Consider the following 144,179-nt stretch of genomic DNA (forward strand, 5'->3'; position numbering starts at 1 on the left):
CGTGGCTAGTGAAACTGTCTGACACTAGTTTCGTTGGTGAAGCTAGGGGTATGGCATAAATATCCTCATTTGTGTCCTATGGCCATTGACGTCTACATACCCAAGTTGTGTGGATGTGTTGTATGATAACCCACTAGATAAGCACCAAAAACATACCTCAAACTCATATCAAATCCAAAGCTCAAAAGCTCAAAGCCTCATCTCATAAATCCATGATAAGCCATATTTGTAAATCCATAGAATTTCATATATGAAAATCCAATAAGTCATAACCTTTAGTAGAACATAAATTCAATAAATCATAAATATTTCGTAAAAGCAATATAAATAACTCATAAATTCTCTGTAAACCATAAATATAGGAATCCATAAAAACATAATATAAAACATACTTAAATCATGAAATATGAAATGCATGCAAGCCTAATATTTTATAAAACATGCAATTTAAGAAGGAGTCCACTCACAGTATTCCATTGCCGAGGAGCTGCTTGAACTAGATAGGATGGTGTCGTTTCCCACCAACGCACCTAAATACAATTTGAGACCATTTGGTAAAACTCTACAAAAATGATAGAATTTGGGAAAACATACAGTGGATTTCGATTCGACACGTCAAAAAATCTAAGGAGGGACCTGAGGTTTCCCCACGCACCACCGCACGTGCTGAGTTGGGTCGCCGAAAAATTCTTCGAAAAAGTCATTGGCGGGGCTACCTCTGGCGAAGGAGCATATACGCCACGCGCCGACCATGACAGGGCTTGGGTCCAGATCCGGTCGGATCCGTGTCGGATCTGGCTTAGGTTTAATGGGTTAGGTCGAGTTAGGGTTAATAGGCCATAGGCTTAGGTTACATGGCCCAAGGGTTTGGGCCGGGTTATTGGATTGGATCCAGCTATTAGGTTGGGCTTGGTTTGGGTTGGGCTAGATCCGATTGGGCTACAGGCCAGGTCGACCCAGTTTCAAACCGTAGGTCGACCGGTCTTCAAGAAGAAGAAAGTTGGAGCTTCCAAGCTCCACTCATCACCAAAACCTAACTAAAGCTAGTCATGTAATATACCAAAATGAAGCCCAAGGAACAAGGAATCAAAATTTACCTTTGGTTTCTTCGGTCGTAGTCGGAGTTGATCGAAAAAAGGCTCGAAAGCCGTCGGACTCGCCGAAAAACTTGGGAAGTTCCCCGAGCTATTTTTTGTCCTAAAACCAATCCAAAACACACAAGCATGCTCAAAATCGAACCACGAAGATGAATGTATAAAATTTAAAGTATTCTCGAGGCTCACCTTGGTCGAGGGTTTAAAGTTCACTGAAGACGGTAAGGTGGTTTCTGCTTCCTTGTGCAGCTTGCACAGACATGGAAGAAAAGGGGAGGGAGATTAGGGAGAGATAGAGAGCTAGAGGTGGCTGAGTTGGTAACAGTGGCTGAGGGTGTAATGGTCGCTGTAGTTGCGAGGGGTGGGTGGTGGTGTGCTCGGAGAGAGGGAAATAGTGTTTCCCGGGGAGAGACAAGGAAAAAATAGAGAGAGAGATCACATGAGGGATTAAAAAGTCGCCACATGTCGCCACCCTAATGGTCCGTGATGGAGAAATATCTCTAATTGTAAAATTACCAAAATGGCCATATTGTTCCGAATACTGTAAAATCTTTGTTTTAGCTCCAAATTCAATTTCGCTTACACCCACGCATCCGTAACGACGAGTAATACACTCAACAGAATCAAGGATGGTAGCTGACTAGCACTCACAAGAAGGCATTGAAAAAAAAGTTCAAAACTGACCCTTGAAAACTGATGTAGTTAGAAGTGCCACACTAGTTCATAATCTAGGAGCGCATGACATCGATTGGATGACAACCGCATGCAAATCTCAGCAGTAGGAACTGGGCTAGCTGTGCACCTGCCCCCAGTGAATTCATTGACCCCTGTTGCTGACGCGTGGGCTCGCCACTCCCCCTTTCACGTGTTGCTAGGCCCCCAAACTCAAATTCCTATTTTTTCCACCCCAAAACATCTCTGGAGGCCAGTTTGGGATTGATGCACTTTTTTTTGAAAAAAAATTTGTGATGTGTTTTTCAAATAATCAGTTGTGAAATAAAGCAGATAAGCGTTTGGTAAACTGTATTTTTAAAACTGTTGTGAGTATGAAACATATTATAAAAAGTGTTTGGTAAATAGTAATATAAAAATTGTATTTTGTATAATGACAAAAATAGGCATGATGTCAAATTTGAAAAAAAAAATATAAACCAATAAATTTTTAAGAGTAATATCAAAGATGACAAGAAATAACATGATTGTTGCTCTGTTATGTTTTTACCGAACTACTATGTTACATATTGCTAGAGTGCCCAAACATACAAGCAACAATATAGCTAAAGAGTATTGCACAATCAAAGTATAAAAAAACATATGTTGCTAGAACTTTCCTCCCAACTTGACACTAATAAATTAAAATGATTAGCATCATTAGAATTAATAAATAAATATGTATCAAACCTATGAGTTATTTTATAGAACAAACATCACCACTAAAGGGAAATAGCACACCAACAAGAAAAATGAATTCTTTAGAAAGAAAACCATAAAATCCAAAACTAGAGTTCGCCTTCAAAGAGTTCAAAGAGATGAATTTGAGGCTGTGCAAAAAGCTCACAGATTAGGCTAGGGTTTGTTATTTATATATATATATATATTGTATATATAATAGCGTGTAAAAAATAGGGCAGATGAAGCCATTTAGAAAAATAAAAGGAGCATTGTAGGTATAGAGAAACTAATTTTAATCCTTCCGCGTTTTATATTTTGCTTTTTTTTTTTAAGTGGCTTTTAAAAGCAACCTAATAGTAGCTTTTAAAAGTTACCGTGAAAAGGCTTAAATTTTAAAAATAAGCAGGTCTATAAATATTTACCAAACAGATTTTTGGTTCTTCACTTGAAGCAAATTTGGGAAAGAAAAAAAAAAAGCAATCTCAAACAGAGCTTTAAACAAACTCCAGTGGTTGGGGGTTAAAAGCTAAATTTTCGAGAAATAATAAAAAATCACTAAACTTACTTCATTCTGTTATACTTAATGAAAGTATAAATAAACTCTAAGTGTTAGTAAATCTATCGTTTTAATGGGATACGCATTCTACGAAACTAATTTCAACGATCCAACCATCAAACTTGGTTTGTATATGCTTCAAGATCGCATATGCCAAAAATCACAAAGAACAAACATTCAAATATCAAGTAACAGAACAAAACTTTTCGACAGTTATCAATGAAAAATCACGATTTAACGGTTATTTTAACTTTTATTTTGATGATTTTTTTTACAGCTACACTCTTTGACCCTATATAAATATAATGAATGAATTCAATCTTCAATTTAAAATATTTACACTAGTGGATACCACAAAATCTTATGTCATGATGATCGATGAAAATTGAGGATTTTGTAAAAAGAATAATATGCAAGCTTTGAGTTCCATTGACAAGGTTTAAACTTTTAAGAAAGGCTTCACAACCTGAAAACAAAAACTCTTTCATTTTGCATATCCTTGCACGTTTATTTTGCACATTTAATATTTTGTAATAGACCAGTAGTGTATGGATGTTTGTTTATTAGGTCTTTTTTTCGAGTCTAGATGTAGTACTTAAACGACAAATGTATTTTAATGTTTTGAAATAATATTTATGTGGCAATATGTGATATGTGTAAATTTAAGAAAAAAATATATTTTTCTTAACGGGTGTGATACGACATGATCTGTTAAGATAACATGTGTTACACGAAAACAACACGAACACGACAGACATGACCCGTTTGTCAGGCCTAGTCTGGAAGATGATTTGGACTCAAAATTTGATTTTTTTTTTTTTTCACCCCAGTTGAAGACAGCCTTAGCGATGATTTGGACCCAAAATGTGAGTTTTTTTTCCACCCTTGTTGGAGACAGCCTAAGGCAACCTATCATGCTCTTTTATCTTTACTTGTGGGATTGGTATTTGCTAACTTAAATATTAAAAGATAAATTAGTACAATATAATAGGACATAAGGAGTGAGAAAAATGAATTATCTAGTGCCAATATCACATTACATTATCCGGTCGATTCGACCACACAAGAAAGAGATGATCCTTTTGAGGCTTTGACAAACACAAGCCCTACTAATGCTCGTTGCTCCCCCAGTTGTCATGCTTGCCTTTTTACATAAACTATTTCTACAAGATAATACTAAGACGATTAAATTTATAGACAAAATTTGTAAATTAAATAATTTGTCATTAATATAAATGAGCATGTTTATCAACACTTAAGTAATAACACAATTATTAACTTCTATATCATTTAGTTTATAAAATTTAATCTTCCTAACATTACCCATTTTTATAAGGGTAATGCTAGGTTGATTAAATTTTTAGATAAAATTTACAAACTAAATGATGTGTCACCAATAAAAATGAGCACGTTAATCAACGCGTAAGTAATAATCAAATCATCTACTTACATATTTTCCCTACATATTTAATTATTTAGCATTATCCCTTTTATAATTTAATCACAAACTTTTAATTATTTAATTATATAAAGAAACATCTACTCTATAATATATTTTTTTTGGCATTAAAAAAGTAAAGTAAACAAAACTGGGGAAAAGGGAAAAATGTGATGTGCCAGATAAGGTCGGGGCAGTGGGGACTACACCCCTAAGTTTGACAAGCAAATTAATGATATAGGCTTGTTGCGTTTTCGACTTCTTATTGGCTGGAGGCCTGCCTAGTCGTACGGACGATGTTGATGTATTACTAACATTGTACTATCTTTGCCGGTTTTAACTCTGCCCCTCCCATATTTTATTGTGTTTTTTTTTTTTTGGCTCTTTTTCTTTGCTTTGTGTTATGGGTGCCATTCTGTAGTTTATTGTCCATCACAAGAAACAAAATAAAAATCAATGCATTAATAACAACAATGAGAAAATTAATATAAAAATATAATGTGCAGGTGGTGGATGATGTTCAGAATAAATCTAGGTTGACGAGATGAAAGATTTTACACGTGTTTGTAAGTAGTTAAATTATTTCTCATATTATTAATTGATTTTATGATGAAATTTCAACTTTCTATCTTTTTTTAATCTACTGCGTTTTAACATCAAATTATTCCTCTCCTCGCACTGCAGGAACAATACATAATAAACAACGATAACATTAATATAAAAAGCGTACCAACCCAGAAACTCAGTACACTCTCATATTTGTACATCTCACTCTTTGGTTTTTCTTTTGAGAACTTTCATCAAACAGGTAGTTTTAAGTTCCTTGCTTTCTCATAGTACTTGCCCTTTGTGTCCAGAATTTATTTTTCTTGTGTGTTTTGTGGGTTTACCAAAACAAGCAAAGATGAGGCATTTTTGCATACAACCTTTGATTTTTATATTATTATAGTATATTTTACGTTTCTTTTTCAAGGTGGGGTCTTAAGGAGAGAAGGATAGAAAAAAAACAAGGCAAGAAAAAAAAGAGAAAAAAAGGTGGGTGTGTTAGTTGCCTCAGCTTACACCAGGTTAAGGGTCAATCATCAATCTCCACCCTCCCTGTTTCTCTATAATTTCCTTTCTTTCTGGGTTTTTTAGTCTCCCCCATCACTCTCCCTCTCTCTCTCTCTCTCTCTCTCTCTCTCTCACTCCTCTTTTTTTCTTTCTTTCTTTGGCATCTTGTTCTTCTCATATTTGTCCATAGCTTCTTCTGGGTTAGTTTGCATATTTGGTAAATTCGCTCAGTACCCTCTTCCACTACTCTGAAGAAGATCTTCTCTTTTTCTTTGAATCAATCATTCACAAAACACCCACCTCCTCGACCTCCTCCTCCTCCCTCTCTCTCTCTCTCTCTCTCTCTCTCTCTCTCTCTCTCTATATATATATATATATGCGCAAATACATGTGCTATTTTTGGGGTGTAGTCCAAGTCCTTGCTCAAAAACTTAAGAGAAAAGAGCTCTCGCTTTCCACTTTTGGCTATTTGGTGATAATTTCGTAAGACTTACTTATTCCCTTAGACTCTCTCTCTCTCTCTCATCCACTTTTTCTTTGTTTGTTTTTGTTTACTCTTCATTTTAATTTATGCACTCTTCGTTTGCTTACACAAATTATATCTATATGTATATATATTGATTGCTTGCCAACCCTTTTGAACTGAACAGGATCTATTCCCTTCCACCTGATCTATACCATCATTCCAACTCACAAAAAGAAATAAGCTTTTTGGGTTAATTTTGCTTATTTGGTAAGATTTAATTATCTTCTTCTTCTTTTCGTTATTTTCATATACGTATATATCTCTTTTGTATACATTGGGATTTTTTCAAGTTTTTGTCTGATGATTTCTGCAGAGACAAAAAAAAATAATAATAATAACGAACTGATCTCAGAGCCTTCATTTTCTTTGTCAAAGGGGTGGAAGGAAATTAATTAAAAATTAAATCATCAAAAATGGTGAGAGGGAAAACTCAGATGAGGCGCATAGAGAACACGACGAGTCGTCAGGTGACATTCTCAAAGAGGAGAAGTGGTCTGCTAAAGAAGGCCTTTGAGCTCTCAGTTCTTTGCGATGCTGAGGTTTCCCTCATCATCTTCTCTCCCAGAGGAAAACTCTACGAATTTGCAAGTTCCAGGTATTTTTTATTTAATTTAATTTAATTTTTATAAAACCCCACATAATTTTTATTTTCTATTTACATGAAAAAAATGCATAAAAAAATGTTCGTTTAATTTGCCAGAGAATTTGAATGTACTAGTAGATCCGCTGTTAAAATGAATATGGCATGCATATTATGATTGCCTGTACGAGCTTTCTTTGCACACAGTACCGTACGGTTGTATATATGGTTACATTTAGCAAGTCCTTTTTTACTTTTCATTCGGATTCTTTTTAAAACAAGTTGTATATTTATTTGTCTGAATAATTTATTTCAGTTAAAATTGACTATTTGAACTATTTTTTTTTAGTAAAAGTAACCTAGTGAACTATTTGAAATTTTCCAATCAATTGCTCACAGTCATATTTGATTAAATTTCATCCACTTTGCCGTAAAATACTAGTATGTGAATCACTCTTGAGGTAAAGTTGTGCCACTAGTTGACCTCAAAGTGAATTAAATTTCATCAATTTTGACACTGAGAGATTAATTTGTTGATTTCAAATAGTTAAGAGGCTTAAATGACAAAAGAATAATAATAATAATTTAGGAGGTAAATTTCAACTAGATTAATAATTCAGAGATCAAACGACAATTTACCCATTTATATTTGGGTAGCAGTCCTTGCATTACTATTTATAGTAAACTTTAATATATAGTCTGTAGCAGTTGCTCATTTGATCTGGTTACTTCCACTGAGTTTGGATAGATACTGTTCATAATACCTTTTGAATTGTTTTGTTCTTTTGCATCTTCAGTAATCGAAGGCAGGAAAATATTAAAAAGAAGGGAAAGAATTAAGTCATTTAGGGTTAGTTCAAGAGTGAGGGTGAGTCGAGTGAAGAGCAAAGAGTAAACTAGAAATTCAGAGTTTGAAACTCTCTTTGTGCCAAAAAAAAAAAGAGGTTCAAAAGAATTAATATGCATGGGTTAATCACAAGATCTGGGTTACAAAAGATTAACACTCAATAATTCATGGGTTAATCACAAAGTTAGGGTTAATTTCCATGACTTTTGAAATTATTTAGAGCATCTCTATTCACCTCAATCATCCTCTCTATTCACCTCCTAAGATACGGATCCATCTAGTAGCTCCTAAATATAAGGAATGAGAAATGAGCTATTAAATATAGGGAATGAGAAATGAGCTCTTAATGGAGAAATTTTTCAGTTTGCCATGAGCATGGCTCGGTATATCAAGTGTCATAATACAAATGGTTGAATTTTTTTTTCAAGTATCCAACCACTTATATTGTAACACTTTACATGTTTTTATTAATTTTTTTTTAAAATTTTAATGAAAGAAAGACAATTTTTAGGTATTATAAAAGTTTGACCATTTTTGCCTTCTCCCTTTACATATATAGATTATTGACTCATATGTATTGTGACACTTAACATGTTTTTATTTTAATTTTTTTTATGCCTTGTAAGTGTGTTTAAGTGTGAATTTTGTAAGTTTGTCCTTTGAAAATATGACTCATTGTTTAACTCTAATAGTTTAATTTCAAATACAAAGCAAAGCATAACTTTACAACAAACATAATTAATTAAAAATATAAGGCAAAAGAAGATGGTTAGATATTTACAAATTTTAATTTTTTTTTATGCCTTGTAAGTGTGTTTAAGTGTGAACTTTGTAAGTTTGTCCTTTGAAAATAAAACTCATTGTTTAACTCCAATAGTTTAATTTCAAACACAAAGCAAAGCATAACTTTACAACAAACATAATTAATTAAAAATATAAGGCAAATGAAGAAGATGGTTAGATATTTACAAATTTTAATTTTTTTTTTTATGCCTTCTAAGTGTGTGAAGTGTGAACTTTGTAAGTTTGTCCTTTGAAAATAAAACTCATTGTTTAACTCAAATAGTTTAATTTCAAATACAAAGCAAAGCATAACTTTACAACAAACTTAATTAATTAAAACTATAGGGCAAATGAAGAAGATGGTTAGATATTTATAGAATAAAAATAAATAGAATAAAAATAAGGAAACATATTGGATGTGGTCTCTATTTATCAATGTTCTTTGGCTGAAATTTTGTTGGTTTTTAGTTTTTCATTGAAGTCCCTGAAAATAATGTAATAATGTAATTCTATGTACGTTATTATAATTTTTAAATTAAAAATTATAATTTGTAGTTGTTTATATTAATGAGATTTTAAATAAAACCCATGATTTGTGGGAGCGAAAATATTAAAAGATAAATTATACTCTACAATATATTATACATATATATAAATATGGGTACATTTATAAAAAATAACCAAAACATGGGTACATTCTTCAAAACCAAAATAATATATACTAGGTTCAATAACATTAGTAAAATTCTTTGATTAAATTTGACATAGATTCATTCTCAAATCAAAGAAAAAGAAGGTACCCATATAAGTTTAAAAGTTGGATTAGAAAAAAATAGAATGGATTTTGTATTAAAAAAAATGGGTACATTTTGTGTACATTTTACATATAACAAATTGGTATATTTAAGAATAGGTACATTTAAGACAAAAAATTTGAAATATTATATGAATGCGTACGTTTAAAATAAAAAAGTTGAAAAATATGTTTATAAAAAAGTAATGAGTACATAACTTATTTTAATTTGGAAATGCTTTGAATTAAAAAATAATTAGGAGCTTAGTAAAGGTATGAATATTAAAACCCTAAATCAATAACTAATTTTTATTTTTAAAAATTATGTAACTGAATTATTAATATATTAATGATATGGACTCCGATGAAAATGAACTGATGGAAGTGGTTTTTTGGGGTATAGGTTAATTCCAAAGTTCTTGCCCAGCCTATTGGCTCGTGAGTGGACTTGCTCTAAAAGACATGTAGAATTGAATTGTGGTGTAAGAGGAAAAGGTTTATGAAGAATTAAAAGTGGAACATGCATGCTGGAGCATTCAATTTGCATATATTAATACATTATATATGCTAATATAAAGGGAAGATTGATCATATTTGGCATTGGTTATAAACTCAGCATGCAGGGAACCATAGAGCGTTATCAGAAGCATGCGAAAGACAATCAAACCAACGACAAATCCAGTTCCAGTGAACAAAATATGCAGGTACGTACCGTGCCTCGTTTTTGTACGTAAGTTCATCCCAGAAAGTGTTCACAATTGCGTGGACGAACTTATTGGAGTACTGTTTAGATCCATATCTTGGTCTTGTGATGAATTTTTGTTTAAATCGGAACATGCAGCATCTGAAGCAAGAAGCAACTAGCATGATGAAGCAGATAGAGCTTCTTGAAGTATCAAAACGGTTCATGGCCTTGTCTGAAACTTTTCTTTAATCTGAACTTGTCGTCGAAATATTCAGTTTTTTAATCCTTTTCAAAGGGCTTCTTTTTTTAAACGTGGAATTGCAAATTATGCCTCAGGAAACTCTTGGGAGAGGGTCTAGGATCATGCACTCTTGCAGAATTACAAGAAATAGAAGACCAGTTGGAGAAGAGCGTCTACAACGTCCGAGCCCGAAAGGTTTATCTGAGAAACTAAAATTATTTAAGCACCTGTAGATTCTGGCACTAGCAGTTTCTCTCATCTTTGATTAAATTGATATTTAACAAACTTTTTTTCTCTTTTCTAATTAATTCTACAGAGTCAGGTTTTCAAGGAACAGATTGAGCAACTGAGAGAAAAGGTAAAACTGCCACAACATAAAGTTCAAAAATAAAGAATTGCATGTCTGCTGTGCTACTGCTAGCTGACTAAATATTACAAAATGTGTAGCTGCAAAATAAGAAATCTACAAACAGTGCAGAAAAGTTAATTCCGACAAGAGGTAATGATTATGGTAGATAACTATGTAAGGCTTTTTTTTTTGGATAAATTTCAGGAAAAACTCCTCACAGCTGAAAATACAAGACTGGTTGAGAAGGTAAACCAACCTCATCAAGTTATCATAATCTTCTTTCATATTAAATGTATATTGTAAATTTAGTAGTCACTGGTATTTTCTTATGTTGTACGGATAGGAATATGGGGACACGACATCTGGGAAAGTGGAAAGAAACTCATGTTTCTTGAAAGAAATTGAGTGATTGTTCCTTCTTGATTTTATTTACAAATTTAGAAAACCTAGCATTTATATATCATATATCATGTTAACATTATTCCAATGCTATGCGTTATTTTATAAATTTGGTAGTCACTTGTGAGACTTAACTGTTAGTTTTCATCGATAAAACTTGATGTCAATGGTTGAACGAAAAATGACAGTTCCACTTTTTCTTTGTAGTATGGTAGTTTCAAGAAAACATTGCACGAGCGAAGAGAAAAGACACCTTACAATGAAAGTAGTACAAGCTCGGATGTTGAGACTGAATTGTTCATTGGACTGCCGGAAAGTAGGGCGAGGCGCTAGCTTCCATCCTAGAGAGCCGACATTAATATAACCTAAAATCCATGAATGAGCAGATATATTCTTTCTGTAGTTTCAGATTGTTTTTTTGTCCTGCATTAGATTGTTGCTCCACTAAATTAACATTTCAGTGGAGCTCTGGAAGTAATCACAACTGTATTGTAAGAGGGATCATATTGTCTTCTTGGAAATGATTATGATGCATATATATGGACTGTTTGATTTTTGTTATATATATATCCTTATGTTTTATTGAAATTCTCTAATGTTCTTTTTAGGTGGTCCTTTTGTTGGGGCTTAAATAGACTTCACTACTTTGGAGATATTTATCTCACAAAGAAGAATGTAATGCAGCGGAATTGATAGGCAAGAGAAAGAAAAAATACTCAAAGTATTATACAAGATTTTTATTCACTCACAAACTTAGTACAAGAGGAAACACTCAAACACTCTTAGAAGCTTTGTTGCTTCTTCTCACTTCTCACTACTTGCTCTCTTGATTGTTGCAAATGGTGTGGATGCCTTCTCCTTTTATAGGCATGGATGGAACCTTGGAGAAGCATGAAAGCATCATGCTAGAGATATCTAGATAATTCCACTACCTTCCTAAGCTAGAATTATGTATATTAATCTTGTATGTTGGTGGAATCCTCACCATTCTTCTAGACTCTTCCACCAACTTGAACTTTGCTAAAATTCTCTAGCATATGCATGGATCTTTCTTTGTGTATGGGCTGGATCAATTGTCTTGGGCCAAGACAAGATTACATTTCAACATCCCCCCTTAATCTTGCCTTGTGACGCCGATTGATTTTCTCAATCTAACAAAGTCTTCTTGTTTGAGTGGCTTGGTGAATATCTCGACGACTTGGTCTTGAGACTTCACGTATTCCACTTGCACATCCTTTCTTGCAATACACTCTCTTATGTAATGATAGCGAGTATCTATGTGTTTGCTCCTGTCATGGAATACTGGATTCTTTGCTAGAGCTATTGCAGACTTGTTGTCGACATAAATCCCTGTTGGCTCTTCTTGTGCCATGTTTACTTCTTTCAACAAGTTTCTCAGCTAGATTGCATGACAGACACATGAGGTAGCAGCTACGTATTCAGCTTCGCAAGTAGAAAGAGTGACAATCGGTTGCTTCTTCGACATCCATGTGAATGCAGTGTCTTCCATGAAGAACACAAATCCAGTAGTGCTTTTTTCTATCGTCGGAATCTCCTGCCTAATCATTGTCGCTATATCCAACAAGTTTGTAGTTATCAGAACTTGAATAGAACAAGCCAAAGTTAACAGTACCTTTAAGGTATCGAAGAATTCTTTTGGCGGTCTTCAAGTGTGCAGTTGTGGGATTCTCCATGCAGCGACTGACTAATCCGACAGCATAGAGAATATTTGGTCTTGTGCATGTCAAGTAGCGCAAGCTTCCAACTAAACTCTTGAAAAATGTTGGATCTACACTTTCTCTTTTGTCATGCTTGGTTAGTTTAACTCCGCACTCCACTGGTATGCTTATGGGCTTGCAGTCTTCCATTTTGAACTTTTTCAGTATCTCCTTTGTGTAGCTTTCTTAAGAGATGAAAATGCCTTCTTCGTTCTGCTTGACTTCAATGCCTAGGTAGTATGCCATCAGCCCGATGTCGGTCATCTCGAATTCTTTGATCATCACTCTCTTGAACTCTTGATACATGCTTGGATTACTTCCGGTAAAGATTAGATCATCCACATATAAGCTCACAATCAGAATATCTTCATCCTTGACTTTGACATAGAGAGCATGTTCATGAGGGCACTTGATGAAGTTGTTTTCTTGGAAGTACTTGTCGATGCGACTATTCCATGCTCGTGGCACTTGTTTTAACCCATAGAGGGCTTTCTTCAAATTCAGAACTTTGTCTTCATGCCCTTTGATTTCATAGCTTGACGATTGCTGAATGTAGACTTCTTCTTCAAGGACTCCATTTAGGAAAGTGGACTTCACATCCATTTGTTGAATCTTCCATTTGTTTTGAGCTGCCAAAGAAATTAGTAATCGTATAGTTTCCAATCGAGCAACGGGTGCAAATACCTTATCATAGTCGATTTCGGCTCTTTGACTATAGCCCTTCGCCACTAGTTTTGCCTTGTATCTTTCGACCTTTCTGTTGGCAGTTTTCTTTGTCTTGTACACCTACTTGACTCCGATGGCTTTGTGTCCTTTCGGAAGAATAGCAAGTTCCCATGTATCGTTCTTCTGGATTGCTTCAATTTCTTCATCCATTGCTTTCCTCCACTTAGTATCTTGCACTGCTTCTTGGAAGTCAACTGGTTCACAATCAGCAAAGAGACAGAAAAGTGTAGGATTATCGAGTCTTTCAGCTACCTCATAGAGATCTCGTAGACTTCTTGTGCGTGGTACTTCTCTTTCATTTAGGTTCCCACTTGATGATGCTGATGCTGGTGAATTGCCATGATTGGTTGATGTTGGTGAAGCAGGCAGAATAGTGGATTCTTGTTGAACCTCTTTTGCTTGCTCCATCATCCCTTGTTCATTCTCTTCTTCAAAATGAGGAAAGAAGTGAAGATCACCTGCATGAGAGCCAAAATCTCATTCTCTTTCTTAATCGAACGTCACGTCTCGACTAATCACCGTTTTCCCATTGTTTGGATTATACAGCTTAGAGCCTTTTGAATTTGAGTCGTAACCGATGAAGATGAACTTCTCACTTTTGTCGTCAAGTTTCGTCCTCCTCTCGTCTGGTACATGTATATGGGCTATGCTTCCAAAAACTCTTAGATGAGAGATACCTGGCTTTCTTCCACTCCATGCTTCTTGTGGAGTCTTTCCCCACACACTTCTTGTTGGAGACCGATTGGATAGGTAGACAGCACATGCTACAGCTTCTGCCCATAACTCCTTAGGCAATCTCTTGCTTTTGAGCATGCTTCGAGCCATGTCAAGGATGGTTCGATTTTTTCTTTCCGCCACATCATTTTGCTGAGGGGATCTTGGAACTGTCAAAGGTCGACGAATTCCATTAGCTTCACAGAATTCTTGAAATTCCTTTGAAGTGAATTCTCCTCCTTGATCAGATCTCATGGCTTTGATCTTGCAACCACTTTCTTTTTCTATAACGGCTTTGAACTTCTTGAATGCTCCAAAGACTTCTGATTTCTGCTTTAAGAAATAAACCCAAGTTTTCCTTGAAAAATCATCAATGAAGAGAAGGAAATAATGATTTTTACCCAAAGAGCTTGGTTTTATTGGACCGCACACATCGGTGTGAATAAGCTCGAGTGGCTTCTGGGCTCTTGTGGTTAACTCCTTTGGAAAGCTTTTCCTGAATTGTTTCCCAATAAACATCCTTCGCAAGCTTGATCAGGGCGATTGATGCACGATAAGCCTTTCACCATCTCCTTCTTGGATAATAACTTTAGTCCCCCAAAGTTAAGATGCCCAAAACAAAGATGCCAAAGCCATGATGTGTCTTTGTAACATGTTTTGAGGCACTTTGCAACATCATTTTGAATATTCATAGGAAACATCCTATTCTTTGACATTTTCACCTTGGCAATTAATCTTCCCTTGTCATCTCTAAGAAAAAGGCTATAATTTTTCATGTGAATATCATGACCTTTTTCTAAGAGTTGTCCCAAGCTCAAAATGTTGCTTTTCATATTGGGCACGTAGTAGACATTTGAAATTAATTAGCGATCGCCATTTTTCAGGGGAATTAAGATGTTACCTTTTCCTTTTACATGTATTTTGGATTCGTCTCCAAAAGAAACGTTGCCACTCACCGATTCATTGAGCTTTACGAATATGCTTCTTTTTCTGCACATGTGGTTGCTGGCGCCGGTGTCAAGATACCATGTATAGTCTTGGTCTCCATCATTGTTCTGGCATGCTAGTAGCACAACGCCATTATCTTTTTTCTCTTCTTTCACATAATTGACCTTCTCATCAGGCATGTTGCTTGGAGCTCTACATTCCCAAGCATAATGCCCAAACTTTTGACAATTGTAGCATTGAACTTGAGATTTTTCATACCTCAAGTTTGAGCGCCCTCTTTCACGACCTTTTGTTGAGCTTCCTCCTCTTTCGTAGTTGCTATGGTTGTTGAAGTTCCAACCACGTCCACGTCCATGTCCACATCCGCGACCTCGACCGCGACTTCTTTCGTACTGGCTTCTCTAATTGTCCAAGCTTTCTTCTTTCTTCTTTGGCTGGACATGCTTTTTGAGAAGCTGCTCATCATTCCCTTGCCTCTTCTTATGTTTCTTTTCATATGCTTGTAGCGAACCTATTAATTGCTCTATACTAATTTCTTCCAAGTTTTTAGTTTCTTCAATCGTCACAACAATGTGCTTGAACTTAGGGTCCAATGAGCGTAGTATCTTTTCCATAATTCTAACATCTTCCAACTTTTCACCGTTTCTTTTTAATTGATTAGAAACAACTAAGACTTTTGTGAAATAATCAGAGATTGATTCAGACCCTTTCATTTGTAGAGATTCGAACTCACCTCTTAATACTTGAAGACGAACCTTTTTCACTTGTTTGGCTCCTTTGTAAGAGGTTTGAAGCTTCTCCCATGCTTGCTTGGCAAAGGTTGCACTCGAGACCTGCTTAAAGCCATTGTCATCTAATGCTTGGTAGATGAGGTAGAGAGCCTTCTTATCTCTTTTTCTTGAATCTTTCAAACTCTCCTTCTGGGGTTGGGACATAGTAGCTTCATCTTCTGGCTTAGTGTAGCCTTTCTCCACGACTTCCCATACATCGTGTGCTCCCAAAAGGGCCTTCATTTTGATACTCCAATTATCGAAGTTGTTATTGTCGAGCACTAGAACTTGGAAGGCTGCCATAGCGTTGCTAGCCATAGCTCTGGTACCACTTTGTTGGGGCTTAAATAGACTTCACTACTTTGGAGATATTTATCTCACAAAGAAAAATGTAATGCAGCGGAATTGATAGGCAAGAGAAAGAAAGAATACTCAAAGTAGTACACAAGATTTTTATTCACTCACAAACTTAGTACAAGAGGAAACACTCAAACACTCTTAGAAACTTTGTTGCTTCTTCTCACTTCTCACTACTTGCTCTCTTGATTGTTGCAAATGGTGTGGATGCATTCTCCTTTTATAGGCATGGATGGAACCTTGAAGAAGCATGAAAGCATCATGCTAGAGATATCTAGATAATTCCACTACCTTCCTAAGCTAGAATTATCTACATTAATCTTGTATGTTGGTGGAATCCTCACCATTCTTCTAGACTCTTCCACTAACTTGACTTTGCTAGAATTCTCTAGCATATGCATGGATCTTTCTTTATGTATGGGCCGGATCAATTGTCTTGGGCCAAGACAAGATTACATTTCAACACCTTTTACTTCGTGTTCTTTCATCAAATGCAAAGCATCTATCATCAGTTAGCTACTCAGTCTCGTCTCTACTTTGTTAGAGGAGGTTCTGAGTTCAAATCTCATGAATGACACTTGTTGAATAATAGATAGAAAGAGTAATAAATATGTAGGAAAACTAATGAAAATGGCTTGAAAACTTTGAGTTTTAATGATAAGGACAAAATAAAGGGTAAAATGAATAATATCAGGTTTGACTTTTTAGTGTAAAAATGTGGTTTTTTGTTAAAGTGAACAATACCGCGGACTTTTCATTAAAACTCCCTAAATATATTGGCTGTCATCACGGATTCGTCTCTGTTTTTTTTTTTTTTTCAGCAAACAAATAGAAAACATTTTTAGTGGTGGATAACAATGGAAAGTATTGTATATAGAACACATTGCAGCGTTGATACATGGATGTGAATAAAAGAAGTACAGTGTTAGGGAGATACAGCCAATTACTACTAGCAGAGGCAAATATGGAAAGCCAAAAACTCATGAGTCACCCAAGGCATGAGATAGGGTGGGGTGAAGGGTAAAAAACTCATGAGCCACCCTATTTTACCTGCTTCTCCTAATCTGAACCACAAATCAAACCCCAACTTCGCTAAAATGATTTCAAATCATCTCCAAAATGTGCAGCACCACCAGAAGTTTTAGCACCTGCAGATTCCACCTCCAAGGACATCCATCCTCAAACCCGGTTTCTCTATCACGCAAACAATTTATCAAAAATAACAATTATAGTTTTTTTTTTCTGTGTTTTTAAAGAATATTAAGTTTTTATGATGTATTGGTTAATCCTTTATAGTTTTATCAATCAGTGGTTTGTTGAAGAAGTTGGTTCACAGCTTCTTTTGTAGGCAGTGCAGGAATAGCTCCTTTCTTTTGCACTGTCAGGGCACCACAACCATTGGCAAACAAGAGAGCTTCTCTAAGTTTTTGTTCATCCTGGATCAGAAAAAGAATTCAGATTTTCATTACCATAGAAGGTGACATGTGTTTAGAAATCGAGTGAAAAGAGTTGGGCTCGTTTAAAAGCGGCATAGCCCAACAAGTTTATAGAAAGTCCGCCACAACTCTTGATCACAAAATAGGCTGTTGTGTTGCGGTAAGCATGACACTGAAACCTATTTTGTTGTGCCGGCTCGGCCCATCTATTTTGCTTAGAGGTTAAAAAGAATCTTGCAAATGTATACCTTGTACAGATTAATGTCTGAACCCAAACTGTTGAGTATGGCAGCAACAAAAGAATCACCGGCACCGGTAGTATCAACAGCATCAGTTTTGATACCTGCAACCTTACCCTTATATTCCTGCACCACGATAAAAAAAAAAAAAAGGGATCAACAAAACCCAACTAAACTGCAGGTAAAAACCAATTAACTATTTACATCATGATGGATGTTAACCTTTGTGTAGTATCTGCAGCCTGCTGGCCCTTCAGTTACAAGCAGAAGCTTCAGATTGGGGTGGTAAAGCTTTTTCAAGACCACCTCATCATCATAAGGATCATCACCTCCGGTTAAGAATTCAATTTCTTCCTCGCTTATCTGCAATTTCAAGAATACATTATAACACGTGGATTAGTAACACTAGGAAACAATGTGTGGCCGTTACACTAAACAGCGTAATGCACCTTAATAATTTCAGCTTGGTTCCATATGCTCATAATGCCTTTCTGAGCAGCCTCTGCAGATGGCCACAGTGGCAATCTCAGATTCGGGTCATAAGAGAGTATACAACCGGCCCTTTTGGCAATGTCCATTGCCGCAAGATGAGCTGATCTGCACGGTTCCTCAATCAAACTAATTGATCCGTAGTGAAATATGCCGGCCTACATCAGTCAATTATAATATTGTCAGTAACTTAAGGAATTAAAAGTGACTACTGATTACATTTGGATTTGGGGTTTAATGTTTTACCTTTTTAATCAGATTTACATCAAGTTCTTTTTCCTGAAGAAGCATATCAGCACTTGGGTTGCGGTAGAACATGAATTCTCGCTCCCCGTCACTTCTTAGTGTAACGAATGCCAATGCAGTCCGCGCATGCGGATCAAAACGCATCCCGGAATTGTCCACATTGTTTTCTTTCAGAATGTCAGCCAACATGTATCCAAATTCATCTTTACCAACCTGAGATACAAACGGTAGAGACTTTAGTTTATCTAAAACAGAATGGCAACAAAGATCTTAAAGCTATATAGTATATGTCAATGTAGATGCTTAGCACAGTAAATTTGTTGACCCCAAATTGGCAACCACATTGATTGCATATCAAATTCAGTAAGGTTGAAGTATTAACAATATCAATAGTATCCGTGAGATATCCATATTTTGAAAAAGTTCAGTTAACCGCACTACAGAAAAATTCTATATAACACATTTGACCAAAGAAAATAACAGAATGTTGCTAAAGCTAGCTGTAATACAAGGAAGCAGAAAACTAAAAGTGATTTTGGATGATTAGAAAAGCACCTTGCCCATAAAAGCTGCTGAGCCTCCCAATCTTGAAATTCCAACTGCAACATTGGCTGGAGCTCCACCGGCAGCTTTCTTGAAACCATCTGCATCTGCAAGGGAAACTCCGGCACTAGTCGGGACAAAGTCGATCAACATCTCCCCAAAGCAAACAATCAGCTCTGAGTTCTTCTCTTGGATACTACTCTTTTTCTTTAAAGATAACGATTTAGATGAACCTACAAAGAACCAATTGGTTAAGAACTTAAGATCCGTTCAGAAAGCCAAATTTTTCTATCTCAATAATCCAGTGTAAAAGGAGATTATGACTCGTACATTTTTGTGTTAAACAAAATTTCAACTCATTGAATTTGACATGATTCATGTAGAAGTCCTAGATATTACATAACCAATAATTTAATTACGATCATATTTTGTAGCTTAGGGAAAATGTTCTGGATCAAATTTTGCCAAAACCAATTCTCGATATTGTTAAAGGATCAATTGGCTCTAAAAGCTTAAGCTGTCAAGAAATAGGTCAACAACGTATATCAAGCTAACTTATCTTTCTCGCATGCAGCTTCATCCTCCACGTGAAACATGATCACTACATACCAAAAGCTTAGCTTTCAAGAAAATCGGCCAACAATGTACATCGAGTTGACAAATATCCTATCGTTTACCTCGAGAATTCATTTGGGTACAAATGAAATCCAAGATTTAACACGGTAACACAATTTTTCACAAGAATCAAAGGGGGCATCAAAGAAATTAAAGAAAGTGGAATTATTAATACCAGAAAGAGAGGAAGAATTCCTAACAAACTTGAAGCTGCCCTTTTTGGATCGCTCCAGTGTGACAGGGAAGCAGCTGCATCCTGTTGGAGCCATTTAATTAAATTAATCAAGAGTTGTGTTAATTTTGCTTTCAGACCAAACGTTGATTAAAAAGTTGAAAACTTGAAACGCAGATCAACGTTGGTCCTTTTTACAAAATCTCACAACTCAACTCTGCATATTCATACAATTAGAATTTTGATTAATTAAATAATCCAGAGTTTATATATATAACACTTTCGCGGGATCATTAGTTTTGCTTTTATTAGAATGTTTCAATATCTCCAACTGAATTCTCTAATTTTGAGCTAATATTTTGCTTAAATATCTCCAAAATCATCTTTTTACAGTGACCACTTCAACCATAGAGTCCCTATTTTAGTTGGTGATGAGTTTTTTTGGTTATCTTTTGATATCAAAATGTGGGTTGGCTCAACTTTTTAATGTTTTAATATTGTGTTCTTGGCTGTTAATTATGTTTTTTGTTTTGTTGTTTGGTTAACTGTTGGGTGTTGGATTCTAAATAGATAGCGACCAAGTCTTTTGTTATATGTTACAAAAATGGCCATGAGCCAACCTGTTGTAGGCTGATATATTCTCTGTACAAAGATAATATCAAGCAAATAAATAATTAACTTTTTTGACGCTTAGTATTGTGGTCCAATGATTCTTGTTCACTTGCAAGTCGGAGTTGTTAATGTTGACTCCGTAAATGGCAACTTCGATACCAAATTATTATGACATGTCCATTGCTTTACTTAATCCACATCTTTTACCTTAGTGTAAAAGAATAGATAGACCAATTTTCATACAAAATTTGCGAATCATGTGATGTGTCACCAGTACTAAATAAGCAAGTTAATCAATATTTAAGTAACAATTTAATTATCAACAACCAAATTATATGGTTTACAAAATATGGTTTAAATAGGTGATTCCTAGCATTACACTGGGTAAAATATATCCTCGTTTATAAAAATGTATAACAAACTACCTTAGTTGAACTTGGTTAAGCGTAAATATAGTCTGGACTATTGAGTAGTCTGACTTTATGTCCATTAGATTGGCAAGTAAACAAAAATAATTTTTCCTCAACTCAGTCTTTAATAGTTCATTACACTATTGATTAGTCCGGATTATTGAAGAAAAATTGACTGAACTTGCAGAAAAGTTGAACTAATACTTTAATTAGATGTACTTGCAAAAAAGTTGGGTGCCAATATAGGAATGAGGAACAAATCACATTCGTTCATCGTACATCGTGCGGTCAGAAATCATTGTAAATTTTTTTATTTAAAATTAAATATAAACAGTATTTGACGAAAACTGTCCACACGATGTACAATGAACGGATGTGATTGGAGGACTCTCTCCCAATATAGCACTTAAAGTAATTTGACCTATAGTTTCAAGACATGAGTTGGATTCCCGTCGCCTCCTAAATTAGATCGTCGAGCAAATTTTAGTTCGTTATAGAGGCAAGGTCTCTAGTCAAGTTTACACGAAATACATACCAAATTAATTGGTAAATATTCTTGATCAAGTGTTAAAAAACCTTCCTATGATACAATGATACCTCAAATCTCACATGTGATGGGGAGTTCTTCGGTACCTAAGTAACGATTAGAAGTCCAATAGTCAACTTGAAATAGCAATCATGGATGAACTCTTAGATCGTAAGTTCATAACTAAAGGCACTACAGAAAAACTTAGCCAAATGACAACAACGCACTCCTTATGACAATGCAATATCCTCTTTGTTACAGAATAACGTTGATTTTTAGATAACCAAACACGATCGAGTACTCTTTTGTGAAACAAGTACTAAAAGAACTAAACCCTCTGTCGTCAATTTTGTTAATTAGGTACATGAATAGCATTCAATTGAATGGTCCTTGACAATCCAACCGTCAAGGCCCAAAAATACAAGCAATTATCAATAAATAAAAGAAAAAAGAAAACCAAATAAGAATAAGGAAACACAGGAATCTAGAAGTATAATTACAAATTTACAAACATCTCTTGTCAGTCATACTTAAAGTAAATATATGTTGGCAGTATTACAATTCTTAAAGCCATATATTCTTGCAAAGTATAGATATTAGAAAATATAATTTATGATGCTGCAATAATAGATAAAATATGAAATATATATCCTTCATTTTTGGTATTGAAGGTTTTCAGAGAACCCATCCTTGGATGAAGTTGGTCTCACCAGTCAAGCTCCTTGGAATAGATGATCCCTCAGCAGGATGATACGGATGGTACCTGTTCAAAGTTCAAACAAACAACTATTTTCAGTTTCACATCAGATATTTCTACCATTACTTTTTCATACTAGTAAATTAACCAACGATTTTTTTAGAACTAAGGCGAAGGGATGATTGAAATGAAAACTATATGGATGCAAAAAACAACTCATTCAGCGGCTTAAGCTCGGAAACAAGCATTTTCGCATAAGGATACTGTTGCACCCTTTTTGCATGGGTCGAAACAGGTAAAAATGTGGTTTGAGCTGAGTCAAGATGAGGAGGAAATGGTCTTTAATTCTTCAAAAGATAAATATAGGATGAAGGGATAAGATATATATTTTTTTAAACTCTAATTACCAGTATTTTTGTAGTTGAAGTTGTTCCAGAAAAACAATGATCAGATCAGTGAGTTTAGCTGAAACCACAAAAGAGAATTGATGAAATACCCCATTTGTATGACAGGTTCAGGTGTACAGTCCATGGGGTTGGTTTGTGAAGAATGCAAAGAAAAGTTGCTACTTCCAGCCGCTGCATCTGAGCTCCACATGTTTTGAATGACATTCAGATTCTGCCCTTCTGCCTCAAGCTGATCAAATTAAAGCACATAAACAAAATACTAATTATGATTAATTAGATTAATGCCACAAATATGGAGGAATATTGCTGTATAATTAAATAGAGAGGAATATCAGGATCGTATATACCTTGACCCTCAGCTGCTTGTTGAGGTCTCCAAGGTGACGCTCCTGCCATATTTGAATATTACAAAACAATTGGATGCTAATGACAAACTTAGAACACAAAACTTTGCAAGAAAAACATAACAAATTATAGGTCAATAACTATTTGGGTTTGTGAAGGTTATACAGCTAATTTAATCATGAAAATGTTCTGTTATTTTAGTCGAAATGTTTGTCAGTTTACATTGCAGGAAATCTAAACATGGACCAATCATAATCCTAACTCATCCATCACCACATACATATGCAATGACATGACAATAGAGGGACGCTGAAGAGCTCTTTATACGTAGAAGATGGTTAATTAACTGTATATAATTAAATTCAGAATTCTCTTACGTACCTTTTTGCGCAGGTCCTCCATTTGTTCAATCATAAGCTGTGTCTACAATCAAGAACAATCCAAATGTATTAGTCCAAATTAATTTATTTTGCGATTTAACTAGCTAGTTAATTAATTTAACATTGTGAACTTAATATATATATATATATATATAGATATATATGTTCATGTGAAAAGGAATGAAATCTGTATCATGGGTTGGTTGCCAATCTACATTTGATTTCAAAATTTAATTAGGCAAAAAATATTAGGCATTAATTTATTTTACAATATTTAGAACATATATAATTTGTGTAGAATATATATATATATATATATATATACACACACACACACATAAAAAAAAAAAATATATATATATATATATTGTGATATCTGAGTGTCACTAGATGATGATAGCTATAGAAATAGGTATTAAGCGTCACCTTCCTTTGTCTGGTTTGTGCAAGAGCTCCTTCAAGTTGTTTTTCAAGATTTTGCAACTCCTTCACACTCAGTGGTCCAAGATCTTCACCAAGCAAATGCCTTAATCCAAATGCATGATCACAAAAATAAACCAAGGTTAGCAAATAATTTATGGATATAAAGTTATTGATATGTTAATTTCTAATTAGTTACAGCATAACCTTTGAGTTCGCTGAAGGGATTCATATTTAGCTTTCAGTTTTGTGACTTCTTGGTACCAGCTCTGCATGATTGTTAGCCATAAACAAAAACAAAACATAGTTAAGATCATTCACGAAATTAGCTTGAACTAACTAAACTATTAAACCCATGAAATTAATTGCTGATTTGAGTGCATTACAAGTTTAACCTAAAGGAAATTACTTCTGATAAACAGTAGAAATTAGCTAGAATAACCTGTGTTTCACGTTCAATGCTATTCTCAGGTGGAGTGAAGGAGCAACGTTGGTATCGTTCAAGGGTTTTGCTCATACTGCCAATAGAAAGTATAAATTATTATTATTATTATTATAATTATTTTGTGATAAATGGTAGGTGATCAAATTAAGAAATTATTCCCACAGCAAATTCATCAGATCAGCATATAATTTTTTATCCCAAGAAATTCACTCAAGTACCATCTAAAGTACACTAAGATATATAAATTTTTTGGAGCAAAAGTTACATAGTATTATCTAAATAAATGTTCTGGGCTGATTATGTAAAATGAACATATATTTTAGTGAAACTATAAACTAAAAACTTGGCAGGAAATGAACTTTAAAATCAATGAAACAATAAACTCTCTAACTTCTTTACACACACATACATTAATGAGTTAATGACTCAGATTCTTGTTGAGGTTAAAGATCTTTAGTTAAGATCACCATAAAATAAAAAGTAAAATATATAGATGTTGATTACATATGCAATGTGATATAGATATGTACCTATTTATGCAAGTGTTGCAGCTTTATAGATATGCTTGAATCTGTTTTCCCTTTATTTTAATGAAAATTTTTAGAACCCAGCTTCAAAATCTATTTCCAGAATGTAAAAACTGAAAAATAAACCTTTAAAACCAATAATGGATTTTTTTTTCTTTCTATTTAATATATGGTCTGTGACATTACTTGTACAGAAGAGAAGGGAAATACTAAACAGGTAAGGCAAATCTATAAACTACTGGACTGATGATATCATCAGATGATTCACAATTGTAGGCAAAACTTGACACATGAAAGGCTTTTAGAGAGAGAGAGAGAGAGAGAGAGAGAGAGAGAGAGAGAGAGAGAGAGATTTTCACCAAAGTAGCAAAACAAAACAAAAATCTACTGGGGAACCTGGGGGATAATTGATTAACATGGAAATATGTATCATCAGCTATATATATATATATATATATATGCAGTTGAACATGCACCATTTAATGTACCATTCTCGAATACGGATCATACAATTTTAAAGTTGGGACTGAGATCCAGTTTGTCAAACCAAATCCTTGACTACCAGTTCTTGTTAAACAAAACCTGGGATTCTCTTTCCAGGAAAAGGCAAACTTAGGTAACATCTTTTCTGAAAAATCTTCTGATTCAAATACAAATATTTTTTTTCTTGGCCAAAAACCATGAGTTTACCTAAGAATGAGCAATAACCCTAGCTGGGTTCTTTAAATAAAAAAACTAAAATAATATAAATTACCATAGATCTGAAGGACTAAAGATCTGTAGAACAAGGTTTCATCTCTCTTGAGCTAACAATGGTTGATTTGCCACACAGCTTCAATGCCAGCTTTTATATATATATATATATATAGAGAGAGAGAGAGAGAGAGAGAGAGAGAGAGAGAGAGAGAGAGAGAATCCCAATGAACCTAGGGATCAAAATATGAAACAAAGAGACCAACATAATGTATCCGGGCACAAGGATAGGCTTGATTTTGCTCCCACCATAGAGGCCACAGAGAGAGAGAGAGAGAGAGAGAGGACCATAGGCTTTTAATAGATGAGGACAAGTTTCTATGAACCTTGGATACTGTGTGAGAGAGCGAGAGAGCCTAGTTCTTGCACAAAGGTAAAAGAGGAGTTTCCTAGTCAGGTGATTGCTGCAGGTGCCGGTTGTTAACTGAACCTCCCCACATGGTATGAGCTGAGAAGTTGTTCTCACATATATGAAAGAACAAAAAAAGGAGCGACATCCATATACCCAGAAGAGCTTAGCTAACTAGAGAGCTTGAGAGAGAGGGGGGATGAAACGTGTCGATCTGTGATTGGGGAAGCTGGGTAATGATCCCTCTTACATAGAGAGACGCAGAAAACCTGCCTTTGTTTGATCCAAAAAACGTTTAGAGCACAAGGAGTACCAGAAAATAAAAGATTGCTCAGCAAGAGAAGGAGAGATGTCAGAGACAGGTGTTGGAGAAAGAAAGTATTTTTCATACATACAATGGACAGCACAGACAGAAATATATCAGCTACAGAAACAAAAACAAAGGGTGGGGGGGGGGGGAACAACTAAAGGCATAATCCTTGAAGAAGTAAAACCAACAAATCTGAAACTAAAATTCCAAGTAAAAGCAACAAATCTGTATCCAAAATTCCAAAAGAAAAATTATTTTTATGCAACAACAAAGAAATGAACTCTCTGAGAGAAACAAATGCAGCAAAAAGTATAGGAAAAAAAGAAAAAGAAAATCTAAGAACTACTCATTACCACACAACCCAAAAAATTAGCAAAAAATCTCCTTTTTAATTTAGTTAGAGGGAGAGAGAGAGAGAGAGAGAGAGTACCCAGCGCTGGCAAACTCATAGAGCTTGCCACGGCTAGAGAAGATGATAAGGCCAACCTCAGCATCACAAAGCACAGAGAGTTCATAGGCTTTCTTCAATAAACCATTTCTCCTCTTTGAGAAAGTCACCTGCCTGTTAATCTTGTTCTCTATTCTCTTCAGCTCCACTCTCCCCCTCCCCATATTCTCACCTCTTCAATTTCCCCTTCTTTTTGCAAATTAAATATGAAATCTATATTGTGCTTTTTGTCTCTGTATTTGTTATCCCATATGCATAGAGAGAGAGAGAGAGAGAGAGAGAGAGAGAGAGAGAGATATTCCTCTTCTCTAGGATTTGGGGTTACACAAAAATGGGTGGTTTGGTGAACTGTCTGTGAGGAGTGGGAGTTCAGAAGGGGGCTAGCTAGCTTTGTTTATATAGAGATGGGATGTTTTAGCAGAGAGAATTCAAGTGGCGCATGAAACATCTTCTAATTCTATTACAACAAAATACGGAAATCCAAGTAAACATCTTCCTTTTTGCTCCTCCTTTTTTTCGTATTTTAATAATTTTAAGCAATTTTACATAATTATTGATAAGTTTGTTGACAGAGCATATTTGTGCCCTAGGGAGATGAATATTATTAACCAAACCCACGCGCCCAATTTGATGTGGAGGAGGAGGAGCTATACAGTTATGTGTACATGGATGATATGTATCACATTCACTAGGGCCAACTCCATTACATGAAAGATACCGGAACAAGAAAATTGCACTTAGGTGTTAGATTCTCTAACCCCTAACCCTAAATAATGTAAATTGGAAAAGTTTATGAGTGGCGGGAAGAAAGTACTTTGGTGCCTATCTACAAGAATAAAGGCGACATACAAAATTCCATGAATTGTAGGAAAATTAAGTTAATGAGTCATACAATGAAGCTCTAGGAGAGGGTAATTAGCATAGATTGTGATAAGAGGCACGAGTCTCAGAGAATCAATTCGGATTCATGTCAGTGCACTCGACTATGGAGACAATCTATCTCTTACGAAAATTGATGGAACGCTATAAAGATATGAAAAGGGATCTGCACATGGTTTTTATGGATTTGGAAAAAGCATATGATAGGGTCCTAAGATAATTTTTTGGAGGATTCTAGAGAAGAAAGGAGTACGAGTAGCATATATCCAAGCAATAAGGGATATGTATGATGGAGCAAGGATTGCAGCAAGAACTCATGGGGAACAAACTAAAAGCTTTCCAATAACCTTAGGTTACAGCAAGGCTCAACTTTAAGTTCTTACCATTTTGCATTGGTAATGGATGAGTTAACGAGACATATTTAAGATGATAACCTATAGTGTATACTTTTCCCAGATTATATAATGTTGATAGATGAAACGCATGCGAGAGTACATGCGAAGCTTAACCTTTGTCAGGAAGTGTTGGAAGCTAAAGTTCTTTGCCTAAGTAGGTCCAAGATAGAGTATATGGAGTCAAGTTCCGTGGGAATAAGGGGCCCAAATAAGATAGGGTTAAGGATTAGAGATCAGGAAGTACCAAAAAGTGAATGTTTCTGTTATCTTGGATCTATCTTGCAGAATAACGGAGAATTAGATGGAGATCTTCACCAAGATATCGTAATTTGATATAAATTAGGGTTTCCTTACTTGGCAGACAAGTAATATATTTAATGGACTTAGAGCTAATGGAGTCTTGCTAGACTACCTAGGCATGCGGTAGTTCGATCTGAAATACCCATGTAACTCCGATCTCTCTATGAGGGATTACCGATCACTCTAACCACCTTGAGTGTCATGTCGTGGGCCTAAAAAATCAGGATCCCACATACACCATCTTAAAAGTAGTCATTAACGGTTTCGTATCATTGAAATCTACTATGGATCTCAAAAACCCTCTGAATCCCATTTCCAATGAATCCTCCAATTCAATCACAACCTTGATATCTGCCGAGGCATATCACATTCTTCTTGATACAGAGGTTTTTGGAATCCCATGAGCCTAGACCCAATAGATGGCTCTATCCAGCAATATATCATCCAATGAGTGGTATAAAGGCTATAGCTTTACAATAACGGTATAGCTTTACGATGGATTCATGTGGTTCTTGATTTGCAATTAACTGGCCAACGAGTTTAATGGAGTTTTTGAAATGCTCGTCAAAGTCCAAACTATCCTCAACAAATAGAGATAAATTCAAATTCCTCCTTATCTAGGTTAGAATAGCTATCCGCCATTTATGTATAAGGACATGATTTAGTTATTAATCATATCTTAATACCTTTGACTTTTCGCGTTATTGTGGGCATGAGAGCTTTATGAGATTATATTCAATAGCTCACGTCTTCAAGAGGGTTGAACTATGCATGGAATAAATGTGGGCCTCACTAATTTAATGAGGGCATCTTCATCACTTGCAGATAGAAGTACACGAGCAGCTACAAGATTTATCGAATTACTTTTGGCTCCATAGTAACGCCCCAAAAAAATATTTGGACATGTGAGTTGAAATGATAACTTATTTAAATTTATTCGGAAGGTAAACACAGTGGTAGGCCAAAACAAAGCCATGGTTAATCACAACTCTATCAACCACAATGAATTTCCTTATTTGACACTTACTCATAGAATTTATTTCGGCTGGATCGAACTTTAGAGTTAGATTGCCTATGTACCCTATGAAGATCAAGCCAATCGTAGTTCAGAATCATATTTAAACCGTTCATCACTATACATGAAACACTTAAATCTTAAAATAATTTCTTTGACATAATCTATGCTGATAATAGAGTATACCTATTTGACAAGAAATTTCAATAATTAGAAGAAATTAGGGATTTACCTCAAAGGATTTCAATTATATACTTAATCACCAAATTCAATCAACAATCCCTTCAATTCACTCAACAAACTCAAGTATAGGTAGAAAGCTCGTGAGGAGAGGATCAACTTTCTTTCTTGGACCGAGACCAAATTTCGGTGAAATTGTTGGAATCGGCAAAAATCCGCCGGAAAACCATTACTCTTCTAGGCTCCAACAATTGATTTGTCTTTCAACTTTCTCTATATAATCATAAAAATGAATAACTAAATCATATATCTAAAAATACAAGGGATATTACAATAATGACGACAATGGTGATTGCGATGATGATGTGGGTGCTAGTGATGGCGATAACGAATGTGGTAGCGATGGTGCTTATGGTTACTATGGTGGGTGGTAGGTGTTGGGTGGTGACGCAGTGATGATAGTGAGTGGTGGTGGCATCAGTGACAGTGATAATGGTACGTGGTGGTGATGGCTATTCATGGTTTAGTTTTTTTTTTTTTAAATCTCACTCTTAAAAATTTGGAAATGAAAACTATTTGTATGAAATTTAAACTTGGGAATAGGACATTCAAATTCCAAGTTTTTTCCACATGAAATTCTAAATTTTTATATTTATGAATCGAAACAAGTGAATTTGTGCATGTCAATTTATAAATTTTGACTTTTTTCCAAATTTCAAATTTATTTCCCTCATACCATCTCCAACTCTTGACTTAAAATATAAAATTTTTAGCCAAAAAAAAAGGTTTTAACCCAAAAACAGTTTTTCTCCTCTAACCCTTATGGGTTAAATTTTTAGCCCTAGAGTATTAAAGAATGAATTATGATATTTTTTCTTAAAGTAATTTAAAAAAATAATAATATTGTAGACTATCCTAATTTAATTTTATGAACATTTTAACAAAAACAATATTTAGATTCCGATAAATATTGAAAAATCTCTAAACCGACACCATGAAACTCGTGGAACACTATGAAAGAATATGAAACACATAAAAAAAAATTTTAATTACTTTAGCCGTTAGATCTTTTTTTTTAATGTTAAATTTGATCATATTAGATCTTAGCCGTTGGATTCAATGAATTTATAAATATAAAGCTGAAAAAAAAAATACACATATATGGTGCCCAGCTCCACTAACCCAGGAGGAATTCTGGGCTAAATTTGCCCCATAAATGAGTTTTAGGTTAAAACTCATATTTGCCCCAAAAATTAGAACAAGTTGGAGTAAACTTAGAACATAAAATTTAAATTTTACTCCAAGGATTGAAGTCTCATCCAAGTAAACATAGTACAAAAGAAAATCCGGACATGTAGGACACACAACACGTTCATTTATCCGATAATTTGTCCTCTTGAATAAAACGAGGTTGCATCAAACATGAAACGTCTGCTCAAATGATATTTTTAATTTCTTCGGGATAAATTTCACAAATTGCCTTTTATTGGGTAAATTCCAGGAATAAATATGTATGATTGGTCATATATATATATATATATATATATATATTCAGGAAATTAAGGAGTTAGCTAATCCTAAATTTACAAAATTTTGGTTGTCTTTCTCTCTTTCTTGGGTTGATGAATTGTCAGTATCAGTCAATTTCTTGCTTGGAAGATATTATAAAATTAGACCTAAACCCTAATGGTCTTACAGGAACAAGAATAGAAACGGTTATGCATAGTCGGCTAAAATATTTTGACAAACCTGCAAATTTTGATTCTTGTTGCTGTCCTAGTAGATTATGAATGTGATTGTGTAAATCCTAGTGTATCTAGGGATATCTTAGAATATTCCCTTTAGTAGATATTATTCTATTAGAGTTGTAATTCTATTAAGGTAAGGATTTAACCTATCATACTATACTATTATAAATAAAGGTACAATGGGATGATACAACACATATCTCAGAATGACATCTCTCTCATCTCTCTCTCTCTTGCCGCCGGCCCTCTCCCTCTCTAGTCCTAAATACAATTCAGTAAATTAAGTATACAACACGTTATCAGCACGCTCTTGTCATAAGCTAAGGAGCTAAAGAATCGTAGGAGGATGCTCTTTTCTACATAATCAAAGGCTTAATTGGTTTTCTGGCAATCAGGTTTTTTTTTTTTTTTAATTTTTTAATTATAAATAAATTAAGATATTTGAAACGACCTTGAAGCATAAAAACATTCCCCATGAGGCATGAACCCCATATATTTATATTTTCCCTTCAATTATATATATTGCATATGTGTTCATATTTTTGTCAATATATATTTGTTCATGCAATACGTAATTATGCTATGTGGAATTTGTGAGTCAAAATATCAAAATTAATTTAGAAGCAATTAGGGTTTTTAACCCTAGAATTCAAAAGAAAAAAAACTAAAAAAATTAAGCAGTGGCTCCACGCCGCAGCGCTGAGCCGACATGGATGGCTTGCAACCACGCCATCACTAGGACGGTGTTGTTTCGACACCATGGACCATCATGCTGTAGCCCCATAGGCTTGTTGCCCCTATACAAACAACCAGGCTTTGGCCTGTGTTAGGTTCCAAGTGGGCCTGAAGCCCCGAGCTCATCAGCAGGCCTGCAGCCTTGCTGGGTCATCTCCTGCAACCTAGCCTAACCTGCCAGCAAGCCTGTGATGCTTGCTAGGCTTTGTCCTAGCTTCGGCCCACCTACAAAAAGCCTTGGCTTGTTAGGCTTCGCCCTATGTCAAGGCCCGCGATCACCAAAGCCAGCCCAAACTGCTGGGCTTGTTTTCCTCGACCCAAAATCGAAGCCAGCCTACGGCTAGGCTTCATATGTACACCCTAGGACAGCATATATGATGGGCTCGTGTGCCCCCACGCCATTTTGGCACAAAACCAGCAGCCTAGCTGCTGGGCCTATCCCAAACCCCTGGCCCATGGCCTGCAACCATGATGGGGCTACCTTGCAGCCAACTTGTGGCCCATTTAACCCATTTAGGGCATTGCCCTGTACACGACAACCAACCTACTAATATTGGGCTATGATTTTTTGAATCGAATGTTATTATTTTTCTTCTATGATCAAACCTAGATGGTTATGATCTATTGAATTAATTAAAGTGGCAAGCAGTCCATTAGTCTGACAATTAATTCAAAATTATTAGCCTGAAGCTCACTTTTTGGAAATTAATGATTCAATATATTATTTCTTTTCTTTGAACAGTTGACTATCTTTCGTAGTCCCGATGCACTCACACTAAGCAATCCACAAATTCAATACACTTTGTTGTATATTGTATTCTGTGTTCTTGTAGGTACCCCTATATATGTACTAGACATTCATAGCTAAAACGAACTTGTAGTTTCCAATTTAGCACCTTTGAAACCCGAAGTTTTCATTCAAAACTTACCACATGAAACCCGTAGCTTTCATGCTTAAATTAAACCAATATATGTCTATAGAACCCGAATGTTCTACAATATATGTCTATGGTTTTCCATATGACTAACCACATTTTTTTGGTACCCTTTGTTTTAGGGACATGTCGAACTTGAACAAGCTCGATTTCACTGCTTTAGAAGTATTTGGTAGAAGCTACCTAAAGTGGGTTCAGGACGTGAAGCTGCATCTTACTGCAAAGAGTCTTCGAGCCACCATTGAGGAACCTATTGATGACCCAATTGATGAAGCTCAGAAAGCTACTACTATGATCTTCATCCGAAGACACATCCATGATGCACTGCAGACCGAGTACCCTGCTGATGAGGACCCTTACACCCTCTGGGTTGCTCTGGCCGATCGCTTTGATCACTAGAAAAACATGTACTTGCTTGAAGCAAGACATAACTGGTAGCATTTACGCTTCCAAGACTTTAAGTCTGTGAATGAATACAACTCTGAAGTTTGTAGAATCCGATCATTTCTTAAGTTTTGTGAAGAGGACTTAACCGAAGAGGATCTCCTGGAGAAGACCTATTCGGCCTTTAATGCCACCAATATTGTCCTACAACAACAATATAGGGCACAGAAGTTCACCAAATTTTTGGATTTGATCTCTATTTTACTTCTTGCTGAAAAGCAGAACCATTTTTTGATAAAGATCATCAAGCTCGACCTACTGGCTCGAACGCTCTGCCTGAAGCGCATGCGACGAATTCTAGCAGCCACAACCGATGAAAACCCCGCCTTGGTAATGGAAATGGGCGGCAAGCCCCACCATAGGCTCAATGTCAACAAAGCAGAGGCCCATCCAAGGGAGGAAATTTGACTAGAAGTGCCAACCGCTTGCCCTTAAAGCCCCAAACTTCAAGAACAAGGGAAAAACTACCATTCAATCGGCTTCCACTGAACTGGACATTTGCTATCGCTATGGATTAAAGGATCATTGGCCACGCGTATGCTGAGCTAACTCGGAGGCGATTGCCAAGTATCATTCCCGTTGTGAGACTAACTTTGTGCATGTGGAACATCCCGAAGATACTACTATAACTATGGAGGTTTCAGATTTTCAGGAGGCATCCGTTCCCATAGAAGAATAAATTTTTATTTTTCTAAGACATGTTAGGGTGTTTTACACCCCTAATGGCCGAACCCACTAGGTGTGGCTAAACCCCTTATTGTCCTAGGTTTATGGTTTAATTTTTGGACAACTTTTATAAGTCTTTGGAATATTTGTTTGGTTTTGGTTTGTTTTGAAGTATGGATAATTATTTTTATGCATATTATTTCTCGATTGATTAATTGAATGAATAGAATTATATTTATGCATGTGACTGATTCAATTAATTTTATTTCTAGGTATGACTAGTGAGGAAGGTAGTTGTCAGGCTGATAATGCTACCATGCACGCCATCTTGCGTGACCAACACTATTTTACTAACTTCATACCTAAAAATGCACCTCTGATGACCCTCTCTAGCCTATCCAACCAGATAGAATGATACGAAAAGGCCCGTATAATATTTTCTAATGGTACTGAATTAACCATTAAAGAGGCCCTCTATTCTCTATGTTCTGGAAGAATGTTGCTAAGTTTCAGAGATATTCGAGATAATCAATATCATGTTGAAACAACTGAAGAGAATGGTTCTGAATTTCTTTGTATCACTTCTTACAAATATGGCCATGAACGTATTCACTAGAAGCTAGAACGTCTCCCGAGTGGGTTGTACATAACAACCATTCGATTCGTTGAGACCCATCACGTGGCCTGCCCTATGGCCGGATTCCAGAGCACTCTTCTGCTTTGGTACGATTGAATGGGACATCCTGGACGAGATATGATGCATTGTATCCTCAAAGTATCACATGGGCATCACCTAAAATCTTATCTCGGCCATCTGCTTTACAAAGCATGCTCTCTGGGGAAGTTGAATATTCAACCCTTAGGTACAAAGATTATTCACGACCCCCTAAGTTTCTTCAGAGGATTCAAGGGGATATTTGTGGACCTATCCAACCAACATGTGGACCATTTAGATATTTCATGGTGTTGGTTGATGCTTCAATGCGTTGGTCACATGTCTGCTTATTGTCCACACCCAACACTGCATTTGCAAAACTCCTATCTCAAATCATTAAACTTAGGGCTTACTACCCTGATTATTCGATTAAGTCGATTCGATTGGATAATGCTGGGGAATTCACGTCACAAACTTTTGACAATTATTGCATGTCAGTTGGGATTAAATTTGAACATCTTGTACCCCATGTTCACACCTAAAACAGCCTGGCAGAAGCTTTCATAAAGCGTCTTCAAATGATAGCTTGGACTTTGGTTATGCGAACTGAATTGTCGGTATATGCCTAGGGTCATGTAATATTACACGCAACTATGTTGGTCCACCTAAAGCCCACCGCTACCCAACCTTATTCACCATTATAGTTGGTTATTGGATACAAGCTTGACATCTCGCATTTATGTATGTTTGGGTGCGTAGTCTATGTGCCAATAATGCCACCACTACGTACCAAAATGGATCTTTAGAGAAGAATGGGAATATATGTCGGTAATGATTCGCCATCAATCATTTGCTACTTAGAGCCCTTGACATGGGATCTCTTTACAGCACATTTTGCGGATTGTCACTTTGATGAAATAATCTTCTCGTCGTTAGGGGAGATAAGATGACTCACGTTCCAGTAGAACGCTACGAATTGTCGTGGATTATTTCCACTTTGTCTCATTTAGATCCCCGTACTGCTCAGTCTGAAACTGAAGTGAAACGTATTCTGGATCTTCAAAGCATTGCTCAAAGCATGCTGAATGCTTTTACTGATCTAGAAAATGTGGCTAGATCACATATACCCGCTGCAAATGCACCTGTAAGGATAGACCGCACTTAATGTACGCCATAACACCACCTTGGAAAGCAGGACCGCCCTTAAGGGTGGGACGGCCGCACTTTCCACGCGGTCCAGTACACTGATGGCTAGCCAATCATCTGCTCCTACCCTGAAGCGCGGCAGACCTTTTGGTTCAAAGGATTCATAACCTTGAAAGAGGAAAACGACACAAACTAATGACCCTAGTCTGAATTCGACCATTGCTTACTCATTTGTTCCAACGCATGAGGTTATTCTAGATTACCGTGATATCTTAGCCAAGACGAACCGGCCTCCTGAGAATCACAAGATTTTGGTTTATTACGTAGTATTTGTTGAGGTTTGGAATCAAAATGAGATGATTATCGATGATGCATTCACGTATACAGTTGCTACCGACATCATGCTTAGTGATGACATTGAACCATGTTTCGTTGATTAATGTCGACGTAGAACAGATTACTAGAGTATGATATGATCTTAAGTATGCTCTGAACAAACCACACTCTGATACCAAATTGACACGCCCAACCCTGATATTCACCAAACACCAGAGTAGGCACATGCTGGGCGACACCCGAAGGTGATAAAGCCATATTAAGATGCATGCGAACTAAAAAAAATTAACTGACATAAATAAAACTTGTAAATTTATTTATAACGAATATGCAATTATGGATTGTGTTCAGAGCATACAACTAATCCAAAACACTAAAAACATGAGTGGACCAAGTTGATATATAAGTAATAATAAAATAGTTAATCTTTAATGTACTAACCCCCAGGTTTAGAAAACTCGTATAACAGAATAAGTAATAGGTTTTTCCGAAAACCCTAGCATGCCATAAAACCTTTCATAAAACATATATCGTATATAGGTTGCTTAGTAGTAGTAGCACAAGACATCTATATATATATAACTTCATTCGTCCGAAGGCACTACATCTCCTTGCCAAAGCCAAAATCAATATCTTCCGACCGAAGCCATCTACAAACGCCCGGTCGAAGCCAATATATAAGTGTCATTCGCCTGTAGGCACTAACCAAACACCTGGCAAACCAATATATAAGTGTCATTCGCCCGTAGGCACTAACCAAACACTTGGCCAAAGCCATATATAAGTATCATTCGCCTGTAGGCAGATCGTATGAATAACCACTAAGTACATAAAAACATTAACATAATATTTCTAATATATATCATAATCGGAGTTTAGTAGCTAAAACGTCATATCGTAAAACCACGTTCACAAGTATGTTTATAGTCATCAATCAAATATACCACAAGGAACATAAAGTCAATAAAGCATGATATGTCATAAAGCATAAAACTAATTTACTCATAAATGTTTCATAAAACATAACCAATAAATCATGCTTTTCATGTATACATTTCTAATAGTAAAACCATGCATTTTAGAAGGGGTCAACTCACAAATACTTCGCCGTCGAAGAGCCGTGCAAACTAGAAAGGACATAAATACCATAAACAATTGCACTTAAGCACATAAAGGTACCAATTAATAAAACTTTATCATAACGATTGAATTTCAAGAAACGGAAGTAAAAAATGGATTTAGGCTGTCAAATTACCCTAAGAGAGGTTTTGGGAAAAAATCCAAAAAAGTCAACCAAAAGTCAACGTTGACCGAGAAGTCAATGGTTCGGTTAACGATCAACGGGTTGGGTCAACAGTCCTAGGTCATTAGCCGGGTCGGTTGAGGGCTAGGTTTTTAACTGGGTTTTGGGCCAAGTATAATTAGGTTTGGGCCTGGTTACACATGAGTTTGTAGGCTGGCTGTATTGTATAAGGGTTGGGCTGAGGGAAATTGGGTTGGGCTAGGTAATTAGGTTGGGCTGGGTGTTGGGTTGGATTAGGTTTAGGGTAATCGGGTTTGGACCAGGAAGCTAGGTTTGGGGTGTACAAGTCAAGTCAACCCAGTTTTCAGGCCATAGGTCGGCCGGTCTCCATGAAGTAGAACGCAGGAGCTTTCAAGCTCCGGTCAACCCAAAACTCCATAATTACACATTATGCCATAGACCAAAATTAAGCTATGGAGGAGATGAAGGATGTTGTACCTATCATGTGGCCAGCTGTGGTTGGAAAATAGCCTACAAGTCTCTGACTCTTTCACCGGAAACTAGGAAGTTCTTCCCCAAGCCGTTTCTACAATGATAGTGTGTCGGGGAAACCAAAAATAGTGACTCCACAACTGCTGGAGGTCTACAGTTTTGGCACGGGGTTGAAACATCAAGGTTCAGACAGTGGTGCAGGTCGGATGAGGTGGTGTCATCGTTGACGTTCGTTGTGTGAGGTGTGGTGAGCTCAGAGAGAGAGAGAGCTATATGGAGGGATGAGAGAGAGACAGAGAGAAGAGATAAAGTAAGGCGGAAAGAGAAAGTGTGTCACGGAAAGGGGGAAAAAGGAATAACAAATGGGCTGGGGGACAAACTCAAAGGGTGGCCCCCCCTTGGGTACACCAATTAAGGCCATAAAGCAACATCTCATACAAATATCCCACAACCAAAGTGAAATTTACTAATTTACCCTTTCAATTTTCCAAATCCGGGATGGGTTGTTACATGAAAGACCTTAGGAAAACTCGATATTGTCTTACTTGAAGATCGAGCATTGTTCGGATGGAATGCTAGTACATCAAATGAACTACACCTAGAAGGTGTTGCGACGTTTTAACGAAGATAAAGTGAAGCCGAAGCTAAGTTTATACCATTTGGTACTTGTTAACGCAGGGCCCTTCTCAACCTCAAAATAGTATAGGCCAGGAATAAGATCGAGAAAGGCCCATAAAAGATCATAGTCCAAAGAGAAAAAGGAAGTCCAAAGGCCCAATAGAGTAAAAATGGGTTTTTCCAAGTGCTATAGCCAACTGCTTACCAGTTTGGTTTGACTTAGCAACATAAAGCACTTTCCGACCGATAAGGGCATATGGGTGGACTGATAACTTTATGGCACAAGGCTTTAGGAACATGCCCACTCATACACCAACCCAGGCAATACGTCGGTCACCAATCAAAGGAAGAAGCTTAGGACAAAACTTAAAGGTAGTCAAACCACTACTCGAAAGGAACACCATTGACTAGTCAAGGTCGAGTAAGTTGCTCGGTGTGTGTTGGTTTACAAAAACATGCAATCTCGACTGAATGACTGTCACTTCACCATCGAATGGTAAGATGAACGAAAATGTTGTTAACACGCTCTTCCACGCCTTTGTTGGCTTTAATGGATTCTCAACTTCTTGATAGTCAAGTGGAGCTTCACCTCTTGTACCCACATAAAGTAGTTTCTGATAGAAACTTCCATGTTAGTGAAATCAAACTTGTGACGGTTCGACAATACAGTGAATGGAAGGAACAAGATTGTGGTTGGTGCTATGGGAAATAAAAACATCCATAAGCATCAAAGTTAGGATATTCCGGTTCTAAGACATAGTTTGGTTGAATTGCATGAAAAACTTTGGTTTTTCTATGGGTGTATTGTTTAATGAAAACTCCGGTTTCAAAAGCATTAATTTAAAATTTTAGGTTCGATTTAGATGAACTTCTAGCAAAAAAAAAAAAAGGTACGTGCAAGAACACAAGATACAATATACAATTAGTGAAGTGATTTGGAGTTGCTTTAAGGACACAGTGTGAGTAGCTTTGGGATTACGAAAGGGTGTCAACGATCTAAAAGAAAATAATAAAATATCGTATCGTAATTTATAAAAAGTGGGATGCGGGCCAAAAATATGTTTTTTGTCGGATTTATAGACTGCATGTCACTAAATTAATCTAATAGGAAGGGCCCAATCAAGGGCTGGCAGTGGAAGCAAAGGAAAAATTGTCTAGGCTCATACATGAAATTAATGTTAGTTATAGGCTAGTCAGTAGGAAGATGCAAAATTGGGCTTAGGCCGAAAGACAAGGCACCCCAGCAGCAGCCGGGTGGAGGTCTAAGCAAAAAGAAGAAGCCCATATAGGCTTAGGTCGAAGTGAATAGCAAGCCTAAAAGGATGCTAGTGGCTTGAGAACAAGCCCAGAAAACTAGGTATGGGGTTGGCTAGAGGAAGCTCAACGGCGCCGCCACTAGTGGTGGGGTTCTCATGTGGGGAAGGTCAGGTTAAGCCTAGGTTTGAACTGGAACCTCGAAATCACAAGGTAGGGGTCCAAACCAATGAGAGATTCCACAGGAATAACTCACCAAGATTTCTATGGGAATCTCAAGTATTATTGTTGGAGACGACAATGATGTTATAGGGGACGACTGGAGGTCATTAGGGTGGTTAGAATCTGTCCTAGAATGACCAAATATAGTTGGAGATCTAAAGGTCTTGTCGGAAAATCGCACAGATTAGATAAGGTGAACATAGAGATCTAAGGGAGGAAGAAAAGACAGCCAAATCAATGTCCTTTTCTATTTGGATCTGGACAGTGGCTCGATGGCTCCCTACGTGGCTCAGCTCAACGGCTCTAGGCCATGAATCAGCTCGAGCTAGGGTTTTTTTTTAATTTTCTATAAAAACCAAAATTTACTTCCATTTTATTGTTTTTCTTTGTACTCACACAATTCACTATGTTAATATTGAATAATTAAACATAATATTGCACTGAAAAATCAACAAAACAATAATTATTGCGTCCATGAACAATATGTATAATTGAGCATTTTATACAGTATAGGCAATATATAAAGCAAAAATAAATTTGGAGTTCATGCATCATGGATTGGGAAATGATGAAAGCTTGAATGTTAGTTGTAGAGATTCGTCTTCAAAATTCTTTAGTTCTCTAGCGCAACAATGTGAGTGTGGTGATACCGCATAGTAGGCCTATTTTAATGAGGGAAAAGAGAGGGAGTAAACTGGCGGCAAGGGGATGGTGAGGAGAAATTTTTAGTTATGACGGGAACACAAGTGGTATATCACGTGTTTTAATAAGAGTGATGGGAAATTTTATTTTTTAAGTTATTAATTTTTTGGCACACATATCCTACAATTTGTATAATGACACGTGGTGTCCCACTCTGTGTACTGGTCACACTGAAAATCTCTCAAGGGTGAGAGAGAGAGAAAGGCACTATGTGTCAAGTTTCTGATGCCTTGTGCCTTTATTTATATTATTTATACTAATAAGAAGAGACAAGTTGTACAATGAAATATCTTCTAGATCTCATAAGATCCTCATACATAATCTATTAAGATTTACATAATCATACTCCTAATGAAAGGACTGCAACAAGGATATATTTATATTAAAAAATGAAAAATAAATTAGTATCGAACTTTGGTTTACTAATATTTCTCTTCACTTATAAAGAGAAATCTCAAGTTCAAATATCGTGCGATTTTGATAACAAATCTTTATTTAAGGATTTTAATTGTCAACAAACTTGTGCTATACTATTTTTCAACCAATTGTTTTACTGTTACTGTGACACTTCATTGAATCTGAGTTCTATGTGCATAGGAGTTCTGTAGCTCTGTAGATGGGAGGACCCAATTCGTGATGCTTAAGTCTTGTCGAAAGATTCTTATGAGAACATCAGTTGTTTTTTACATTGTGAATTGCACTTGCAGTGCTAATCTTATCTTTCCTAGACTCTCACTCGTGACATTTTCCTTCTTATTTGGGTTCTATTTATCACATAACTGAAGTGCTACATGTATCACAAAAGGTGGGGCCCCATATTTATCAAGGGTTTGAGATTCAGAGCATTGTGTCACAAAATGGTGGTTGGAATTGACATAACTTTTTATTTTGATTTCTAAGATTTAAAATAATAGAGATTTTCCTTGAGATTGTCCATTATCAATCATCTTAGTCACTATATCGCCTACTCCTTGTATTGTATGTTAATGTCGTTTTTTTTTTTTTGTCGAATAATGTATATAATATCTTCTAAGTTGATAACATCCACCCGTTTAATTTAATTAAAATTTGCGTACACACTCAACCGTTGAATTTCTCGAGCAATTTTATGGATATTTTGTTGAGCAGTAACGGTAATGCTGGCAAGCAATTTTCTTTCCAAAATCGTAGTGAACACAATGCAATTTGAGTATCTAGACATTGGGTACACAAGAACAAAAGAAGTGATGCCAGCCTGGTTTGGAGAGGAGAACTCACTCATATGCGTAGTCTGTTCAACTGCCCTGATAAGTCGCACACTGGATCAAGTATATCCATTGGTTTAGCCTGGTCAAGAAAATTAGTCTCGACACCCTTTTCCTTGAGGGAGGCTTGATATAGATCCACCAGATGTTTTGGTGTACGACAAGTACGCGTCTAATGCCCATTGCCACCACATCTATGGCAGGCTCCTTCAGAGTTCCTGAGAGCATTGTTCATGTGAGCTTTGCCTTTATGGCGATTCACATTTTTAAAGCTCGGGCCTGAATTTTGCCTTGTAACCTGGTTGTGAGACTAACCACCAGGGTTCTTGCTTTTCCTGTTCCATTGACCTCGCTTGTGGCCATATCCTTGTTTATGATTATCGCCACTAGAGGATGTTGCGTTCACTTCGAGGGAAGCAACACTCACTTCTGGGAATGGTGCAGATCCAGTAGGTTGGGACTGATGATTTTTCATTAGAAGCTCATTGTTTTGTTTAGCTACCAAAAACACAGATATTAGCTGGTTGTATTTAGTGAAGCCTCGTGCTCTATACTGTTATTGCAGGAGCAAATTAGAGGCAAGAAATGTGTTGAAAGTCTTTTCCAGCAAATCTTCCTCAGTAATAGTATCCCCACAGAGTTTCATCTGAGATGTAATTCTGAACAACGCAGAATTGTACTTTGCCACTGACTTGAAATCCTGGATCCTTAGGTAAGTCCACTCATAGCGAGCCCTTGGAAGAATCACTGTTGTCTGGTGATTGTATTTGTTTCTCAATGCCTTCCAAATGGCTAACAGATCTTCAACCATTAAGTACTCGCTCTTTAGTCCCTCATCAAGATGGCAACGAATAAAGATCATAGCCTTCGCCCGATCTTGAGAAGATGAGTTGTTCTCTTCTCGGATGGTATCTCCAAGATTCCCTGCTTCCAGATGGATCTTGAGTACCCAAGTAAGGTAATTCTTCCCAGTAATGTCCAGGGCAGCAAAATCAAGCTTCGCCAAGTTCGCCGTTTTCTTTTCTGAAAGAAAATGAGATATGTAAGAACTTGCAATAATATGTATTCTTGGAGGAATATGGTGTTAGAACTTTTGGTTCTTACAAATTTTTTTCATTTTGATCTTCAGGCCAAAATGATAAGTACTCGAAACTTCAGGCTAGAGATTTTCAAGATGAATGAGGAGGGCGATTGTACCGCACCATTCTCATTGAAATAATATAATATAAGATGGGCGATTATTCTGCACCACTCTAGTAGCAGGAAAATTTTAAATACGCATAGCAAGGTGGGCAATTATATCGCACCACCTAAAATTGCAATGAAATTAAACAGCAAGCAAATTTAAATATGCAGGGTAGAGTGGGCGACTATACCCCACCACCTAAAATTGCAGTAAAATTAGATTTGCAATTCAAGATAGGCGATGATACCGCACCATCTTAGATCGTAGTAAGATTAAATTTGCAGTTCAAGATGGGCGATTGTACCGCACCATCTTGGATTGCAGTAAAATCAACATAAATAAATAATGGGTTAGTAATCAAGATCTACACCAAACAAGAAATCAAAGATGTATGTAACTGTTAGGTTGAGAACTAAAAGCAGGCATGGAGTAAACAGTTCATCGCGAGAGTATATCGTGCAGTTGAGGCAGAGGAAGAAGATGAACAATAAAATCCTTAGAGGAAACATTTTTTCCTTTCTTTCATTCGGCGAAGAGAAATGAGAAAATGGTTAGGTTTTAGGGACTCGTGCTGATAACGTGTTATAAATATGTAAAAGTTAGAGAGATAACCTTTATTGGTGACAGGAACGAAGCAGGAGTAATATATCACACTGAAGCTATAACACAAGAGGATGAAAAATAAAAGAGAGAGGAATAGCTACTGAAGTTATTAATCTTTCCTTTCTTCTCAGTATATCACACTGTCCTTTAACAGCAGTCGAAGCGCTCTATTTATAGAGCAACTCTGTATTATTACAGTTTGAAATTTACAATACATCTTTTGAAAAATGATCTCCTTCATTTCCAAAGTCCACATCTCAACACTGCCAATATTGAAAATCCAATCTGTGTGTTTTCAATATCATTGTGGGCATTCACTAACCCACCAGCATTTTCAACAATATATGCATAGATACATATATGTATACATGTGTGAAAAGTTGTCATTCACAAGATTTTTAATCGTTTATCGATATCTATCAATCAATTGTTCACAACCATTTATGCACGTCTAGCTAATAATACATGTCTGAATGTAATTTTGAATAACCCTAATGAGAGAGGTATTAAAGGCTTTCTTACTAAGGCAATTTCGTGACGACAAATATTTTACGCTGATACCAAATGATATTTTTTGATATACAACTTGTTCTTGCCGGTGCAACTTTATTTTCAATGTGGGATATTGGAATCCTATAACACATACGTCTCATAGTAACAAAATGTACAAAATCTTTAGAAATGGATCTCATATGCATTAGTGAACAATTAACATTTTCTTGGCAAAAACGAAATTAAAGTAAGCAGTACCATTTATGTGCCAATTAAGATTAACAATTTTAACAATTTGGATTAGTCCAATGGCTTGTCACACAACTAAAAGTTCTTCCCTTTTGAGAATTTAATTAATTTCTTTATGGGGTGTCACAGGATTGGACAAAGTAGCTAATAATTCAACAGAATTGGCAACAAAATTTTACCACAAAGGGTGTGCTAATAGGAAAAGGGTTAAAAAAAAGGGTAAATTAAAACAAAATTGTCATTCAATACTACGGTCTGTTGATATTCTTCTTCACATGTAAATGAGAGGTCTTAGGTTCGAATCTCATGGACGGCAAATTTGATACCAAATTAGATTGTTCATTATGTGATTTAATTGAACTCTTCCTCATCTTAGTGTAAAATATATCTCATACTAAAAAAAAATATTAAAACAAAATTATACAAAGTGGGCACATGATGCTTTAAAAAGGTGGCCCACGCCCATCCAATGGTCTAATATTCCAAGAAGTGGTGGTGGAAGTGGTGGTTAGGGTTTGCCATTCTGGGAAAGTTTTGATAGCTGTTTGTGTTGTGCTCTTCAATTCACATTTCCAAGTTTGTGCTATGGCCATTGCCACTCCATCAACTGAACTTTCAAGCCCTATCACCAATTGTCCCGTCTCTGTTTGCTTCTAATGAAGAGGTAATAAAAAGTACATAGTGAATGGGACTCCCTTGGAATTCAATTTTGTCTCTTTTTTCCAAAAACAAATTTCACTTAGGTTTTTTTTGTCGAAACGTTCACTTGATCAGCTCGTGACCTGAATAAATAGACGAGTTCTTAACTTTTTAATCTCAGCGTTGGACATCAATTTAAAATGTGGGTGACCATGAATGTTGAATCACCTAGTGGTCATAATTTCTTAAGTACTTTTGGGTCGATAGACCACCATCTTTGTTAGTAAGAATTCTGAACAAGGATGGGTTACCATGTTCTCCATCTTAAGCTAAGGGTGTTGTGAGAGAAGGGTTATCGTCTACGTCAACAGTGGCAGCGTCTACTTGTTTTCCCTTCTTTCATGTTTTCAGTGTTGATGAATGTAAACTTTCACCGGCTTTCTTTGCACCCAGTTTTCTAGTAATGAAATTTCCAATTCCTTCTCCCAAAAAAAAAAAAAAAAAAAAAACTAAGAGAACGTGACTCTTTTTTCTAATATATGTGATGGACAATGGACATATATATAAAGGGTGGTTTTAGAGAGTGATAGTAATAAGCAATGTTGTGTGGCACTATCTTTATCTTTGGTAGGTTGAAATGTAAAGAAAGCTTTAATTATGATGCGGTGATGGCAGCTGAAATTGGTACCTATTTGATATTTATGATTTTAGAATATGATGGTTTGTCCTGAAAATTTGTGGAAGATGAATAAGTAAAAATAGTGTGTCATTGTCATGGTATTTACCCTCACACACGTAACACAACCTTTTTCCTTCACTCCGTCAAGAAAGTCAATTCAAGCCTGAAATATGTTTTCAATGGCCTACATGCATTATTGGTATTTCCTTCTCTCATGCACCTCTTTTCATTTACTTTTTTACTTTTATTTTCTTTTTCATTTTTTTTTTGTCAAACGGTGTAAGAGCTCAACTCATTTCCACTACAATGATAAAGGGTCACTTGCATTTTCTTTTCCATATATCAATACAACCATATATGTGACGTTATATGTGGGAATTGGATAAAGATATAAACATATTACAAGCGCTATATCTAGTTACCAGAGGAGATTTTTAAGCCAAGGTGACACACAAAAATATGCCCTGATTCTATATAAGAAAAATTATTTGTTTTCACACGTAAAATTTCGATAAAATTACACTTATAAAAACACTTTAAGCTTAATAAATTAGAAACACAGAAAACCAATTTATTTAGTATTAAGAGAAAGGAACAAAAAAAACCTTAGATTACAAATAGATAGATGATGGGTCTTGTTTCCCTTCTATCTAAAATTATGACATGCTTTTATAAAAATCTTGAGGTGCTTTTTCTTATTTACTAACCTTGTCAATATACGATTTGAAAAATAATCATATTTTCAAGTCTATAATTGATATGTATAATATCTTTGTTCTTCCTCAAACCCTAACGCTGTCTCTTACACTTAGCAGCAGCCATGCTTCCCAATGGAACCTCTCATTGTTCACATTTTTTTTGTTTGAACAAATAATATTATCTACACTAAGAAGAGAGGGTAGGCTTAGCCTCACAATAGGCTACAAATAATGTGGTTCAAATTTTCTTTTGACGAGAATCGAACCTAAAACCAATCACTTACAAGTAAAGAGGAATACCACTAAATCATAGTACTAATAAAATTTCTTTCGTAATTTTTTTGAAATTCATAAGCCGGGTAAATTTTGCATCAAAATCGTTCTCCAGTCCTACCACAAATTAATTTTGTGACGCATGGCTTAATAGCTGCTGCCCAGGCGGAAGTTAAAGAGACAACAAAAGGGTTGAGTGTAGATAGGGTGTCGAAGACCAAATTTCTAATTTATTGTTTTATTAATTATTTGTACTTTCATGAGGGTATATGTGGTAAACAAAAGTATATATTTTCTTAGCACTAACTATTTAGTACATTAAGTGTCAAACCCGAAACCTTATTGTTAATAGTAAGCAGTGAGAACCGTCGTTTCTGATTAAAGTTGATGATGATTTTAATCAAATTTTTAAAATTTACACCCTTATGAAAACATATATTAATGTACCACCCTAATAATTTTTGTACCCCTATTTTAATGTCCTTCAAACTTGTAATTGAATACACCACCTAAACACGATTGAGGAGTCATATATTAGCCTAACAAGTAACTTGATAAATCACATAAATCTGCAATCCCTTGTCTTCAAATCTCATCACTTCAAGAACTTCGAAGTACATAGTCCAAACACTTTTCCCATATTAGAAGAAATCTAATATTCCAATCTCTATCTTTCATTTGACTCAAACAAATTTTTTAAAGTCATTCAGTACTACAGTCTAGTGATATTTCTTTTCATTTATAAGTAGGAGACTTTAAGTTCAACATCAAAGATGAGTTTGAACCACATTATTGCCAGCCTATTGTGAGGCTAAGTCAACCCCCTCCTCCTTAGTGTAGATAATATCGTTTATTAAAAAAAAAAAATTTATAAAGAAAGAGAAAAATTTATCAATCTTAGGCCCATAATGGATCACTGTCGTTGGACCTTCTTTAAAGCCCAGATTCGGAGTCCACTTCGACAGCCCACAAACAGAGACAAATTTAACAAAGAAGACAGACTCCAAACAAAAAAAACAGCAGCAGAGAAGAAAAAGCTCTGAGAAAAAGAAGAATCGAGAGAGTGGAGGAGATGGCTGAAGCAGCACAAGGTCCAAGGAGAGCATTGCCTCCACCGGGAAGAGGCCCTCGATTCGGCCCCGTTGATCGCGAAAAGGTCCCCTCCTACTCTCTTTTCATCTCCGGGGGTTTCAACTTTGTTTTTGCTGATTTATTTTTTTTGTTATTTTGATGGGTTTTTCTTGTTGGTGCTCATTGAATTCGCAGACTTGTCCCTTATTGCTTCGAGTATTCACGAAGGTATGTAATCCATTATCATATATGAACTGGGTTTGTGTTGATTTTCCCATTAAAGTTTAAACTTTTTGTGTTTAAAGGGATGAAAACCGGGAATTTTGATTTGATAAGTGTGAAAGGTGATATATATTTCTGTAGTTCTACCCTCGAGCGAGACCGAAAAAGCAGTTAAGTTCAATAACTTTGTAGCTCTAGCACTCCTATTTAGAGTTTAGATCTCTGTTTCTAGAAAATTTAAGTTTTATTTGTGATGGGTGCTTAGGATCCCGTTTAGTAATCAGAAGGGGAGTGTCCTCTATGTCTTTCCATATGCAGAATGTCGGGTATCATGTTATTATGTGGTATGCTTCTCTTGGTTTTATGTGCAACTACAAAAAGAAAGATTTCTTCACGAAATTGTGTCTCATCTTATGTGTTAGTGTACTAGCATTTTTGTTGCATGATTTTGTGGAGTTCGCATGAGTTCTTACATTATAGTTGGATCTTTGTCGTTTAAATAGGGTTGTGAATATTCTATGTTGTTCGTGTTTATTCCACTTCGAGCACCATTCTCTTGTTTGTACATGCATACCATACATATCATGTATGTCATAACTTTTCCAATTCTCAACAGCCTTTATCAAGGCATTGTCTTTTTGACGCTACACAAGATAGAGATGGGAACAAATTTTTATAACCTGAAACTGAAAGAAACAATTATGTGAAAGCAGCTTATCATTGTTTTCAATAGAAAAAAAACGTGTAGCTTGGATTACTACAGTACATAGGGTGGATTCTTTGTTAGGTGTTATCCTGGCTTGAGGACCGTCTCTGGTTATTGAAAATCATGTTTTCGGTTGTTTTCTGGACAGAAAATGTCATACAACGGAGTTCTCATTTTGATCACTTTTCTTATTGAATGTTTCTGTAGACTGGAAGTCATCATACCAATGCAGATTTTGCAGTGAGAGGAAAGGAGCCCAAGGATGAAGTTCAAATTTATACATGGAAGGATGCTACTCTCCGTGAGTTAACCGATCTGGTTGGAACTCTCCCTCTCTCTCTCTCTGTCTCTCTGTGTCTCTCTCACTCTCTCTCTCTCTCTCTCTCTCTCTCTCTCTCTCTCTCTCTCTCTCTCTCTCGTGTGTATGTCATTGCAGATGTACATGCTTTGCATGTCTTTTTTACACATGCATCATGTTTTTGCACATTATAGTTGCATGTACGAGGATGTTTTTGACAATATCATTCATGGAAGCTCTTCTTTATTCTCACAATTTTGGTGGTAGTAAATTAGTAATTGGCTGTGCTGCTTTTCAGGTCAAAGAGGTTGCTCCTGCAGCTAGAAGGAGGAATGCAAGACTTTCTTTTGCTTTCGTATATCCTGATAAACATGGCCATTTCGTAGTCAGAGAGGTTTGTTTCTCTCTTTCTCTCTCTACATACATACATATATTCATATATATAGAGAGAATTAATGCTTATCAGTTATATGTCCTTCACTTACTATCAAAAAAAGGCTATCCGTCCTCAAATGAGGGCCTATACGAATGGTTGAGATGTCTAACCCACTATGTACCTGAGTCATCTCTGTCAATTTGATGGAGTAACAAGTATTGTTTGGTCACCATGAGAGAGGGATTTTTTGTTTGTTTTAGAACTATGGGGCGGGATACTAGGGCCACTTAAAACTTCCTCAAATTCCTTGTTGCTTCAGAATCTTCAGCACCTAGGATAGCATTATATGATTCGTTTTTGGGAGCCATCTACTAGATTATGACATTTTTCTACAAAGAGTGATAAATTTTGTTTCTGTTCCTTTTTTATTTGCTAATCAATTAAGGACCGTGATGAAAGAGGCCTAAACATAGGAGAAACCCTTGAAATACCCCGGAGACTGACGTGTCTAGATATAGATTAGTGAAGTTAACTTGGAAACAGTTTTAATGTTATAACTTAGTCAGGCATGCCCACCACTTGAGAGTTTGGTTGGCCTTTTGAGGCTCTAATAACATGTGGTTAACTTGGTATTTTCAATTTTGATTAGTTTAATATGTCTCGTGCAACTCTAAGGGCACAAACGTATTATATATTTTTAATCATATAAGTAATGCTAGATTGGATTCATTCCCAAACTTCCTGTGTGTATGCACGGAAGAGTTATGTCTTCTATCCTGACTCTCTTCGGAATCTTGTCCAAGTCATTTTTTTTACTTGACGTATCTTCTCCGTAAATTCTGCATGGATTTTAAATTCTCTTTGATCTTGGTCTGGCTTGTTTTCCAGTATTCTTTTGGTTCTCTTTGATGAATCAATTCTTTTGTCAGAAAAAGATCATCAAGAAAAATAATACTAACTTGGTGGGGTTTGAAATTGTGAGTTTTCATTTTGATTAGTTCAGTAAGATGCTTTCAGAGATTTAAAATATGGGTTTAGGCGCAAGGACCAAGTTCCTTATGATATGCCAATCTGAATTCAAACCTTACAGCAGGTTTTGTTGGTTGATACCTTGCATCTAAGATCTAGTCAACATAACTAGTCTTTACAGTAAATGTAGTTGCACGTATCTCTGTGCGCTGATGAGCAAATTAGCTGCATTCTTACTTCTTATTGTGGATTCTCCATTGCTCTGTGAAGGTGGGGAAGACATTGTCTAATGGAAATGGAAAATTAGACGATGGCAAAGTTTTGGCTGAACTTGGCTTTCAGGTAAAGAAATGCCCCTTTTTGTGCCTTATATTTCTGATGACGTCTCCCATTTGTGACATATGTTATTTGATATGCAGATTGGAGATTACTTGGATGTGGCGATTATGTAGAGAAGCCTAGGCAAGCACGCTCTCGTAGGACAGGAGTCTAACCATGGATATCATCGAAGCCAAGGCAACCGAGCTCTTAACGCCATGGTCTCGCTACCGAGAGGCCATGAAGATTCCATGGTAGCAAGTATTTGATTCGATATGTATTTCTTTGGAAATTCATCCGCTTAGATTTTATGTAAGAACTTTTTTGTTTAATGTAAATGGATATGAGATGAGGAAGAAGATTTTAACACTAGAGTGGAGTGGAATGGAGGCCTGCACTGCATTGTGCTATGACCATAACTGCGTTGATTTTAAATTCGTAGCTATGTTTTTTTTATACTAGTTAACTAGGGAGGGGTTTTGAATTTGAGAGTTTTTTCAATATTGAGACGTGGAGTAGGTGGATGTAAGAAGTCATTCATCTTTTAACGACGGTGACGTTATTTTATCGGAAGATACAAACATCTGTAGATTGTCTCTTCCGATAAAATAAAAATCTAAAGATTGTCTCCAGAAATTATTTAGGCATCTAGTCGTTCATCTTTTAATGACGTGTTTTTTGTGAGAAGATACAAACATCTAAAGATTGTCTCTTCTGATAAAATAAAGTTCTAAAGATTGTCTCCAGAAATTATTTAGGCATCTGGATGAATGAAAAAATTGACGGCTGTTCATGTGGTTTTGTTACCATAGTTATCTACGGATATTTGTAGATAATGAATGGTTTAGTTACAATTTTTAGATGGTAAAATGATGTCACGACATTATTAAAGGAGCTTGAGCCAAGTATAAATTCTTTTATCTTGGATCTGCCGGACCAAACGTATTCATCTGACCAACACACGCAATAAAATTCCACAAACGTTGGATTCTAGAAAGGAAAATGATTATCACATATCTTTCTTAATTCTACATATTTAATATTGTCTGCTGTTTGGTTTGATTTGATTCCAACTAGATGATAAAAAATGAAGAAAGTTGTGTAGATCATTTCCAAGTTGCAAACGCTTTTGAAATGGGAGGAGATTCCGAGTTGCTTACTGGTGCTTTTAATGGAAGCATTTTGCTTCCCTGGAAGTTGAAGATCTTGGTGGCTAACATTCAGAAATCGGCTCGTCGATTTTTTAGACTTTTTCGCCGTCTTTCATGAAACAAACTTTGTCGTGGATTTTTCTTCCAAAATATATAAGTTGTACAAGGAAATAACCCTTCAGATCCTAATATTCGTACTTTTTTTTATGAATCTTGTAAACACGAAAATTCTGTAACGAATGAAACGAGAACACGTGTACAAAGTAGACTTGTATTGATTTGAATTTGTAGGTTACAATCTCTGTTTACAACTTTTCCTCTTATTCAATCTTCAAATTTGATGTAGATGGTTGATTGTTGATCCAAGGGTCACGATGACTTGATCTCGGACAAACGATTGAACGATTGCTTCAAGTTTTGAGCTTGAAAACAACACGTAGACGGTCTTTTCTTTAAAGATGCGGCAAAGATGATGTTGATGTAGGATTTTGTTGATTCAAGGGTCTTGGCGACTTGATCTTGAATCGAACGTCGTTACAAGTTTACGAGCTTACAACAAAGTCTTGAAGGAATCGACATGAATGTTTGTTGATTCTTCAAGAGGAGTGCTTCAGCTTTGGTCGAGAGAAAGCTTCGACTTTGATTGAATGTTCTTCGAAAAGAGTTTTGGCAACGTATTAGTCTTCAAAGGTTTAGCAGAGGTTCTTCTGAATGCAAGAATTTCGACCCTTATGCTTGTGGGAGGACCTTGTATTTATAGACTTCTCAAGGCTTGCCTTTGGGTGGATTTGGCTTTCATTTATGTCCTAATTCATGAGGCCTTGTTGCCTATTGTGTGAGCAATCTTCAATCTTGCTTTTTTTTTTTTATGAAGATGCCTTAACTTTCTTTCCGGTTTTGAGAGCATTTTGAACCCATGCCAAATTTAAGAGGGATTCTCCCTTGTTTGCCAAGTTTTTTGGAAGATTTTATATTTCCTTTGCTTGATTTGTGTCACATGTCATTGATGACGTGTCCATTTGTGATGAATCATATGTCATGTGGAGTTTTGTGATACATCATTTGTATGCAACGAAATTTACATGTCTACGAATGCCCCCACTTTAAGGCGCATTGTCGGCATGTGGTTGTCACATGTAGGAAACGTGTATTGAAGTCCTACAATGTGAATGATCTAACTCAAGGGTCGTTGAGATTTGATCTTGAATTAACTTGCTTCTTCAAGGGCTGTAGAGGCTTGATCTTAAACGAAACATTTCTTCAAGGGTCGTTAAGGCGTATTTCTTGAAATGAGATGATGAATTTCGTCAAGAGCCATTGAGGCGTATTTCTTGGATGAAACATTTCTTCAAGGGCCGTAGAGACTTGATCTTGAATTGAGATGATGAATTTCGTCAAGGGTCGTTGGTGCGTATTTCTTGGACGAAACATTTCTTCAATGGACATTGGGGCTTGATCTTAAATGAAATCAATTTTTTCTTCAAGGACTGTAGAGGCTTGATCTTGAGTGAAATGAAAGTGGTTTATTCAAGGACCGTAGAGGCTTGATCTTGAAAGAAATTTTGAAAATGGATAAATCGGCACATACTTATTGTGCGTATTTGATTTTCCATAATATTTAACAAGATACATTTGGTGCATTTTGAATTTTTCCTTGTGGGTGTAGGAAAAGTGTTTTCCTTCCTTCGATAGGAATCCCCTTCAATTTTGGTAACGAGGGTGACTTCCTTCAAAGTGTTGGAAAACTTCGGTGATTTCCTTCAAGGTTTTGGAAGGATTTAATGCTTGTCCTTGGGTAAGTAGGATGTGCATTTTATCTTTCCTTCTTTCTTCCCCATGATAAGGAGGAATTTTTTTTGTTTCCTCTTTTCTTTTTCCCGTGGCAAGGAAGGAGATATTTTGATTTCCATGGCAAGGAGGACAATTTTCTTTCCTTTTTTTTTTTAATTTCCCACTTTTTTATGATTTCCTATAAGGAGGGATTTTTTTTTGTTTTTGTTTTTTGTTTTGGGAAACATGTCATCTGAATTGCACGCCCCATTTGAGGTTGATTTCTCTTCGAGAAAATTCTGTAAAAATATGAGAAACGTAGCTTTATTTCTTATCTTTTCAGGCATATATTGCATGCCACTAAGCAAAATCAGGAAACCCTTCAACTTTGCATTTTCCTATAGCTACACAATCCTGACGGGAAAACAACTTCTGTGAGAACAACTTTGAAAACTGGAACGTTTGGCTTTAGGGAAAATTATGAAATTTGGATACAATGATCCTCAGCCAATTAGCTTCCTTTTCCAATTGGTCTTGCATCAAAACTCCTTCGGAAAGTTGAATTATCACCAAAAACATCTTGCTTGCGTAGATTGGCAGAAACTTGCCATTTTTTGCTTGGAATTTGCTTCCTTCTTTTGGTTGGAATGTGCTTCCTTGTTTTATTTTTCTTTTGCTATTTGGGTATCTATTTTCCTTCTAGCATGAGGAAGCAATTGACCCTTATTTATAGGACCAGTAGATGTGTATTTTTATTTCACACACACAATTCCTTGATATGGGCTTGCTTGGAGCTTGTTGCAGTGCGTCATTGTTTACCACATGGTGTTGTGCAAAAGACTACAGCGTGTTTACGTTGTGTAATGCTTTTTTGTCACAATATTCCCTTGGTAATGACGTTGTCTTGCGCATTTGTTGTTGTTGTTGCCTTGTGCATTGTTGCTGCTCTTTATCATACCCCTTGTTGCTGTTTATGTGAGTTATAACTGCTTAAAGCTTGTTGCAGTGAGTCACTTTTACCGTGTGGGCTTGTACAAAAGACTGCAGCGAGTTTATGCTGTGTAGTGCCTTTTGGTCATAGCTTTTCTCGGTGGTAACATTGTCGTGCAGTGTAAGAAACTACTTGTGTAATCGTTGCGGGGTTGTGTAGTGCGATTATGTGGCATTTTGGTTTCTTTGCTATTGTAGCGCGCTTTGAATGACCATCATGTAGCTGCCATCTTCATCGTGCAGTGCAAGAAACTGCTTGCGTAATCGCTACAGGGTTGTGTAGTGCGATTACGTGGCGATTTGGTTTTCTTTGCTACTGTAGAGTGCCTTGAATAACCGTCTTGTAACTGTTCTCTTTGTTGTGTTTGATCAAGCTTCGTGGCTGATTTCTTTTTGTTGTTGTGACTTTGTCATTGTCATTCTTTAACATTCACGAGGTTTGTCTCGCATGTCTTTTTCTTTAGTGAAACGATTTTTTTTTTCTTTACCGCCCCACTTTTGTGCTTATGTTGCTTTGCTTATTTTGTTGCAGCCATGGTATTTTTCAAGTGCTTTAAGAATAATACCATTACTATTCTCACAAAGGAAGGTGATTCGCAAGATAAGGGGACGAGGTTGAAGCTTTGCGCGCCATTGACTGGCCCTAAGGCGCTTGTTCTTCTTGCAAAAGACAACTCGATGCACATCAAGTCATGGTCTTCTGAAGTGTCTTGGGAGGTGACAGATTTCAGTCAATCAACTACGAAGAAGAAGGCGTGTACATTGAAGATTCTTATCTTAAATCCTTTGCACCATGCTCGTGACAGTTCACTGGCTTCATTTGAGCTTCTTGGCAATTGCATCCGTAGCGGAGCTGTGACTTGAAATAGTACTTTGCCAACTACTGAAGAAGCCGTGTTTGTTTTTGCTCATTTTGTAATATGACTTTGTAGCTGAATTCTTCTTGCAAAGAAATAAAGTATTCACATTCTTGAATTTGCTCTTTATTCTTCAAAGTGTTTGTGTTTTTGTTGATGATGTGATGTACTTGAAGTTTTTTTAAGTTTCAAATTGCCTACGTACCCTCGGTTGAGGAGGGATCAAGTCATGATGTAGTTAAAGGGAGTGATAGGTTTTGGCGATTTTGATGGTGATTTTTTATTTTTGTTTTGTTTTGCCGTACACAGTTTATGCTCTTGCGGGCCAAGAACGTTGAGTGTCACATTTTAAGCTCATTCAAATAAGGAGCATTGTGCCGTGTGCAGTTTAGGCTCGTACAGGCAATGAGCATTGCTTGTTTTGTTTTAAGGGTAGTAACGTTTCAAGAATCAATCGTTGATGAGGTCGATCTGTAAGTCGTCATCTGCCATAATTAGGTAGGCACCATTGGTGTAGACCTCTTGTATTACGTAAGGTCCATCCTACTTTGATGTGAACTTGCTTTTTGTTTTGTGAGTTGTGATGATAGGGCTTCATAATGCCAAGACAAGATCTCCAGTTTCGAAAGACGTTGGGTGAACCTTCTTGTTGAATGCCTTGGATAGCCGTGCTTAGTAGCATTCCAAATGTTGTTGAGCTTCGAGCCTCCTGTCGTCAAGTGCTTCCAACTCTTAAAGTCATAGCTTTGCATTTTCCTCTTCAGTTAAGCCTTCTTGTATAGTCATCCTTAGTGAGGGGATTTGACTTTCAAGTGGCAGAATAACCTCCACGCTATATACGAGAGAATAAGGCGTAGCTTGGGTAGGAGTCCTATGTGTCGTCCTATATGCCCAAAGTGCTTTGCTTATTGTTTTATGCCGGTTTCTCTTTGTTCGGATGATCACCTTCTTCAGGAGGTTGCACAACGTTTTATTGAATGCTTCTGCAAGACCATTGGCTGGAGCATGATACATAGAAGACTTGTGCTGCTTGAATTTGTATTTCTCACAGAGCTTGTCCATGATTCGGTTGGAGAACTATTTTCCATTGTCGGTGATGATACAGCGAGGCATACCATATCGGTGGATGATATGCTCCTTAATGAAACGAACGACGATTTCCTTCTTGACTTCCTTTAAAGGTACGGCTTTAGCCTACTTGGAAAAGTAATCTGTTACGGCTAGGATGTAGGCTTTTCTTGCAAATGACTTTGGTGTGATTGGTCATACGACGTCCAATCCCAATGAATCAAATGGCCATGAAGTAACCGTAAAGTGTAATGGCTCAGGTAGTTGATGTATGAAGTTGGCGTGGAATTGGCAGGCTTGGCACATTTTGGCGTATTCCAGGCAATCATTGACCATGCTTGGCCAGTAATATCCCATTCTTTTGAGTTGGAAGTGTAGCTTTGGTTCAGACTGATGCGTTCCGCATACGCCTGAGTGTGCTTCTTCTATGGCTTGATTAACTTCTTCCTCACCTAGGCATCTTAGAAGTATTCCTTCAAAAGAGTGTGGGTAAAGTGTTCCTTTGTATTAGAGGAAGCGAGGTGCTCGTTGACGTATTTCAAAGCGGTGTCTAGGATCGTCCAGAAGCTTTCCATGCTCTAAGTAGTTGTTTAACAGCTGTCTCTATTCTTCAGCATCGACTAGAAGTACTGAGATGACGTTTGTATCATCTAGTAGTGTTTCAGTGACAAGCGGGATCAAACATCTTGGGCAAACTGGCACATCTACATCTTCACTTTCTCCTAGCGCCATACTTGAAGCTAAGTTAGCGAGAGTGTCTGCCATTTGATTTTCTTTTCTTGGCACATGTTCTAGCATCACGACCTCGAACTTTCGTAGTAGTTGAGTTGCTAGCCGGAAATACAGGATGAAATCATCTTTCCTCACTTCATATTTAGTCAAGAGTTGATTGATTATGAGCTTGGAGTCGCCATACACTTGTAGCATTGTGATTTCCATGTCGATCACCATTTGGAGTCCGATAATTAGCGCTTGGTACTCAGCGACGTTGTTGGAGTGCTTGGTACTCAGTGATGTTATTGGAGCATAACTCACTTAGTTGGAATGAATAGGGTAATATTTGTCTTTGTGGTGACATGAATACTATTCCTGCCCCTGCTCCGTCTGCTCGTCCTAATCCATTGAAGAACATTGTCCATGTCGGGAAGATGTTGACGTAGAACACCTTATCATCAAGCAAGTCATTTGAAATTTTCCAATCGGCTAGGATTAGATGATCGACAAGGAAGTCTGCTAGTGCTTGTCTCTTGATGGATTTAGCTGGAATGTAGATGATCTCGTACTGATTAAGAAGCAATGCCTATTTCACTAGTCACCCTATCAAAACTAGCTTGGACATGATGTATTTGATCGGGTTAGCTTTAACAACCAAGTAGATGGTGTAAGCATGCATGTAGTGTCTAAGCTTTTGGACGACAAAGACTAAGGCAAGGCACATCTTCTCGATTGGTGAGTAGTTAAGCACGACATTAGTGAGGGTTCTACTTAGGTAGTAAAGTGCTATTTTCTTTTGGTCTTCATTTTCTTGTGCTAAAAGTGCTCCAATGGAATCTTCTTGTGCAGTAATGTATAGGATGAGCAACTTTCTAGGCATATAAGCTCCTAAAACATACGGGCTTGCCATGTACCTTTTTATGTTTTCGAAGGCATGGCGGCAAACATCATCTCATATAAATGGAGAACCTTTTTTCATAAGTCGACTGAAGGGTTAACAGTGTCCAGTGAGGTTAGAGATGAAACGTCTAATGAAGGCGAGTCATCCTTGTAGACTTTTTAGCTCTGTAGATTTCTTAGCTTGGACATGCTTTGAATGGCCTTAATCTTTGACTGGTCCGCTTCAATGCCACAGTGCTTGACAATAAAGTTGAGGAACTTTCTAGAAGTGACGCCAAATGCACGCTTCAATATGTTCATCTTGAGATTGTAGTGCCGTAGTTTGTCAAACACCATTTGTAAATCCTTTAAGTGATCGAATCTCTTCTTGGTATTGACAACTACGTTGTCTACGTAACATTCTGCATTTTTATGTAGCATGTCATTGAAGATCTTTTGCATGGCGCGTTGATATATGGCTCTAGCATTCTTCAAGCTAAAGGGCATTACCTTGTAGCAGTAGATACTTTTTGGAGTGTGGAAGGCTGTTAGTTCTTCATCTTCGGGAGCCATGCGGATTTGATTATATACAGATGAGCCATTTATGAATGACATCGTTTCTTAGCTGATGGTCACGTCCACTATGATTTCGATGATTGGCAAGGGAAAGTCATCATTTGGGCAAGCATCGTTGAGGTCTCAGAAGTCTATGCACACACGTATTTGTCTAAATTTCTTAAGGACAATAATGAAACCTGCTTCGATTAGTTTGACAATTTGGGCCTCAATTTGCGGGATGAGTTCGAATCGATAGTGTCTTTGAGTTTGCTTTATCGGTCGCGTTCCAGGCTTGACTGCAAGACAATACACGACGATGGTAGGGTCAAGGTCGGGTATTTCTTTATAAATCCAAGCAAAGATGTCTTTATACTCCTAGAGCAATTGGTAGTACTCATCGATCTCGTCCTCACTTAGTCATGCACTTACGAAGATAGGCTTCAGTTCCTCGCTTGTGCCTAAGTTGAGCTCCTTGAGATCATCAATCGTGGCTTGTCCCTCATCTTCGAGTTGTGGTGGCACAACAGTGACGTCCTTCTCGAGGATTTCTTATTCTTTGTCTTTTTGGATTATGATGTGGAAGACGTCTTGGACCTCCACTTCAGTGCCGTCCTTTTGGGCTTGTTGGTGTGAAGATTGGCCAGTGTGGATGATGGTGCATTTCCTTACCTTCAGTGGTCCTTTTGTGTCAACCTTTAAGGTTGCTTGGTGTTTCATCCTTAAAGGAATCGAGCTTCGAACGTCGTCTTTTCTGATAGATGGTCGGGCTTTTCTTCCTTCAACATTGTCTTCCTCTTTTTAGAAGTTTCATTGGTTTCTTTAAGTCTTTCCAAGGCTGACTGTCGTAGAGGAGAGCTAGTTGTGTTGCTTTGTTTCTTAGGTTTTGACAACCTTTCGAAAACAGAGCTTTGGGGTGTTGGCATGTTAAGCCGCTTGAAGACGAAAATGTAGTCTTGATCACCAATGCGATCAAGTGCTGAAATTTTGGGTTTTGAATGATTTAGTCTATCAAAGACTGATGCTCGAGCGGCAGGTTTAGGCTCCTCTTGATTTTGTTCGATTCTCACGTTGATATGTTGAGCGTTAACGTTTTTTGCTTTGCTTGAAATCTTCACGGATGTTTTTGGTGTGAAGCCAAGTCCAGCTTTGTTGTTGTCAACTCCATAACCATGCTCCTTCAACTTCTTCTAAGTCTTGGTGAGGTCACGTTCTTTATAGTTAATGGTGTTTGCGTTTTTCTTTCCAAGATTTGAAGGGGAGGTGAAATCGTACCCAGCCTTTGACATGAGTTTGTAGGCGTTTGGGTCGAAACCTTCTTCTGTCATTTTGGTTGGAAGAGCGCTCGGTTCTGCCCCCTTTGGCAGGGTTTTACGAAGCCTTATGGTGGTTTTGAAATTTTAGTGTCTCCTAGCTATGTTATAGGTAAAAATGCGTTTATCTTGAACAACTTTACATCGTGCTAGTGCAACTATGTGTTGGCTTTGCTTGTCCCAGTTTCTAACGAGGATTGCCTATTCCTTCTTCTTAATATTGGGATGTATCAGAAGACGAGTGTGCTTGGTCCTTTTGAGGGCGTCACATTTCCTTTGGGTGTTGCGGGCTTAGCAGGCTCATCATCGTCTTTGCTTGAAGATGGCACGACTTCCCTTTCTTGCTCTTTGGGCACGGCTTGCTACTCCTTCTTTTTTGGTGCGGCTTTGCCTGTGGACTTGTCTCAGTTGGAAGAGCTTCGGGCACCATTTCTTCATCCATGTAGAACTTGGCATTCGTGAAGTGTGACTCAACTTCAATGAATGGCTTGGTGTCGCCTTGTATCACCTTCACCCATTCTCAGTAGAACTTTAGGCATTGGTGGAGGGTGGATGGCACCACTCCATTCCAGTGGATCCAAGGCATTCCCAAGAGCAAGTTGTAAGAAGTTCTAGTGTTAATCATGTGGAATAGCGTGCTTGACTTGAGTACACTAATGGTCATTTCGACTCAGACCATGCTTATCACTGTTTGTCCTCCTTGGTTGAAACCTTGGATTAAAAGACGACTTCGGGATAATTCATCTACCTTGATGCTGATTGTAGTCATTGTTGACTTTGGCATGATGTTTATGGCCGATCCGTCATTCATAAGCATGCGGTTGACTTTGTGTTCCCTTACGTACCTAGAGACAAAGAGATGACGATTGTGAGACTTTGATCCCAACAATAAGTCTTTGTCAGTGAAGCTGATTGCGTCATGGGGAGCACATCATGTGGCATCTTATTGGCTAATCACAGCGCTTCCTCAATGTTAAAGTATGATGCCAAGCTTTCTTTAGGCGTAAAAGTTTTCTTTTCCTCGATGATGATAACTTTGCCCTTTGAAGGCCCTTCTATCTCTATTTTAACCATGTGACAGGCAACGGTAATGTACTGTTGGCAAAAATCCCTCGAGAAGTACTCGTGCAAGGATATGAGAATGCGCAACTCTTGCTCCATGGGTTCCCCATTGTACGTCGGCTTAACAGCTCTTACATTTCTCTTGGGCTTCCTATTGTTATGGCAGCAGTGTTTTCTCGCTTGTTTCACCTTTGGCTTTGCGACTTATGGTCTTAGCTTCCTTGTCTTCTTGTAAATCACTAGTGTCCACCCCTCTTCATCATCGGTAAGTGCACTTTGGTCACTTGCCCTCAACGATGGTTGTGTATAATGTGTCGTGTAACTTTAGCAAAGATGAGAATGAGCATGCATTACTTGGAGAAGCACAAGATCAAATGATCCAAACACAATTGCAGTAGTGTGTGTTACGGCTGTGTCTTCAAGGTCGAGTTCAATTTGCCTTTATTGTGCCAGCTTCATAATGAGCTATTTGAGGACGAAGAACTTGTTAACAGGATGGCTCACAATACGATGGTACTTGCAGTACCTATGATCGTTAACGCGATTCATCTCTTTAGGGCGCTTGCATTTCGGTAGCTCGATCACTTTCTTCTCTAGCAGGTCGTCTAACATTGTGGCCACATCAGAGTCTGGAAAATGGTACGTCTTTTGCTCTAGCTCCCTCAAAGTGTTTTTGTACCTATCTTGAGTGAGAGAAGGCTCACTTCTCTTTATCTTATTCGTTTTTTTCTTGTAAAAGATCTTGACGGGCGCATGAAAGGTCTTGATGGGGGTAGTATTGACAACAAAAGCATCATTGGCAGGCTTTTTCCCAATCTTATCTACATTCGGACCGAACACCTTGTCATTTTTATAGTCGGTGATTGGCTTCTTTATCCTATGGTTGGCGATACTCAACTCCATATCGTGGGAACGAGTCGTCAGTTCCTCAAATGTTGTCGGCTTTATACCTTGGATGATGTAATGTAGCCCCCAATGCATGCCTTGAACACACATCTCAATGGCAGAGGTTTCAGAAAGCCGATCTTTGTAATCTAAACTTAATGAACGCCATCTGTTGATGTAGTCGACGACAGGTTCATCTTTCCATTACTTCATACTCGTCAACTCTAGCATGCTTAAGGTACGGCGAGTGCTGTATAAGTGGTTAAGGAATTCCCTTTTAAGCTGATCCAAACTGTTGATGGATTCGAGCTCGAGGTCGATGTACCAATCAAAGGCATTACCTTTCAACAAGTGCACGAACTGCTTGACGAGGTAGTCTCCCTCTGTCCTAGCGTTGTTGCAAGTTTCGATGAAATGGGCAATATGTTGTTTAAGATTGCACTTTCTATTGAATTGCATGAACTTTGGCGGCTAATAACCCTTTGGCATCCTCAAGGCGTCAATCTTCTTGGAGTAGGGCTTTGAGTACAGTACGAAGTCATGCAAGCTTCCTTGGTACTGCACCTTGATGGTGTTAGTGATCATCTCTTGCAATTGTTGGATAGAAAGAGATACCATGAACGTTGTTGCTTGGTCCAGCTTTTCCTTCGTTTTCTCCACTAGAGGCTCTTCCTTTTCGTCGGTTTCCTCCTTTGGTGGATCAACCTTCGGGTCAGCTTTGTCATCGTGCTGCGCCTCCAAACAGTTGACAAGCGTAGCAATTTGCAAGTCTTTCTCCTCCATGGTTCTTGTCAGTCTTGTAATTGCTTCGTTCATTTAAGCTAGCTGCTCTTCGATGGAAGTCGTGCCAGTAGTCATGACTTACATAGCTATGGGACACAAGCTGCTTGAGTTGGCATCAGAAGTCAAAGACTCAAGGTATCTCCTTGGGCTTTCCCTTGGCGCCCTTAGCGAGGCCAAGGTAATCACAGGCTCATGCCTTAGGTGCTCTTACTCATTTGGCAGATTTGATGCAGTTGGAGAAGGCACGGCAGGGAGAGTTTTTGCCTTACTTCAGGTTGTGACGCCAAAAGTTCCACCACTTGCGGCAAGGATGCCCTTGTTCTTCTCGTTGGTAGCGAGAACAATTTGATCCTTTCTTTATGCCATTTGTTGTTGCAGGTCTGAAGACAAAGATGAGAGGCAAAAATATCCCACCAGGTGTGCCAAATTTATAAACACGAAAATTCTGTAATGAATGAAATGAGAACATGTGTACAAAGTAGATTTGTATTGATTTGAATTTCTAGGTTACAATATCTGTTTACAACTTTTCCTCTGATTTAGTCTTCAAATTTGATGTAGATAGTTGATTGTTGATTCAAGGGTCATGATGACTAGATCTCGGATAAACAATTGAACAATTGCTTCAAGTTTTGAGCTTGAAAACAACGCGTAGACGGTTTTTGCTTCAAAGATACGGCAAAGATGATGTTGATGTAGGATTTTATTGATTCAAGGGTCTTGTCGACTTGATATTGAATTGAACGTCGTTACAAGTTTATGAGCTTGCAACAAAGTCTTAAAGGAATCGGCACAAGTGCTTGTTGATTCTTCAAAAGGAGTGCTTCGACTTTGGTCGAGAGAATGCTTCATCTTTGATTGAATGTTCTTCAAAGAGAGCTTTGGCAGTGTATTTGTCTTCAAAGGTTTAGCAGAGGTTCTTCTGAATGAAAGAATTTAGACCCTTATGCTTGTGGGAGGATCTTGTATTTATAGGCTTCTCAAGGCTTGCCTTTGGGTAGATTTGGCTTTAATTTATGTTCTAATTCATCCATGGGAGAATTTAGGGAAATGTTTTGTGTTTTACTTTCAGCCACTTTTCTCCGTTGGCCGAAATTATGAGGCATTGTAGCCCATTGTGTGAGCAATATTCAATTCTTGCTTTTTTTATGAAGATATCTTAACTTTCTTTCCAGTTTTGAGAGCATTTTGAACCCTTGTCGAATTTAAGAGGGATTCTCCCTTGTTTGCCGAGTTTTTTTGGAAGATTTTATATTTCCTTTGCTTGATTTGTGTGCCATATGTCATTGATGACTTGTCCATTTGTGATAAATCATATGCCACGTGGAGCTCTGTAATGCATCATTTGTATGCAATGAAATTTACATGTCTACAAATCTAGGGTATTCCCCGCATATAGGCGATGACTAATCCCTCGAGCCGAATCATACCCTATTCAGAGGGCAAGCTCTTCGAATGCTAGCTTCTCCATTCACAAGGGTCGAACTTGAGACCTTACTTAAAAAGAACAAGCTCCTTACCACTTGAATCACCAAGCATTGATAATAATTTCGTACTTCTTGTTTACACAATCACACTAATTACAAGCCACTATTTACAACACATTTTATATTTTATTTTTACATTTTTCTGTTGAAGCCACAATTAGAGATGTAGCGAAAGCGATGTCCTACGTGGTTAAAAGCACTGCATATAAATTAAAAAATAAAAATAAAAATCACGGTGTTTTGCTCGAATTCACACTCCTCCCCATTTCGCTCTCTTTCCCCCATCAATGGATTCCGAGTCTCTCACTCGCATTCGCCTTTAGCTTCCATTCCTGTCGTCTCCGATTCCGCAAGATCCCCTCTGTAATTCTCTCTCTCTCTCTCTCTCTCTCTCTCTCTCTCTCTAGCCATGGATTCTGAAAGTTTCTGACTTTTTTCTATTGATTTGAACAACTTTAGGTATTTGATCGGCAATGGCGTTGAAGCGGGGGCTATCGAATGCCGGCGCCCACAGGAACCGAGCTTCTGGATCTCGATTCCCTCTCGCGATTCTTATTTTCTTTGCGCTTCTCGTTCCCTTGATTTTCTTCCTCGGCCGTGGCCTCCACATCTCTGGTGCGGTGCTCAATTCCCTTCAATTCATTTATTATTTCCGTTTCTGTTGAAAAATGTGTGTATATGTATGTGTATGTATATGTATTATGTGTATGCGTATGTAACTATTTCTGCGCAATTGAAGTTTAGGTTTGCATTAGAATTTAGATCTCAATTAAGTTCCTTTTCGCTTTTGCAATTTAGGATAATTTACCTCTGTTTCTTTCGATTTCTGTTTTCGTTGCTTTAGAAAAATCAGAAAATAGGAGCAATTTCTGCTTCGAAAAACAAGATTGTTACTCTACTTTTCAAGTGTTCGTGGCATGATGCTCTGTCCCTTTTGAGTCGAGAAGAATGCTGCATTTGTTTCCGACTATTCAAGTATTTTTGTTGTTGAATCTAATGACCCTGGTTGTTCCTTACGTTATGAAAATTAGGAATTTACCTTTGTGTCGGTACCTCAGCCACCAAATTTTATGATAGATTTAATTTAATCGGGTTTTGTAATCAGTGAGCTTATTAGTATCGTCCTTTTGATGAAAAATGAAAATATACTTATCTTTATACAACAGTTAGGATCACACCTTGTAGGTAGAGTGTATTTGAGCATCAATTCACGCCAAGGAGGAGTTCCCTGATTTATAGACTAAATGTGTAATGGGTTGTATACCAATCTAGCTTACTATTCAAAGAATTGCTGAGTTGTTTCTTCTTCATGATGCTGACATCCGTACTCAAAATGCATTGGAAGGGTCTACCGTACATTATTGTCATAAAGAATATGAGCATTGTGTGGTGCATACCATTTTCAATTCAGCAAATGATAACTTCACCATGTCTGTTTTACGCCGACTGGTGGACTAATATGCTTCTTTAACTTTACACAACAGACTATGATAGGTGAATCACATACTTGAAAACGTATCAAAGAATGCTTAATATTCATATATCTTTTTTGGTATTTATGCTATTAGACAAGAATATATTTATTTTTCTCAAACAAGTACAAACAATGAAAGTTTTTGTGGCTCATATGGCTCAGAGTGCGAAGTAATTTGTTTGCCAAGACTACGTCTTGATAGAAATAATATTCTGTTGTTTGTGAAGATTTTGTCAAAGTAGTAAAATGGAAGAAGAGTCACAGGCTTGTCTGTCTTTTGGAGGTTTTATCTCTTGATAAAAAGACTGACAAGAAGTCAGAGGTCATAAATCTTGAAATCTACTTATGAATCTTATAAACTATACAAGTGTCTGAAAAGAGAGCTATATATCACTCTATGTGACAAGTCTTTCAACACATTTTGTGCTCATCTTTTGCAATTCTTACCGTCTTTGCCTCAGATATATTCATTTTGTAAATTCTTCAATCTATTGATATGAAGTAGTCTATCAGAGTTTGCATGAAGTTGGTTATTTATGCCTTACTGATCAACCGACAGGGGCTTATGTCCAATAAAAATCCTATGGAAAAGATGTCTGTTTATAGCTTGTTTACTTGTACACTTGGGTCAACTCCTGTCAGAATCTTAAAAATTTTACTAACGTCAGACCCTAAAAGAAAAAAATGCTTTCACCAATTGCTGTTTTTTATGGCCCAGCTTTGTTTTTTACTTTCTGACTTTCTTATGGGTATGAAACACTTGTGTTTATCAGCTTTAGTATAACTGTTTTCTTTTTGCAAATTTTGCAGATCATAGCGATATCTCATCTGGTCCTGGTGAAAAGGTATTGTTCCATACTTCCATCAATTTCAGCCTGAAATCTTACGTAGTGTATGATAGCTTGTTTTGTTAAAAAAAAAAAAAATGTTTTGAGAATAATAAACGATTAATTGACTGGTGCAGAATCTGGATTGGAGAGAAAGGATGGCACTGCAACATGTCAAATCTCTTTTCTCAAAAGAGGCAAGTGCAACTTTAATGAATCTTTGAGTTATCAACATGTCAATCCTATAAGTGGCAGCAGTATTTTCTGTTCTGTTAACTTTTGTTGCTAGCAAGCACACTGATTGGATCAACTTATCAGGTCATTGATGTAATTTCAGCCAGCACGAATGACATGGGGCCTTTGAGCCTTAATTTCTTTAGGAAAAACAATTTGTCAGCTTCATGGAAAGTCATTGGAGAAAATAGTTCGGTTACAGATTCTCAGGTTAGTACGCCTGTTATGCTTCTTATTTTTTTTTTATTCTTGATATCTTTTGTTCTCTGCTTCAAAAATATCATTGATTGTCGCTGCTGATTCTTTGTGTTTCAAATTGTCTGTGCGAAGAAAGATTTGACTGCTGTAAATGCCAGACAAGAGACAGCTAGGGTTAAAGTGGATGATTCTTCAGGTGGTAATAACTTTTAGTAGTATTTTCTTTTGTATGTAATACATTCCTACTTTCATTTTTGACTTTGTTACCATTTGCAGATGATCACGCTCAAGCTCTTGATCCTGCAAAACTAGCCAGAAGGGTAATGACCATACTTTATTGTGCTCTATGTATTGCCACGATTATATGTTTCTTTGCTTGAATTGTTTATTTCATTTTTTCTGACTCATAGAATCAAAGTGAAATAAACTCTAGTTAAATCATGGTTATGGCTACTTAAATTTTGTTACTTATGTAACTGTTTATCATTTTTATTTTATTTATTTATTTAATTTTTTTTTGAGGTTCTAATTTTCTTTTATAAACACTTCTGCAGCAACTAAGAGAGAAAAGGCGTGAAAAGCGTGCAAATGAGTTGGTACAACGGGATGACGAATCAATTGTAAAGCTTGAAACTGCAGCCATTGAGCGGTCCAAATCAGTTGATTCTGCAGTTCTAGGAAAATACAGCATTTGGAGGAAAGAAAATGAGAACGAGAACTCTGATTCAACAGTGCGCTTGATACGGGACCAAATCATAATGGCAAGGGTCTACTTGAGTATTGCAAAGATGAAGAACAAGCTTGATCTGTTCCAACAACTACAGTCTCGACTTAAAGAATCCCAGCGTGCAGTGGGAGAGGCAACTGCTGATGCGGATTTATCTCAAAGGTAGTGTGATTATGGACATGTAATGTTTGTGAGCACATAATATATATTACCATCCCTTTTATCTGTACTGTTAATTATGATAGTTATTACTTATTCCACACCTGAATTGCTTGTAGTGCACCAGAGAAGATAAAAGCTATGGGCCAAGTTCTTTCAAAAGCAAGAGAGCAACTGTATGATTGCAACCTGGTCACTGGGAAGCTGAGAGCAATGCTTCAGACTGCAGATGAACAAGTTCGGAGCTTGAAAAAGCAGAGCACATTCCTTAGTCAGTTAGCTGCCAAGACCATTCCAAATGGAATCCACTGCTTATCTATGCGCCTAACCATAGATTATTACCTCCTCCCCCTTGAGAAGAGAAAGTTCCCTAGAAGTGAGAACTTGGAAAATCCAAATCTTTATCATTATGCTCTCTTCTCAGACAATGTCTTGGCTGCATCAGTCGTCGTCAACTCTACTGTCACAAATGCCAAGGTGAGCTGAACTGTCTTATTCTATGGTGGTAGTTTAATTGTGCGTATCCTTTTGTCTGTTTCCAAAAGAACTGAAAAACTGTCACAAACGCCAATGTGATCTGAACTATCGTGTTCAATGCTGGTATTTTAATTATGTGTGTGTTTATGTCTGTTTCCAAATAACTGAAAAACTCTATTAACTATTATCCTGTTGAGGAATGTCAGATCCGGCACTGAGATGCAAAGATGGAGGAATATGGATATCTATTTCTATGGGATATCCATTTCTGGTAAATGAGGCTCAATAATAAAAACTTTCACCACCTGGTTTTCTTGAGATACAGATGCTAATTATTATCCGTATAACCAACTTCTTTAATATTCTAGGTGTGGCGATCAGATGAAATGACTAGAAGATGTTTGATCATAAGCTTGCTGTGTTTATATTTTCTAACTGGACTGCCTCTTTCGTGTACCTCATTCATAAGGAAGTTGAAAGTTAATAGCAAAATAAAAATAAAAAAATATTTGAAAGTTGACCTGTACCCTATTCGACTTGTTACCCATCTGTAGTCCTTCGGAATGTCTATTGCTGAAGTCAGATGCAGGTTTCTTGTTTAACTTACGTGTGTTTCTTGGTGATTGCAGGATCCATCAAAGCACGTATTCCATCTTGTTACTGATAAGCTTAACTTTGGAGCCATGAATATGTGGTTTTTATTGAATCCTCCTGGAAAAGCCACTATTCATGTTGAAAATGTTGACGAGTTTAAGTGGCTAAACTCATCGTACTGCCCGGTTCTGCGTCAGCTTGAGTCTGCTGCAATGAAAAATTATTATTTCAAGGCCGACCATCCTACCACTCTCTCGTCTGGCGCTTCTAACCTGAAGTACAGGAACCCGAAGTATCTCTCAATGCTTAATCATTTGAGGTTCTATCTTCCACAGGTTTATCCCAAGGTGGATAAGATCTTGTTTCTTGATGATGACATTGTTGTCCAGAAAGACTTAACTGGATTGTGGGCTGTCGATCTACACGGAAAAGTAAATGGTGCAGTGGAAACCTGTGGTGAGAGCTTCCACCGGTTTGACAAGTACCTAAACTTCTCAAATCCTCATATTGCAAGAAACTTTGATCCGAACGCATGTGGATGGGCATATGGGATGAACATGTTTGATCTTAAGGAGTGGAAGAAGAAGGATATTACTGGTATCTATCACAAGTGGCAGAACATGGTGAGTGTCTGGAACCTTACGCATTTCATTTGCTGCTGCATGTTTTGTTCTTTTGCATAGATTTGTGTATGAAGTCAGCCACAAGGCAATCACTCTTCACACTTTCTTTTTTCCTTCCTAAGACAATTGGCCATCTGATGTAATTTTTTTCCTGTTTATGCTTCTGTTTCTTTTTTGGTCTTAGAATGAAGACAGGACACTTTGGAAACTTGGAACATTGCCTCCGGGGCTAATTACATTTTATGGGCTGACACATCCACTACAAAAGTCATGGCATGTGCTTGGTTTAGGTTACAACCCAAGTCTTGATCGAGCTGAGATTGACAACGCGGCTGTTGTACATTATAATGGCAACATGAAACCATGGCTGGAGTTGGCGATGACAAAGTATCGAGGATACTGGACCAAGTACATTAAGTATGATCATCCCTATCTCCGCAGCTGCAAGCTAAATGAATGAAGCTGATAAAATGGGGATTTACGTAAATACTAGAAACTTTCTCTCAATCTCTGTCCTTCTCATTGGTATCTTCATCTGACAAGGCACTTAGGTTATGGTTGGTTCGTCGGGAGGAGGTATTTCCTATTTTCTTGTTGCCATAATCCACATTGTTTGTTCTTCTCTGTAATTCGTTCAATTCTATTCCATCATTCCTCATCCGTTGTAACAAGGTAACAACAAATTCTTTACCTTGATGACCTGTATAACTCAATACCTTATCTGTTTCAGAACTAAGATGTCGGGACATGATTAGGATTAAATTTCTAAGATGCTGTATTCTTTGAACAACATTCTCGCGTAGGTAATGTGTAAGGAACATGATATACTAATTGCTTGAATCATGAGCTTTTCATTGTTTAATGATCTTTCAGTTGTTGAATTAGTGTGCTAATTTAACCGTGGAGTGTAAGACGTTGGGCGTGCCAAAACTTTGTTTGTTCGAGCTGGTTGGGGCACCAATTGTTGGTGACCGCTTCTTTTTGTGTGTTGGGCAATCTGGTGCCTGGGCTATGCCCAGTGCATTACACTATTTCCTTTTTCTGCAGTAGCTATCTTGTATTCGAAGAAAGTGGCGGAACTTATAGCCGAAGTGATTAAGAACAATTATTTTGGTACACGAGATCGTAGGTTCAACCCTTCCCGTCTATTAATATCGCTTGCATAAGAGAAAAAAGTTAGTGATGATTAGCTCAGTGGTAGTCATTCTTTTCTTTCCTTAGATATGATACTATACTCTTTATCTTCCGAGCACAATGGAAACCAGAAGAAGTTCCTTTTTCTCCCACTATCTCCCACAAACGAAAAACCAACACTTGGGATAATCTCTGCCCCCCATATCTTACGGACTTGAATAAAACCCACCACTTTATCTTATACCCATCAATTAAATCCCAAACAAGGCCCAAGAGAGAACCTGTACGGACAATGAGGCGTATAAGGTTACCGCGTCATTGGACAATAAAAATGAGTCATTCTTCTAATCATACATGGTTATTTGTCGTCGAATAGATGCTAACAGTCGAGATTAAAATATTAAAAAGATATATATATATTTTTTTGTCTACATTCATTGGTCATCATGTGGCTAAGAAAAACTAGAATTTTCTTTACTTGGGTAGAGGCCAAGATAATAAAATTCCAGTTTTCCTTAATCACTCGGTAAGTAAGGGATGCATGATCACTTACTTTTGACAAGTAAGATAATAAGAGATTATTCTTCCAACTGGAGATCCTACATTGGAAGGTAAAAAGATAGCTGCTTTAGGATAGAATTCTATTTGTTGTAACATCTTTTTATGGTACGACTCCTGCGTTGTGTGGTCAATGAGATTAAGTGACAATTGAGTATTCTTTTGCATAATCATTTTATCTTTTGGTGGATTGGATTCTCACAAATATCATCTATGTCATGTCAATCTGTTCCCTTTCAACAATAATTGTACTTTGCTTGTGGGCAAATCTTGTTTTGATCAGCATTTGCTTCTTTCTTTGGGGAAGAGATACTCTCCGGATCTCTCTCATCAAGTCCATCAAACCTAGTGATTCGGGTCCTTGAAATTTGATCAAACGGCTAAAATTATTATAGCTTTAAAGGAGCTTCTTAATTTTAACCTTTGGATCAAATTTCAAGGGTCCAGATCATTGGATTTGATGGACTTAGTGGAAGAGATCCTTCCCCTTTCTTTAGTAATGTTATCCAAATTCTATATTCAAACTTGTTGATACATGTCATTTTTTCTTTCATTTTTAGAGAATATGCACAAATGGCACTTGAATTTTTCCAATTTTGTGCAAGTACTACGTTAAGTAAATGAATTTACAATTAACAATTTAAACTTGAGAACCATTATCGAGTGATCCAGTGGTTGGAGATGAATTTAAGACCTGTATTTCACACAGCACATCCTGAATTCAATTCCTGCCATTGGTGAATTGCATGATGTGGCCAGGGGAAGGCTGAAATGCCTATGTGGGTCTTTCCAGCCTTCGGAGGGGTGGATTGTTGTGGCAAAGCCACCAACTAGTCCCATTTTTAACGGAAAAAAAAATAAAAAAAATTCAAACTTGTGTTACAAGTCCATGTCTGACAAAATGACATAATTTTTTTTTGATAGAAAATTAGATTTTAATCCTTAAATAGGATGAAATTAATGTCTTATACAATATTAAAATTAATTTTAGTCCCTAGACGTATTTAATGTTAACATATGGATTCGAGACTTGGTGCGATGGCAAGTGCCTTCGCCCATGAGCGGTAGGTCTCGGGTTCGAGACTTGGAAGCAGCCTTTCCATAAATGGGGGTAAGGCTAGCCGACATTCACCTCTCCCAGACCCTGCGTAAAGCGGGAGCCTTGTGCACTGGGTACGACCTTTTTTTATATGGATTCAATGTCTTTCTTTTTTTTTTTTTAAAAAAAAAATTTTTTATGATGTCCATGAATTAAGTTTTATGAAAAGTATTGTAAGTTTTAAACCCGACAATTTCTTACACGACCCCTTACCATGACGTGAAAACAACGAGAAAATAATGGGGTTCGGGTCAACATGATAACTAATCGGGTCATTATCGAGTCACCTGTTAATAACGGTCCTTAATGGGTTTACATGCGGGTAACCCATTCAGACCCCTTTAGAACAAAAAAATTATTTTGATGATTTAAAGTTTTAAAGTTTTTTGATGATTTTAAAGTTAAACTACTAAAAAAACTTACTAGAGAATACAATAGCCATAGTGTATATATTGTATATTAAATAAGTATTGTTGTATTAATATACTATATAAGTTTAAAAAAACATTGGTTTATTTATTTTTATTATGAGAGCTATATTTTTTAACAAACGATACTTTCTATATTAAGGGGTGTGCGAGTGGACTAAGCCTCATAATCAGCTAGTAATAATAATGTAGTTCAAATTCGCCTTTGGCGAAAATAGAACCTAAAACCTGTCACTTATAAGTAAAGAGGAATATCATTAGACCGTAATAGTAAGTGGTATGAGAGTTTCTTATTATTATTATTGGAATAACTTTTACTTGACCTATTGTTCAAAATTCAAATCAACTAGTATAGTATTTGTATAGAAAAAAAAGGACAGACATTTAATTTTAGAGTCAATGATCAAACAAAGTTTTTTACTTTCTCTCATACAATCAAACTCATAAATGTTTTATACTCTTAAAAGTGGGATTAAAACCTCATAAAACACATTAAAAATAATAAAAATATCCAAGTAATTTAAAAATATCAAACACATTAAAAAATTATAATAATTAATTTACAATTGCAAAAAATGTGAAAAAAATATGCAAATGCTCGTGATTACATCATCTACGCTTTGAGATGGGTATATGGTCATTTGCATTTTTAAAACTCCAGAAACCCTCATGAATAGTATTTTTAGGGAGCTCAAAATAAATAAAAATTCTTAATAATTAATCTACAAGTGTGCAAAATGTGAAAGAATATATATAAACGCTCGTAGTTGCAACCTCCACACATAGAGAATCCTCCAGACCATCATAAATAGTTTTTTTTTTTTATTTGAGTGCAAAATTAATAGAATTCAAATTGTGGAAGTGTAAAAAAATATATATACAATCACTCGTACTGACAAGTTTTACAACTTTTGTGAAGGATCATCTCCGATATTCGACACTATAATCCTTAGGGGTGTGATATCCACACACCCCTTTTTACTTCTCTCACATCCTTTTAATTTTTGGCCGTCGGATCGAATGAATTAAAGAAGATCAAAGGATAGAAATTAACAAGGGGTGTGGGAGAAGTAAAAAAGGGTGTGTGGATAGCATACCCCTAATCCTTAAACCTTTTAAACGTCGATTGTCCCTTAAGTTTTATTCTTATCACCAAATTTCGATTTTTAGATTTTTTTTAACATGATTTTTTTAGCGAATGTAGAAAAATGAATGGTTTGGGTCATTAACTAAAATATGAGACCATATTATATAGTTTCTTGAGACTTTATAAACTTCGAGCAATATTTTGACTAATGGTAAAAATCTGAATGTAATATCAATGATTCAAACCATTCATCTTCCTGCATCCTCAAAACGATCATGTTTTCAAAAAACAAAATCTGAAGAAACAAAATTTGGTGAGAAGAATGGACCGTAAATCTAAATGACAATCAACAGTTAAATTTTGATTTACAGTTTATGACACACCCTGATCCCGATGTCCTCCAAACACCAAGATGGGCATGAGCTTGCCTACATCCGAGGGTGACGAAGCCATTTCAACATGCATGCAAGTTATAAAGAAAGAACAAACGTAAATAAAATATGTAAATTTGAATATAATGAAGTATGCGGTTGTAGGAACGTATTCAAAGCATACAACTGATGCGAAAATTAACTTAACACACAAATTAAAACCCTCTTTTGACAATTGTACTATATGTATAAGTAGGGATCGTTCTGGACCGGGGATTAGGAGGGATTGCTAATCCACTCTAAACTAACTCAAAAACACAAAAATAAACTTAAAAGTACTTAACTAGACTCTAATGACTCAAAACAAACTTAAAAGACTCAAAACAGCTTAAAACAACTAATTAGACTCAAACTAGACATTAGGAATGACTTTGGACGAAAATTGGTTTTAACTTAACTCAAAACACTTAAAAACACAACTAGGACAGATTCTAACTAATTAGACACTCTAAAGTAAATGGGGATTTGGTTTTGGACGAATTTAAGTAAAAACAAATAACTAAAGACTTAAAACAGATTTTGGACGAATTTGGTGATTTGAATGGATGATGGGCTAGCTAGAAGGTCTTTCTCCACACATGACACACTTGCATATAAAACGATTTCTAGTTGCTTTTCAATAAACCATGAACCTCAACACCCCAGATTAATTAGGTACGCTTAAATTAACTTAAATTAATCCTCAGATTTTCCTTATGTCATTGAATTGGACGAAAATAGCGCATCGCAATCAAATTATTCTTCAAAAGTTCCCTACATGAAAGCGCATAATAGAGATACAATCAAAGATCATTAAGTTATATGAAAATCATAAGTATTGACAAGGCATTCGTAACTATGAAAGCGCATGATACTTATGCCAGGAATTTACTTAACACGATTGTGACTAGCAACCTCCACTACTCATGAATATAAGTTCGTAACGATTAGGTGAAACTCTCTTATATCCTAGCATCAGATTTATGCATGCAAATTAAGTGTGCACTCTTAACCCACATACACAAACAAGTTTTAATTCAAACAGATAAGTAAATTGAATTCACAATTTATGAAATCACAACTAGATGTAATCAAATTATATTGCAAGTATAATCATGATTTCGAAATTCCCCCTAGCTAAGAGGGGTTTAGTTCCTCATACTCACAAAACAAAGATTATTGAACTTAAAAATTGAAAATAAAAGAAAGATTACACCTAAAATGTTCCAGCAACGCTAACTTGAATGGCAAGCACGTCCAAGGGCTCTCATTCTTCTTCTATGCTGCGGCACAAGGGTTGGGTGAAGGTTTGAGTGGTAGTTTTTATGGAAGAATGACTGAAAGTATGTATGGTGGTGAATGGGTGCGGCTGGAAGTGGATGGATGTGTAGAATGGTGAATGGTGGATGGGTGGATTAAATATGGTGAAGGATGGATTCTTTGAATGGTGTGTGGCAAAGGCTTTTATTTATAGGAGAAGGAAAGGCAAAGGGGACAAGGAAGGGTTATGACACAAAGTGAAAGGGAAAGGGAAAGTTATGACACAAAGTGAAAGGTAAGAGAAAGTTATGACACAAAGTGAAAGGTAAAGAGAAAGTTATGACACAAAGTGAAAGGTAAAGGGAAAGTTATGACACAAAGTGAAAGGTAATGTGAAAGGTAAAGGTTTGATGCAACAAGGGGACATGGAAGGGAACACATGGCTCCAAATTCTTCCCTCCTTCATGACTTAATTCCTTCATCTTCTTAGCACATTCCTAGTCTCTTTTGGTCTTCAAATTTGTCCATCCACCTTCCTCCATGCATGTGCTATCCATTCTTAGCCCAAAACTGCTGCAAAATGCCCCAAAATATACTTCCTTGCTACTTTAGCCCTTTGGACCTATAAACACACAAAAATAACTTAAAATAATAAAATAAATAGGAACTAACAACATAAATGCCAAGAAACAAGCTAACTAAGTCGCATAAATATGCTCCCATCAAATTCTCCCACACTTAGCTTTTGCTAGTCCTCGAGCAAAACAAAATAAACAAAACATAACCTAGACCTTCCAACACTTGCCTCAGGGATTTCCAATGCACATGACATGTTAAAAATCACTACTCACATAGATTTTAATCATCCTTACCCTCGAGCACATACTTAATCATAGTCACTATTTACTAGCTCGCATTTAATCAATTTAAAACATGGTTTTGAATGTAGTAACATGCCTTAGAGAATTCACTCAATTCCTTACCAGGTGCTCTTTTATTTTCACACAAGAATTTCTGACTACACTCCCTACACTAGGTATATGTGAGAAGATTGATGTAAACATGAAAACTAATACTCACACTTGTTATAACAAAGAAAGCACTTTTCTGGAATTATTAATGCATGTATATATATGATCTCATGAACGGAATGCCACTACTTAGATGCGAGAACCAGGGATACCATATACTCATACCAATTCCAAACTCCACATATTGAAATACACAACACTCAAGATAGAAGTTAAGGATTGTAACGGGGCTAAAGGTATTGGCTAACAAAGAAAGGTAAGGATAAACAAACGTTCTTAAAGCAATAGTGAGCAAAGTAATGAAATTGACACTTAGAATTCAATTTTGAATGCAAAAATTCACTTTAAACACAAAGGGAAGATTCACAAAACACTTAGGGCCAGATTCAAATTTTTGGACCCTTTCTTCAACAACCAAAACTTGTGAGCTCATTCTCATTTATTTTCAACTCTTTTCCTTTCTTTTCAACACACTTTTTCTTTTCTTTTTCTTTTTCCACGTGTTCTTGAATCTGTGCCATGAATTCCACAAGGTGATGGCTTCAGCAATTTCAAAGTCTCTTATTGAATGTACAATGTTTGAGTTAGAGAGTTCACGTTGTTCTTGAATCTGTGCCATGAATTCCACAATCTCTCCCATTTGATTCTTCAATTCACCCAACTTCTTGTCTTGATTTTGTAGGTCCTGCGTCCAAGAGGTTAGTAATTGAAGAATTTGATCACTATCCATGGACATACTTGAATTTGATTGGAATTGTTGTAGGGGAAGCTGTGGTGGCTGCATAGGCGTTAAATAAAACTCCTCAGATTGCTGCCAATATCCATCTTGTTGAGCCTCCTTGGCTTGATTTTGTGAGCCATGCACCAAAGAATTTAATTCATAAAAAATTTGATTATAATCTATTGACGAACTTGAGTTTGATTGAGCATATTGTATATGAGGTTGTGATGGCTGTATAGGTCTTGAATAGAACTCCTCACATGGCTGCCAATATCTTTCGTGTTGAACTTGTTGAGCTTCTCACCACATAGAATTTGAATAATCACTCCAATCTCTTTGTGGATATTGATTGGCTTGATATCCTTGCCTATAAGATGCACCAAATGTAGGGACACTTTGCATTGTGGTCCTTTCGGCATACTGCGACAACTGAGAAGTAAGATTTACCAATTGAGCTTGAATGTTAGCAATTGCCATGTCTTGCTTCTCTAGTACTTGAAATCAAAGAAAGAAAACTAAATCAAATATCAAAAATAAATTAAACAAAACAAGGTAATTAGCAAAACAAAGAAAACAAGAAAACAAATCAGAAACTAAAAACAAAAGATACGAAAAAGAAACAAAAGGAAATAACAAGGGATTAGCAAAGTTGCTAATCCCTGGCAACGGCGCCAAAAATTTGATGTGAAAATTAACTTAGCTCACAAATTTAAACCCTCTTTTGACAATTGTAGTATATGAATAAGTAGGGATTGTTTTAGACCGGGGATTAGGAGGGATTGCTAATCAACTCTAAACTGACTCAAAAACACAAAAATAAACTTAAAAACTCTTAACTAGACTCTAATGACTCAACACAAACTTAAAAGACTCAAAACAGCTTAAAACAACTAATTAGACTCAAACTAGACACTATGAATGCCTTTGGATGAAAATTGGTTTTAACTTAACTCAAAACACTTAAAAACACAACTAGGACAGATTCTAACTAATTAGACACTCTAAAGTAAATGGGGATTTGGTTTTGGACGAATTTAAGTAAAAACAAGTAACTAAAGACTTAAAACAGATTTTGGACGAATTTGGTGATTTGAATGGATGATGGGCTAGCTAGAAGGTCTTTCTCCACACATGACACACTTGCATATAAAACGATTTCTAGTTGCTTTTCAATAAACCATGAATCTCAACACCCCAGATTAATTAGGTACACTTAAATTAATCCTTAGATTTTCCTTATGTCATTGAATTGGACGGAAATAACGCATCGCAATCAAATTATTCTTCAAAAGTTCCCTACATGAAAGCCCATAATAGATATACAATCAAAGATCATTACGTTCTATGAAATCATAAGTATTGACAAGGCATTCGTAACTATGAAAGTGCATGATACTTATGCTAGGAATTTACTTAACACGATTGTGACTAGCAACCTCCACTACTCATGAATATAAGTTCGTAACGATTAGGTGAAACTCCCTTATATCCTAGCATCAGATTTATGCATGCAAATTAAGTGTGCACTCTCAACCCACATACACAAACAAGTTTTAATTCAAACAGATAAGTAAATTGAATTCACAATTTATGAAATCACAACTAGATGTAATCAAATTATATTGCAAGTATAATCATGGTTTCAAAATTCCCCCTAGCTAAGAGGGGTTTAGTTCCTCATACTCACAAAACAAAGATTATTGAACTTAAACATTGAAAATAAAAGAAAGATTACACCTAAAACGTTCCAGCAACGCTAACTTGAATGGCAAGCACGTCCAAGGGCTCTCCTTCTTCTTCTTTGCTGTAGCACAAGGGTTGGGTGAAGGTTTGAGTGGTAGTTTTTATGAAAGAATGGCTGAAAGTATGTATGGTGGTGAATGGGTGCGGCTGGAAGTGGATGGATGTGTAGAATGGTGAATGGTGGATGGGTGGATTAAATATGGTGAAGGATGGATTCTTTGAATGGTGTGTGGCAAAGGCTTTTATTTATAGGAGAAGGAAAAGCAAAGGGGACAAGGAAGGGTTATGACACAAAGTGAAAGGGAAAGAGAAAGTTATGACACAAAGTGAAAGGTAAAGGGAAAGTTATGACACAAAGTGAAAGGTAAAGTAAAAGATAAAGGTTTGATGCAACAAGGGGACATGGAAGGGAACAGCTCCAAATTCTTCCCTCCTTCATGACTTAATTCCTTCATCTTCTTTAGCACATTCCTAGTCTTTTTTTGTCTTCAAATTCATCCATCCACCTTCCTCCATGCATGTGCTATCCATTCCAAGCCTAAAACTGCTCCCAAATGCCCCAAAATACACTTTCTTGCCACTTTAGCCCTTTGGACCTATAAACACACGAAAATAACTTAAAATAATAAAATAACTAGGAACTAACAACATAAATGCCAAGAAACAAGCTAATTAAGTCGCATAAATATGCTTCCATCAACAACTAATCAAGAAGAGTACGAAAGGTATATTTTAAATAAATGAGATTACAAAGAAAGTGGGTCCCACACCGAGAAGACTCGAAGATACCGATGTGGTAGTGCCTTGACGTTGGGATCATATGCCTCGATTCTAACTCTTGAAGGGGTGCAAAACCAAAAAGGTGAGTGGACCAAAGTTTATAATACTAATACTAATAATAAGAAAACCATTTTCTTTCTGAACATACTAACCCCCTATTTTGAAAACTCATATAGTGCTACATGGTTTTTTGAAAACTTTAGCATGCCATGAAAAACATTTGTAAGACATGTACATATAAACCAGTGCTTGGTAATGGTAATATAGTCGCCTGAAGGTAAATCCGTAAAATATCCGTAAATCACATCAATGATGTACTCAACTAGGGTTATCATAGTCACCCGAAGGCATAACCATCACTGGAAGGTGAATCTGTGCAACACTAGGTTATGCAATGAAGAAATATGGTAGGTCTTATCACCCGAAGGTGAAGTTGTATGACTCTGGATTACGCCAGAGAATAAAAATATACATAACATAAGACACTGACACTAGCCGTGGCTAATAAAGCTGTTTGACACTAATTTCGCCAGTGAAGCTGGGAGTATGTCATAAATATCCTCAATTGTGCCCTATGGTCATAGACGTCTACATACTCGTGTTGTGTGTATGTGTTGTATGATAACCCACTAGATAAGCACATAAAACATATCTCAAAATCTCATATCAAATCACCGGAGCTCAAAAGCTCAAAGCATTAATTCATAAACCATAAATAAATCATGTTTGTACCATACTTGACCAATCCCGAAACTACTGAGCACCGGTCAACGTTATACCGTCACGGACCCAAAAGAGTTTCCCTCCAACTGCGTAACCGCGTTAGGGTTTGGAGTTTATTATTATGCCCTCGTACGTGCTTATCCAAATGGTTGAGCTACTTGTCCATGCACAATAATGATCGAAGACTCAACAAACAACCATTGCATCTATCATACAGTCCACATGTTCACCTACGTGTTCTTCTCAGAATAATATCGACATGTTATTCTTGCCTCTCAGTTAATTTAGCATTGAATTCCATGCATATCCCACTTATAGGTGTGGCATGAACTACAAAATCAATTACTTCGTAATCTTGATCGGTCGTTCCACTCTACCAGAAATTTACGGAATATATTAGGATGTAATACGTATTTGAATAGTGACAAATTCATGCATAAACATTTTGTATCTACGTGAAGTAAGTTAAATGTAGATATAACAGGACTTTAGCCCTTGAAATATGCTCTTTTTTTTCTAAAACCCGACATAGTTTTTAACCTGAATAAAACTCAATGACTAGGCAGCACATAAGTAAATTTATTAGTTAAGCTTGACTTTACAAATTTTGTAATTTGTGAATATCTAAAATACCACTAATTATATTTTGACTTGTACTTTTTTTGTCAACGATAAATTTTGTTAAATTAGTCACTGACAAGGTTCGAACCCACATTGTCATGCAAGGGCTCAACACTTTTTTACCACTGTAGTAAATGACCACTTGCTATTTTGACTTATACTTTGGGTATGTTACTTTTGTGTTATCTACAATTAATTGTATGCATATTATGTGAATTAATGCCAATCTATTTTTATAAACTTTCCCTATTGAAAAACGGGTTACAGACAAAAAAAGAAAGGGCATTATATGTTATAAGTTCTATGCACATTGATGTTATTTGATTCGAAATTTTCAGATTGAAAGAAAGGAATGAATTTATTTACCGACAAAAAAAGAAAGGGCGTTAATGCTATAAATTCAATGCACATAGATGTTATTTGATTCAAAATTAATTAATTTACATATATTTTATGATCCTTAAGGTACCGTTTGGTATGTGGGACGGGACGGAATGGAGTGGGACAAGACGTTCCGTCCCACGTTTGAACCTATGTACTTGTGTAAACCCTTCACAATTAATGAGAACTCCTCTACTCCGTGGACGTAGCCAATCTGGGTGAACTATGTACATCTTGTGTTTGCTTCCCTATCTCTATCCATTTGCATACTTATCCACACTAGTGACCGGAGCAATCTAGCGAAGGTCACAAACTTAAAACTTTCTGTTGTACCAAAGTCCTCATTGATTTTGTGCATCAACATTTGACGCCGTCTGTGGGAAAGACATTTATTCCCACTCTCTTCAGCTTTGCCAAGCTGGTTTCCACCATTCGTACACTCTCTTTTGACCAAGCATCCCTCTTTAACATAGGGAGCGAAGGAAGCCACAACACACAGAATGACACCCCTCTTGCACCTAATGCGAAGTAACGAAAGAAGGAAGGAAAGAGGGTTGCTCTTCAAGCTAAAGTCGATGAGCTAGAAGCTCAGAACAACAAGATAGCAATGAAGAATGAGGTTCTCCAGGAGCAATATGAGAAGCTCTTTGAGACGCTCCACGAAACTAGGCGTACTGAAACACACGAGATCGTTGCCCCTGTGGACATCAACCATCATTTGCGTGCCCCCCCAACACGGAGGGTCACCTCCCTTCGACATGGGTATCCCTGATGAGGAGCGAGCTAATCATTAAAACATTGATCAACATGAGACTTTTCTCAACCCAGATGCTTCGACCCGAAGTAGAAGAAATGAAGGAAGATACCTCTTTGTAGAAGGGTTGGAAGGATCGAAAGCCGTTTATCGTGATTGCCGAGACTTCCTAAAGCAACGTTGAGAGAATCCCTTCCATATATGCTCTAAGATCAATGGCCCAAGGGTTTCTGAAAGACTCAGTCCCCTCCCACGACCCAGGCCAGCTGCCAATCTAGGGAATGAACGACAGGTCCTAGAGGAACATGAATGTATAGGGGACTCTGAGGTATTCCGACATACTCGCCCTAGAAGTCAGTACGGCGAGTCCAAGAAAAAACCACACGCCTTTGCTCAAACTTTCCTACTTCCAAGAGGCGATGAAGACTTACGAAAGAAAATTCCAGTGGTACATAACTCAACTCAGGACCCCTTTGTCCTACAACCCCTTGAGGAAGTAAACAAGTTGAAGGCCGAATGTCAGGCCGAGATACCTGACTGGAACTAACCCAGGCCTGACCCTTTCACAAGAAGGATCATTGACACCCCCTTCAAGCGAAGAAAAAACAAAAGCTTGGTTTACAACTCTATACTGGAAGAGAGAACCCAATTGAACACCTTAACCTGTTTGAGTCCACCATGGCATATCGGATGCATACCGACGAAGAGCGATGTCTTCTCTTCCCCTCCACCCTCTCTGGCGGAGCTCTAAACTGATATTGCCGTTTTCCACCTGAGACAGTAGACTCATTTGAGGAATTGAGGAAACTGTTTCTCTCTCAAAACATCTTGCAGACCGATCACTTGCATTTTGTAGATGACTTGTACACTATTTGCCAGAAGCCGGACGAGTCACTACGAGAGTATGCCGGTCGCTTCAGCCATGAGTATTCTCGCTGTGCTGAGGCAGATGACAAGACCACCCTCAAGGCCTTCACGGCAAGCCTACGTGATTGTTTCTTCAAGTACATGATCAATGCCAACACTTGGAAGACTTACTCTGAGGTGATGACACATGCTTACAATCACGTCTCTGCTGAAGTAAGGACATACCACCCCATATGGTTAACCCCTATCAACAAATGGGAAGTGGAAGTCAAGTTCTACCAAGTGAGGAGATATTGGCCATTCAGACACCCATTGCATCATATCTTGCCTCATTTAGCTACTCGCTAAGTCACCAAACGTATCTGTCTCTTGGTAAGAGGAAGGATTTTTACTCTCAGCAAGCCCATTACAACAAGAGGGATAAAAGTTCGTATCAAGACAACCAAGGGTGAACGTACCGTCTACTATTATGACTATGGGGCCAAGCCTCACTTTTTCAAAATGAAGGACTAGGTACTGAAGGAAATGCTATTATAAGAAGGCATACACATTACAAATGTTTTGACTCTCAATCGTTTGAGATCTTTTGTCACACAAGCCATTTGGCAAATATTTAAAGGAGAGGGAATTTAGACAATTTCTTCTGAGTCTTTTGCGTTCCTAGCACTGGAACACTTGGTCTACGCTGACCTACCCTTATACTTCAACTCAGAGCTTCAACATGCATACTTTGACACAAAGTATGTGATACTAAGTGTTACAACCAACATGGTTCACATATCAAAAACATGGATCCCTTCATGCATAGCAAAACATTCATAAGCATCACTCATATCAATCAACATAAACATTATACATTCCAACACATTTATACATAAACTTTATACATTCCAACATATTCATACATAAACATCATACATTGCAACACATCCATACATAAGCCAACTGTGCTTCGAAAGGGTTCAACATACTTTGTGTCTTCGACACTTGCTACAATGTGCCTCGACACCATGCCCTTATTCTCACCAACCAGGTGATGAAATGTGAAGAAGGAACTTATCTTCATGCCACCAACTAGGTGATGAAATGTACAACCCGTACTCTCCTTCATGCCACTAACCAGGTGATGAAATGTACAACCTGTACTCTAATATCATTTGACAACTTTCCACTCATGCCACCAACCAAGTGAAGAAGGAACTCATCTTCATGCCACCAACCAGGTGATGAAATGTACAACCCGTACTCTCCTTCATGCCACCAACCAGGTGATGAAATGTACAACCAGTACTCTATTATCATTTAGCAACTTGCCACTCATGCCACCAACCAGGTGAAGAAGGAACTCATTTTCATGCCACCAACCAGGTGATGAAATGTACAACCCGTACTCTCCTTCATGCCACCAACCAGGTGATGAAATGTACAACCCAACAAAAGCTTCAACTCCAAAGCTTCACCAACAAAAGCTTCATCAATGGAGGACAACTACATATTCTCAAAAGCTTCACACTATCTTGATCAAGATAATGTGAAACAAAATTAATTCGTGGTACCCAACAAAGTTTCACCATAAAAACTTCACCAACAAAAGCTTCATCAATGGAGGACAACTACAAATTCTCAAAAGCTTCACACTATCTTGATCAAGATAGTGTGAAGCAAAATCAATTCATGGTACCCAACAAAGCTTCAATTTCAAAGCTTCACCTACAAAGCTTTAATATATATATATATATATAATTTTTTTTTCGAAAATTCGAAAATTCGAAAATTCAAAAATTCAAAAATTCAAAAATTCGAAAAAAAATATTTCGAAAAAAAAAAATTGCCTAGGCCTCATCTTCTTTGGGCCTAACAACTTTCATAACAAATATATATGAAGAAGGAGTTTTGGGCTACCACTTAGAAAGGAAATGCCTCATTTGTCAACTCCCTCGACCGGAGACTTGGGGGACTACTACCATATGGTACTGCACCTTGATACTCGGAAGTCTCACAACCACTCAGTGACTTGGATTTTTCAAGTCTCCAAACGAGAAGTTTTCCTCACTTGGAAAATTAAGGGAGCACTACCTCAACCTACATGCTTCACTCACAAAGCTTCAACATACAAGCTTCAACAAAAGGAAAAATTCAAAGAACTTAGTGAAGAAGGCCTTGGTGTATTTAACACAATACGTTGAAATGAAGCAAAGCTTGTTTATTGATATCTCTTATAAGTTACAAGTATGTACATATACATGAATCAAAATAAACAAACAAGAGGGAGCCTTCACAAAGGTTGCTCAGGAGAAGTCTCAGCAGTTGGCAGAGCCTCAGAAAGAGGAGGCACCATAGGGTGATTATTCGGAGCCTCAGTACTAGGCAGAACCCTAAAAGAAGGAGGCACCGAAGGTTGATCAATTGGAGCTTCATTACGCGGTACAGCCCCAGAAGATGAAAGCAATAAATGTCTTTGGAACAAACCCACAAACCTCTGATGATCAAGTAAAATCTGACCATCAGATTCCTGCAGCTAGTCGAGTTTCCTCTTCATGTTTGTAGCATAGTCATGTGTGAGCCTTTGCAACTGTTTATTCTTATGCTTGAGCCCTCTAATCTCCTATTTGAGACTTATCACTTCAGCCACCAATGATTCAACTTGGCGGGTTCGAGCAAATAGGCGTTGGGCCATATTAGACATAAAACCGGCATACTGAACACTGAGAGCCAGAGAATCCTTAATAGCCAACTCATCAGACCGTTTGGAAAGTAGTATGTTATCTTTGAGAGTGAAAAGGTTCCTGGCTACCACCACAGCGGTCATATCATTCTTTATCACCGAGTCCCTAACAGTAAGAGGACCAGTAGAGGATAAGAAGGATGGGCGCCATATGTTGTCTTGAGAAGGCATGGCTGCCTCTTCACCAAAGTTCAAGTCAAAACGACAGTCGGATGGGCCAAACATTCTCAGAAATGATGAAGGAGAAATGAGGTGCAATAAATCTCTGAAGTAAGGGGAAAATTCCTACAAGCAATAACTCTCTGAATGTATTTCTTGCACATAATTGATGCCCTTATAAAAGAAAAGGCAACAGGGCTGTTGGTTCAAAAATCGAAGAGGCACCACTCTCCGGATTCCGAAGAGGCACCATTTTCCACACGTAACATCAGCTCCTCGGGTACCACATATAACTTTTCCAAAGATCTATGACAAAGTTTAGACACATAAATTTTGAAGGTCCAGCTACCCTACTATTACCCACTAGGGTAAAGGAACAACACCACTGCTTGATAACTAGAAAGTCCCAATATGTGTCAACCTCCGTGCTCCATGGCAAGGCAGATTGGAAAAAATGCCCAACCTTTACTCACATTCGAGAAAACACTCCCAACAAGATTGCTTGCTCAAAAATCGAAGAGGCACCGCTCTCTGAATCTCGAGAGCCAAACTCCCAACAGGACTACGTGCTCAAAAATTGAAGAGGCACAGCCTTCCGAATCTCGAGAGCTAGACTCCCAACAGGATTACTTTCTCAAAAAATCAAAGAGACACTGCTCTCTGAATCTCTAGAGCTAGACTCTCAACAGGATTACGTGTTCAAAAATCGAAGAGGTAACGCCCTCCGAATCTCGAGAGCCAGACTCCCAACAGGATTACTTTCTCAAAAATTGAAGAGACACTGATATCCAAATCTCAAGAGTCAAACTCCCAACATGATTACTTTCTCAAAAATCGAAGAGGCACTGTTCTCTGAATCTCAAGAACCAGATCCCCGACAGGATTGCTTGTTCGAAAATCAAAGAGGCACCACTCTCCGAACTTCGAAAGCCAGATTTCCTTGGATAAAGCTTGTCTGCAATCTTCACACGCAACATTAGCTTTCCAGATACCACATACCACTTTTTCAAAGTGCTCTGAGAAAGTTAAAACATGTGAAGCTTGCGGCTCCCACTACATTGCTATGACTAAGAAGGGTAAAGGAATAACACTACTACTTGTTGTTAGGGAGATTCCTATATATGTCGACCTCCATCCTCCACAACCAGGCAGACCTGCAAATAAAAAAAAATGATCAACTTTTCTTCACATCTGAGAGGGCACTCTCAGCAGAGTCTCTTGAAATACTCAGCTTCTTTTCATCCCGATAATACCTCTGCAAACAAGCTACACCAGAGCAAGAGTATCTCATATCATCAGGGTTAAAAGTAAGAGTATCTCATATCATGCTTTTTCCATGTCTTTTCCTTTGGCCTTGTTCTTACTTGCAAGACAAGGAGAAATAGAGCAATCAGTCAGCACTTAGAATCAAGCTTCCAATCAGGAACTGACTGCCTTAAACCCCTTGCCTGATTACTTATCTGGCATTGCTCTCGAGTACTCATCTTCAACATTTTATGCTTCCAGAGAAGATACCACATCTACCTAAGGAACAGATAGGGCAAGTGAGAAGGATACAAGGAAGCATGTGGAGACAAGCGTAACAGAACACGTGCTGATACATCCACTACTTTGTCAACAGCAAAAGTATCCCATATCATCAGGGTTGAACGTATTCTAGATTTGATGGACTTGTTTTGACCCTCAAATTCTTGAGTCGACCTTATACTCTGAAGGAAACCAGAAAACCCTACAGCCCAGTTCAAGAATAAGCCTGTGGAAAGTTACTTCTTCAAAAGCAAAAGTATCTCATATCATCCATTCTCCATTTGCTTCTCCTTATCCTTGTTGCTGTTTACGACACAAGAAGAAGGAGAACAATCAACTGGAAGCCAAAGTCGAACCTTTGATCCAGGTTGTTTGCTTGGAAGTCTGATTGCTTACCTTGTCTGTTACCTTCTTCGGCAAATCTCTTAGCTCGGCGACTTGGGGCACTTCTATTATAGGGTTTGTATCGCACTTGACCAAGCCCGAAACTACAAGTAAGCTTCATGTGAAATTGATACATTACCTTATGCATCTTCATCGGTTAAAGATACCACCCCTGGATGGAGGAAAAGTACTTCCTGAGAAGATGCCACATCTACATATGAGACAGATAAGGCAAGTGAAAATGATATCACACTTCGGTACTTAGAAATTTCATGATTACTCAATGGCTTGGATCTTGCAAGTCCCCAACCGAGGAACTTCCCTCACTTGGGAACTTAGGGGAGCACTATTTGTACCATACTTAACCAATCCCGAAACTACTGTGCACCGGTCAACGTTATACCATCAAGGACCTAGAAGAGTTTCCCTCCAACCAGAAGGCCAATCACAGCATGATACGTGTCGACTTCAGAAGCCAATCACAACACGACACGTGTTAATGTCAGAATGAAATTAGAAACTTTCTTCTATAAATAGAGATCATTCTCTCACAATATTTCCTAATATCATTTGTACTAAATCATTCACTAGTACTCACTAAATGAGAGCTTGAACCTATGTACTTGTGTTAACCCTTCACAATTAATGAGAACTCTTTTACTCCGTGGACGTAGCCAATCTGGGTGAATCACGTACATCTTGTGTTTGCTTCCCTGTCTCTATCCATTTGCATACTTATCCACACAAGTGACCGGAGCAATCTAGCGAAGGTCACAAACTTAACACTTTCTGTTGTACCAAAGTCCTCATTGATTTTATGCATCAACCAATCATATTTGTAAATCTATAATATATCATACTTGTAAATCCAATCATTTAAATTGTTTCGTAAAACATTATTCGATAAATCATAAATAATGCATAAAACGTAAAATCATGATTCCAAACGTTGATAATTAAGAGAAGTTCAAACGTTGATAATTAACATAATATATATGCTTGTTCATGATTCCATTAGGTCGTTGGCCAATATACTTACACACAGATAACCTAGACCTATGAAAACGATCAAAAAGTAATATGCTGAACATCAACTCACACACAACTCTTAAACATGTCATAAACACATTTTCGATTACTGTGTTTTAGTTCTAAATTACTGATCAGTTACTTTGAATTGCCCCAATGTTTAGGGTCATCTTCTTCAAATGCGTCTTAGGTTTAAACTCTTTCATTTCCTTTTAGTGTAGATTAATGTAGAATATCGATTGTAATTAAAAATAATAATGATCACTGTTATATCAAATTGGTCATTTTGTTATAAATGAGAACCTCCAAGAAACGATTTTAAGGTCAATTTTGATGGTTCTATTCAAGGTCAAATTCTTGTTGATTTTATCATAAGAGGTACTACTTCAAACTAGGGATAGGCAAATACCCATTGGTTATGGATAACCGCGGTTACCCGCTCATTTAAATTAAACGGTTATGGTTATGGGTAACCGTTTAAATAAATAAACGATTATGGGTATAACCGTTTACCAGCGAAATTTAAATGGGCGGTTATGGGTATTAACCGCAGTTATAAACGGGTAACCGTTTACCAATTTATTTTATATATGTAAAACTAACACAAACCATGTTTTCAATCCAATAATACTTAGCACCCAATAAATTAGCAAGGAATTCATCGGTCATTCTCTCAATAATACTGCTACAGGAATGATGATTTTCATCATCAAGGAATTGGCTAAATTAATTTAAATTCCTTGCGAGTAATCGTGAAATTGACAGAAATGTCTTCTAAACAATTTTTGTAACCCAATAATACTTAGCAAATATTATATTTACTTTCATTGGTAACAGTTAAAAATATCATCCGTAAACTATTATTTCAATTATTGGAATGATATAAGGACTTAAAAAAATTAAAATATGGAAATGTATGAAGAATGTACCTATAATTGTGTTTAATTGTCAAAATAAAAAAGAAAATTATGACAATTCTTTTTTAATTTTCAAGTTGTTAAAAAACATGTAGACGGGTGAAAAAGGGGTAATGGTAAAAAAAAAAAAAAAGATAAACGGGTTAAAAATGATAAATGGGTAAACAGGTATTAAACGGTTACGGTTAAATGGGTATGAGTATAACCGTTTAGGCAATTACCCAACGGGTAAACGGTTATGCGGGTATGAGCATAAACGGTTATGGGTAAATAACCGCAGTTACCCGCCCGTCATAACCGTTGCCCATCCCTACTTGGAACCCTAAACCCAACATATCAATGTTTTTTTTTTTGAATAAACAATATTATCTGCACTAACAGTGTAGGAGAGTGAGCTAAGCCTCACAATGGACTAGCAATAATATGGTTCAAGTTCGCCTTTGGCGAGAATTGAATCTAAAACCTCTCACTTACAATTGAAGAAGAATATTATTAGACCGTAGTACTATTGATGTGAAATTTAACTAACACACAAATTAAACCCTCCTTTTGACAATTGTAGTATGGATAAATAGGGATCGTTCTAGGCCGGAGATTAGGATGGATGCTAATCAACTCAAATTAGACTTAACTAAACTTAAAATCACTAAATTAGAATCTTATGACTCAAAACTGACTCAAACTACTGAAAACAGCACAAAACAAGCAAACTGACTCAAAATAGACTCTAGGGAGCTATTTGGACGAAATTAAGACTAGTAAGACTCAAAACACTAAATTGGACAGATTTGAACACGTTTCTAACTAATCTAACACACTTAATTAAAGGGGGGGATTGATTTGGACGAAATTAATTAAACTAAACAGATTGCATAAACTAAGCAGGTTAGACATGAAATGGGTGTTTTTAAGGGTGAAAGGCTAGCTAGAGGGTCATTCTCCACACATGACACACATGCATACAAATCAATCTCCAGTTATTCCTTCGATAAACCATGAATGACAATGCCCTAAGTTAACTGTGAACAGCACTAATTAACCATCAGATTTTCCTAAATTCTTATCAAGTTCCCTACACGAACAACATGATAAAGATACATATCAAAGATCATTAAGCTCTATGAAAATCATAAGCATTGACAAGGCATTCGTAACTATGAACATCATGATACTTCTGTCAAGAATTCACTTAACACGATCGTGACTAGCAACCTCCACTACTTCTGAATATAAGTTCATAACTATTAGGTGAAATTCCCTTATATTCTAGCATCAAATCCCTTCATGCAAACTAAGTGTGCACCCTTAATCAACACACAAGAATAAGTTATCAATCAAACAGATAAGTAAATTGCATTTACAATTCATGAAATCGTAACTGGATGTAATCAATTCATATCACATATATGTTCATGGCTTTGAATTCTCCTCTAACTAAAACGAAATTAATTCCTCATGTTCATCATAACTGAAAACCAAATTAAAACAAACATTGGACTAAAACTAAGGATAGAATACACCTAGAAAAGCTCTAACAATCCAACGTCTTGAATGGCAAGCACGGCTCCAAGCTCTCCTTCCTTCCTTCCTTGCAAAGCTACAACACAAAGTGCTTAATTTTACTAGATTTGCCTATGTATGGCTCTTAGGTGTGGTGGATGGTGTGGTGATCTGATGGTAGAGGGTGGTGGTTTTTGCGGCATAAAATATACATATATATATATGCTTAGGTGCGGCACAAAAGTAGCTTAGGAAAAGGATTTTAACACTTCAAATCCATAAGGAAAAGGTCAGCTAGATGGCAGAAACCAACGAGGAAAAGGAGAGAGAGGTGCGGCAAGCTTCTAGACATTCTAGAAAGGGTCCATGCGCCAAATTTTTAGGAGAGGAGATAAGGCATCTAGAATCATATTTTTATGTGTCCAAGTCTGACAAGAACTCCCCCTTGTAGCTGGAATTAAGGTAGGATAAAATTAGGATAGGATAAGATAAGATAAGGTTAGTTTGGATAAGGTTTTAGATAATGTTCCTTCTTTTTAGCTGAATCCTTATCTTCTTTGTCTTGAATTTATTTTCTTCATCTTTTTAGCACATTTTTAGCCTCTTGAACTTCAAAAACATCCATCCACCTTGCTCCATGCATGTGTTATCCATTCTTGGCCCAAAACTGCTCCAAATTGCACTTTCTTGCCAACTTTGTCATTTGGACCTACAAACACACGAAAATAGCTTAAAATACTATAATAAGTAGAAACTAGCTATTAAATTCAAGAAAATAAGATAACTAAGTTGCATAAATATGCTCCTATCAACTATGTGGCCAACATATCAATGCTGAAGTTGTGGCTTTGCAAGATGCTTTTAAAATGCAAAATCTCTGCTATACTTTGAAGTTTTTCCGTTACTAAATGTTGACTATGGTATCTTTGAATAAAGACAAAACGGCTAAACATATAGGATATCCCTCTTAAAATGAACCATCTTAGAAATAATAAAGAATTTTGTAGTGAAAGGAACTCAAATTTTGTCATTGATCCTATTTTGGGATTTGGGAACAATACTTACATGTATTTAGTATAATCATCATATCTACGTTTAGATGGTGATTGTAGTAAATACATACATTCACTAAACCGTATTTGACCGTCAAATAATGATTATATTAAGTAATGTACATATTGTAGTTAGTCCCAAACGCTCTTGGCAACTAAAAACTATCATCCTGGGCACTAGGAAACTTGCTACCTGTATTCAATAAACATAGGCCATACTATTTTAGGAACTTTATATTTGAGATCGAACTATTCCCTAGGAGGCAAAAAATGCTTTCATTTTTCATTGTATTGGTCTCCAACGGTGGTTTCTCTATTTATTTTGTTTTATTAGGAAAAAAAAAATCATAAAATAAAGGTTCAAAATATATTTTACATCGTGCGCATTTGGATTGATTTTCAAAACAATTTATGAGAATAATTTTTTTTCTCAAATTGCACAAGGTTTAAAATTGTATCATATTATGTCTTCTAGTTGTTTGACTATTTGATCCTTCATTAAATTGATGATCTAACAAGCATGACACCTATTTATAAGCTAACATGAATATCACATTTGCACTACATAGACCAAAACCAAAGCTCTAAAAGGTGCTAGGCACTGGTTGAGTGACGGGGCAGGTAGAGGCCTAGCGCCTAGGGGCCTGGGCATTTTTTTTATATTTTAATTAAATTTATTATATAATATTGTTGATCCTAAAAACTACTAAGCCTACGTGGCGCGCAGGCTGAGTAACTAATGAGCTAACTACGTCTTTCGGTTGATGCAGGACGTGCCAACTCGTCATTCGAGCTCGGCCGAGGAGTAAAATGTGTTGATGTTGCGTTGGGCGCACAATTGACTTCTTGATCTTGTGACTGCGGCCGAGGAAGGAACACATCTCGGCTTTTGGGTTCTAGAGCCTGAAGATGAGGCTGCTAATTCTGCGAAGTTCACAAATCGTTGGCGCCAGATTCGGTCACAGTGATTATATTTGTAAAGGTATAAGCACACCGAATCGACACCAAAGTATAGGGGCACAAATACTCAAAATAGATGTACGTTTTAATTGTAAATGTGGTTCGACCGTTAGAATGCCGAACTCTAAATCCAACTTGTGAGTATCCAATCATAAAACAACTCAGCATTCAATGTGCCAAGCCTTAGTAAACTGTAACACCTCATTTTGCCGAAAAGGCTAATGAGATAACCTCTGCCAATAAAGACCCGAAAGTTTTTCTTGACCAAGACTTGGATAGATAACCAGTCAGCCTCGACGCAGTGCTGTTTATCCAAACTGAAGGTGCTTCGCGATCGACTGATTCTACGGCGACAATGCTGTTTATCTAAACTGAAGATGTTCGTCGGTTGCCTTCACAGTGCTGTTTATCCAAACTGAAGATGTGTCGGCGAAAAAGAAAATAAAAATCTCAAGGTTGTTGAGAGGTTTCGCGTAGAGCGAGAATTTATGCAGAGCAGTTTTGTGTGTTCAATTGGAGAGGGCTTGAATGATGCACCCCTCCCTTTATTTATAGTAGCAAACTTGCTTCTGATTAAATCAAACCTATAATTGGACTAGGATTCCTTACCTCGATCCAATCTTATCTCGGTCAGTCATACTCCTATTAGGACTTTGAACTCAACCCCTTATCAGGCCGTATTCATTCCTAAATTTCAGCATCCTCATCCTGCTGAGACTCCTTATTGTATCAAGATTCAACTACCCCATCTTGCTAGGACACCGTAGGCCCTTGAGCAACGCTTCTGGGCCGAGAACAATTCTAAACTCGGCCTAAACCAGTATTTTGGGCCCAAACATTGCCCCCTTGCTTCTGAGGTCGTCGACCTACACTCTTTAGTTCGAGCCTTGGCCTTGAAGAAGCGAAACTGACCTAAAACAAACATTGAACCCTCTCGAGAAATACCACCATGCGTATTTATGAGACATAATCCCACGATCTCGATTCTCCCAACCATCCTGCCACGTGTCGGTCCTTTGGTTAACCTAGCAACCCTAAATCATGACCCTCGAAAACATGCAACCATCGAAATGTCTCTTTTACACTAAACCCGCCGTAACACGTAATCATGCATCCTCAAACCATGAAAATCTTGGTCTTTTCACCTGAATTCTCTGAATATTTACAATGATTTGCAACTTTCCCGCTCAATTCTATCCCTAATTTTGAAAATCAAACGTTTAACCTTCCTTCCAAAATGCCTATAAATACCTAAATCCTTTCCATTCGTACTTTACGCTTTCTAAAACCATTGAAACCTTCTTGCCATTTTGCTTTCAAAAACCCAGAAAACCCTAAGCTCTCAACCCAGAAATCTTTAAGCCTTCATCAATGGCCTCTTTCATCTCCAAGCTCTCCGACGAATGCAACAAGTGCAAGGACTTCATTGACCGGAGTGCCGTCAAGACTCTGCGCTTTGAGAATGATTTAAGAGCCACTCATTAAATCCTGGGACCATTTTCAAGGATATAATGCCATCGTCCATCATCAACCTCTTCAAAAACCACTGCTTGACACCCTTGCTGCAAGGGTTTAATTCGTCGAAATGATGCCTGATTAAGCCCTAAGGAACCTGGCTTTCAACCAACGCGACCTGGGTGGCCTGGGTCAAATGGATGGAAAAGTTCTTCGGCAAAGAATATGAGGCTTTCAGTATCTAAGACACCATTAAACTTTCGACCATGGAGATTGCCATGGATAAAAAAACTCTTTATGGCAACTCTGAGCTTCTGGTGCTCGGCCACTAACACCATGATCCTTCCGTTCAGCCCTATCACCCCTACCATTCTCGACATCTCAACCATCTTTGGGACCTTTCCCTCAAGCAGCCCAGTAGATGCCGCCCTTTTTGGGTGCCCATCAAATCTCGACCTTAAAGCACTATTCGACGAACGGGCCATCGAGACGCTAAGCTAAAAAGGTCGAGAGCCTTCAACTACAACACTTTCATCCTCGATTTTGTTGGCCGAGGGGAAGAGAGCCTGCGGAAGGGAGAACATGAAGCCTTCCTATTTTACTAGTACAACAAGTTTATTTGTTGTACCAAGTCAAATAAATGCTTGGTCGAAAATATGCGATGGCTGAAGCCCTGGCTAGTGGTCACCCTGGCATTCAGTCTAGCTATTCTTGCCAACCTCCCGCGCTATCTAGTTGAGACGACCATCAACAAGATAGACCCACACCAGAACGGACCTCTCTAGGTATTCCAACTTTGGTTGCAGGTCTATTTTTCCACACTTCGGCCAAATATCCCCAACTTTCATTCCATTGCAGTGCTCAACGTTCAGTTGGCCTCTCGACCGGGCCGAAGAAGTCTTCAAATACTTCTTTGGCCCTCACAGACGACGAGTTTTTGATATGTCGTCGTCAAGAGTACCATTTTTCCCTCAGGCTTCCATCATTAACATGGAGTGAAAGTGAGGATGCTGATCTTTATCAAAACTGGGGGTCATTCATGATAACACGCGACCTTCCCTTTGGCTGCGACGTTCGCCCAGCGAGTTGGGAGGCTTACCACCCCTATTTCGCTGCTTGATAGCTCGGCTACCTCCAAGGTTGCCCGATGCCTTTACTTACTTTCTGCTCCCTCCTAAGCCGAGGACGCCTCTTTGGTTCCTCAGAGAGGGAGTGTAAAGATACCGAGAAAGAGTTTCAAGAACGGTGCAAAAAAATTTAGTCTCCGACCAGCTGTTCCTGAATCTCTCAACACTGACACCTTCGGCTACTAGTGGGAAGGGTAAACTTATAACATTTTTGGCACTTTGGTCGAAGACATGGTCAACAAAATGTTTGGCAACCGACCCAGAAAAACCCCCGCCCTGCAATCCAAAGAGACGACCCAAGATATATGGATATCGCTACCTTTATTCTTTAAACACTTAACTCTATTTTACTAACTTGACTTCGCTTTCTCAGGCGGTCGAGTACTGAAACAAATAGACGTGATTGCCGCTGCTGCGGCCTGGAAAAAATTGCCCCATTCCTCCAAGAAAACTAAAACTGCCATGCAAACGGCCTTGCCAGCAAACCGAGACGGTAGGTGAAGCTCCTTTTCCCACAAAAAGCATCAAGAAATTGGCAAAGAAAGGAGAATGGGAAATTCATGTGATCTCTAGCTAGACCACTAAGCGACCACTCTTAGTGCCTCTTCTCCTGCTCCCGTTGTCCAAGCCTTGATGGAGAAGTGGCCAACTCCCACTAGCCCAACACCTTAAATTCAAACCGTCCTTAATTTCCTTGAGGCCATGGTCAAACGAGTTACTGCACCATTGGTAAAAAAGCATGCAGCTCCGGGGCCAACCGTTGCACTTGTCTTAAAGAAAGTAACCTCTTCTGTCGAGAAAAGTCTTCTAAAAAATCCAAAAGAATCAGAGATCATCTTGGAAAATGTATGATTATGTTGTTGGTAAATCCTTTTTCTCATTGAATTCAAAAATATTAACAGCTTTTTATTTTAGGATGACGAGAACGACGAGACTCCACTGGCGAGTTGCTCTCGACTAACCAAACCTTCTTCCGTTGAGCCTTCCCTTGTGGTTGAGGGGACTGACCAGGTCGAACCTCCTGCAGTTGATTGTGGAAAAAGGCCTCAAGTTGAGCCTGAATTGACAGTAGAAACATTAATTCACCCGTAGGATCAAGACCTCGGCATTCCCCCTCAAGAAGTGACTTCGGCTTTTGTAAGACTCGATCACTTTCTCTTGTTAACTTTAATATAACGAGTCTGAACCAAAAAAATATTACATGTCAAGTGCCCAATTATTCATTTCACCGAAAATTTTATGCATCGAAGGGCGTTATCTATATTTCTTGGCCGCCTTAGTGGCAGTTGAATGTAGCTAACCTTCATCAGCCGAGTGAATTGAGAAGCAGTCTAAAACACTAGGCTCGACCATTAAGCTCTCTAGGTTCGAGCAATGAACCAAGAGATATAGCCGAAGTCTCATCTCAGCAGGTCTAAAAACAAATTCTCTCTGCTATATTCTTTTACATTTTCCTTTTGCCTAAATTCTTTTCATGTGCAGCCTTCTTGGGAAGTCGAGTTCGATGCTCTTCTTTTGAATACCTCGGGAATGGTCGACCTATCGGTAGCTACAACCATGTCCTCCGTACCGATAACCAAATCAAATGCTCCTATTAGGCTGCAAGAGCTCTTGTCTCTATCGACTTCACATGCTCTCGAACGCCAAGGTCTAGATTCTGTGGGTTTATGCCTGAACGATCTTGCAGCTGATGGTTAATTGAGCACTGAAGCCATCATCGAGTATCTTCTACCGTGGAACGAACCCGAGAATACTTCAGTATTTTTTAGAAAGTTCTTCGAGCTGAAGATGACTTGCTGCAACGGCCATTCCAGAAGTTCTTCGTCCAAAGGTAGAAGTTTTGAAGGCGAAGAAAGAAACGCTGACCGACCTTGACTGTCAAATTGCCGAACTCCAAAATCGAAGGTCGGTAGCTGTTTTTGAGCTTGCAAAGGATTTTGAGTTGAACGGCAAATCTTGCTGAACCGAATACGCAGCTAGCGTGAAGCAGGTCGAACAACTGAAGATAGATAAAAGGAATCGGCAAGCTGAGGTCACCATGGGCGAGGTGAGGTGGTTGGAGTTGAAGGTCGTTTTTGAATCTATCATTCCTTCATCACCTTGGAATTATTTATCTGTAAACTGATCGACCAACTTTATTTGTACATCCTTTTGCAAATTTAGTAAATTGAACTTTTATTCTCGCATTTCCCATGTGACTGGATAATATTTCTTTAAAAAAATCCCATTGATTGGCAACTTGTGAATTACACCAGTTTGATCTTTATGACAGTATGCCCCTTGTTGAGAACTTTATGAATAACGAATGGCCCTTCCTAATTCGGTGACCACTTGCCGAACCTGGGGTCTTTAATTCTTACGGGTAGTACAGTTTACCAAACCAACTTCCCTTCGTCGAACGGTTTTTGTCTGACCCATTGATTATAAGTTCGTTTGGCGATCTTCTTTTGTGCCACTAATAAGTTATATGCATAAAGCCGAGCTTCTTCTAACTCTTGTCTCATAGCCCAACTGTAATCGGCACTGAATAAACTACTTTGTTCGATTACTCGCAACGAGTTTATACTTAGCTCAACCGGCAACATTGTATCGTTTCTATAAGTCAACACATATGGAGTCGCTCCAGTGCCAGACCGGAGAGAAGTTCGATAGGCCCATAATGCTTCATTTAGCTTTAGATGCCACATACTAGGCCTTTCTCTCACCATTTTTTCAAGAATACCAATCAAAACTTTATTACTTGCTTCGGCCTGCCCGTTTGCTTATGGGTAATATGGTATAGATTACTCACGTCATCAGGGTAAAGGAGTTTTCATTAATATTGAAGAGTTTACATAATGTATAGGTCCAAGCATAATTGTCATTAGTGGGTTCTAATGACGAGTTTCAATACATTAATGACATTAAGAATCAATTGTAGGAGAATGATCTTCTTTTATAGTTGAGAAGAGTCTTTGGCTTTCATCTGCGGTCAATATGGGACTCTAGGAGCTTTATTTTGACGTTAACATGTGTTGTGTTGTGATTGGCCTCCTGGTTGGAGGGAAACTCTTGTGTTTCGGCAAAGGTGGCTCAACATGAATCCCTCAGTGGGTCCTTATGAAGTTAACTGGTGCTTGGTAGTTTCGAGATTGGTCAAGTATGGTACAAACAAAATACTTGTTGGTTTTCAATTTTTAATTGAAGTGCTCTAAATTTTTATTAAAGTTTTTTCATTATGCCTTTTGTTTTTTTTTTAAATTTCAAACTCAACATTTTGTATGGATATAAAAAAAAGTAAGAGTTTGTTTTTATATGAAAAATTATATTTTTTAGGGTTACTTATAATGCATCACTAGCTTTACGTATGGACCTTTTTGACCCCTAAAATAGTACATGCTTGAGAGCGGCCTGGTAAAAGCGCAAAGTAAGAAAGCAAAACTAAGGCCTAAAGGAAGAAATGGAGACCAAGGCTTAATAGAATTAGAAAGGGCCACCTCAAGCGCTATGGATGACTGCTCAACAATCTGATTTGCCTGCCAGCAAAGAAGTTGAGCACCTCCTCATAAAGTGCTTTCTGACTGCTAGTTGCAAGTTGGCATACTGACAACTTTATAGTACGAAGTCCTAGGGCAGGCCCACTTGAACACCAACCCTAAGCCACATGTTAGTCATAAGCAAGAGCAAAAGCCTATGAAGTGACATAGAGGCTGACAAATCAAGTGCTCATGCATGGTTTTCTCAAACCCCAGGGCTGAGCAAGGTGCTCAGTATGCATTGGCCCAAGAAAACATGCACTTAGACCTGAATAAACTTCATTACCACGTGTTGACTAAATGAAGAATGAGTGGCTAGAAGGTCATGTATACATACTTGGTTCATTAAATGTGAGAGCGGCAGGCGGGGTACTCAAGTCCAGATACTTTTGGGGTTCACTTAGGGCCTATATAAGAGAGATGAGTACATCTTATAACGGGTTAGTGACAAGAGAGGACAAAAAGATTAGACTATACCGTGCATTTATTGAAACCTTTATTCAATATATATGAGCACACTAGTAGATGTAGCCCGATTTTTAGGAGTGAACAACTTAATCTTTGTTGTCAAAATTCTTATTGTTTTACCCGAGCCCACCAAGGGCCAACTGAACTGGTTTTTGTTAACCTCCCAAATTTGAGCGTTAACAGTAACAAAATTAGGATAACATAAAATACTACCAACTTGGTACGTATCGAAACAAGAATTACGTAACGTACAAATTTAACATTTTACAATTTACCAAAATATATGTGTGTGTGTGTGTGTAAGTGTCACTTGATGAGGAGGGTAAAATTGACAGAAATCAGGAAGAATGTGATAATTTTTATAAAATATATTTATTAAATTTTAGAGGTTTCTTTTATGAAGAAGGATTCATTAAAGAGAGAAGTCATGATTACAACTGTTTCCAGTACAATCAAAGCATATATATATAAGTGTCACTCAATGAGGAGGGTAAAATTGACAGAAATTAGGAAGAATGTGATAATTTTTATAAAATATATTTACTAAATTTTAGAGGTTTCTTTTATGAAGAAGGATTCATTAAAGAGAGAAGTCATGATTACAATTGTTTCCAGTACAATCAAAGCTAAGTGCAGGCGAAACAAAGTTTAGAATACAATACTAAAAATATTTAGTTAAATAAGAAACTAAAAAAATCAAAATTAATCAAATATATTTAATTATATTAAAACTGAAATATTTGTACACATGTATGTCAAATATCCTAAACTAATTACTACTGGTTGGTTGGTGGCATGGCTGGTAGGATAGCAACTGAAGGTCGCTCGAAAGGCTACCATTGGCTAGCTAATCCTAACAATGTACCATTGAGACTCCTCATCTTGATGGCGCTACACTTCTTCCTGAACTTCTTCTCTCATGTGCACATCTTCTTCTTGAGCTTCTTCTTTCGCTGGCCCAGGGCCACCAACTCCATCTCCAACAGCTAGAGTTTGGAAGACGTCCCCTTTGGAGTCTAAGAGCTAGATTAGAAGATCGCCTGAGGTCCCACACGCGACCCAGCTCTTTCATTGGTGTGTTTGTTTGCTGCGGGGAGAAGTTGTGAAGGTAATTATGTTTCTTTTATGACATAGAAGCCTACAAAAAAAAAAATCAATGAAGATTATTGATTGAAGATTATTGATCATAATTTAAATTTATTGTAATGAATTTTGAAATTAAAATATTGAACAAAATACATACATAAATGTCGTCAGCCACCTAGTTGCTATAATTGGCATGCATATAACCCAAGATTCGACTTCCGAAAAAAGCGAACCCTTCTCACGTTGTTCCTCGACGTTGTAAGTGAGGGGTCGAGAACCAGAGTGATTAAGGTTACTTCCACTTCTTGTATCATCTAATCCACACCGGTTTATGTACTCAGACATACTCAGGTGCTCTATGTCGATGGAGAAGTTGACCTGAAATAGACAAAATAAAAAAGTGTGTTAGTTTAAAAAGTACATTAAATAAGTAAAAGTAAAGAAAATATTAAATCAACAAAATTCCACACTTACAGAGATTTGTCTCATCATCTCCTTCAGCACCTGGTGTGAGAGCTTCTTCCATAAAAGGGCGAGCATAGGGCACTTGGAGCGTATGAGGGTACTTATTAACTACATTGCAAAAGATGGAGAATTGGTATAGAGGAAGGGAAAGAATTGGTAGAGAGAAACAAGAAAGATTGTATTAATTGAATAGAGAAAATGTATACAATAGAACTAAAGAAAATAATAGTTATACAATCCCGTATATAGCCATATAACCCAATTACAATAATACCCCTCTAACTATATTTATGTTATATCAGTTATTACTCCCCCCTCAAACTAAACTTGGAGTATCCAAGTGAAGTTTGAACTATCTAGGTATTTGAGACTAATCTGGAACGATCCTGGCATTCTCTGACAGACATTGGAAGCCGTAAGGAACCCTGAACTCATGCGTGAGATGAGGCGAAACACTAACAGAGCAATGCGTGAGATTAAAATGTTTCAAGAGCCATTTTGAATGCTACAACCAATCTCCACAGAAATTGCAGCTTTAGTGATGCTTTCTGATTAAAAGAAAATTCTTGTTGCCCAATTTCTTCACACAACGATATGACATAGAGTAAGTACCCACAAAGCCTATCATCTGGTTTAACCCCTTTTTCAACTGTAACGCCATATCACCAAATCTTCCCAAAGAGTTTCAACCGCTAAAAAAAATTGCACATTACCAACTGGTGCAAAACAGAACCCTGTATCATCCTTTCAAACACACATTATGCATATAGTATTACATCCGGAGTAGGACCGAATTCTCACTGTATGTGAATCTGCAAGGCTTTCCTGATTATGAATGAGCTTAGCAATGCAATTAAATCAGGTCTTGATCTGAACATACCCAACAAGTTTTCGATTATGAACTGAGAAGCCATAGTTGACACTGCCAAGAAACTAAATCTACCAAGGAGAATGACACTCCAAGAAACTAAATCTACCAAGGAGAATGACACTCCCAAGAAATTAAATCTACTAAGGAGAATGACACTCCAAGAAACTAAATCAACTAAGGAGAATGACACTCCAAGATCCACAGAAAATACTTCTACGTAGGAGAATGACACTCCAAGATCTACAGAAAAAACTTCAAATCAGGAGAATGACACTCCAAGATTCACAGAACACACTTCGACTCTGGAGAATGACACTCCAAAAATCCACAGAAAGACTGCTACTTTCTTCTTCAAATCCACAAACTATAAATCCCAACATATTCACAAATTTTAGAGAATTATGCTCCAAAAAAAGATACAGAAAGAATGATCCTTTCAGTCATCACCATATCACAATTCTATCCAGAAATCAAGAACCCCCCAAATCTTTGCTTCAAACAAACCAAGAAATCAAGAACAAACACATACCACGACTTCAGAGAATAAGCAGCATATAGAATCGAGATTCGAGAAATAGAAACAAATTCACCTGAATCACCACACAAGCATCACCAGATCGTCAAATAGCACTGAACTCCAGACGTCTAATCGACAAGCAACCTAGATACCCAATATTCGAGCAACCCAGATTTGCAATTTTGAGCTGGGCAATTCGTCAAGCACTTGGGCAGCACATAGGTCTAAACGTTCTTCCATTAGTTCTGCATCTACCTATTTCCCAGAAATCCAAACAACCCATCTCTCCAAGAAACCAGAGGATTCCCTCGTTACCAAATCACAACACGAAAAGGAATCCCAAGCTCCACCATATTCAAGATGGACAAGTCACCGTACATTCACCACCTCCGCTAGCACGGGTCACTCGCCAAGCTCATGTTCTGGTCCTTCGTCTTCCTCTGCATGATCTTGAAACTGACAACATCCCAAATCAGGAATGCCAGATCCAGATGCGGAGGTGATTGCTCTGTCGCCGAAGACTCGTCTAGCAACGAACCAATTCATCTACGAAATTTGTAGCAAAGGGTTTCAGAGGGATCAGAATTTTCAGCTTCATCGGCGCAGCCATAATCTGCCATGGAAGCTGCGACATAGGTTGAGCAAAGAGGTGAAAAAGTGAGTATACGTCTGTCCGAATGCTTCTTGTGTACACCACAATCCGTCACACCAAACAACACTCCAAAGAAAAACTAGCGCGAATGGCTTCCCTGATTATGATCTGTGATCCAACATCTCAGTTCACAGCTCAGAAAAACCATATCGGAATATATTGTTCACAACCTAGAAGTTACGGAACAATTGCGGAAACACTAAGGAAATTAACGGAAGAAAAAAAAATGAAACTAATGAAAAAAAATACGGAACCACAAGAATCAATGGCGCAAGCCTGGTGACTCTGATACCATATTAACTACATTGCAAAAGATGGAGAATTGGTACAAAGGAAGGGAAAGAATTGGTAGAGAGAAATAAGAAAGATTGTATTAATTGAATAGAGAAAATGTATACAATAGAACTAAAGATAATAATAGCTATACAATCCCTTATATAGCCATATAACCCAATTACAATAATACCCCTCTACCTATATTTATGTTATATCAGTTATTAGTACTCATGTTGTGAGCCAATAAACAGTTGACTTTCAGGCTCGCTCACCGATGTAGTGGGTTGCAATTGACCACGATCTTGCTTTGCATTACGCGGGTGATCCAGTTCTAGCCAAGCCTCTACAAATCCTCTTCACCTTGACCTTCTTATAGGCTGGGAGTTTTCTGTCTCTTTTCGGGCCCCTGTTGACGTGTATCTGGCTATGAACATGCCTGAAAAATCAAGGCATACAGCCTAATGCAACATATGTAGTGGGGCTAGTCGTCGACTCAGCAATGATCACCTAGGTGCCGTTTGGTCTCTCTGGAGCTGGGTCACTTTGACTCAAACTGGAAGGAAAGCGTCATCCACTGGTAATCAACCGTGATGACATTGTGGAAAAACACAATCAACACCAACAACAACAAAGCCTTTTCCCACTAAGTGGGGTCGGCTATATGAATCCTAGAACGCCATTGCGCTCGGTTTTGTGTCATGTCCTCCGTTAGATCCAAGTACTCAAGTCTTTTCTTAGGGTCTCTTCCAAAGTTTTCTTCCTCTACCCCTTCGGCCTTGAACCTCTGTCCCGTAGTCACATTTTCGAACCGGAGCGTCAGTAGGCCTTCTTTGCACATGTCCAAACCACCGGAACCGATTTTCTCTCATGTTTCCTTCAATTTTGGCTACTTCTACTTTACCTCGGATATCCTCATTCCCAATCTTATCCTTTATCGTGTGCCCATACATCCCACAAAGCATCCTCATCTCCGCTACACCCATTTTGTGTACGTGTTGATGCTTCACCGCCCAACATTCTGTGCCATACAACATCGCTGGCCTTATTGCCGTCCTATAAAATTTTCCCTTGAGCTTTAGTGGCCTATGACGGTCACACAACACGCCGGATGCACTCTTACACTTCATCCATCCAGCTTGTATTCTATGGTTGAGATCTCCATCTAATTCTCCGTTCTCTTGCAAGATAGATCCTAGGTAGCGAAAACGGTCACTTTTTGTGATCTTCGCTAGATTGCTCTGGTCATTAGTGTGGATAAGTATATAAATTGATAGAGATAGGAAAGCAAATACAAGATGTACGTGGTTCACCCAGATTGGCTACGTCCACGGAATAGAGGAGTTCTCATTAATTGTGTAGGGTTTACACAAGTACATAGGTTCAAGCTCTCCTTTAGTGAGTACAAGTGAATGATTTAGTACAAATGACATTAGGAAATATTGTGGGAGAATGATCTCGTAACCACGAAACTTCTAAGTACCGGAGTGTGGTATCGTCTTGACTTGCCTTATCTGTCTCATAGGTAGATGTGGCATCTTCTCTGGAAGTACTTTTCCTCCATCCAGGGGTGGTATCTGTAACTGGTAGAGATGCACAAGGTAATGTATCAATTTCACTTGAAGCTTACTTGTAGTTTCAGGCTTGGTCAAGCGCGATACAAACCATGTAGTAGGAGTCCCCCAAGTCGCCGGGCTAGGGGATCTGCTGAAAGAGGTGACAGACAAGGTAAGCAATCAGAGCTCCGGCTGATTGTTCACATTCTCCCTATCTTGCAGGCAGCATGAAGGATAAAGAGAAGAAAAATGAGAAGAGATGATATGGGATACTTTTGCTTTTGAAGAAGTAACTTTCCACAGGCTTATTCTTGAACCGGGCTGGAGGGTTTTCTGGTTTCCTCCAGAGTATAAAGCCGACTGAAGAATTTGAGGGTCAAAACAAGTCCATAAATCTAGAGTACGTTCGACCCTGCTGATATGGGATACTTTTGTTTTTGACAGAGTAGTTGATGTATCGGCACGTGTGCTGTTACGCTTGTCTCCACATGCTTCCTTGTATCCTTCTCACTTGCCCTATCTGTTCTTCAGGCAGATGCGGTATCTTCCCTGGAAGCATAAGATGTTGAAGATGAGTACTCGAGAGCAATGCCAAGTAAGTAATTAGGTAAGGGGTTCCAGGCAATCAGTTCCTGGCTGGAAGCTTGATTCCAAGTGCTGACTGATTGCTCTATTTCTCCTTTTCTTGCAGGTAAGAACAAGGCCAAAGGAAAAGACAGGGAAAAAGCATGATATGGGATACTCTTGCTTTTAACCCTGGTGATATGAGATATTCTTGCTCTAGTATAGCTTGTTTACAGAGGTATTATCGGGGGGAAAGAAAGCTGAATATTTCGAAAGGCTTCGTTGGGAGTGCCCTCTCAGATAAGAGAAAGGGTTGAGCATTTTTGCAGGTCTGCCTGTCCGTTAGAGATGGAGGTCGACATATATAGGAGTCTCCCTAACATCAAGTAATAATGCTATTCCTTTACCCTGCTTGGTCATAGCACGGTAGTGAGAGCTGCCAGCTTCACATGTTTTAACTCTGTCAGAGCACTTTGAAAAAGTGGTATGTGGTATCTGGAAAGCTGATGTTGCGTGTGAAGATTACAGACAAGCTTTATCCAAGGAGATCCAGCTCTTGAAGTTGGGAAAGTGGTGCCTCTTCGGTTTTCGAACAAGCAATCCTGTCGGGGATCTGGCTCTCGAGATTCGGAGAACGATGCCTCTTCGATTTTTAAGAAAGCAATCCTGCTGGGGGTCTGGCTCTCGAGATTCGGAGAGCGGTGTCTCTTCGATTTTTGAGAAAGTAATCATGTTAGGAGTCTGGCTCTCGAGATTCGGAGGGCGGTGCCTCTTCGATTTTGGAGCAAGCAATCTTGTTGGGAGTGTTTTCTTGAATGTGAGTAAAGGTTGGGCATGTTTGCTAGTCTACCTTGCCACGAAGCACAGAGGTTGACACACAGGGACTTTCCAATTATCCAGTAGTGGTACTGTTCCTTTACCCTCTCTTCGATTTTTTAGAAAGTAATCATGTTGGGAGTCTGGCTCTCGAGATTCGGAGGGCGGTGCCTCTTCGATTTTGGAGCAAGCAATCTTGTTGGGAGTGTTTTCTCGAATGTGAGTAAAGGTTGGGCATGTTTGCTAGTCTACCTTGCCACGAAGCACAAAGGTTGACACACAGGGACTTTCCAATTATCTAGCAGTGGTACTGTTCCTTTACCCTCTCTTCGATTTTTGAGAAAGTAATCATGTTGAGAGTCTGGCTCTCGAGATTCGGAGGGCGGTGCCTCTTCGATTTTGGAGCAAGCAATCCTGTTGGGAGTGTTTTCTCGAATGTGAGTAAAGGTTGGGCATGTTTGCTAGTCTACCTTTCCACGAAGCACAGAGGTTGACACACCGGGACTTTCCAATTATCCAGCAGTGGTACTGTTCCTTTACCCTTGTGGGTAATAATATGGTAGTTAGACCTTCAAAATTTATGTGTCTAAACTTTGTTAGTGTTGTTTCTTTGCAATTCTTTTACCCTTCTTGGTCAGAGCGATGTAGCGGGAGCTGCAAGCTTTACGTGTCTCAACTTTGTCAGAGAACTTTGGCAAAGTTATATGTGGTACCCATGAGTTACTGTTGCGTGTGGGAAGTGGGTTATTGAACAGTACGATTCATGTGCTTTCTACTTCGCCAGAAATCTTCGATAGAATGCCCATAATTTCCGCAAAGCTGAGTGTGCGTGTGACAGGTGCTGACAAGGCTGGAAAAATCGGCCCTTGTGGTCTCTTAGCAGCCCAGTTTTTGAGAAAGCAAGCCTCTTTGATTTCTGAGATCGGCCTTCGTGGTCTTTGAGCAGCCCAGCTTTTGAGAAAGCAAACGCCTCTTCGATTTCTGAGATCGACCCTCGTGGTCTCTGAGCAGCCCAGCTTTTGAGAAAGCAAACGCCTCTTCGATTTCTGAGCAGGCGCCTCTTCGATTTCTGAAGCTTCGTCGAGTGCAGATTTTTATAGGGGCTGACATTAAGTTCCAAAGCACACTTGAATATCCACCAGTAGAAGCTCCATTCTTGCACTTCTAAGATCTTGATTTGTCCGACCTCTTCTCTCTTCAACACCTTTGAAAATGTCTGGCCCCTCCGACCGTCGTTTTGACTTGAACCTTGTTGAAGAGGCAGCCCCGCCTTCTCCAGACAACATATGGCGCCCATCCTTCGTCTCCCCTACTGGTCCTCTTACTGTTGGGGATTCCGTGATGAAGAATGATATGACCGCTGCGGTAGTGGCCAGGAACCTTCTCACTCCCAAAGATAACAGACTACTTTCCAAACGGTCTGATGAGTTGGCTGTTAAGGATTCTCTGGCTCTCAGTGTTCAGTATGCAGGTTTTGTGTCTAATATGGCCCAACGCCTATTTGCTCAAACCCGCCAAGTTGAATCATTGGCGGCTGAAGTGATGAGTCTCAAACAGGAGATTAAAGGGCTCAAGCATGAGAATAAACAGTTGCACCGGCTCGCACATGACTATGCTACAAACATGAAGAGGAAGCTTGACCAGATGAAGGAATCTGATGGTCAGGTTTTACTTGATCATCAGAGATTTGTGGGTTTGTTCCAAAGGCATTTATTGTCTTCGTCTTCTGGGGCTGTACCGCGTAATGAAGCTCCAAATGATCAACCTCTGATGCCTCCTCCTTCTAGGGTTTTGTCCAGTACTGAGGCTCCGAATGATCCCTCTCCGGTGCCTTCTCTTTCTGGGGCTCTACCGACTGCTGAGACTTCTCCTAAGCAACCTTTGTGAAGGCTCCCTCTTGTTTGTTTATTTTGACTCAAGTATATGTACATATTTGTAACTTATCGGGGATAACAATAAATAAGCTTTCCTTCATTTCAACGTATTGTGTTAAATACATCAAAGCCTTCTTCGCTAAGTTCTTTGAATTTTCTTTTGTTGAAGCTTGTATGTTGAAGCTTTGTGAGTGGAGCATGTAGGTTGAGGTAGTGTTCCCTTAATTTCCCGAGTGAGGAAAACTTCTCGGTTGGAGACTTGGAAAATCCAAGTCACTGAGTGGGATCGGCTATATGAATCTTAGAACGCCATTGTGTTCTGTCCTGTGTCATGTCCTCCGTTAGATCCAAGTACTCTAAGTCTTTTCTTAGAGTCTCTTCCAAAGTTTTCCTAGGTCTTCCTCTACCCCTTCGGCCCTGAACCTCTGTCCTATAGTCGCATCTTCTAATCGGAGCGTCCGTAGGCCTTCTTTGCACATGTCCAAACCACCGTAACCGATTTTCTCTCATCTTTCCTTCAATTTCGGCTACTCCTACTTTACCCCGGATATCCTCATTCCTAATCTTATCCTTTCTCGTGTGCCCACACATCCAACGAAGCATCCTCATCTCCGCTACACCCATTTTGTGTACGTGTTGATGCTTCACCGCCCAACATTCTGTGCCATACAGCATCGCCGACCTTATTGCCGTCCTATAAAATTTTCCCTTGAGCTTCAGTGGCATACGGCGGTCACACAACACGCCGGATGCACTCTTCCACTTCATCCATCCAGCTTGTATTCTATGGTTGAGATCTCCATCTAATTCTCCATTCTTTTGCAAGATAGATCCTAGGTAACGAAAACGGTCGCTCTTTGGTATTCTATGGTGGAAAAACACAATAATTTCAAAAATTCTTACAAATTCTAATATTTCTTAAAAATCTTAAAGTTTCTAAAAATTTCAAAAATTTCCCAATTTTCCTATAAATTTCTTAATTTCCCAATTTTCGACAAATTTCACAGATTTCTAAATTTTCGACAAATTTCACAAATTTCACAAATTTCCCGATTTTCCAACAAATTTCATATATTTCCCAAATTTCAAATACTTCAAAAAATAAAAAATAATTTCTTATATTCAACAAATTTCACAAATGACATAATAAATAAATAAATGGAAGATATTTCGAACCTGGAATTAGGATTATTCCGACGGGTGAGGGAAGGAGGGAGAGACATGGCGAAGAGATGGTGAGAGAGAGAACATAAAGGAATAAAGGAAAGAGACAACAACACGAGGAAGAAGAAGAAGGCTCTTGACCTGATATAAAAGATCAAACCTTTGTCCGATGGAACAATTCGTCAGGCAAAGGTTTTAAAATTCTAACACGTGTATTCTGACCTAAAACATTTGCTGGGCAAACTTAGGTGGTTCATCATGCAAAGGTTGTAACATCCCACGTCGACCAACGGAGAAGAGGTGATGTACCTTATATGTATATGCCCACCTCCTATAGCACAATGCCTTTTGAGAACTCACTGGCTTCAGATTCCATCAGAACTTCAAAGTTAAGCGAGTTCGGGCGAGAGCATTCCTAGGATGGGTGACCCACTGGGAAGTTGCTCGTGAGTTCTTAAAAACAAAACCATTCGGAGGAAAATTTGATTTTTTTTTTTTTTTTTTGGGAAAAAAATGGGGGAAATTTGAAGGCGTTCCCAACAAGTTAATCACTATTGCCCGACGAAGTTAGGTACATTAGCCTGATGTAATACGTAAATTTTGTCAGGCAAACATCAAACGTTCAAATTTTCCCTATTTTTCAATTTATTTACAAACATTTAAAAGATCATCCAATTTGATGATCATGTCAATTTAGTGTGTGGGTTTTCCCTCAGGTAGTGTCCTTGCAAAAAATAATCAAAGTTAAAAATGGTGTAGTCGTTAAATCATGATGATACGTTTATAGCCATCCATTTCGTCGCATTACCTAATCCCTAAAAGTATGTTTTTGGTGGTTTTAGGCGTATGCGATCTCGTACTATGTTCAAACAAGTTTGGCAGTTGGTTCGTTGAAGTTAGTTTCATAGACTTTGTATATCGTCAAAACAATAGATTCAACAAATACTTATAGGTTATTCTATAATTCCATTATGTAGTACGTAAGATTTTAAAGTAACCACTAAAAAAGGTCGTACCCAGTGCACAAGGCTCCCGCTTTACGCAGGGTCTGGGAGAGGTGAATGTCGGCTAGCCTTACCCCCATTTATGGAGAGGCTGCTCCCAAGTCTCGAACCCGAGACCTACCGCTCATGGGCGAAGGCACTTGCCATCGCACCAAGTGCGACCTCTATTTTAAAGTAACCACTAATGCAAATATTTTAAATTGATGACCAAGTTTGTTCATTGTATTCTTCTAGGATCAAGGAGTGTAGTTGTAAAAGATCATCAAAATTGGATCTAACATAACCGTTATATTGGGATGATATATGTTTGTAATCGTAGAAGGATTTCATTCAGTTACCTAATCACTAAAAGTTTGTTTTAAGTGATTTTTTTGCGTATGCGATCTTGTATTATATGAAGAAAAGTCTAACAGTTAGATCATTAAAATTAGTTTCGTAAACTGCGTATCCCGTCAAAATAATAGATTCAACAAATACTTAGAGTTTAGTCTTACGTAAGATTTTGTGGTAACCACTAGTGTGAATATTTTAAATTAAGGATCGGGTTCGTTCATTGTATTTTCTAGGGTCGAGGAGTGTTGTAAAAAGGTCATCAAAATTCGAACTAAAATAAATGTTAAATTGTGATAATACATTTGTAACTGTTGAAAGATTTTATCTCGTTACCTAATCCTAGAAACTTGCATTTGGGTGATTTTTTTTTTCTGCATATGCCATCTTAGAATATATACCAACTAAATTGAAGGTTGGATTGTTAAAATTAATTTTGCAAACTGCAAAAATCATCAAAGGACTTGAAAATGCCAAAATGTCTCACTTTGCCCAATGAAGCATTTCATCTTGCCCGATGAATTGTACACCCTAAATCCTAAACCATAAATCATAAAATGTACATTTGCACAACGAAATTTGAAGAGTACATTGCGTATAAGTGGCATATTACGCGCCAAATTTTTTTCTTGGCGCGAAAACTTTGCCGGACGAAGGTTACTTTGGCCTTTGAACATCTTTCATTGGGCAAAAGTCTCTGGAAAAACCAAAACGTTGACCACCTTTGCCCGATAAACTATTTTATGATGTCGAGTAAGGTTTGTTTTCGTTGGACAAAATTCATCGAGCAAATGATAATTTATGGTAGTGTTTTGAATTCATAAAAATGTGAAATTTGTTTTCATATGGGTTAACTCAGGTTTTAAAATGTCCTTTTGAGTTTTCCATGTGAGAAATGGTTGGTTAAATTTGGTTTCTGTTCAGTGTTCGTGTTGCTTTTGTATAACATGCAGATCTGTAAGGTCCTTTGTACGTGGCTGGAGGATGGATAAAGACCCCGTATGAATATGTTTTTTGCTTGAAGTAATTTTGTTTAGAAACGCTTAGTAAAAACGTTTTTAGTACTTTGATTTAGAAGTATGGAAAAAAAAGCATATAACATGTGTTTCTTAAAAAAAATGTGAAATTTAAAAGAAAACTTTGTATTATATATGTATAACTTTGATGACTCCTACTAAATTATGGAATTTTCATGTAATAAAAGAGTTAGCTTTTTGTGTCATACGTATATAGTTTTTTCAGTTTTATTTTCCTCCCCTTAAATGATTCTAAATCCAAAGTGGTGAAATACTTTGTGGAGATCGCCAGTGATGCTACGTTTTTTGTTTCTTCTATTTGCATGCATGTAGACATCCGTTTCTCATCGTGACAAAGATGCTTCAAGAAATTTTAGTGTCACTTGAAAAAAAATGTACAATCTGATCAATTATTTTTTATTTTTAGGTTATGAATCCCAACTAATTTTGACATTGGAAGAAATATAAAGATCCCACCATTACATATAATTGTAAGCATGCATAAATAAGTTGAAATTTAGGTGAATCTCAACTAATGTTAAGTTTTAATTTGGTTTTTTTTTAGTTATGACTAGTTTTAAGTTTAAATAAGCCAAGTGTGCTGCACGAATTTGTAAGACTCATTTGGAAGTGTTTTTGAAATGATTGAAAGCATTTTAGGAAAAATATTTTTGGATTTCAAAGGCTTGAAGTACTTCCTACAATAAGCACATAACTAGTGCTTCTTGTAGGAAGCACTTCAAAGTGCTTTTTTAGGTTCACTTGCATTTTTACAAATGATTGGTTTCAAAAAAAAAAATTACTAAAACACTTTTTAGTCATTTTAAAAGTATTTCCAAATAAACCCATAATCTCTCTACCTGAGAGTTTGTAGTTTTAAGTTTTTTTAATCAAGTTTGCTAACTTAAGGCGACAGATCTGTATTGGCCCCTTGTGTAGTAGTTGTGGCGTGAATTTTATCACTTGATATAGCCACCTTAGAGTAGTATTGGCATTTGTGGCGAGATTATAAATTAATATATAGTATCTTCTTAATACTACAAAAAACATGATGGAGTAGAGTACTTTAGGTTAGTATCCAAAGTCACCATCAAAATTAAAGTGTGGCTGCAGAATGCATGCAACGTCTTGCATATAGTCCGTTTTCTAGTATTATTGGCGTTTTGAAACCTTTATGTGTTTCTTTGCTGGTTAACATGATTTCAATTCCTTAGCTATATGAATATCTGTCCGGTAGAGGGTCCAAATCAGTGTCAGATAAGATCATTAAACTGGCATATACATAACTCACGGTAGTTATATATCAAAATTAATGGACTAAGGCATTATTTTTTAAAGACAAAATAAAAGACAACGTTTGCCATGAGAGATGCAAATAATGAAACATGCAAAACTTCTAGAAATCCTTGGCTCATGTGAGTGATAATATAGTGATACTGACAATTATAGTTTAAATTTTTATCAAATATTTAATAATTAGTGTGTTAATCTCACATCGAAAAAAAAAAAAAAAGACTTTGTATGTACTTATAAGTAATTAGGCTACTTATTGTCATGGTTTTATTGTGGAACCTCAATTTTCTTCATAATATCAGAGTAAGTTCTCCCCTGTGTGAAGCCCAACGGACACACATGTTTCACATTACACAATTTGTGTTGTCTATGTGCTAAGCTTGAAACTTTGATGTAGGTATGTGAGGAAGCATCTAGAGAGTATTTAATTTCATGTCGGAAAAAGAAGAGACATTGTATGTGCTTATAAGAATTGAACTACTCTCCCTATTACCATTTTTTTTTTTTTTTTGAAAAGACTCTCCCTGTTACCAATTATTTTTATAATGAAACCTCAATTTTCTTCAAATACTTATTTTCGATCAATAGGAATTATTTATTTAGAAAAAGGTACTCTGTTCTGTTATCCTTCTTCGATCGACGAGAATGAAACTTTTGCGCCGGTTTTCTTGAGTTCTTTCTTACAAGGAAGGACAAAGTCTCGGGAGACTCCATAAACTTCTTTATTTTCTAGTACCGAATACATATCTGCGGCACTACGTATCTCCACAAAATGAAGATTAATTAATTAAATACAATATCTTTTTTAATTTTTAATAGTTAAGTTTAATATAAGTTGAAATGTTAAAGCAATGTTTTACCAATAGGGGGAAAAAGGTGAATCCAAATGAAAGTTGTGACAAAAAAATGAACCTTTGTGACCAAAGTGAAAACTGAAAAGAAGTCCACTAGCTAGGGTTTTGAACATAACAGTTAAGAAAAAGCATGCATATACAGTTGATGCATTAGTATTACCATTAAAGAATAACTTTAAGCATTTTTTAACTACGTACTTATATTACTTATCTCATTGTCATAGCCGGCCTAGGCTCCCGACCACCAGTACTATTAATTGTTTTCATTTAGTAAAAAACAATAACTTGAGCTCAACATTGTCTTATAGACGAGAGATAGGTTTTTGTTTTTAGTTTACTTTTTTTAAACGAACAAAATGAAATATAGCTTATCCATACAAAAAGAGCCGAGAAGAATCAAGCAGGAGAGTCTGCCTAGCACACGAAGGAAACATAGTTTAACCAAATAATCAGACACTTGTTAATGCCCATAATTAGCAAAAGCATCAACAAAAAGGTTAGCATCTCTAAAAATATGACTAAAGAAAATAAAAGAGAAACTAAAAGATAAGTTTAAAATGTCCCTGCAAACAGTTCTAATCACTAAGCATCAAACAACGACGAAGAAAACAATAAATAAGAATTTTTGAATCACCCTCCATATAAGTCTCTAAGTAATAACTAACACGTTGGATATAAACAGTTTACTTAATTTACCTCGCACCATTATACCTTTGACATTTTCTTAAAAAATTAAAACAAATGACACTTGCGAGGGAGAATCGAAATTATATATAACCTACATTGTAATAGCAAATATTCTTACACGAGTTTGATTTTTTTTATAGTTATTTTGAGTTATGGTCTACTTTGATACTTGCTAGTTTTTAATTAATAAATGTTACGTGTATTAAACTTCGCCAAGCTTGCAGCCTCTCCACCTACTAGGACTCGATCGAAAACTACAAAGCAAATGTAGAGATAATTAAGGATAATTAAAACGTAGAAATAATTAAAGGCCAAGCAATCAAGTGTTCCCTTTTCATGTATAAGATGCTTGGAGCTTTCGCACAGTCGGGACATTATTGTTTCGGATGTTGATTGATGTGGAAACAAAAACATTTCAAGCAACTCATGTCTGACACAAAACAAAAAGATGCCATTTTGTATCTCTATACATACAGTTATCTGTTTATCTTATCTTAATTAACAATTGTGTTAATTAATTCGGTCCAATGATCGAGCTATACTAATTAAACGTACAACTTTTTTTTTTTCTTTTGTTAAGCCCCTGCTGATTATTATCTATCAAATTTTACATTGTCGGGTATATAAATATATATACTTTGTTATCAGAATAAACATGTGAAATTAAATACGCAGCATTGGAAAATCTTTATATAAATTCGTATATAAAATACAGTTGGATCCATCACATGACAATTGAACCTAATATATGTACATGATGTGAAAAAAAAGTTATGCATTAAAACGAGACAATATTTCCTTCTCACAATAAACCTGTGAAGAAAAAGTTATCGAATATTGAAAAATATGTGGTTATATTTTGTTACCACAGTAACCTTGGAGAAAACATGCCTGTGGGACTCATCATAATAACAATTTTTTTTTCTTTTTTCATCATAAAAACATAAAACTTAATTACATGCATATTGGAAAGAAGTTATATAGTATCATAACTACGTTCACACAATAAACATGTGAGATGTATTATAAGAAAAAAGATTAACATTATTTACAAATATATATGTGATAATTTCGTTCATGTGAAGTTTGTTACATGACATACATACACATTGGACCTACCATAATATTTGCCATTGTAAAGTGTATAAACAGATAAACATAATGTTGCCCTTACAATAAACATGTGAAATTTGCTACATAAAATGCATGTTAGACCGATCACTAGTATGTGCATTTGTGAATATATAAAACCAAAAGATAGTGTCATCCTAACAATAAGCATGTAAAATTTGCTAGATGGCATGCATGTTGGGCCTCTAATATCGTTTACTTTGTGAATTATATATATCTAACAAACATAATTTCTCACAATAAATATGTGATTTTCGCAACTTGACATGCGCATCGGACCCACCGCTGAAACAAAACTAGCAATTACATTGTGAGTTACATGTAACTAAAAACTTTTTTTTTTCTTTCACAGTATGTGAATTTCACTACTTGATATACGTGTCAGACCCAACACAACAAGATACCAATGATACTAAGAAATATATATAACTGACATACATATTTTTGTTCTCATAATAATCATGTGAATTTCGCTACATGACCCACCGCAACAACATAGCCAGCATGCAGTAACTAACAAACATAATTTTGTTCTCACAAAACATGTAGATTTCACTACATAACATGCATATTGGATGCATGTGATCTAATATCCTCGTTGATAGAGTGTTGAATTTCTACTTATACATCCCGTGTTCAAAGCTACCCCTTCCCTAAAATATAGTAATAGTCTCCAACTTTTTTCCCTCCCTTACTAATAATAATTTTTTTTAAAGCATATTACAAGCGCACAATTAGCAGTTACATTGTGAATATGTATAAATAATAAACATAGTTTTATTCTCACAGTAAACATGTGAATTTCACTACACGATATGCACGTTAGACCTTCCACAACTGCAGAATTAGCGGTTACATTGTGAGTTATATATAAATGACAAACATAGTTTTTCATAGTAAACAAGTGAATTTTGCCACATAACATACATGTCAGGACCCACCACAACAACATAACTAGCATGCAGTTACATTGTGAAGTATATATAAGTAATAAACATCATTTTGTTCTCACAAAACATTTGAATTTCACTACATGACATGCATATTGGATACATGTGGTCTAATATCCTTGTTGATAGAGTGTTGAGCTTCTACCTATGTGTCCCATGTTCAAAGCTACCCCCTTTCCTAAAATATTGTAATAGTTTCCAACTCTTTCCCCTCCCCTTAATAATAATATTATTTTTTTAAGAAAAAAAAAATGCATGTTGGATCCACCACAAAAGCAGAATTAGTAGTTACATTGTAAGCTATAGATAAATAATAAACATAATTTTGTTCTCACAGTAAACATGTGAATTCCATTACATGACATGCATGTTGGACCCACCACGACTACAGAATTAGCGGTTACATTGTGAGTTATATGTAAACGACAAACATAATTTTTCACAGTAAACAAGTGAATTTTGCCACATGACATACATGTCAAGACCCACCATAACAACATATCTAGCAGTTACATTGTGAGGTATATATAACTAATAAACATAATTTTGTTTTCACAAAACATGTGAATTCCGCTACATGACGTGTATATTGGATGCATGTGGTCTAATATCCTAGTTGATAGAGTGTTGAATTTTTATCCATGCGTCCTGTATTCAAAAGTCCCCCTTCCCTAAAATATTGTAATAGTTTCCAACTCTTTCCCCTCCTCTTACTAATAATATTTTTTTTTAAATGTATGTTGGATCCACCATAAATGCAGAATTAGCAATTATGTTGTGAGTTATATATAAATAATAAACATAATTTTGCTCTCATAGTAAACATGTGAATTCCAATACATGACATGCATGTTGGACCCACCACAACTATAGAATTAGCTATTACATTGTGAGTTATATATACGCAACAAACATAATTTTTCACGATAAACATGTGAATATTGCCATATAATATATATGTCAAGATCCACCACAATAAGATAACTAGCAGTTACATTGTGAGGTATATATAACTATAAAACATAATTTCTCACAAAACATGTGAATTTCGCTACATGACATGCATATTGGATGCATGTTGTCTAATATCCTAGTGGATAGGATATTGAATTTCTACCCATGCGTCCCAAGTTCGAAAGTCTACATTCTCTAAATTATTGTAATAGTTTCCAACTTTTTCCAATAGTTTCAAACTATTTTGCCTCGCCTTAGTAATAATAAATTGTATTAAAAAAATGCATGATGTATCCACCACAACCGTAGAGTTAGCAGGTACGTTATGAGTTATATATAATTAATAAACATAATTTTGTTCTCCCAGTAAACATGTGACATGACATGCACATTGGACCCACCACAATTGCAGAATTAGTAGTTACATCGTGAGTTTATATAAATGGCAAACATAATTTCTCACAGTAAATATGTGAATTTCACCACATGACGTGCTTTTTGGCCGCCACAACATAAAATTATCATTTACATTGTGAGTTACAAATAATTGACTAACATATTGTTGTTTTCGTTTGTAAATGTGTGAAGTTCATTACTTGACATGCATATCAGACCCACCAAAACAACAAACCTAGCAATTACATTGTGAGTTATATATAATTGATAAACATAATTATATTCTCACAGTAAACATGTGAATTTCACTACATGGCATACAAGTCGGACAATGGTAAAACTAGCAATTACATTGTGAGTTATATATAACTGGTAAGCATAATTTTATTCTCACTGTAAATATGTAAATTTTGCACATTGACATGTAAATTGAACCCACTACAACAACATAAGTAGCTATACCTATAATATTGTGAATTATATAATATAACTGACAAAATCATTTTGCTTTCAGTTTTCACAATAGACATGTAAGATGCACTACATAACATACATGAGACTCATGAAACAACATGCATCACTCATCCAACAGCTTTTAAACTGTTGGAAATGTGCCCTAAAACCAATCATATGATGATACTTTACGGACATTTCACATGTTAAACTAATATAGTTTAATTTAAAGGGCAAAGATTATTGTTTGAAGCCATCTCATATAAATGTTATACGTTTAAACGATAAGTCCAAGGAACATGTAATTGGGAGAATGCGATCTAAAGAAGTTAGATTCATGAGACCATTCTTTTCCGTATACATATCCTAAACGTTCCTGATCATAGGATTGCCAATTGGGCATTGACAGTCCGTTAAGATCAATACGTGTTATGTCTTCTCTTAGGGAGAGTGACTGGTCTAGAGTCATTGGTGTGACTGACACCAAGACAAGCATGTAGGTGCTCAATAGAGAATGAGTCCACTGAACACAATCAACAAGGAGTTCTTGTACTCATGTCACATGAGAACTCAAGGTTAGGATAATGCAAAGTAGTCCTTTGACCTGAGGTATCATAGTTGTCTTGTGGTTAGGTCCTTGATCTTTGACTATGTTAAAGTCACTCCATCAGAGGGTGTCCACGACATAGTTGGGGTTAAGCCACTTAGTCATGGAGGCAAGTGAATGCGCAACAAGGGATCTCTAACCTTCAAACTATTTGAGGGAGAATACTCTATGATATGAATAAGAATCTCTGGCCAGAGTATGAATAAGATTTAGGAAGTCGTTCCAAATCACATTCAAGGTAATCATATAAGTAAGAGAATCACATTGGATAGTAGACATGAATAAACTATCAAACCAAACAATGTGGTCAAGAGTATTGTATTAGAGAAAGACCGTATTGCATTGTAATCCAAAGCTGAATAGGTTCTTCACCTCTTCTGATTAGCTTGGGTAACCATGACTTAGTGCTAGGTGTCACTCATAGTTTGTGGAAGCCCTAAACGTGTATAATCACTAAAGGGAGAATTGAAAGTAAGTTTCAATTCACAATCGATTTGAAAGAGTTCTAATCGCCCACTGCCTCGCTAAAAGGAACCTAATGGATCGTACACCGTGTAAGGTAGAGATTGAAGAAACAACGGAGATGAGTAAGGACAATTAAATGGTTTAATTGTTTATGGCAAGAATTAATTAATATGTTAATTAATCAAACGAATAAGTTCGTTTTAAACCTTGAGTTAGTTTTGGGCCTTAAAGCCCAAATTGGGTTTCGAATCGTCAAGCCCATTAGCTTAAGTTGTATGACAACTTAACAAACAAAATTCAAGAAGCCCAAAACAGCCCAAAGGCTTGGGAAAACCGGCCATATAGAGAGGGGTAGTGAACTTGGCTTAATTGCAAGTTTGCCACTCCATTGTGAGGTGGTATAAAGGCAACTTTATAGCCATTTCATCCTTAGGGTTTCTTTTAGAGAAAAAATGAGAACACAAGCTCCATTTTTCTCTCTAAGAAGCCGGCCACCCTAGAGGATTTTAGCTAGCAATCTTACTTCCTCTAGGTCACTCATCTCTTCTTCAAGTCCTACCTTGGTGGGAGACTTAGAGGTTCTCAACTTTGGGAACTTGGAGAATCCTTTCAACCAACCTCATCCAAGAAATCCATGGAGCTAAGAAGTAAGAATGAAGGCCCTCTCCTTGGGTGATTAGCCTTTGCTTATGCAAAGAGGAATCAACAAAGGTATAAAGTTTCTCAACTCACTTTGTTTTGAGTTGAGTCTTGGTACACCCTTCTACTAGGCTTTGAATTTCATGGGTAATGTTTTGTTTTTTAGTGCATACAAGCATGATTCCGCCTTTAATTGTTAATTGCATGCCATAGATGTTGTTGAAATGAACATGTTTTTCACAAAATTTCCTTCAAGTGGTATCAGAGCCTAGGTCTAGTAGTTGGTGAATCCTTTTGGGTTTTGTATTTTCATAATTTATGATTTGAATGTTGTAATTGTTACAAGCTTTATTCTTGCTTCTTTGAATGTAAATTTGTTAGAAAATTTACCATCTCAAATGTTGTAGATGTAGTTCATATGAGCATGAATTTTGGAGCTAAAATTTGGTGCCATGTTTTTGGGGAAATTCGGCCAAATCCAAAGGGTGGATTTTTGGGTTCATGTTTGTCTTGTTAAAAGAAAAAGCCGAAAGCTTTAGTTTCCAGACTTGGTACCACAATCCCATAGATTGTCTTAAATGGATTGTATATGTACCTAAGTAGTCTCATCCTCACAATCTTCCTATTGATAATGTATCATTGGAAGAACATGTTAGATAAGTCTATCATAAAGAGGACAACACTTTTAATGTCATAATTCTTCAATTACAAATTGTTGTATGAAGAAGTAAGAGTTGCTTTGAACAACTGTTAGTTAACGCAAACATTAGTGCTTGTTTCTTTGTTACATGAACAAGGAACTTGAGAAGTAAGCACAAGGGCATGTACACTTTATGTGCCATGATTCTTCACTTACAAATTGTTGTATGAAGAAATGAGAGTTGCCTTGAACAACTCTTGAAAGTTTGTAATTATGTTTAGAACATAATGGTTGGTTGACAAAAATAGTCCATCAACATGGACTTATGATGATTTTGAATCATTGAGTGTTGAAGTGTTAAACCACTTCACGAGACGGAAACTAGGCAAGGACTTCACTTTTGTGTCTCTATCCAAATGGTTCACTAAGTTTATTGTAAACTATATAGTGAACAATAACCACACGCTCTCCAAATTGTTTGATGTGTATAACACAATTGAAATAAGTTTCAAGGGAGATAGTGGGAGTTTAGGGACCATGACTATTGTAGTCAAAGGAGAAGTCAAATGAAGAAGGCGAAATAACTCCAAGGGAACAAACTTTCTTTATGAAAGGATGGACATTGGAAGGGGTATTTGCAAGAAATGTCTTGCAAGTGTCAAGAACACACCTTTCGAAGGTGTTGTAAATTGTTCTTGAATAGTTCAAAACAGTTGGTTCTTCTACTTGAATGCTTGATTCCGTATTAGAAACTATGTTTTACAATCGTTGTAAAAGTGTGGCTAATAAGAAGTAGAAGATTAATGAGAGAAGAGAAAGTACTTCACATTCGAAATGTCAATCAAATGCAGATCTCTGCGAAAGCAGGTAGTACTTGCTTCCTCATATGAACTACCAAAGAAAATAGAAAAACAAAGATTGTCTTTACATTCCAATTGAATAAAGGAACTAAATTCCGTATGAGAAATGGATAAATGTTTTGTTTGACAAAACATTGTTCTTTATTAATGAATGATTAGATTATTGTAATCTAATTGATTATCTCTATAGTAGAGATGATATGGTAGTGTTAACTGTTTAGAATATAACGATGCTTAAAACCCAAAAGGTTGCAAGGTAGTGACTAATCCCAACTGAGTTGTGATACCTCTAAAACATAAATTACGAGTTGGTCATAGATGGATGCTTTGGATCGTTAGATCCGGATCCAATGCCTTCTTGTTAAAATTGTATAGAGGCAAAATGTTTGAATCTTTATTCTTTTGGAAAGGAAGAAAGAATCACAAAGTTGTTGAGGTTAATTCACTTAGATGTTAGTGGCACTTGTCCACAACATAATACTACTCATGTTGTATGACATTCACCGAAGATCGCTCTCGGTTGGACTATCGTTTATTTTGAATAAACACAAGTCTGAATACTTTGCAAAATGTTTCAAAGAATTCAAGAATGTAAGTTGATGAGTAAGACGTCTAAAGTATTTACCTCCTTTGATTTGATCCAAGGAAAGGTAACACTTTAGAACAGTTTCCTTGAAAGATATCAAGGAAAGAAGCATCATAAGATAATGGATTTCTCCATTATGAGAAGAATGAACTTGAATAAGATTTAGTTTGTTGGATGTTATCAATTACCCATATATAGGATATATACTTCTAAGACAATATGATTGTCGAATGAACTTGAATAAGATTTAGTTTGTTGGATGTTATCAATTACTCATATATAGGATATATACTTCTAAGACAATATGATTGTCAATTAGAAGATCTTCCAAATTTTCATGACTCCATAGGATGTAGTTGGAAAGAAAGATAAGTCTTAATCGTGTTAAGATTTGGGGTTGTGTGCTAATAAGCAATATTTGTTTGAGAATTATCTTGTGGATATTCTTAAATTAACTTTTGGATATCACTTCTATAAACCAACTAACAAATGTTGTTTGGTTGGGTAGTTCATTGTAATCCTACATTATGATTTGCCTAAGCGCAAATGAACAAGAGATAGAACTCAAAGAATGGGTTCTTTGAGAGACAAGATGATAATCAACAAATATAACAACCTAGTTCCTACACCACAAGCTCCAAGGTGGTCGAGAAGGATTTATAAACTGTCTCAGTTGAATGGTTTGAACTTTATGACTATGTCATAGAGTTACACCTCTTAATTCGATAGAAATAAGAATGAAAATCCTTATGACTTCATTGAGTGTATATACGACATATACTCAAGGAAATGGTAAAGTACCATTTGACCCGAAATAATGAAACCTTCATAGCTAATTGGTAGCTTAAGGTGACTACAATCAAAGAGAATGGTTAACTTGGAAGAAACCATCTTTGACATAGTCTTGGTTTCAATTAATTCAAAGATTGCTAGCTACAACTAATTGGTGATTCAATGTTTGGACATAATATGGGTTTCCGAAACCATTATTAAGATAGTCTTGATGATATATGTCTGAAACTATGAATCACAAGACATGTAAGTTGTAGAGATCCATCCATCATGAATCTTAGCAAGCTAGTGGGAGTTATAAGCGTCTTATGAGAGAAAGATCAAATCGTTTGATTTCTTATAAAGATGTAAATGAATCTTTTGTTTACTAGGTTTACAAAAGATTAGTGGGAGTTAATCATGTTCCTAAATTTGAATATATATATATATATGTACATATATGATATATTAATTTTGGAAATGAAAAGAATACTTCTTCGTTAAAGTTATGACTTTAAACATTCTATAACGATAGAATGTATATGGAAGACATAGTCTATAAACATGGGATTGATATCTATAATGATAGATTTCAGGATATAATTGGATTATATCAAGCCCTAATGATAGACAAAAGATGCTACGAAGTTTCTCATATGATGATAAACTTCAATCAGAAGGACAACTCTAGTGAGACTAGGAAGTTGCTCTTCTCAAAGGGAATGTACCCTTTTGACTCCTAAAGAAACATAATGCATAAATAGAATCCTTTATGCATACGCAGAAAAGTGATTTACGTATTTCATATTGTATGAAAAACATTGATATGAGTTGCACCAAGATCGGTACAAGACGATATCAATGCAAGCCCAGGATCAGAACCATGGCAACTGTTAAGTGAGTCCTTAAGTATTTAAGAAATACTAAAGGATATATTCCTCAAAGAATGAGGAAGAATTAGAGTAACGTAATGGAAGCGTAAATGTATTAGATTATGAATCTAATCCATCATTGGATGTTTCTTCATTATGAATGAAGAGATAATCAGTATCTTTTTATTATGACTAAAGAGATATTTGGATGGAAACATTAAAAGTAATGACTTTAGTGTGTTCCATTGTGAATGCAAAATATATTGCCATATAGAAGCTTACAACAATGTTGTTTGGATGGGAAAGTTCATTTATGAACTCTCTATTCGGTTCCAACCAGAAAGTATCTCCAGTGTACCGACACTATGAAACTAATGGGGCGATAGCTCAAGCCAGGGAATCAAGGTCTCATCAAGATCCGAACTCAAATGAGAGACTAAACCACATGATTAAGAATCATGTATAATGGTGACGTCGTTATTCTCAAGGTTGCTTCTATGGATAACATATAGATATCCATTGTGTAGGCCTACTACTCAGCCATTTTTGAAATGACTACAGAAGAGGTATCATCATTGATGACCAAGCTGATTGGCTCTAGTGCAAGTGGGAGATTGTTGGAAATGTGCCCTAAAACCGATCATATGATGATACTTTACGGACATTTCACATGTTAAACTAATATAGTTTAATTTAAAGGGCAAAGATTATTGTTTGAAGCCATCTCATATAAATGTTATACGTTTAAACGATAAGTCCAAGGAACATGTAATTGGGAGAATGCGATCTAAAGAAGTTAGATTCATGAGACCATTCTCTTCCGTATACATATCCTAAACATTCCTGATCATAGGATTGCCAATTGGGCATTGACAGTCCGTTAAGATCAGTACGTCTTATGTCTTCTCTTAGGGAGAGTGACTGGTCTCGAGTCATTGGTGTGACTGACACCAAGACAAGCATGTAGGTGCTCAATAGAGAATGAGTCCACTGAACACGATCAACAAGGAGTTCTTATACTCATGTCACATGAGAACTCATGGTTAGGATAATGCAAAGTAGTCATCTGACCTGAGGTATCATAGTTGTCTTGTGGTTAGGTCCTTGATCTTTGACTATGTCAAAGTCACTCCGTCAGAGGGTGTCCACGGCATAGTTAGGGTTAAGCCACTTAGCCATGGAGGCAAGTGAATGCGCAACAAGGGATCTCTAACCTTCAAACTGTTTGAGGGAGAATACTCTATGATATGACTAAGAATCTCTGGCCAGAGTATGAATAAGATTTAGGAAGTCGTTCCAAATCACATTCAAGGTAATCATATAAGTAAGAGAATCACATTGGATAGTAGACATGAATAAACTATCAAACCAAATAATGTGGTCAAGAGTATTGTATTAGAGAAAGACCGTATTGCATTGTAATCCTAAACTGAATAGGTTCTCCACCTCTTCTAATTAGCTTGGGTAACCATGAGATACTGCTAGGTGTCACTCATAGTTTGTGGAAGCCCTAAATGTGTATAATCACTAAAGGGAGAATTGAAAGTAAGTTTCAATTCACAATCGATTTGAAAGAGTTCTAATCGCCCACTGCCTCGCTAAAAGGAACCTAATGGATCGTACACCGTGTAAGGTAGAGATTGAAGAAACAACGGAGATGAGTAAGGACAATTAAATGGTTTAATTGTTTATGGCAAGAATTAATTAATATGTTAATTAATCAAACGAATAAGTTCGTTTTAAACCTTGAGTTAGTTTTGGGCCTTAAAGCCCAAATTGGGCTTCGAATGGTCAAGCCCATTAGCTTAAGTTGTATGACAACTTAACAAACAAAATTCAAGAAGCCCAAAATAGCCCAAAGGCTTGGGAAAATCGGCCATATAGAGAGGGGTAGTAAACTTGGCTTAATTGCAAATTTGCCACTCCATTGTGAGGTGGTATAAAGGCAACTTTATAGCTATTTCATCCTTAGGGTTTCTTTTAGAGAAAAGATGAGAACACAAGCTCCATTTTTCTCTCTAAGAAGCCGGCCACCCTAGAGGATTTTAGCTAGCAATCTTACTTCCTCTAGGTCACTCATCTCTTCTTCAAGTCCTACCTTGGTGTGGAGACTTAGAGGTTCTCAACTTTGGGAACTTGGAGAATCCTTTCAACCATCCTCATCCAAGAAATCCATGGAGCTAAGAAGCAAGAATGAAGGCCCTCTCCTTGGGTGATTAGCCTTTGCTTATGCAAAGAGGAATCAACAAAGGTATAAAGTTTCTCAACTCACTTTGTTTTGAGTTGAGTCTTGGTTCACCCTTCTACTAGGCTTTGAATTTCATGGGTAATGTTTTGTTTTTGAGTGCATACAAGCACGATTCTGCCTTTAATTGTTAATTGCATGCCATAGATGTTGCTCAAATAAACATGTTTTTCACAAAATTTCCTTCATAGACTAACATACATATTGTGAGATAAGCTGTTAACAAACAAGTGAAATTTGTAACATACATGCATGTACGTGAGTTTTAGATAGAACCCTCCCTAAATTTTTTGTGTAATTTTACATTTTACCTAAAGTTCATGTAATTTATACAATTTGGTCCCCTTATCTTTTACCCAACCCAGATCCACTTTTTGGATTCCCTCAAACCTCTCCTCCTCTCATAGCTTGCCACGTGGCAAGCACTCAACTCTCTTTCTCTCTCTTCCTTCTTTTCTCCCCAAGCACACACTCTCTCAACTCTCAATCTCTCTCACTCACTCAACTCTCTCTCTGCACCCACACCAGTGACACACCCACACAAACCTTCGAACCCACCACCCCAATAATGACGGCAGCACATTCACCATCACCTAGACCTTCTCCCTTTTTTCCCTGTCCCTATGAAGCACTGTGACTAGGCTTGACAAACGGATCATGTCTGTCATGTTCATGTCATTTTCGTGTAACATCTATTATCTTAACGGGTCGTGTCGTGTCATATCTGTTATTTTAACGGGTCCTTAATAGGTCGGGTCATTTTACCCAACGGGTAAAGTGACCCGACCCATTATGACCCGTTAAGAAAAATGTATTTTTTTTCTTAAATTTGCACATACCACACATTGCCACATAAATATTACTTCAAAATATTAAAATACATTCATCGTTTAAGTACTACATCTACACTCGAAAATAAGAGCCTAAAAAAATACATCCATACACTATTAGTCTATTACAAAATTTTAAATGTACAAGGATATGCAAAATGAAAGAGTTTTTGTTTTCAATGTTGTGAAGCCTTTCTCAAAAGTTTAAACCTTGCCAATGGAACTCAAAGTTTGCATGTTATTCTTTTTACAAAATCCTCAATTTTCATCGATCATCATGGAGAAATATTTACCTAATCCCTCATGCTGAATTGTAATCATGTAACTACTTTGATTCATGATTGTATTAATCTTTATAATAACGACTACAAGAGTTATGCACATGTATAATGTTGATGCACAAAATCAGTGAAGACTTTGGTACAACAGAAAGTGTTAAGTTTGTGACCTTCGCTAGATTGCTCTAGTCGTTAGTATGGATAAGTATGTAAATGAATAAAAATAGGGAAGCAAACACAAGATGTACGTGGTTCACCCAGATTGGCAAACACAAGATGTACGTGGTTCACCCAGATTGGCTACGTCCATGGAGTAGAAGAGTTCTCATTAATTGTGAAGGGTTTACACAAGTACATAGGTTCAAGCTCTCCTTTTGTGAGTACTGATGAATGATTTAGTACAAACAACATTAGGAAATATTGTGAGAGAATGATCTCTATATATAGAAGAGAGTTTCTAGTTTCATTCTGACATTGACACGTGTCGTGTTGTGATTGGCTTCTGATGTTGACACGTGTCGCGCTATGATTGGCTTCTGATGTCGACACGTGTCGCGCTGTGATTGGCCTCCTAGTTGGAGGGAAACTCTTCTGGGTCCTTGATGGTATAACGTTGATCGGTGCTCAGTAGTTTCGGGATTGGTCAAATATGGTACAAACAGTGCTCCCCTAAGTTCCCGAGTGAGGGAAGCTCCTCGGTTGGGGACTTACAAGATCCAAGCTATTGAGTAATCGCGAAACTTCTAAGTACCGAAGTGTGGTATCATTTTCACTTGCCTTATCTGTCTCATATGTAGATGTGGCACCTTCTTTGGGAGTACTTTTCCTCCATCCAGAGGTGGTATCTTTAACCGATGAAGATGCACAATGTAATGTATCAATTTCACTTGAAGCTACTTGTAGTTTCAGGCTTGGTCAAGTGCAATACAAACCCTATAGTAGGAGTCCCCCAAGTCGCCGAGCTAGGAGATTTGCCAAAAGAGGTAACAGATAAGGTAAGGCAATCGGACTTCCAAGTAAGCAACCTGGATCGGAGGTTTGACTTTGGCTTCCGGTTGATTGTTCTCCTTCTCCTTGTGTCGTAAACAGCAACAAGGATAAGGAGAAGCAAATGGAGAAGAGATGATATGAGATACTTTTTCTTTTGAAGAAGTAACTTTCCACATGCTTATTCTTGAACTGGGCTGGAGGGTTTTCTGATTTCCTCCAGTATAAGGCCGACTCAAGAATTTAAGGGTCAAAACAAGTCCATCAAATCTAGAGTACGTTCGACCCTGATGATATGGGATACTTTTGCTGTTGATAAAGTAGTGGATGTATTGGCACGTGTTCTGTTACGCTTGTCTCCACATGCTTCCTTGTATCCTTCTCACTTGCCCTATCTGTTCCTCAGGCAGATGTGGTATCTTCTTTGGAAGCATAAGATGTTGAAGATGAGTACTCGAGAGCAATGCCAGGTAAGTAATCAGGTAAGGGGTTCCAGGGAGTCAGTTCCTGACTGGAAGCATGATTCCAAGTGCTGACTGATTGCTCTCTTTCTCATTGTCTTGCAGGTAAGAACAAGGCCAAAGGAAAAGACAGGGAAAAAGCATGATATGGGATACTCTTGCTTTTAACCCTGATGATATGAGATACTCTTGCTCTGGTGTGGCTTGTTTGCAGAGGTATTATCGAGAAGAAAAGAAGCTGAGTATTTCGAGAGACTCTGCTGAGAGTGCCCTCTCGGATGTGAAGAACAGTTGAGCATTTTTTTATTTGCAGGTCTGCCTGGCTGTGGAGGATGGAAGTCAACATATATAGGAGTCTCCCTAACAATAAGTAGTAATGTTATTCCTTTACCCTTCTTGGTCATAGCAATGTAATGGGAGTTGCAAGCTTCACGTGTTTTAACTTTGTCAGAGCACTTTGAAAAGTGGTATGTGGTATCTAGAAAGCTGATGTTGTGTGTGAAGATTGCAAACAAGCTTTATCTGAGGAAATCTGGCTCCCGAAGTTCGGAAAGCGGTGTCTCTTCGATTTTCGAACAAGCAATCCTGTCAGAGATCTGGCTCTCGAGATTCAGAGAACGGTGCCTCTTCGATTTTTGAGAAAGCAATCCTGTTGGGAGTCTGGCTCTCAAGATTCAGAAGGCGGTGCCTCTTCGATTTTTTAGCATATAATCCTATTAGGAGTCTGGCTCTCAAGATTCGAGGAGCAGTGCCTCTTCGATTTTTGAGAAAGCAATCCTGTTAGGAGTCTGATTCTTGAGATTCGGAGAGCAGTGTCTCTTCGATTTTTGAGAAAGTAATCTTGTTTGGAGTCTGGCTCTCGAGATTCGGAGGGCGGTGCCTCTTCGATTTTTGATAAAGCAATCTTGTTGGAATGTTTTCTCGAATGTGAGTAAAGGTTGGGCATTTTTACCAGTCTGCCTTGCCACGGAGCACGGAGGTTGACACACATTGGGACTTTCTAGTTATCAAGCAGTGGTGCTGTTCCTTTACCCTTGTGGGTAATAGTAGGGTAACTGGACCTTCAAATTTTATGTGTCTAAACATTGTTAGAGATCTTTGGCAAAGTTATCTATGGTACCCGAGGAGCTGATGTTGCGTGTGGAAAGTGGTGCCTCTTCGGAATCTGGAGAGTGGTGCCTCTTCGATTTTTAAACCAACAGCTCTGTTGCCCTTTCTTTTATAAGGGCACCAATTATGTGCAAGAAGTACATTTAAAGAGTTATTGCTTGTAGGAATTTTCCCCTAACTTCAGAGATTTATTGCACCTCATTTCTCCTTCATCATTTCTGAGAATGTCTGGCCCATCCGACCGTCGTTTTGACTTGAACTTTGGTGAAGAGGCAGCCATGCCTTCTCAAGATAACATATGGCGCCCATCCTTCTTATCCCCTACTGGTCTTCTTACCATTGGGGATTCTGTGATGAAGAATGATATGACCGCTGCAATGGTGGCCAGAAACCTTCTCACTCCCAAAGATAACAGACTACTTTCCAAACGGTCTGATGAGTTGGTTGTTAAGGATTCTCTGGCTCTCAGTGTTCAGTGTGCAGGTTCTATGTCTAATATGGCCCAATGCCTATTTGCTCAAACCCGCCAAGTTGAATCATTGGCGGCTGAAGTGATAAGTCTCAAACAGGAGATCAGAAGGCTCAAGCATGAGAATAAACAATTGCACAAGCTCGCACTTGACTATGCTACAAACATGAAGAGAAAGCTCGACCAGTTACAGGAATCTGATGGTCAGATTTTACTTGATCATCAGAGATTCGTGGGTTTGTTCCAAAGGCATTTATTGCCCTTATCTTCTAGGGATGTACCACGTAATGAAGCTCCAAATGATCAACCTTCGGTGCCTCCTCCTTCTGGGGTTTTGCCTAGTACTGAGGCTTCGAATAATCACCCTCTGGTGCCTCCTCTTTCTGGGGCTCTGCCGACTGCTGAGACTTCTCCTGAGCAACCTTTGTGAAGGCTCCCTCTTGTTTGTTTATTTTGATTCATGTATATGTACATATTTGTAACTTATCGAAGATATCAATAAACAAGCTTTGCTTCATTTCAACGTATTGTGTTAAATACACCAAGGCCTTCTTCACTAAGTTCTTTGAATTTTTCCTTTTGTTAAAGCATGTATGTTGAAGCTTTGTGAGTGAAGCATGTAGGTTGAGGTAGTGCTCTCTTAATTTCCCAAGTGAGGAAAACTTCTCATTTAGAGACTTCAAAAATCCAAGTCACTGAGTGGTCGTGGGACTTCCGAGTATCAAGGTGCAGTAGCATATGGTAGGAGTCCCCCAAGTCTCCGATCGAGGGAGTTTATGAATGAGGCATTTCCTTTCTAAGTGGTAGCCCAAAACTCCTTCTTCATATATATTTGTTATGAAAGTTGTTAGGCCCAAAGAAGAGGAGGCCTAGGCAATTTTTTATTTCAAAATTTTTCTTTTCGAATTTCCAAATTTCCAAATTTTTGAATTTTTGAATTTTTGAAAAAAAAAATATATATATATATATATTAAAGCTTTGTAGGTGAAGCTTTAAGGTTGAAGCTTTAAGGTTGAAGCTTTGTTGGGTACCATGAATTTGATCAAGATTGTGTGAAGCTTTTGAGAATTGTGGTTGAACACCTTTGATGAAGCTCTTGTTGGCACCATAAATTAGTTTTGCTTCACACTGTCATGATCAAGAGTGTGTGAAGCTTTTGAGAATTGTGGTTGCCCTCTATTGATAAAGCTCTTGTTGGCACCATAAATTGGTTTTGCTTCACACTATCTTGATCAAGAGTGTGTGAAGCTTTTGAGAATTGTGGTTGAACTCCTTTTATGAAGCTCTTGTTGGCACCATAAATTGGTTTTGCTTCACACTGTCTTGATCAAGAGTGTGTGAAGCTTTCTACGAGTTGTAGTGTTTGCATTGTTACAGAGGGGAAATGTTTGAAGCAAATGCAAGAGGGCTGAATAGCTTGATTTTCGTATGCCATGCACTGAAGTTGTTATTGGCTTGCATTAAGACTTTGTTGATGACTATAACTTTTGTTGGGCATAAGTGCTCCCCTAGTTGAGTTGTCAAGCTTGAGGGTTTTTGATTATTTGTGAATGCTAGGAGTTCACATGTACAAGTTGTACCACTCGTCTTCTGATAGGTGGGATGAATGGTGAGTTGCTTTCATCACTTGGTTAGTGGTACGAAGGTGAGTTCTTTCATCATATTTCATCACCTGGTTGGTGGCACGAAGATGAGTTCCTTCTTCCCCTGGTTGGTGGCATGAATGGCAAGTTGCCAAATGATATTAGAGTACGGGTTGTACATTTCATCACTTGGTTGGTAGCATGAATGAGAGTACGGGTTGTACATTTCATCACCTGGTTGGTGGCATGAAAATGAGTTCCTTCTTCACCTGGTTAGTGGCATGAATGGCAAGTTGCCAAATGATATTAGAGTACGAGTTGTACATTTCATCACCTGGTTAGTGGCATGAATGGCAAGCTGCCAAATGATATTAGAGTACGGGTTGTACATTTCATCACCTGGTTGGTGGCATGAAGGAAAGTACGGGTTTTACATTTCATCACCTAGTTGGTGGGATGAAGATGAGTTTCTTCTTCACATTTCATCACCTGGTTGGTGAGAATAAGGGCAAGGTATCGAGGCACATTGTAGCAAGTGTCGGAGATACAAAGTATGTTGAACCTTTTCGAAGCACAATTGGCTTATGTATGGATGTGTTGGAATGTATGATGTTTATGTATGAATGTATTGGAATGTATGATGTTTACGTATGAATGTGTTGGAATGTATAATGTTTATGTTGATTGATATGAGTGATGCTTATGAATGTTTTGCTATGCATGAAAGGATCCATGCTTTTGATATGTGAGCCATGTTGGTTGTAACACTTAGTATCACATACTTTGTATCAAAGTACGCATGTTGAAGCTTTGAGTTGGAGTATAAGGGTAGGTCAGCGTAGACCAAGTGTTCCAGTGCTAGGAACACAAAAGACTTAGAAGAAGTTGTCTGAATTCCCTCTTCTTTAAATATTTACCGAATGGCTTATGTGATAAAAGATCTCAAGCGGTTGAGAGTCGAAACATTTGTAATATGTATGCCTTCTTATAATAGCATTTCCTTCAGTCCCTAGTCCTCCACTTTGAAAGAGTGAGGCTTGGCCCTATAGTTATAATAGTTGACGGTACATTCACCCTTGGTTGTCTTGATACGAACTTTTATCCCTCTTGTTGTAATGTGCTTGCTGAGAGTAAAAATCCTTCCTCTTACCAAGAGACAGATACATTTGGTGACTTAGCAAGTAGCTAAATGAGGCAGGAGATGATGCAATGGGTGTCTGAATGGCCAATATCTCCTCACTTGGTAGAACTTGACTTCCACTTCCCATTTGTTGATAGGGGTTAACCATATAGGGGCTCCCTTGGTATGTCCTTGCTTCGGCGGAGGCGTGGTTGTAAGCCTGTGCCATCACCTCAGAGTAAATCTTCCAAGTGTTGGCATTGATCATGTACTTGAAGAAACAATCACGTAGGCCTGCCGTGAAGGCCTTGAGAGCGGTCTTGTCATCTATCTCAATGCAACGAGAATACTCATAGCTAAAGCGACCGACATACTCTCGTAGTGACTCGTCTACCTTCTAGCGAATAGTGTACAAGTCATCTGCAAAATGCAAGCGATCAGTCTGGAAGATGTGTTGAGAGACAAATAGTTTCCTCAATTCTTCAAATGAGTCTATAGTCTCAGGTGGAAGATGACAATACCAGTTTAGAGCTCCGCCACTGAGGGTGGAGGGGAAGAGAAGACATCGCTCTTCGTCGGTGTGCTTCTGATATGCCATGGTGGACTCAAAGAGGTTAAGGTGTTCAATTGGGTACTCCCTTCTAGTATAGAGTTTTAAACCAAGCTTTTGTTTTGTCTTCGCTTAAAGGGGGTGTCAAGGATCCTTCTTGTGAGGCCATCTCCAACCGAAGGGTCCAGAGGGCCAGAGGGCCGAAAATAGCCCTAAAACCGTCTCTAACGGAAGGCTAGGCCAGAGGGCTCGGGATCTGGGAGGGCCCCACGGAATTTCAAAGGGCCAAAGGGCCAAAGGGCTGGTTGCTTTCGGCCAGCCAGCCAGCCCCGGGTTGGCTATTTTTTTTTTTAATGTTTCGTTATTCCTGTCGGTTATAACCGACAGGATTTAAAAAAAAAAAATCAAATGAAACGGCTACTAGCCATTGCATTTGATTTGATTTTTTTTTTTTTACATTATTATTATTATTATTTATTTACAAAAATTTTCATATAACTTCTATTTTTTCCTATAACTTCTATTTCACAAAATTTGTTTCATATTTTTTTAAAATTCAATTTTTTTCCTATAACTTCTATTTCACAAAATTTGTTTCATATTTTTTTTAAATTCCATTTTTTCCCTATAACTTCTATTTTACAAAATTTGTTTCATATTTTTTTTAAATTCCATTTTTTTCCTATAACTTCTATTTCACAAAATTTGTCACAAAATTTGTTTCATATTTTTTTTAAATTCCATTTTTTCCTTATAACTTCTATTTCACAAAATTTGTTTCATATTTTTTTTAAATTCCATTTTTTTCCTATAACTTCTATTTCACAAAATTTGTTTCATATTTTTTTTAAATTCTATTTTTTTTCCTATAACTTCCTAAGCCATTATACAACATTAAATTAAATTAAGTAACATGAAACAACATTAAATAACATTAACTAATATAAAAATTATGTAACATGAAACTTAAACAACATTTTTAAAAACATTTAAGTTGTAGTTTTTAAATAATAAATTATGTTTGGCCCTATGGCCCTTTGGCCCTTGGTTGGAGACGGTTTTTTGTGAAAGGGCTAAAACAAGCCCTCTGGCCATCTGGCCCTCGGTTGGAGACGGAGGCAAATATGGCCATGTACTGTTCATTAAAATATTAATATCTTAGGGAATCTTGGAGGGCCAGAGGGCTAAAACGAGCCCTCTGGCCAGCCCTCGGTTAGAGATGGCCTGAGAGGGCCAGGCCTGGGTTAGTTACAGTCAGGTATCTCGGCCTGACGTTCGGCCTTTAACTTGTTTACTTCCTCAATTAGCTATAGGACAAGAGGGTCCTGAGTGGAGTCATGTACCACTGGATTTTCTTTCGTAAGTCTCCATCGCCTCTTGGAAGTAGGAAAGTTTGAGCAAGGGCGTGTGGTTTTTTCTTGGACTCGCTGTACTGACTTTTAGGGAGAGTCTGTCGAAATACCTTAGAGTCCCCCGTACCTTCATGTTCATGTGGGACCTGTCGTTCCTTCCCTAGATTGATAGTTGGCCTGGGTCGTGGGAGGGGACCGAGTCTTTCAGAAACCCTTAGGTCATTGATCTTCGAGCATATGTGGAGAGGATTCTCTCAACGTTGCTTTAGGAAGTCTTGGCAGTCACGATAAACGACTTTCGATCCTTCCAACCCTTCTGCAAGGAAATGTCTTCCTCCGCTTCTTCTACTTCGGGGTTGGAGCATTTGGGTTAAGAGAAGTCTCATGTTGATCAATGTTTTGATGATTAGCTCGCTCCTCATCAGGGATACCCATGTCGAAGGGAGGTGACCCTCCGTGTTGGGGGCACCCAGATAATGGTTGATGTCTATAGGGGCAACGAGCTCGCGTGTTTGAGTACGCCTAGTTTCGTGGAGCATCTCAAATAGCTTCTCATACTGCTTTTGGAAGACCTCATTCTTCATTGCTATCTTATTATTCTGAGCTTCAAGCTCATCGACTTTAGCTTGAAGAGCAAACCTATTTCGTTGCTTCGCATTAGGTGCAGGAAGGGTGTCATTCTGTATGTTGTGGCTTCCTTCGCTCTCCATGTTGGAGAGGGATGCCTGGTCAAAAGAGAGTGTACAAATGGTGGAAACCATCTTGGCAAAGCTGAAGAGAGTGGGAATAAGTGTCGTTCCCACAGACGGCTCCAAATGTTGATGCACAAAATTAGTAAGGACTTTGGTACAACAAAAAGTGTTAAGTTTGTGACCTTCGCTAGATTGTTCCAGTCATTAGTATGGATAAGTATGTAAATGAATAGAGATAGGGAAGCAAACACAAGATGTACATGGTTCACCGAGATTGGCTACATCCACGGAGTAGAGGAGTTCTCATTAATTGTGAAGGGTTTACACAAGTACATAGGTTCAAGCTCTCCTTTTGTGAGTACTAGTGAATGATTTAGTACAAACGACATTAGGAAATATTGTGAGAGAATAATCTCTATTTATATAAGAGAGTTTCGAGTTTCATTCTGACATTGACACCTGTTGTGTTGTGATTGGCTTCTGATGTTGACACATGTCGCGCTATGATTGGCTTCTGATGTCGACACGTGTCACGCTGTGATTGGCCTCCTGGTTAAAGGGAAACTCTTCTAGGTCCTTAACAGTATAATGTTGACCGGTGCTCAATAGTTTCGGGATTGGTCAAGTATGGTACAAACATATAATATTAAAACAACAATCCTACACCCCATAATAAACAATGTTTGTGTTAATTTTTTTTTTTTTTTTTGGAAGCTCATCAGAAAATCCTAGCTGGGAAGAGAGTCAGCCATGGCGATGGAGGTGAGTTCATAGTACGATGATGATTCCCATGTCATTTTTTTATACGAAGAAGAAATGGGTTGGTGTTAAATTGCTAATTTTAATTAAGTTAAATGGATTAATGGAAGCTGTTGCAGCATATCCCTTAACATACAATAAATTTGAGGACATTCATGCTTGAAAGAGGGTGAGGAGGAAGGTTGCGAAGTTCACAAAGTGAGATCGAGAGGCTACAACTGCTCCACACAATCACAATCAGGCACTACAAAATACAAAATACATATTGAACCTTGAACGAAGATGCAGAGCTAAAGTTCAAAGAGAGGGCCACTACACGGAAGAGGATAAGGAGGAAGGTTGCGACTTGCGAAGGCGAGGGAGATGCAGAGCCAAGCAGCAGAGATTCGAGAAGTCTTTTTGAGAAGAGAAGAGGATCCAAAGTCCAACCTAATGCCCAATGGACAGTTGAGATTAAATCTCAGCCAATCCAATGGTCACCAATTTTTTTAATTTAATTTAATATATAAATTCACTAACACTTTTCATATAACATAAGATTTTGTGGTATCCACTAGTGTAAATATTTTAAATTGAAGATCGAGTTCATTCATTGTATTCATATAGGGTCAATGAGTGCAACTGTAAAAAATCATCAAAATCAGAGTTAAAATAACTGTTAAATCGTGATTTTTCGTTTATAACTGTCGAAAAGTTTTTGTCCCGTTACTTGATCTCTGAATGTTTGTTTTTTATGATTTTTGGCTTATGCGATCTCGAAGCATATACAAACAAGTTTGACAGTTTGGATTGTTGAAATTAGTTTCGTAGGATGCGTATCCTGTCAAAACGATAGATTCACTAACACTTAGAGTTTATTTATACTTTCATTAAGTAAAACATAAGATTTTGTGGTATCCACTACTGTAAATATTTTAAATTGAAGATCGAATTCATTCATTGTATTCACATAGGGTCAAGGAGTGTAGCTACAAAAAATCATCAAAATCGGAGTTAAAATAACCGTTAAATCGTGATTTTTCGTTTATAACCGTCGAAAAGTTTTGTCTCATTACTTGATCTCTGAATGTTTGCTTTCTACGATTTTTGGTGTATCCGATCTCAAATCATATATAAACAAGTTTGACAGTTTGGATCGTTGAAATTAGTTTCATAGGATGTGTATCTCGTCAAAACGATAGATTCACTAACACTTAAGAGTTTATTTATACTTTCATTAAGTATAACATAAGATTTTGTGGTATCCACTAGTGTAAATACTTTAAATTGAAGATCGAATTTATTCATTGTATTCATATAGGATCAAGGAGTGTAGTTGTAAAAAAATCATCAAAATCGGAGTTAAAATAACCGCTAAATCGTGATTTTTCATTTATAATCGTAAAAAAGTTTTGTCTCGTTACTTGATCTTTGAATGTTTGTTTTTTGCGATTTTTGGCATATGCGATCTCAAAGCATATACAAACAGGTTTGACAATTTGGATCGTTGAAATTAGTTTCATAAGATGCGTGTCTCATCAAAATGATAGATTAACTACCACTTAGAGTTTATTTATACTTTCATTAAGTATAACATACAATTTTGTGGTATCCACTAGTGTAAGTATTTTAAATTGAAGATCGAATTCATTCATTGTATTCATATAGGGTCAAGGAGTGTAGCTGTAAAAAATCATCAAAATCGGAGTTAAAATAACCGTTAAATCGTGATTTTCATTCATAACCGTCGAAAGTTTTGTCCCGTTACTTGATCTCTGAATGTTTATTTTTTGCAATTTTTTTGCTGATGTGATCTCGAAGCATATACAAACAAGTTTGACGGTTGGATCGTTGAAATTAGTTTCGTATAATTCGTATCCTATCTAGTTTAATGGTATATAACTATATAACTATATATATATATATATTGATTAAATAGATTTAAATCTATTTAGTTCGTACGTATAATTGACCGATACACGGAGTAGTACATCACGTGTCATTATAAAAGTAGTGGAATATGTGTGATAAAAAGTTAATAATTTAAAAAATAAAATTTCTCACCACTTTTATTAAAACACATGGTGCACTATTTGTGTTCCCGTTACAATGAAAAATTTCTCAAGAAAAAAAAGGAGAGAGAGAGGTAAATGACGTACACGTGTCAGGAACACAGCTGTCGGATCTTATCTTAACAAGTGCACACTTGAGAGACCATAGTGGAAAAACCCGCCCTACCAGTAGCAAACAAAATACCACTACACCCATGTTTCCCTCTCTTTTTTGTTTCCTTTTCTTATAATTTTCTTTTTTCCTCCCTTTTTTTTTATGAAAACTTTTTCCCTCCCTTTTTCTTCAAATGGCGGAAGCATATTAATTATTATAGTTTTTCTGTGACAACCCATTCCAGAAAATAATTTCAGTTAACGTGAAATTACTAGTTTACCCTTGGAAGTTAAGTTGTGTGGTGTATGACTTGTATTTAGGGGTGTGCTGTCCACACACCCCGTGTTAATTTCTATCCGTTGATCTTCTTTAATTCATCTTATCCGACGGCCGAAAACCAAAAAGGTGTGAGAGAAGTAAAAAATGGTGTGTGGATATCACACCCCTTGTATTTAAGTTGGATTTAATTATGATTTCCTAAGTTTTTGGAACCATTTAGGAACTAAGAAAGACTAAATTTTGATTGGTTGGAGAGATTTGGTCCACACACTACACCTCACTTTCTCTCTCTCACTCCCGTGCCCTCTCTCTTTCAAACTCACACTCTCCCTCTCTTCCTCTCTTGCACAAACACAACCAGAAACCCTTGTAAACGTGACAGATCGAAGAAGAAAAATGGTACCATTGTGTTCCTAAGGTCCTCACGAGTTCAAAGGTACCAATTACAGGTAAGATTACCTTCGATTTCACGTCGAACCACAAAACCCAATTTGGGGTACTATTCATGCTCACGTAAAATGTTGATTTTTAAGGAATTTAAAGGACATAAGGAGCTTAAGGAGGTCCTTACGAAGCTCGGAGTACTTCGTTTGAAGAAATTGGACGTCGGAATCGTGAGAACGACAAGTTTTAAGGTTTGCCGAATTATCGAAGCTTTTTCTGGCGGGATTCCGGTGGTTTCAGAGCTCGAATCAGGTATGGTTTTGTTCATCATTGTGAGATCTTTAAAATGGTTCAAGTTTCATAAATTTTGGGTTAAAAACGAAGAAGATATAAGGAAATGAAAATTTCCCAGTTTCCGGCGACGGCGACGGTCACCAGAACTGAAGGTAGAAGACGATAGGATATTTCGTTAAGTTTAACGGAATATTCTAACGGCATTAGGTCACACCGTTAAGTTTTGTTAAGTAATAAACGGAATATACCTGATGACATTAGTTGACACCGTAAGTGTGGCTGGCACATGGCCGCGCGCGGGGAGCTCGTCTGGCCGTGCCTTGGTTGGCGTGTGGCGGCGCGTGGGAGCTAGGAAAAATATTCTAAAAATTTGGGAATGATCCTGAGGTTATGTAGGTCATTGTGGTATATTCATATACCCAAATTGAGCAATATATGAGAAGTTATTACCTATTGTTGGTTATGTGCGTTAAATAACGTTTATTCGGTTATTACGCCTATAGGTGAGACCTAGTCTCAGGACGTGCGTAATCAGTCGATGCTTGGGGCCTACGACCCATCGACATATCTGTGAGTGGGCAGTTATTTTTAGCATATATATATATATATATACACTTGACGTTTTTCCCAAAAAACGTATTTAAAGGAAATGTGATTTAAATGCCATGCTATGCCAATGCCTATATTTTATTTTAGTATATGCATTATCATAATTATGTATATTGTCGCATGGTGATGTGGAGGCCCAGGTAAGCTCAGGTGAGTTATGTTTTGATTATGTGAATTGTCAGTGATGTGATATGTGATTGAATAATGTTAAGCTCATAAAACTGCACCTAGGGTGATTGTGATTTAGCCAGAGATATGATACAGGCCTGTTTATTATGTCACCTCCCGCATCATATGCTCATATTGGATCCAATTTAGGTGCACAGTTTTGTCGTGCAAATCTTGTTGATGCACAAAACCGAAGGGGTCTTGGAACAACGTAAATCCGACCGTGAATCTGTAAGAAAGTAAAGAACACAAGATGTATCGTGGTTCACCCCAATGTTTGGGCTACGTCCACATTGATGTTGATTGTATTTCTCTTTAACTGTATGTATGGATTACAAGGGTGAGAGGGAGTCCCCCAGAGAAAGAGAGAGTTTGAGAGTGTGAGGGGGTTGCTGGATATAAGCCTCTTTTTGGGGATGTGAGGCTTGAGGATTGTGAGGGTGAGAAGTCCCTTTTATAAACTAAGGGCTCTTCACTTATTACATATTTGCCCCTTCATTTATTACATAATTACACTTGAGTCCCCCGAGTATTTATACGAGGTCTAAATACGAATGCCCTAAGTATGGTACAAACAATAGTCCCCCATGTCTGCAGTCAAGAGAGTCTTTTAGCTGGAGACTTGAAATTCAGTTCATGTGTGGGCCAAAGTAACTAGATGTCGTCTAAAACTGATACTCGATATGAGACGGTGCCTAATCTGACATGATGCTCAAATAGAAGTAGCACATATTGCGAGGCTGCTCTGCTCGTGGCTTATGTTGCCTTGGTTGGCTTAGCTTATGGCGTTGAAGGTGAAGGTGTCCCTTTTATAGAATAAGGGATCGCTCCTCAATACATAAATGACGGGCTAGAGTTGATGCTCGCGGCGAGGCGGTTGCTTAACAGGCAGCGATGCTCTCTAATGATGGTGAGGGAGTCCCTTTTATAGAATAAGGGCTCGCTCCTCAATACATAAGTGATGGGTTAGGAGTGATGCTCGTGGCGAGGCGGTTGCTCAACTGGTGGCGATGCTCTCTAATGAAGGTGATGGAGTCCCTTTTATAGAATAAGGGCTCGCTCCTCAATACATAAGTGATGGGTTAGGAGTGATGCTCGCGGCAAGGCGGTTGCTCAGCTGGCGACGATACTCTCTAATGAAGGTGAAGGAGTCCCTTTTATAGAATAAGGGTTTGCTCATCAATACATAAGTGATGGGCTAAGAGTCTCTCTCTAATGAAGGTGAGGTAGTCCCTTTTATAAAATAAGGGTTCGCTCCCAAGTATTTTTCATAAGGCCCAATTGCGGAAGCCCAATATGGTACATAGTGTAGTGCCCCAAGTCTTCAGTTAATAGAGGTTGCTTGGCTGGAGACTTCAAATTCAATCCATGTATGGGCCGAAGTGGTAGTTGTTCGGATGCGGTCTTTGTATACCATGCACTAGAGCTTTGTACGTGAAGCTTTGAAAGTGAAGCTTTGAAGCTGAAGCTTTTGTAAATGAAGCTTTTGAAGCTGATTGACATGAGTGATGTTCATGAATGTTTATGTTGATTGACTTGAGTGATGCTCATGGATGTTAACATGAGTGATGCTCATGAATGTTGACATGAATGAAGGTCATGAATGTCTATGTATGATTGTCATGAGTGATGCTCATAGATGTTTATGTATGATTGACATGAGTGATGCTCATGTATAATTTTGGAGTACTAGACGTACTTTTGATCACCTGGTTAGTGATAATAGCGGCAGGCTGCTGAATAATTTTGGAGTACTCGACGTACTTTTGATCACCTTGTTGGTGATAATAGCGGCAGGCTGCCGAATAATTTTTTGTAGTAATGGACGTACTTTTGATCACCTGGCTGGTGATACTAGCAGCAGGCTGCCAAATAATTTTTTGTAGTAATGAACGTACTTTTGATCACCTTGGTGATAATAGAGGGTCTGGCTCTTTTGGGCATATGGGCCTTCGCCTTCCACATAACATTCCAGCCCATTATTTTAGGCTTGCCTTTTTTTTTATTACCCTTTCATGGGGTTATATAGATGTCTACAAAAGACAAGAAAAGTAAATCACATCATTCAAAAAAGAACTGCGGGGACTTGGCAACAACAAGATTTCTCCCTTCACATCAACCTCAGCGGTCTAGCTGTTGGAGGAAACCTTTACGTGAAGGCAGGTTTGGTTAGCAGGCATGGTCTCTCATACTTTGATACTTTTGTATGTTCTTCGGGTGGGTTTTTCAAAATGGGAACATGCATGATGAAAGGTCAATATACAGCACGAGATCTGAACACCAGCTGGTGTACTCCAGTTGTAAAAGGCCAGTATACTTATACAAGTGTTTTCCTCCTTCCTCTTTTTCCTTTATTCCATTTTTGCTTTCTCAGAAAAGTGGATTTCTTCACAGTTGTGCTGGGGGTGATGATTTTCTTGCTTGTCCTGCCTCACATGGTGAAACTGAGTGGAGCTTTAGTTCGAGGAAAGCCCGGAAAATGTGAAGATGGAGCCACATGTCCTTGTTGCACTTGCCACGTTTGTAAGGCATAGGGAGAACCTGTAGGTGGTGGCCGCATTGGTTGAGGTACTGCTGGGAATGGTGGTGCTGCTGAAAATGGTAGTGGCTGCTGAACAGTAGGACCTGGTGGGCCACTAACTGCTGGACCACCCAGCACATAGTGCATGGTTGGAGTTCGTGAAGGACCCGTTGTTGGTCCACACTGATATTGATTATATTTCTCTCTAACTGTATGTATGGATTACAAGGGTGAGGGGGAGTCCCTTAAAGAAAGAAAGAGTTTGAGAGTGTGATGGGGTTGCTGGATATGAGCTTCTCTTTGGGGATGTGAGGCTTGAGGATTGTGAGGGTGAGGTGTCCCTTTTATATACTAAGGGCTCCTCACTTATTATATATTTTATTACATAATTACACATGAGTCCCCCGAGTATTTATACGAGATCTAAATACGGAGGCCCTAAGTATATGGTTCCGACTCGTAGGTGACTAGCGATTTATCGCTCGGCTATTATATGAGAGGGGTATTAAGCATAATTATATTACACCCATTATCGTCGTACAGACCCTTGCATTTGGTTCTGACTATTGTGCAGTATATTGCCGTATAGGTCATTGTAGTGACTTCGGCTAGATTGACTTAGAGCTATGAATTCAACCGTACAGACTACCACAGGGGTTTCGGCTAAGATATCATATTTCTATGAATTTATTCTTACCTGAATTGCTTACTCTGTTATATATTGGCATGACATATATTTGAATATGATTATGTGAATCATGATTGAAATGATATAATTACACATATATATTTATGCATATTCTTTTATATTAATTCTGGGAAAAATTATACTTGTTTTACGGCGAGGGGCTAGTATATTCAAAGGAAAATAAGGTTTTCATGTAAATGTGTTTTACTGACCCACTCAACTTTGTTTTTCCCCCCTTCAGGTTTTAGTTAGCAGAGTTTGGTGGCCACGAGGAATTCAACGGTGTTCTGACAGATCCCGAAAAAGTAGGATTCACCCTCTGGTGTTGTATCTTAGTAATTGTCCTCCTTGACTGCAACTAGACTTTCTTATTGCTCTGAAAGTGTATTTATACACTTAAACTCTCACTAGTATCCTTTCTTAGTTGGGATTGTTAGTCGCTTGGTTTTAAATTGTTAGTATTTCTCTTATTCTTTATCGTTGCCGCTTTGCGCTCATAGCTACGTCGCTCTTACGTGACGGCCAGCACGTCTCGACTCCGGTCAGGGTGTGTCAGTTTGGTATCAGAGCCTAAGTTGCAGTCCTGTATATCTTTAGAATTTCCTAGTGTCTTCTGTCAGAACTATACCACTTTGTAGAGAGCCACATCGTTCAGATGAGCCTAGTTTCTCTGATATAGCTCAATTAGGGGAAGCTATTGTTAAGGTGATTCAATCTATTATCCATCATTCTCAAAGGAAT

At 37.4% G+C, this 144,179-nt stretch overlaps 7 protein-coding genes across 9 annotated transcripts; 3 read left to right on the top strand and 4 right to left on the bottom strand.

The window, feature by feature from the left end:
* Positions 1-5,445: 5,445 nt before the first annotated feature.
* Positions 5,446-11,297, top strand: LOC126600018 (MADS-box protein SOC1). 3 transcript variants are annotated; one of them, XM_050266527.1, is made up of 9 exons: positions 5,446-6,016; positions 6,184-6,266; positions 6,373-6,654; positions 9,679-9,766; positions 9,904-9,977; positions 10,084-10,183; positions 10,305-10,346; positions 10,542-10,583; positions 10,944-11,297. In XM_050266527.1, the coding sequence occupies exons 3-9, from the start codon at positions 6,473-6,475 to the stop codon at positions 11,067-11,069; spliced, it is 654 nt and encodes a 217-aa protein (XP_050122484.1). In that variant the 5' UTR covers positions 5,446-6,016; positions 6,184-6,266; positions 6,373-6,472; the 3' UTR covers positions 11,070-11,297. The 3 variants fall into 3 exon arrangements, with proteins under 3 accessions (XP_050122484.1, XP_050122476.1, XP_050122493.1); XM_050266519.1 differs by having other exon boundaries at positions 5,453-6,016; positions 6,435-6,654; XM_050266536.1 differs by having other exon boundaries at positions 5,464-6,016; positions 6,435-6,654; positions 9,904-9,965.
* Positions 11,298-15,243: 3,946 nt separating this feature from the next.
* LOC126601913 (uncharacterized) lies at positions 15,244-15,930 on the bottom strand. Its single transcript, XM_050268689.1, has one exon. The coding sequence runs from the start codon at positions 15,928-15,930 to the stop codon at positions 15,244-15,246; it is 687 nt and encodes a 228-aa protein (XP_050124646.1).
* An 891-nt stretch (positions 15,931-16,821) lies between these two features.
* LOC126600000 (probable fructokinase-7) lies at positions 16,822-19,949 on the bottom strand. Its single transcript, XM_050266498.1, has 7 exons — positions 19,713-19,949; positions 18,935-19,155; positions 18,380-18,592; positions 18,094-18,291; positions 17,867-18,007; positions 17,654-17,770; positions 16,822-17,405 (listed from the first exon to the last, which is right to left on the bottom strand). The coding sequence occupies exons 1-7, from the start codon at positions 19,804-19,806 to the stop codon at positions 17,271-17,273; spliced, it is 1,119 nt and encodes a 372-aa protein (XP_050122455.1). The 5' UTR covers positions 19,807-19,949; the 3' UTR covers positions 16,822-17,270.
* Positions 19,950-21,724: 1,775 nt separating this feature from the next.
* On the bottom strand, positions 21,725-26,885 carry LOC126600011 (agamous-like MADS-box protein MADS3). Its single transcript, XM_050266510.1, has 8 exons — positions 26,321-26,885; positions 23,949-24,024; positions 23,714-23,775; positions 23,513-23,612; positions 23,088-23,129; positions 22,709-22,750; positions 22,451-22,590; positions 21,725-22,020 (listed from the first exon to the last, which is right to left on the bottom strand). The coding sequence occupies exons 1-8, from the start codon at positions 26,500-26,502 to the stop codon at positions 21,933-21,935; spliced, it is 732 nt and encodes a 243-aa protein (XP_050122467.1). The 5' UTR covers positions 26,503-26,885; the 3' UTR covers positions 21,725-21,932.
* A 15,218-nt stretch (positions 26,886-42,103) lies between these two features.
* Positions 42,104-42,988, bottom strand: LOC126601921 (uncharacterized). The gene is made up of 3 exons (XM_050268701.1): positions 42,981-42,988; positions 42,826-42,857; positions 42,104-42,570 (listed from the first exon to the last, which is right to left on the bottom strand). Exons 1-3 carry the CDS (start codon positions 42,986-42,988, stop codon positions 42,104-42,106), a joined length of 507 nt encoding a protein of 168 aa, XP_050124658.1.
* A 4,368-nt stretch (positions 42,989-47,356) lies between these two features.
* Positions 47,357-50,761, top strand: LOC126613901 (histone deacetylase complex subunit SAP18). The gene is made up of 6 exons (XM_050281515.1): positions 47,357-47,522; positions 47,633-47,665; positions 48,573-48,683; positions 48,962-49,057; positions 50,279-50,350; positions 50,428-50,761. Exons 1-6 carry the CDS (start codon positions 47,439-47,441, stop codon positions 50,458-50,460), a joined length of 429 nt encoding a protein of 142 aa, XP_050137472.1. The 5' UTR covers positions 47,357-47,438; the 3' UTR covers positions 50,461-50,761.
* A 13,279-nt stretch (positions 50,762-64,040) lies between these two features.
* On the top strand, positions 64,041-70,015 carry LOC126605166 (polygalacturonate 4-alpha-galacturonosyltransferase-like). Its single transcript, XM_050272531.1, has 11 exons — positions 64,041-64,203; positions 64,300-64,455; positions 66,125-66,159; positions 66,279-66,338; positions 66,460-66,585; positions 66,706-66,769; positions 66,850-66,893; positions 67,128-67,462; positions 67,579-67,936; positions 68,566-69,153; positions 69,338-70,015. The coding sequence occupies exons 2-11, from the start codon at positions 64,314-64,316 to the stop codon at positions 69,611-69,613; spliced, it is 2,028 nt and encodes a 675-aa protein (XP_050128488.1). The 5' UTR covers positions 64,041-64,203; positions 64,300-64,313; the 3' UTR covers positions 69,614-70,015.
* Positions 70,016-144,179: the final 74,164 nt, after the last annotated feature.

The sequence above is a fragment of the Malus sylvestris genome, chromosome 2 (genome assembly GCF_916048215.2).
Source record: "Malus sylvestris chromosome 2, drMalSylv7.2, whole genome shotgun sequence".
Lineage (NCBI taxonomy): Eukaryota > Viridiplantae > Streptophyta > Magnoliopsida > Rosales > Rosaceae > Malus > Malus sylvestris.

Bases quoted from the DNA above. Each gene is read 5' to 3' on its own strand.
- LOC126600000 (XM_050266498.1), bottom strand. From the start codon at position 19,806: ATGGCTCCAACAGGATGCAGCTGCTTCCCTGTCACACTGGAGCGATCC. The intron at 18,008-18,093 runs GTGCATTACGCT...TTGAAATTGCAG, and splicing joins ACCAAGCTGAAATTATTAAG to ATAAGCGAGGAAGAAATTGA. The intron at 17,406-17,653 runs GTATACATTTGC...TTTCTGATCCAG, and splicing joins CAGACATTAATCTGTACAAG to GATGAACAAAAACTTAGAGA.
- LOC126605166 (XM_050272531.1), top strand. From the start codon at position 64,314: ATGGCGTTGAAGCGGGGGCTATCGAATGCCGGCGCCCACAGGAACCGA. The intron at 66,160-66,278 runs GTATTGTTCCAT...TGACTGGTGCAG, and splicing joins CATCTGGTCCTGGTGAAAAG to AATCTGGATTGGAGAGAAAG. The intron at 66,894-67,127 runs GTAATGACCATA...ACACTTCTGCAG, and splicing joins CTGCAAAACTAGCCAGAAGG to CAACTAAGAGAGAAAAGGCG.
- LOC126613901 (XM_050281515.1), top strand. From the start codon at position 47,439: ATGGCTGAAGCAGCACAAGGTCCAAGGAGAGCATTGCCTCCACCGGGA. The intron at 47,523-47,632 runs GTCCCCTCCTAC...TTGAATTCGCAG, and splicing joins GCCCCGTTGATCGCGAAAAG to ACTTGTCCCTTATTGCTTCG. The intron at 48,684-48,961 runs GTTGGAACTCTC...GCTGCTTTTCAG, and splicing joins TCCGTGAGTTAACCGATCTG to GTCAAAGAGGTTGCTCCTGC.
- LOC126600018 (XM_050266527.1), top strand. From the start codon at position 6,473: ATGGTGAGAGGGAAAACTCAGATGAGGCGCATAGAGAACACGACGAGT. The intron at 6,655-9,678 runs GTATTTTTTATT...TTATAAACTCAG, and splicing joins TACGAATTTGCAAGTTCCAG to CATGCAGGGAACCATAGAGC. The intron at 10,184-10,304 runs GTTTATCTGAGA...TTAATTCTACAG, and splicing joins ACAACGTCCGAGCCCGAAAG to AGTCAGGTTTTCAAGGAACA.
- LOC126601913 (XM_050268689.1), bottom strand. From the start codon at position 15,930: ATGGCTAGCAACGCTATGGCAGCCTTCCAAGTTCTAGTGCTCGACAAT.
- LOC126601921 (XM_050268701.1), bottom strand. The intron at 42,571-42,825 runs GTATTTAAAATT...ATTTTCTTTCAG, and splicing joins AATTGCCCACCTTGCTATGC to AAAAGAAAACGGCGAACTTG.
- LOC126600011 (XM_050266510.1), bottom strand. From the start codon at position 26,502: ATGGGGAGGGGGAGAGTGGAGCTGAAGAGAATAGAGAACAAGATTAAC. The intron at 24,025-26,320 runs GTACTCTCTCTC...TTCTATTGGCAG, and splicing joins TATGAGTTTGCCAGCGCTGG to TATGAGCAAAACCCTTGAAC. The intron at 23,776-23,948 runs GTTATTCTAGCT...ACAATCATGCAG, and splicing joins GCATTGAACGTGAAACACAG to AGCTGGTACCAAGAAGTCAC.